The sequence below is a fragment of the Ambystoma mexicanum genome, chromosome 3q, assembly GCF_040938575.1.
Source record: "Ambystoma mexicanum isolate Mex_15411 chromosome 3q, UKY_AmexF1_1, whole genome shotgun sequence".
Classification (NCBI taxonomy): domain Eukaryota; kingdom Metazoa; phylum Chordata; class Amphibia; order Caudata; family Ambystomatidae; genus Ambystoma; species Ambystoma mexicanum.
The window spans coordinates 652878075-653022253 of record NC_090926.1 but is presented as its reverse complement, the minus strand read 5'-3'; the positions used below and the strand labels follow the sequence as shown (position 1 = coordinate 653022253).

The following is a 144179-nucleotide window of genomic DNA, read 5'->3' as shown; positions in this document are numbered from 1 at the left end:
GGGCCTTGGTGTGGTTACTTAAACCCCGGATGTTCCAGGACATTATAACGGTAGACATTTCATTGGTAAATATCTAATCGCACAAAGCACGACTCAGTGAACATCCCATGTCCAGTGATAGTGTGAGCCCAAGGAGTTCGAGTAGTTAATTGTAAACCCGGAGTGTCACACGCAGCCTAGAATGACCTCTGAAGGGGTAGGCTACACACGGGGCAAGCACAGATGTTAGATACGTGCGTGACTCACCGTCTGCCAGGTAAAAGAGCGTGAAAAATGAGCGCGTTTGGTTGGCAACACCCCCACCAAAAGAAGATATGTACGCTGTCTGAGGAGACAGGACAACAGTAGAAGGGAACACTGTTTGAGGGAACAGGCCCAGGTAAACCAGTACAAGAGAAAAAATAGAAAAAGCTGTCAGAGGTAACAGGGAGTACGAACTTGAAACGCCGTGAAGTAAATCGCGTGTGAAACGACAAGAAGTACAGAATTCACCCACTCGCTCTCCACGAAAAGCAGTACAAGGAATTGGTGTTCTACACGTACCTTATATGCAGGCCCACACGTACAGCGTCACTTACGCGGCGTGTACGTGCTAGGCCCATTCCCACCAATTACACGCTTTGTCACTTCTGCGTGTAGGTCCATTTGCACCAATTACACGCTTTGTCACTTCTGCGTGTAGGTCCATTTGCACCAATTACACGCTTTGACACTTCTGCGTGTAGGTCCATTTGCACCAATTACACGCTTTGACACTTCTGCGTGTAGGGCTCTTTCCACCAATAACACGCTTTGACACTCGGACGTGTCACGCAACTTTTTCCTACGCGTGCACGTGACTTCATAGACGCGCATATGCGTTTACGCGCTAAGGGCCTTTCATCGATTTACACGCAGACGTGTGGGATTTTCACGTGCAGAATCACTCACTACGTATCAAGCTGTCCAGGCGTTCACACATGAAAGACCACGCTCCTGCCCAGGAGGCCAAATTACTGCCCCCCAGAGCCCTGAGCACGCTCCCACCTGCCATCTGCTGCTGCCTGACTGCCTGCTGCCCACGTGCCCTGACATTTGCTGCCTGCACATCAGCCAGGGGTGCTGTTGCTGTGACCACCCCTGCTGGAACCAAAGGCTCCCGACTGCTTTTCCGTCGCCCCACAGCCCAGCCCCAGGACCCAGTTGCCCACCCACTCCTGCCTCTGGGGTTGCCATGTCGGGCACTACAACATCTGGCACCAGTGGCAACCCCCGGCCAAGGAGGCAGAGGGGCACCAACTTCAGTGCCAGGGAAGTTGGTGTCCTGGTGGAGGCTGCCCCTGGATGGTGGGGGGTGGGGGTGGTGGGAGACATGGGTGGGGGCCTGGTGGAGGCTGCCCCTGGTGACTGGGGGGGTGGGGGTGGTGGGAGACATGAGTGGGGGCCTGGTGGAGGGTGCCCCTGGTGGCGGGGGGGTGGGGGTGATAGGGGACATGAGTGGGGGCCTGGGGAGGGTGCCCCTGCACTGCTGGGGGGTGGGGGTGGTGGGAGACATGGGTGGGGGCCTGGTGGAGGCTGCCCCTGGTGGCGGGGGTGATAGGGGACATGAGTGGGGGCCTGGTGGAGGGTGCCCCTGGTGGCGGGGGGGTGGGGGTGATAGGGGACATGAGTGGGGGCCTGGTGGAGGGTGCCCCTGCACTGCTGGGGGGTGGGGGTGGTGGGAGACATGGGTGGGGGCCTGGTGGAGGCTGCCCCTGGTGGCGGGGGGGTGGGGGTGATAGGGGACATGAGTGGGGGCCTGGTGGAGGGTGCCCCTGCACTGCTGGGGGGTGGGGTTGGTGGGAGACATGGGTGGGGGCCTGGTGGAGGCTGCCCCTGGTGACTGGGGGAGGTGGGGGTGGTGGGAGACATGGGTGGGGGCCTGGTGGAGGCTGCCCCTGGATGCTGGGGGGTGGGGGTGGTGGGAGACATGAGTGGGGGCCTGGTGGAGGCTGCCCCTGGTGGCGGGGGGGTGGGGGTGATAGGGGACATGAGTGGGGGCCTGGTGGAGGGTGCCCCTGCACTGCTGGGGGGTGGGGGTGGTGGGAGACATGGGTGGGGGCCTGGTGGAGGCTGCCCCTGGTGACTGGGGGGGTGGGGGTGGTGGGAGACATGGGTGGGAGCCTGGTGGAGGCTGCCCCTGGATGCTGGGGGGTGGGGGTGGTGGGAGACATGAGTGGGGGCCTGGTGGAGGGTGCCCCTGGTGACTGGGGGGGTGGGGGTGATAGGGGACATGAGTGGGGGCCTGGTGGAGGCTGCCCCTGGTGGCGGGGGGGTGGGGGTGATAGGGGACATGAGTGGGGGCCTGCTGGAGGGTGCCCCTGCACTGCTGGGGGGTGGGGGTGGTGGGAGACATGGGTGGGGGCCTGGTGGAGGCTGCCCCTGGTGACTGGTGGGGTGGGGGTGGTGGGAGACATGAGTGGGGGCCTGGTGGAGGGTGCCCCTGGTGGCGGGGGGGGGTGGGGGTGATAGGGGACATGAGTGGGGGCCTGGTGGAGGGTGCCCCTGCACTGCTGGGGGGTGGGGGTGGTGGGAGACATGGGTGGGGGCCTGGTGGAGGCTGCCCCTGGTGGCGGGGGGGGTGGGGGTGGTGGGAGACATGAGTGGGGGCCTGGTGGAGGGTGCCCCTGCACTGCTGGGGGGTGGGGGTGGTGGGAGACATGGGTGGGGGCCTGGTGGAGGCTGTCCCTGGTGACTGGGGGGGTGGGGGTGGTGGGAGACATGATTGGGGGCCTGGTGGAGGGTGCCCCTGCACTGCTGGGGGTTGGGGGTGGTGGGAGACATGGGTGGGGGCCTGGTGGAGGGTGCCCCTAGTGGCGGGGGGTGGGGGTGGTGGGAGACATGAGTGGGGGCCTGGTGGAGGCTGCCCCTGCACTGCTGGGGGGTGGGGGTGGTGGGAGACATGGGTGGGGGCCTGGTGGAGGGTGCCCCTGGATGGTGGGGGGTGGGGGTGGTGTTAGACATGAGTGGGGGCCTGGTGGAGGGTGCCCCTGCACTGCTGGGGGGTGGGGGTGGTGGGAGACATGAGTGGGGGCCTGGTGGAGGGTGCCCCTGGTGGTGGGGGGTGGGGGTGGTGGGAGACATGAGTGGGGGCCTGGTGGAGGGTGCCCCTGGTGGCTGGGGGTTGGGGGTGGTGGGAGACATGGGTGGGGGCCTGGTGGAGGCTGCTCCTGGATGGTGGGGGGTGGGGGTGGTGGGAGACATGAGTGGGGGCCTGGTGGAGGGTGCCCCTGCACTGCTGGGGGGTGGGGGAGCAGGGGGACATGAGCAGGTGTGCAGGGTAGTCCCCTGGTTTGTGGGCTGCCTGCAGGGGCCGTGGAGGGTGTACAAGGAACACCTGTGAGGACCCACCCAGCCTAATTGCGTGTGATAAATCCCGCACACCCCTGTAATACACGTACCTGGCCAAATCGCATGTGAGAATTCCCGCGCACCCCTGTAATACACGTACCTGGCCAAATCGCGTGTGATAATTCCCACGTACCCCTGTAATACACGTACCCTGGCCAATCGCGTGTAGTACTTCCCACGCACCCCTGTAATACACGTACCAAGCCAAATCGCGTGTGATAATTCCCGCGCACCCCTGTAATACACGTACCTGGCCAAATCGCATGTGAGAATTCCCGCGCACCCCTGTAATACACGTACCCAGCCGAATCGCGTGTAGAACTTCCCGTGTACCCCTGTAATACACGTACCCAGCCAAATCGCGTGTGATAATTCCTGCGTACCCCTGTGATACACGTGCCCTGGCTAATCGCGTGTTAAACTTCACGCGTACCCCTGTAATACACGTACCCTGGCTAATCGCGTGTATAACTTCACGCGTACCCCTGATATGCACGTTACCCGCTTTGCGTTCCTTGTTTGGCAGCCCTGTAGACTGGTCCAGGGTTAGCGCAGCCCTTTGCGATGATTTAGCGATTTTGATGGCTTTTCCTTGCGCAAGGGCGTTCTTGGGGGCGTTACTGGCGCTGCTGCAGGGTCGCTGCGATACTCTGCGCCACGGCTGGTTTGGGTGCCTAAAATCCATGAATACGCTGTGCGCGGAAATCGGTTTTGGCGCACGTGCCTGGCGCAGACAATCGCACGCGGACACTCTGCGCCAGCCGCTTGCAACACTTTTCTGCGAAATTCTATGAATTACCCTGTATATCTCTAAGGGTCAGTGAAGTTGTCTTTTGTCTTTTTAGGTGATGACAAAAGACTCCTCTCTCTCTGTTGGATTTATTTGAACGTGGTGTGTGGCCCAAACCTGTCCTTTCACAGACTCCTTTGTACTGCACCCACAGGCCTTATTTCTGATAGAGATGTTTTAATTGAACCTAATTTTCTGGCTCCACATGAAACAATACGTACAGCAGTTTTAAATGTTTTGAAAGGATGTATGGATATGACAAATCCCTTTTACAGGGATGGCACTGTTGCATCCATGTTGGTTTGCAAGCCATGAACAACCATTTCCATAAACCTATCTATGGAGCGGGACCCCACCCCCTATTGTTACCTCCACCCCCTCCTACTCTCCTTCCTTCACTCGCTCTCAAAAGCAAGTCGTCTTTATGTAATGGCCACTCCTACTGTCACATGGCATCTGTACCGAATGCTAAACAATGACTAACAATGTATTCATTGAGGTCACCAATGGGTTGAGTGAATTCTACAACTTTTCTTGAAAATTGTGCTGAAAAATGCATCATTTCCACTCCTCATTTTGAAACTATTTCACCGGGGGAGAACCCCACCGGACGACTCATTAGGCTCACTCGCTCCCATTTCACTGGAACATACATTTACGCCCCTCCACTTGAAAGGTTCACCAGCCACCACTGGTAGAGTCTGCCTCGCAGCATGACGTAGCTTGACATACAACTCCAAGGCAGACTTACTTGAAAAGTTACGTTGACTGGGAATTTCTGATCAGTTTTACTCATTAACTGACTGAAATATGAATTGTTGACAAAAGAATACAGCAAAGGGTCCAAAGAAACCATTAAATGCAAGTTATGCAACCTGTGATATTTTTGTACATGCTCAAATGCCTTTGTTACAATAACCTGGAGCAAAGGGGTATGAGTGTGGGGCACAGTGATGGGGCTCGGCTTCTGGATCAATGTTGGTGTACCAGGAATGGTTTTAGAGGTGACAGTATGGAAAATCTATTTATCACTGCACCGCCCGTAACTGAGCAAGACGAAAATGTCGATGGCAATAATGGCACAGCGCAGCGCAGTGATTAGATAAATCACTTTTGCCCACATGCCTTGCAATACTCAAACCCCCACCCCTTACCCCACTTGCCTGTACAGCAGCGCACTTCTGTGTGCCCCGCCGACAGTCCTGTACCCCTGCAGCGTCAGTTCCTCTTACTTACGTGGGGTGGTGCTGATGCCGCTGGGTCCTTTTTAAAAATTATTTGTGACCAAGGAGAGCAGGGGGCACCCCTGCAACCCCCGCTTCACTTGGGTACAGTAAAAGGAGTCGACATTTTCTAAAATGCTGACAGTGCAGTAAAAGCGCATTTTAGAGTTGCAGTGATGGGCCGGTTCCAGTATGGATGGGACTAGTATGGTGATTGGCTGTTGATGGGATTGCTGCAGTTGACGTTTTGGGTGTCTTTTAAATTCCAGTGCATGGAGCCACATCAAATGGGACCGCAAAGTTGCGGTACCAAAGTTGATCCCAAACTTCCCCAAGCATACCGTTTTCTTGTAGAGAGTGTAGATGGCAAGTTTTTGTTACCCTATGTCCTGTTTTCAATCATATCGCACGTTGGGTTTTCATGATGGGTTAGGACCTAACATGTTCTCCTACACACATATAACTATGAACAGTTGTATGTGCTATTAGTACTCATCGAGGGATCAATCAGAATGAAACAAGCATTCTGATTGGCCCTCGTTGGGGCATTACCCAGCTGGGAATCCCTCGGCCGGGATTCCACAGCCATTGTTCCTGGCGAGGGGTGTGGCAGCCCCTCACCCAATGAGAAGGCTCGAAGTGGGGCTATCCCCGCTCTGAGCCTCCACACGACTGAGCATCTGCCATCGCCCACTGCCGGGGACTCAGGTATGTGTTTTTTTTCCTTTCCTCCCACCTCTCCACCCCACTTAACTTCTGCCTCCTTTGTCGACGGCAGGCGGCGTGGCAGCCTCCAGCTGTGCAAGGCTCTGAGCGCGGCTGACCCCGCTCCGAGCCTCCATACGGCTGGAGGCTGCCTTCGCCCCCCACCGAGGATTCAGGTACGTCTATTATTTGTTTTTTCCCTCCCTCTCGCCCTCCCAACCCTACTTACCTTCTTCTCTGTAGTCTTTCGGGAGCGAACACGCTGGGAGCACTTCTGTTCCCAGTGCATCTGCTCCCGATGGCCGCCATGGAAAGGGAAAATGGACTCCATTTTCCCTTTCCCGCTGGCCATTTTCTTGGTCTTTTTTTTGTTTCAGGACAGAAAAAACTGCTTTTAGTACCCCGGGCACGCAGATCTTGCGGGCCGAGGTACTAATAGCAATATGCCCCTCGCTACGGGGGCATTACCGAGTCAGGTAATGCCCTGGGGTCTTAGTTAACTATGGGCCCCGGGGCATTACCTGACTAGGTAATGCCCCCGCCACTTGGGGCATATTGCTTAATTAACGTTCTAAAACATTGTGTCTTGAATATTGTGCTCTAATCAAAATAATAGAATGGTTAAAAATATTACTCCCAAAACATTGTCGCAAATCATTGATGTGCTGGAAGTTAGGAAATCAAATATTGGTTATTTCTTTAAACACTTAAGTGAAAGGAATGGAGAAATGTCATATAGTGGGTAACCAAGCAGTGAAACTGAAAACTGTGTGAAGATGTTCAATTGTCTGCTAACAGAGGTGAGATAAGAATCAAGCCACTTCAGCCTGTGAGAGATTTACGATCACCCAAGCTCACCACACAATCACCCAAGCTCACCGCCATGTTTCCAAAGATAAGTAGTGGTTAGCTTATATGAAATACATATATTCAGGCCAGTGAAATGAAGCAGGCAGCATTGTGCTTTAAACTGTAGATAACTTCCTTGACATGTTTTACAGATTTCATGACAGAAGGAAATGAAATACATACATTTACAAAAAGGAAGGAATCAGTTGCTCTACAAACCCTTTCAGGGGGACACCCCCTGAACCACTGCCTCCCATCCTAGTGCTCCCCCAGCACCCTTTGGTCACTATATTATTTTATCAAACAGAATGCTTTGTAACATTATGGTCCACTATTATTACATTCATGCATTTTGTTAGTCTCTCTTTCTGTGAAAAATATTGAAACATTGTGGGGGACGATTATATCAGTGGTACCACTTTGAAGGAGGTGATGATGCATTGTTAATCTGGAATCCACTGACAATTTACACTTTCATTTCATACAGGTTGTGTTTTAAAGACACTGTTCACATGTAGAGGAGTCACTACGTCTTTCCCTCTCAACTCTGTAACTGTGGCCTTGTTTTCTTTGCACTCTTGAGTCATTCACGACCATCAGCCATCACTCTTCTACGTTGAATTTTTCACCCAGAGATTGCCGGGGAATGCCCAGATGTGAGTTTTGAGATTTCCTTGCTTCGAGATCCAAGCCACCATTCACTGGCAAGCCCAATGAGGCAGAAACATGCTGGACATTGCTTGTGATCTCATGCTGAAAGGGTGTGATGTAGCGCTTTGCCTGGACCTTCTTTCAGGGGTGGGACCATGTCTGATGCATATGCTCAATTTCCTTCTCTAATGACAGGACAGGCTAAAAGGTAATGGGGTGAATTGCTGCCCAGAGCTTTGCCAGTGTTTTTTTTTTTATCCATTCAGAACCTTCCAGCCATCAGTCTTCTGCAAAGCACTACTTGTCCACTTTAATGTTTTCTAGAATCATGTGTAAGACCTGGGCATCAGACGGGTCATAACTTTATCTAGCACATCATCACCATTATTGTTCTCACACAAACTGGATGCAGGCTGTGAGGACATGGTTTTCCTATTTCCCACTTCTCTACAGTGCATGGTGTTTCTTCTGACTCATCCTGCTCCTACACAATGTGTGATTTTGCTCTTGGTTCATAAGAGGATGCAACATGCACCTCTCACACGTCTTACCAATGCATGGGGTTATCACCCTCCTTCCCCAACCACAATCTCTGAGTATGTTCTACTGTTAACAGTATGTGCAGCTGAATGAAGCTTTCATTCTTTCTATTGTCCACACACAATTCTGTCCTTCCCGGTAACTACAGTAACTTCAGTGGTGGATGTGAAACACACGTCAACCGTACACATATGTCCCAAGGTGGTCCCTAAAATGATTTCCTCCCTAGCAATAGTAACCCCTACATGATAGCATGTTTTATACATTTAATTGCAGCTCTTGATATGATATCCTTCTGCCTCCAACCAATACTCTCAGTGTAATCACTGTCTGCACTCCCCTGTCTCCAAACAATTCTAAGACATGTTCTCGAAAACTTAGCTGAATCATTCCAGACCTATTATGTATTGTCACAAAAACATGTCATACTTAATTAAAACCACAGGATGCCATAATCTCATCCCACCTCCAAACAACTATAAGACTTTCTATGGGCAACTAGTATTTTACATCATGCCAAAAATGTGCTTAAACCCATGACCAGCACTAAATCTATGCTCTTCACTCTCCAAACAATTTGAAAACCTTTTATTCTCAAATAGCATTGTGTCTTGTCACAGAAAGATGGCACACTCAGTTACATGCATTGAATGTAATTGTGTCCTCCTTTCAAACAATTCCAAGTTTATGGGCAACTTAAAACCTTTTTATGTGCATCTAGTATTTTATCTCATTGTCTAATGACAAAAGGAAGGCACACTCAGTTTCAACCAGTCAATATAATGTTTTTCTGCTTCCAACAAATTCAAAGACTTTCTCATGACAAATAGGATTGTGTCTCATCACTAAACGTCTGCTCGCCCAGCACAACTACTACAGATAATCTCCTCTTGTCTCCAAGTAATTCTAACATTATTTCTACACAACTAGTTTTCTGACTCAATACACACAAATGCCACACTCTGTGAAAGATAATGGGCCTCATTACGACCCTGCCGGTCCGGAAAGAACGGTGGTGGTAAATCCACCACTACCGTTCTTTCCAGACTGGCTGATTAAGAGTCCTGCAGGCGGGAGATGTCACTCCCGCCAGGTCTGACCTGGTGGGAGTGACACCTCCCGCCTGCAGGCTCTCTTATAGATGGAGCCTCTGTTTCCATGGTCCCCATTCCCATGGAGTCCTATTGGACTCCATGGGAATGGGGATTTACCGATTTCCACCTCCGGAATTACCAGGTCACAGGGGTTGTAATGCCCCTGTGATTCCGGCAATCATGGAGGCGGAATGGTAATACGAGTCTGGCGGTAACCTGACAGAATTTCCGGCACGGTTACCAAACATTAAAAACGTGAAATTGCTTTGTTATAACATTCTATAGATATGGACAATTGGCTTGGGATGTTCTTAATACATCAAGGAGTAGATGAATGTAGCAATTATTGTTCCGTGTCACGTGTACAAAGTAATTCTTTATGAAAATATGGATGCAAGGTTAATCCGTTCTTTCTTTCACATCAGGAAGGATTAGGGAAAGTGTGACAAAAAAACAGTAAAATGTGTGACACGAACATTGAGATAGATTCAGTCCACTGGTCCATTTATGGATGACTGAATATAAAATAGCTAATGGGGTTCCTGTGCATATGATTTTATTGGGAGGGGGGCAACCCCAGAGTATCCTTACCAGGAAATGAGAATGCAGCAATGTGGATCGACCATTGCGGGGCCTCCAAAATAGGAAATGGGTGTATCCTTCAAAACACCACAACATGAACCCAAGGAACCTTTTCAACACAGGCTGAGTTCTAGATGTAGCGAGTGATGTTTGTTTTTTTTTTAAAACTTTTATTTTTGCAGGCAGAGGTTCACAAGGTACATACATCAGGGCAACACATGTGTATAACATTATTCTTGAGCAACACAGTAATCACAGTACAGCAGTCATAGCAATAGCATCAGGGCGAGCCTTAAGCAGAGGATATAGGGCCTCATGATGTAGGGGATGTCCCTTGTGGGGCAGGGGGCAAGTCAGTTGTGGGTGTAGTTTCACTTTGGTTGTTAAGATAGGTGTTAAATTCAACCCAGGTGTTCTTGGGGCGGGAGTGGGCGGGGAGCATGGTCAGGTATTCCTCCTCGCAGTTTCGTGACCAGGTGAGCAAATTCAGCCATTTCTTAAAGGCCGGAGGGGAGGAACTTTTCCAACTCTGGAGTATGCATTTCTTGGCTATCATACAGCTTATGTTTAAAAATTTAGCCAGACGTCTAGTGTCCTCCGTTCTCCAGGCCCCGAAAAGGACTGCTAAGGGATCAGGGTCGACCACCGTTTCGATAATCTCGGTGAGTGTATTTAGGATGCTTTCCCAGAATTCAGAAAGTCTATTACAGGACCAAAACATATGTAGATGGTCAGCTCCCTCTGCTCCACAGCGCGGGCAGGGGTGCACCGTGGTGCGGGTGAACTTCGAAGTCCTGTGCGGGGTATAGTAAAGCCTATTTAGGAGTTTGTATTGCATGGCCCGGTGGCGGAAATTGAGAGAGACCTTTTGGGTGTGTAGGCACATTTCCTCCCAGACCCTGTCGGATATTTCTAGGCCCAGTTCAGCTGCCCAATCGTCACGTGCTCTGAGCGCTGGGATCGGGGTGATGTCCTGTAAGATCTTATATAATGAGGAGACGACGCCGCGAGAGCCGCCCGAGTTAGTGATATATGCGATCACCGGATTATCAGGGGGCTCATCTGGAAATGAGGGCCAGTTAGTGCGAAACGCAGCTCGGAGCCTATAGTATTGGAGGGTCTCTAGAGCGGATCTGGTGTGCCCCTGTTTCCATGTTTGGGGGTTAATGAACCTGCCTTCCGGATAGAAATCCGATAATGCCTGGTACCCCAATGTGCCCCAGTGACGGGCAAGAGCAGTGTCATGCGTGGGTTCCAGGCCCGGGAACGCCCAAACCGGGAGCCATTTATAGTAAGGGAAGGAGTCGGATGTCAGACACAACAGGCGTGCCCAGGCACGCAGGGTCGCGCTGATAGGATCGATGGGGGAGTCAGACATATAGTGCTGATGCAGTATGAGGGACATTATGTTAGTGCCGGCGGCTGCCAGTCGTTCCAATTTAACATGTGGGCGAGCAGCAGAACCGGGGTACCAATGAGTGGCGTGTTGGGCCTGGGCCGCAGTCCAATATAGCAGCAGGTCCGGAGCAGAGAATCCCCCTTGTTTGTATGGAAGCACCATATCAGTCCACTTCTTGCGTACGGCACCGGAGTGCCATAGGAACTGTGCGCATAGTGCATGTAGTTTAGAGAAGTATTCCACCCCAGGCCATACGGGTATGTTGTTGAAAGTATAGAGGAGCTTAGGCAGCAAAATCATTTTAATGAGGGAGAGACGACCTGTCATGGATAATGGGAGGGTGCGCCACCGTGAGAGCTTGGTTTCAACTAACTGTGCTACAGCTGTGTAATTATTGGCGAGCAAGGTGGATTTGGTTAGGGATATTTGCACACCCAAATATTTGACACCATCCGGAGACCAACGAAGGGGATATTCGGTGGTGGGTTGTATGGTAGACTTAGTAAGAGGGAAGATCTCAGACTTCGAGTAGTTAATTGTAAACCCGGAGTGGGTGCCGATGCGAGTGATATCTCTTAGTATAGGGTCAAGATGGGCCGTGGGTTCCCTGATATACAGCAGCACATCATCAGCGTATAGGGAAATGATTTCAGGATCATCAACCAGTCTTATTCCTTTGCGGGCATGGCGTGAACGGACATAATCCGCCATCGGCTCTATCGCCAGTGCAAAAAGGATCGGGGAGAAGGGGCAACCCTGTCGGGTGCCCCTGAAAAGTGTGAAGAGGTCAGATGTCAGTGAGTTAGCTCTTACTCTTGCAATAGGGGAAGTGTATAGTAACTTGATGAACCCGATCATGTTCGGGCCAACGCGCATTGTTTCAAGTACCAGCCACATATAGTTCCAGGAGACCATATCAAAGGCCTTTTGAGCGTCCAGAGTGACTGCTACAGCCTGGACGTCCTGGTCTATACGGGACATGACGTTGAACAACCTTCTGATATTGTGAGAGGTGGACCTACCGGGGACGAAGCCTGCCTGGTCCTCGTGAACCAAGTCTGTCATGATGGGTAGAAAGCGGTTCGCTATGATCTTAGCAAAGATCTTTGTGTCGAGGTTCATAAGGGAAAGAGGCCTGTAAAACCCACATTCGTCGTCAGGTTTACCAGGTTTGAGCAGCACCGTGATGACAGCTTCACGCATGGAAGGGGGAAGGACGGAGATGCGTAGTGCTTCGTCCCAGATCTCGAGCAGCCAAGGGGCCAAAATAGCGATGTGCTCTTGGAAAAACTCAGTGGTAAGCCCGTCGGATCCCGGGGCTTTACCTTTGGGTAGGTCTGAAATGGCCGTCACTATCTCGTCCAATGTAATCGGGGAGTCCAGTTGGTCCCGGGTATGAGAGGATATCTCAGTGGTGGGGATCTGGTCAAGGAGCTCGCGCATGTGTTGTTCGGTGTGTTTGGTAGGTTGGGAGTAGAGGGATCTATAAAATTCTGTAAATATGTCTAATATACGTTGGTCCACCCATTGTGGGTTGCCATGTTGATCTTTGATGGAGGTAATCTGCGTCAGGCCAGATTCCCTTTTTACTAGTGTTGCCAGTGTTCTCCCGGGTCTGTCCCCCTCCCCATACTTCCTGGCGGCCTGTGGGCGGCTGAAGTATTGGACTTCGTTGGTAGCAAGTGTGTTATATATCTGGAGTTCATCACTAATTTGGGCAAGTGTACTGGGGTCAGCAGCCGTGGAGCATTGCAGCTCTAGTTGTTTCAGCTTTGCTTCAGAGCGCCCAAGGGCAGCTCTTATTGCTTTCAGTACTCCAGCCTCTCGGGAGATAGACATTCCCCTAATATAAACTTTAAAGGCGTCCCATCTCACCGCGGCTGATGTATCTTGAAGAGAGTTGCACTCAAAGAAAGATTCAATGTCAGCCACTATTTCAGCCTTGAAGACAATGTCTTTGAGAGCCTCGGATTTAAAACGCCAGGTGCTGAACGTCGGGATGGGCATCCCCAGTTCCACCGAGACTGTAATTGGGGCATGGTCTGATAGTGTGCGAGGTAGGATCCATGAGCCCCCCACCCTGCCCATAATTTCCCTTGACACCAGGAACAGGTCTATCCTAGATGAGCTGTCATGCACAGACGAGTAGTAGGTGTACTCCCGCCGCTGGGGGTGCAGTGCCCTCCAGACGTCACAGATGTTCAGTGTCTGTATATGGCTGCGTAACTGACGTGCAGCACTGGACAGAGCTCTGGTAGCAGTTCCAGTTCTGTCCAGGACAGTGTCCAGAATAAGGTTCAGATCTCCTCCCCAAACAGTTGGTACACCCGCGAAGCCCAGCAGTATGGTGGCTACAGCGTCAAAGAATTCGGGAGAGTCTATGTTGGGGCAGTATGTGTTGACCAGAAGATATTCTTTATTAATCACAGTGCAATGTAATATAACATACCGTCCCTCAGGATCTATGTAGCTTTTATGCAATATGAATTTGATTGATTTGTGGATCATCGTAAGTACGCCCCTAGACTGGGAGGAGTAAGAGGTGAAGAATCTGGCGGGGCCCCATGATGGGGCTATGGTCCTTGGGATGTGACCATTGCAGTGTGTCTCCTGTAAAAATAGTACCCTACAGCTATGCCTATTAGCATATGCCATGATTTTACGGGCCTTGGTGTGGTTACTTAAACCCCGGATGTTCCAGGACATTATAACGGTAGACATTTCATTGGTAAATATCTAATCGCACAAAGCACGACTCAGTGAACATCCCATGTCCAGTGATAGTGTGAGCCCAAGGAGTTGGGATTGAAAGTGCGCTTGCTGCCGTTCAATACATGCGCCGCGAAACCTCGTGTGCCTTTTTGGAATAACACCCCATTCCTGCCCGCCACCCTCACCACCAACCCAAGATTAGTAGTGTGAACATCACCCTCCCCGAGCTGTACGCAGCTGAGCCGTCCCCAACTTGACTCAGACTGTCCAAAAGCCCAACAGGGGCTAACCCACAACAAAGGTGTATCCAAGAACAGTGCAATCGCAGCGGGGTGCGCCGTTACCATGCACTAGCACGCTTGGAACCAAATGGTTCCGTTACAAGACGAGCAGTGTTGGCGGTCACGCAATGTATGGCCCCGCCTGTCTAAGTGGGAGACAGGGACCAGCATATGCGTCGTAGCAATTCGGTTACAATACAGACATTTACAGCAGTCACGTGGTGGATGCCCCCTCATCTCAAATGGGAAATAAGGGGTGCCGCAGAGGCATCGGAGCATTGCGATTTAAGCAACAAGTGACAGTGATTATTAAAGGGCAGGCCGGATCAAAAATGCATTGGCCGCATGGAGTGTATCTCCGAGGTGACAAATGAAGTGTGCGTACCAGAGCTATGTATCATGGTGAATACTGAGACCAGGTTAATAGGGGGTGCCAACATTGCCCAGTGAGATTCCTGGGCCTCGTGTAAGCAGAGCACCTAAAAGGCATGGGCCATGGTTTTGCATTAGTGGGATGAGTTGACACCACGCAGCCGTTAATTTAAGCATAGTAAAGGCAGCATGTGCAGACCGGGTCATGTTACTGCAACGGGCGGATTATAGGGTCGGACCCCGGAGCCCGAGGGCACCCCCCAGGTCAGCCAGGGCCAAAAGCCGGGGCGGTTGGTCAGCCCCCGAGTCCAGCAGAAAGGAGTGACCAGCACCTGCCCTTCAGGAGCCAGGCCACGACATAGATGCATGCAGTAGCGACCCACAACATCACAGTAAACAGAACCATGTTGCCAATAGCATATCACACATCAGGGATCAGCAGATTCAGTAAGGTCCGTTGGGCCACACAGTGCGTGGTAAGATGCCGCCAGCGTGGCCGTCCCCCGGATTGTGGAGCGGAATTTGCATCTCGATGAATTTAACCGCCTCATGCGGGACGGTGAAAAAGTACAATTTGCCATTATGGGTGATCTTGAGCCGTGCGGGAAATAGGATGGCATATGGGACGTTGCGCTCCCTGAGCAGTTTCTTAACGCCGAGAAATTGACGTCTCTCCTGCTGCACCACCACCGAGAAGTCCGGGAAGATTCTAATGGTGTGGGCCTCCAGTCGTAGGTCACCCTTCTTCCGTGACAGGCGGAGGATGAGGTCCCTGTCGCGGTAGTTGAGAATCTTGGCGATTATGGGCCTAGGGCTGTCGCCCGGTTTAGGTCGTGGTGATAGGGCCCGGTGAGCTCGCTCCACCGTGAAGTATGGGGAGAGGGCCGGATTGTCCAGCAGGTCCTTAAGCAATTTCTCCACAGCGTCTTCCATCCGCCCTTTGAGAGCGTTCTCGGGGACCCCGATGATGCGCAGATTGTTTCTGCGGGAACGTGATTCCAAATCGTCGCATTTCCCCCTTACACTCTTCATGTCACGCGACAAGGAGGCCACAGTGTCTTGGAGCGCGTGTATGGCATCTTCATTAGTGGAGATTCTATTTTCGGCCTCCGTGATTCTAGATCCCGCCTGATCTACACGAGTTTTAAGTGAGGCAACGTTTGCATTGATGTCGTCAAGCTTTTCGTGGAATGAGGCGAAGTTTTTGGCCATCGATTCCATTAGAGTTGTAAGATCTGGCGCCACAACCCCGGGAATGGTGTCATTATCAAGCTCCTCTTGTGGGGGCGACATGTGGGCTGTTTCAGCTCGAGGAATCGCCTATGCGAATTTATCCATGGTACCCCCTTTGGCAGTTCCTCTGGAGCGGCTCGACATTGCAGGAAGTAGGAGTCTGGGTGCGGTGTGGTCGCACCGTGGGGGGAGATGGTGATGAGGAGGAAGCGGGCCTCTGTGGAGTGGAGGATCCGCAGCGGGTGTGACAGTGCAGATTAGACTAGGCGTAGTGAGGGCAACCAGCTATTGTGGGTATGCAGCTAACCGATCATCCAGTTGGTCGAATCGTGGAGGGGTCCCAACCTCAGGGAGCCCAGCAGCGCAGCCACCGGGGGGCCCCCGTTGACGTGGGCAGCTCCAATGGGTCACAGCCCCATAGGGACCGAAGTTGTTATTAGGCAGTCCGGGAGGGGGGGGGGCGGCAGATGGACCCACCGCAAAGCTCCTCACCTGTAGGCCGCGGTCTCAAGCGGGAAGAACTCAGCACAGGAGCGCCGCCGCGCGCCCAAGCGGCTCAGCAGAGTCGGAGTGCCCGCACGTAGTAGCGGGGCGAACTCCCGCCGTGGGGCGCTGGGCACGGGCCCCCGCAGGCAGTCAAAGCGGGATCCTCGCCACGGGTCATGAGAGCAAGGGAGGAAAGTGCAGGCCACCGCAGCGACCCTGCTCGCTCCCTCCAATCGGCGCAGGACCGGAACACCCTACCGCCAGGGCGAGCAGCAGCCACACGCCACACGCGAGGGGCGGGGGTCCCCGGCAGCCCGGGTCCAGTCAGGGAGGCTGCGGGTGTGGAGCGGACCAGTTTCCGGAGAAAGTGTTGGGTCTGGAAGCGCCAGGTCCGGGGCAGCAGAGGCTCCAGAGGCCGGCTCGCAGCGGTCACCGCGACACCCCGTAGGCCCAGAGTCGGCCTCCAGCGAGGCACAGCGTAGTAGTCAGTTGGGGGTCTTGGGGGGTCCGATTCGCCTCGGGATCAGGCGTGCAGGTAGCCCAGGCAGTCAGCAACGCAGGGGGCCAGATGAAAATGGAGGATTATGGCAAGAACCGCCGATGTTGCTGGATAATCAGCGGCTAGGCACGGAGCTTCAGAGCTAAGCAGCCATTTTGTAGGCTGTTCAACAGCGCCCCCTGCGAGTGATGTTTGTGGCAGAAAGTTCCGAACAAACAGATAATGATCTACTCTACAGAGCAACAGGGGCGTTGCTAAGGGGGGCGAAGGGGGCTATAGCCCCTGATCCTTTGGTTGTAGCCCCAGATAGAATCTCAGGAGCTACAGCCAAAAGGCTAGCTAGCCCCCAGTCCCAACAGTTCCAACATCAGCTTAGCCCCGGGTCTTTTCCAGATCTAGCAACTCCCCTGCAGAGCAAGCTGAGAATTGCCAACCTCCGCAGTAGTGCAGGGTCAATACACCACCAAACGATCCACAGGCATAGATCCCCTCCATGTGTCCTTCACTGAATGTCAACAGTAGGGGGCCACACATTATTTGTGCAAGAGAGACAATGGGGAAGCTGTTTTTCGTTGATTTGAAACATGATGTTCACATATAATGCAGCCATACAAGTTAAGGAATTCACGACGTCACAAAGGATTTCCAACACAGATATGTCAATAAATAGAGTGAAATATACGCAAACCTGCATGCTTTAGAAAGTGTGTTATTGTGATATATGATGTCAGTGTTGGCGCTGCCCAGGAAAGGGGGGTTGCCAGTGTTGCACAGTGGCAGTGCTCCAGCAGTGGCATGCAAAAGTAACACCTGCAACCTGCAGAGCGAAGATGACAAAGTCAATGACAACATAGGGGTCGTTTTTTAATACATACAAGTGCAAATTGCATGCAGCTCCCATGCTACTGGGTCCCCTGCATGCAAATTTCAACGTTTACAAAACGGAGCGAAAAAATATAAAATATAGAGCTAGGGCGAAATTGTCTTTAACCTTTCATGATGGTCTCCTTTTTGTAAATCCTGCCTATGCAATGGATTGCTGTGGACCTGCCTCCTTTTGCAGTTGCTAATGAAGGCAGATTCCACAGGACTGCGTTTGCTTTACACCTGCACGGAAATCAAATGCAGGTGTAAATCCAGGAGGCATTTGAGATAGGAAGAAATGCTCAATCTGTTTAGTGCACTGGCTCCTGCTTTAAATGCATAAGAAATCGCCTGGAGTGTAAAAGAAAACAGAAATAACCTTCTCCTTGCTTTTACGCCTTACATGTCCACTCCTCCCCTTATAATATGACCCGTAGGACATTTTGAATGAAGCTCTGGGTCAAACTCCTTCAGTACATTTCTTTTAAACAAATTGCATATGCTGTATTTTGAGCAGGGTGTAATTGCCATGTGTACCTATTTTCTCATAAACGATATCAGCATGTGTACATTTTGGTTACAGAAATAAAAAAGGCCATCATGCAACAGCGGTCAAACTCCAGGGTATTGATGGAATAGTTATTGTTTAATAGATGCACATTAGTAGTCGGTGCCAGCCTTGGTGGGATCCATGTCTCCATCTTTTGGGAAGATTACATTTTTAAAGAAATGTATTGGTAATGGTGTGAATTAAACAAGGTTTGACAACACCAATTTGTTTGCTCTTTGTATTGGTATTGTATAGGCAATTACAAGAAAAACACAATTTAGCAGCTATTGCCATCACATGAACTTTTACTACAATAATTTGCTCTCTTGCTCACATCATATGCAGTGACATCATTTCACCAAAATGCCAGGGGTAGCAGAAGGGACATCACACGACCCTTGGCCTGTAAGTGATGTCATTGGACCCCACCCCAAAGTGACATCATAGGAAGTGATGGAACACAACCTTTCACCCCTTGAGAAAACAGCAAGTTGCATCGTATAGCATTGTTCCTAAGTAAACTACGAAAAACAAGGTTACAATATCACTGTAATGTGATATTCATTTCATACAAGAATGGGTCACCATATGTATTGTTAATATTAGAGTGTATAGGCCCATATTATCAAATTCCTGTGAATGCAAACAGACGTCCAAGGTCAAATGAAAATGATGTGTTGTGATATAGCACTTATGCTTCGACGCTTCATATAGAACAAAAATAGATACAATTTCACCCAACCTGTGTTGGTACTCATTTATCAACCTCAGAAAGATGAAAGTCTGAGTTGGCCTTGCCAGGATTCAAACCTGCAGCCTGCAGATCACACACATATCGCAGCAGTGAGCGCACAACACACTGAGCTATCTTCGCTGCTGTAGCTATCTGACCAGCTATAGTAAAATGAGCAATTACGTGTTTGAATGTTCTCAAGTCAGAAAGCAAATTACACTCTGTAGTGGACACTGTTAAACTGGTAAATGAGATTTAACAGCAGGCTAGTTCATCTGCAGGTCTTGTGGACATTTGGGCACATGTCAAGACAGAGTGGATCTACTTTTCAGGCATCAGAGGATGGCAAAATACATTCCATTGGGAGGGCTCATAATTTAGAGAAGCGCAGGGAAAGCAGTGCACTCACAGCATCATGTACTCATTACCTCACACATGCAAACAAACATCCTGAATAGCATGCCATGGAGATAGGAAAGATAGACACAATACAACAAAGCATTGATTGTGCCACAGTCAAATCAAGGGCCACTGTATGCGCTAAGATCAAATATTTTAGGCACAAGGATTTTGTCAAGTGAGAGGACGCCGAGATGGAATGTGTTGTGAGGATCGTAATAGAGACAGCGCCTGAAAAAACATGTTATAACTGCAACTTGTGAAAAGCAAAATGCATAGTCCAAAATGGATTCTTATTTTTCTCTAAATGCTTTTTGGAAGTTTTTTGTCTACACTGTGAATCTGAGTTGTTTAAGAAGACTACATTGGTAGCTTACCCCCTGAAGTGTGCCTGAAATAAACTTTTAATAAGCCTAGCCATTATTGTATAGAATTCCACAGAAGCCCTTTTTATCCCATTTAAGCGCACTCCACGTTTAGTGGGACCACCACTAGGTCTACTCTCACCAAATTTGTTAAGACCTACACCACCGCCTCCCTAGTCACACACTAACTATGGGCTAGAGAGGAACCGCACCCTTGGGGCGCCATTTAGTAACCTACCTCCTTATCCCCTGACAGGCGTGATCGCGCCTGTTGACAAGATGACGACTGCATCCTAAAGAAGTGGAACCTTCCATCTCTTAATCTGAGCCACTAAGCTCCTCGGATTCAGAAAGCACCTGCATCCGCCTTACATAGTATTCATAACTTCTCTCTGCTAGATCTTGTGCTGACCACGTACATCCTGGCACGTTCTTTGTCTGTTTCACTCCTACAGACCACATAGGACCCTCCAATTGTGAAGACACTCCTGTCCTGATGAAGGCCTACACCATTAGAGCTCACCTAGCTCCACGCAAAATGGCCGAAACACTGTGTGTTGACATGTATTATATGTTGTTGTTCAACTCTTGATTATGCCCACACTCTATGGGCCCCTTACCTGTCTATGATTCCACTGAATTCTCTAAGCTTCCTTCCCAAGGAACCTATAGAGAATGAACAAACTGTACAAGTAGATGTCTCAAATATTGACTACTTGATCATTCGTACTTAAGTACTACACCTTGTATGTCCTCAAATGTGAATGTCCTATGTTTTTGAAAAATACCAGTGTATTACTACACCACTGCACTTCAAAATAAAACCCTTTTGTGCAGAAGAACAGTTTCATGAGAATTCTGTGACCACCCACACAAGGGGTTACCCACTCAGGGTGTAGCAGTGGTTACTCTTCAGCAGAGATCGTCCTGACCTTGCTCATTAGTTTGTTGATAGAATTCCAGAAAGACACATTATTTGTTATTCCTATTCTTTCTTATTTAGCGTCACTGCTCAAAGTGTTGCACGTGTGGAACCACACATTTTTTTTAAAAGGCCTGAACAAAAAAGCCAGCCACTCCAGAAACAAAGAGTCACATGGCGCTGGCCACAGCCCAGGAGTTTCAATTTAAAAAAAAAAACAAAGACGTTTTTGTTATTATATTATTTTAGGGGTAGCAAGAAAGACCAAAGGGGCAGCAAGGGAGACCTCAGGGGTCACACCTAGGACCCTTGGGAACCCCCAAATGAAGTCCCTGAATATGGCAGGTATTTCTATTATATAGGCTGTATTAAAATCAATTGTCCAGGTAATGACGCCATAGATAGGTTTGCGGAATCTGAGGTCCTTGTGCTCAAGCCATTTTAAGGAATTACTGTCTTGTTTCCCGATACTACAAACCAGCTAGGACCTATCAGGTGGCCCCTTCACAACAACTTACTAGAATCCAACAGGATAGAATATAACAGACCTTATATTTATTGTTCCACAGGCCATCTCACAAGTTGCCAGCCAAGAACTACTGGAGTTTCTACTCATGTGAGTGTGTCTCCTGCCGTTTGTAAACCAAACAGAAACAGCTAGTACCATCATTAACACAGATGATAAAAAACACAACAGCACTGGACCCACAATCCTGAACCATAAAGATTCCTCTTGCTTAACCATCGCCCCACCCCCCTCATTTCTGTACAGATTTCCTAATTCTGTTGCACCCTTTGGTCTACCTTTCAGTGCTATGCGGACGATACCTTGCTCATTTTCAGGCCACCCTCGGCCTCCTCCTCTCCTTCCCTCATCTCTGATTGTCTGTCTACTATCCAGGAGTGGTGTGCCACCAACGACCTCTGCCTTAATGCCAGTAAGACCGAGATTGTACTCATCGGCACCCCCTCTCCCTCCTTCCCTTCTGCTCTCTGGCCGGCCTCTCTTGGCCCTCTTCCTGCTCCCACCTGCAAGGCTAAAAACCTCAGGGTCATCTTCGACTCCACACTCTCCTTCTCTCCTCACATCTCCGACGTCTCTAAGAAGTCACATTACCAGCTGCACCTCCTCAGAGGTATTCTTCCTCTCCTCTCCTTCCCCCAGAAGCTCACCATCTCCAGAGCCCTGGTTCTCTCTAAGCTGGACTACTGCAACAGCCTCTATCTAAATCTGCCTGCCTCTACTCTCCGCCCCCTGCAACTTATCCAAAACAGGACTGCGAGACTTGTCCTTGGCCTTAAGCCCAGGGATTGTATCTCTCCAGGACTGAAATCCCTGCACTGGCTCCCAGTGGCTGCAAGGATTACATTCAAAACCCTCTGCATTATCCACAAGGCCTTCTGGGGCCTGCGACCTCACTACCTTCAACTCTCTCTTCCTAAATACCTTCCTTCCCGGGCTCTTCGCTCACCTGCCTCCAACTCCCTCAGGGTTAGCCGCTTCTCCAAGCAACGAGTTCTTGGTCGATCTCTCTCCTCGGCTGGGGCCTCCCTCTGGAACAGCATTCCTGCCTCCCTGAAACTCGAGGAGAACCATCTCCGTTTCCGGAAACACCTCAAAGCCTTCCTCTTTGCTTCCGCTTTTTCTGCCTCTCTCCCCTGCTGAAATTCCCTGCCGATTCTGCACCGGTTACCTGGCCACCCTTTCTGATCCTGGGGCCAGGTCCCGCCTTTTGCTCACCTGCCCTGCCTCCCTGGCAACCCCCTGCACTTGGGGACTGGTTCTGAAATCCCTTCAGTCCCCTTACCTGCACTTATGTCTGCTCTTACCTTGCACTTGCCACCATCAGGCTGTTTTATTTATTCGTATTTATTCTTCTTACATGTACTGCACTGTACTTTCCCCTCTCCCTTCCCCTTGCACTCTTCCCTTTCTCCCTACCCTTGCGCGATCTGAATGACACCTGGCCTAGTAGAATCGTTGTCTGTCTTCCACTGTTCTCTCCTCCCTTGCCTCGTCGCGCCTTGAAACACTTGTGTATAGGCGCGCTATAAATGTCATATAATATCATATCATATCATATGAGTAGGGCTGCTTTTTTTAATGACATTAATGATCGTTTTGTTTGTTGGCCATGAACGACGAACCAGACAGTTAGTTGCTCTGCTTCAAAAACACCTAATTTTGTGATCAAGTTTTCAAAGATCAGTTAAACCTGGCATTGCTCTCACCTGAGTGAAGAATCTACCTGAGCACTAGCTTCTCAACCGAATAAGACGCAATCCTTAACCAGTGTGAAGTAGCTGTAGAACGGTTCTGGGTCGGCGTGTGTAGTGGACGATGTTTTGTTTAATAAAGGCTGAACACCCCATTTTCGATGGCTCGGAGAGAAACATAAATGGTAAACAAAAGCCAGGCAAGTTAATGCAAGAGAAGGAGTAGGATGGAGGAAGTCGGAACAGAGAGGATGAAAGGGGGAGAATAGCTCAATCAAACAAGACCAGTGAGAGAAATGGAGAGTCCCGCCCACCAGGTTTGTCCGCCAATGGGATTCTGTCCGATATAGTCCTAAACTTGCACAGACAGTGGAGAAAGACAGCCTGCAGACATTGACAAACCATATAACCAGTTGAGAACCCAGTAATGGAACAGTAGCAGAGCTCATATTGCCAGCTAGCTATTTCCTAGCTAGTGGAGGTCAATACGCCATTTCACGTAGGAAGTCTCATTTTCCAGGCATGGGCAGCATCCAGGGTAGTATGTCTGTGCCATTCTCTGTCTTTGACATCAGATTAGTGCCAAAGAAAGTGATTTTGCTTCTCGGTGTCATCTGGCTGGCCTCTGTGAGAACAAGAAGCAACCACAGGTTGATTAACAGGGAAGAATTATTCGAAACTTGCTTGGAAACCAGCAGACTGAGGCAGCCCATGAAAGTCAAACACTACATCACCGACGCCATCGGCAGCTATGTTTGCAGTTGGGCTGTTTAAGTATCCTGACATACCAAGCAGAACCCTGGGAAACAGATACTAACGTTGCAACTCTTTACAGAGCAAACTGGTGATGTAAGCAGCCACCAACCAGATGGCAGGAAAGCTCTGCTATGCCAATGATCTGCTTTTGAACATTTGTGCATGAGCCAGAGGTTATTTAGACTTCCAAATTCGGAAATGTTTTACTGCATTTGGATCAATAATATTCTACCGGAATGAACAAGTGCCACAGATGTTGGTCAGTTTCGGACCAAACCATTCTGGTGCTTATCTGTACCACACTAAAATGAGTTGCGTAGAGAGACAATATACAGGGATTGAGTATATAGCTTGCACCCATATCGCCACCTAAAGAGATTATTCGTTATTGCTAATATTCCAACAACATATTAGAGTTAATTTACACCAAAAACAGTCATACACTCTGTATCTTTGCCCCCCACCTTCACACATGTGATGGTGGCATATCCCCAATATGTGGTTCCTTACTCAGCTTTCTTTGCTTTACAACACGTTGTGTTAATGTTGGGAAGGATAGCAAAACAAAAGGTGATGGCTGGAAGGTTTAGAATGAATCGCAGCCTCTGGCACGGCTCTGAGCAACCGTCCAGAGCATTGGTATTTAGCCATTACAGAAAGGGGAAAGGCCATATGCAAACCAGGCTTGGTCCCACCCCCAAAGTGGCAGTCCAGTCTGAACTGCTAGATCACATTCCTTCTGCACGAGGCCACACGCAACCCCAGACATGTTGCGGCCCCAGTGTTGGGAGAGAACCTGGCATCATGTCTATTTATTTGGCAGGTGATTTTATCTCTCAAAGAAATGCTATGCATTGGTTGTCTATACATGGTGCACAACACATACATGGATATGTAACCCATATCATGGTACATGAACGTTATGAGGCAGTCACTGATATGTGTGCTTAATGCTTGCTCACAACATACACACAAGCAACCAAATGGATCCATATAATGGAGGTCGGAATACTGTCGGCACACACAGTTCCAACTCTCCCCATCTATGTAACCATGTATTGCCTGAGGGTTACAGCACCCCCATTTATGTGTGAATAAGGGAACATTGGTGGTGGTTTTGGTGCTCTCGGTGACAGCACTGTGAGGGAAGGGAGGGGCTAGTTTCCCAGGGATACAGCATAAAAGTGAACAAAAAACTAGACCTGGCAGAGATAGTGATCCCTATGGTGAAGCTGTTCTCGACAAAGACAGAGCCAGAAGTCCAGGTCCTGCAGCATGTCGTGTGATGCCAGTCATGCATGCATTCTTCCCTCTCAGAAGAGATCTGATGATGGCACCACCTTGACATGTGTGCACGCTTCCCAAGATAGAGACTGATTCTCCAGTGGGGCGATCAGAGCCTTTGCCAGGATGTAAGCCCTGTTTGTCTGAAGAACTGACTGAGACAGATGGTAAGGATCACAGAATGGCTCCCTAGTTCACTTCTATTGCCACATATGCATGTAGTACCCAAAAGCCCTACTGATACCACTCTCAAAACGTGCATGCCTCCTGTAACCCAGGAGTTGCCGCTCCCATATGAGGGTCAGTAATGTTCTGGAAATGCAGCTAAGCTGAAGATTCTGCCAAATGAAGGTCGCAAATTGTAGGTAGAATCAGACCCTTCTTATGGGTGGCTCTACTCTGGCCAATCAAATGCTGGGGAAACCACCCTTCCTTTGAGGTCTAAAAGCGGGTGCCAGCACTAGCTTGGTCTAAAGTAGGGTGTCCACGCTGGCATCTATCAACGCCCCTTAAAATTTGTTCACTGGCTTACATAAAATAGAGGCCAGTCCAACAATCAGGCCATTAGACCGTTTTGGTTATTATTCAATGCGAAAGATTGTGCTTATTATAAATGTTAAATAAAATGAAGAAAACACAATTAAACATAAACATGAAGATATGAACATTTTAAAATAGCACTCACTCCATGTTTTGTGTATATTTAATTCAGTGATAGATATTATTTTTCAAAATATATGTGGAGTTTGGATATTTGTGTGGTTTTGTATTTGCCCATCAAGGAGTGAATGGGGGCAGTGTGCATTTAGACGTCATTTAATAAATGAGGTAAAGCTGAGCTGGGTTGAAGGGGGTATGCAAAGGTCTCCAGGTGGCCACGTGTTGTGCTCTACTCCAGTTATCCAAATAAAGGTAGCAGCATGCTCATTTACAAAGGGTTACACAAAGAATGAACCATTTATGGACAAGTTGTGAAATGGAGGGATGGCACACTCCAGAGCATAGAAACATGGCTTTGTTGAGGGAAATTCATGAACAACAGTCCAATCAACCAAGATGTGTTATGTTAGATAAAGCGTTGGCGTAGTTCTGTTGAATAAGGTTTTTGCTCCATTCAAATGTGCCCCGTAGAAAATGCGGAGCTTTTTTGGAGGTGTTTGAGCCACCTCATGGGATTCCCATGAGACATCCCAAAATAGGATGCCCTTCGTGGGTCTTAAGGTGGGGTTTGTGGCATACCATACAATTGTAAGGCATGGGACTCAATAGTAGAGTTTGACCAGCCAATCAGGTACCCGAGCCTTTCTAGAGCAGGTATGAAGATTGTTTCCTGCTGGAGCAGTGCTTGGACCAGTGCTAGAGGAACAGGAACGGTTGGTTGTGAAATCAGAGCCTATAATTGAGGAAGGGGAGATGGTGCATGAGGAGGAGCATATGGTGCATGAGGAGGGAGAGACAGAGCGTGAGCGAGAGGAGGATGTGGTTACCAATCTGGAGGGTGTTGTGGTAGAGACAGTCAACCACGGAGTCTTGAAATAAAGCATCCGTTAAAGTCAGGATCTGTTCCAGGGCGAGTCCTTTAGGTCATGTGTGGGTTGAGCTGTCTGCACGCTAAAGCTCAGTTTATTCTGACCACAACAATAAAGTACAATAGTGTTTTGCTCCTTATCTGAACCTGTCAAACAGTGTGCTAGCTATATTTCTTTATGAAATATATACTCACATGTATTAATTTTACTTGAATTCTTTTACTTGTTGGACTACAAAACATACCACACATCACATTCAGTTTTGTCAATTGGTCTCAGAGTTCATTGATATTTTTTTTCCCTCTTTTATTTGTTTGTCATTAATACCATTCATCAATTGGATTTTCATTGATTGGTTATTTTCTCAGGTTCTAGTTCAATGATACGTTTTTTTTTAGTTGTTAAGCCCTAATGCCATTCATCAATTAAATATTCATTTATTGATAAGTTCCCTCTCATCAATTGTATTTTCATTGATAGGGTTATTTTTCCTTTAGTGGTTTATCCTTGGTGTCATTTATTACCACACATTTTTTGTCCTCATAGTTCCTTCTCGAAACGTGTTTCTCTATGGATATATCTCCATGGTTCCTCTGGAGAGAAACCTGTTCAGTTGTTTTAAATTATGTTCTTATGATTTCCTTCTATCCACTTTGTGCTACGGCGCTAGCTAGATTTCTCCTTCTTATGATCAGGTAGTTTCCTTTGTTCTTGTATTTTTCCAGGATGCGATTGTCCTCAGCGTCCTTCCTGCGCAAGGAGTACCTGCAGAGGTTAGAGAGTACCTTGAATTAGGTCTTGGCATGGCGCAGAAGGGACTACAGCAGCAGCAGGGAGATGTAGCCACAGAGGAGCAGGGCAGTGAAGGGCAGAAAGGAAAGGTGACCGATGAACACCAGGTGGAGTAGCCAGAGACGGAGACCCAGCAGACATCTCTGGAGGAGCCCATGCAAACATGACAAGTTGGGCTCTGGCTTGTCTGAAAAGGTTGAAGTCATGTAAGCCTACATCCCCACCCATGACATCACCGACCGTCTGGTTATGGATGTGACACTACTTCAGCCTGCCGCAGGATGTGGCTGTCATGGGGGAGGCAGGCAGTGTAATATACAAACTCTTCCAGAAGACAGTTCATTGGTGTAACTCAAGTAAGTGTGCCTTTGACACCTCCATTATGGGCAAGCACTTAACAATATGGTACAATGGTGTGCTCAATGAATGCAAATCACATACTACAGATGCAGCTAGTGCAGCACCTTCCTGTAGTAGCTAGGGTGGTCACAATGGAGTGTTAGATGACACTCCACGTCAGGGAGAGAAGACCTAGCTGGTCCATATGGCAGAAATGGAGATGACCCTGTATACAAATTGCTCTCCCCTTCCCAAGATGGCAGGTGAGCAGACATTCAGTCATTCTCCAAGATCTCGCTTGTGAGACAGAAAACTGCCGACAGGAGACGTGTGGAACTGGAAGGTCTTCATAAGCAGTTTGGACATTATGATCACTGTGTCGCTTCTCTCTTTATCCGGACTGTTTTGTACCTGAGTACCCTTGCCTTAGTTCTCACTCATTTACTATTAGCCCCAGTTATTGCTTTCTCCTTCCTTCTATTTCTGCTTCTCTATCTTCATTCCCTCACGGCTTTCTTTCTCGTATCTCTGGCTCCCTTCCTGCCTTTGGCTAGGACTAAGGAGGGCTAGACACTGTCTCTCTACAAGCTGCATTCATCAGCAGCAAACCGCAAAAGGATTTTATTTCCTTATTAGTTTTTCCCCTGAGTGTACATAACTCCCTGTACCTCTTCAGGGGTCGGTTATTCTCATGGTGATTTCTGCTTTCATCAAGACGAGTGTCAATGATCTGTTGTGTAACAGCCTACAAAACAGGTCACTGTTCCATTCAGGGATGACACAAAGCGACGCCCGCTTATTTTCTTGTTGGGTGGTCATGGACCAAATGCAGCAATTGATTGCTGCGGTGCAGGATCTGACGATCGAGGTACAGACCCTATGAAAACGCAAATTTGAGGCAGATGGTGGCACACCCTCCTAGGGTTCTGGAAATACCCCTTGGTAGATTTTCGGGAAGAAAGTATGAAGGGAATCCAAGAAAACTGAAGGAATTTATAGATGCTTTCCTGGTTCAGTTTTCCTTTAAGGCTTCCTCCTTTCCAACTGATCGCTCCAAAGTTGGTTATGTGATTTCCAATTTAGCTTGTAGTGCCCTGGCATGGGCTACTCCTTTAGTCACCAGCAACAACCCTGTTCTGGATTCTTATCAGGAGTGTGTCACTATGTATATCTGTAAATTTGTCCTCATCACATATATTGCATATACTGTAACTGTTACCATTTATGACTCAATGTAATTACTGTACAGCAATGTAACCAAGCTGAGAACAACCTTGGTGCTCCTGCGCCCTTATACCTTCTGGTCCGGCGCGCAATATAAATGAATAAACTAAACTAAACTTAAGGCAACGTCTGGTTGTCAGGAAGTGATAACCACTGCACTCGAACAGTTCCTGGACTTTAAATAGAGAAACCTAACCACCTTACTGTACGTAATTGTGTTTAAACAGATGGCTGCAGATACAACCTGGCCTGATGACGCATTGCTGACCATATTTCAAAAAGGACTGTCAGAAGAATTAAAGGATGAGGTGGGTAGGGGAGCCAGACCAGGCCAGCAAATCTGGCCGATGTGATCACCCTGGTCTTACAATTGTACTATAGGCTTCAAGAACAACAGATGGAAAAGAAGAAATTACATCTTGTCTGGGCACCTTCTGATTCCTTCAGATATGCCTGTAAAATCAAGACAAGAAGAGGAGACTATGCAAGAGGGATCTCCAGGAGGCCCTTGACATTGGAAGAAACCGTCAAAGAATGCAGGGCTTGTGCACTTATTGTGCATTGAAAGACCACCTGGTTATGGAATGTCCCATTGCTCCTCCATGGTGGCTGGGAAACTTCATATCCCGGTCATAGAGGGGACCTCCATCCGGGATGAGAAGATAGTTTCCCAAATATGACAAGGCCATATGGATAATAATTTGATGGTTGTGCTGAAGGTCACCATACGTTTTAATGGCACCTTTTTGGAGCATATTCTGGCCTTGGTGGATTACGCAGCAGCTGTCATGTCCATGGACGACCACTGGGCTCTTCTCAATGGCAATCCACACCTGTCCAAGTCTTTAAAGATTCCTCTAGGGGGGAGACACCATTGTCGTCAGGCCCTAATACAGAACAAACCAAACTCATAAATATGACTATTGCCTCTCATAGCGAAGGATGAGAATTTGATTTGATAAAGGCTGCCCAATATCCTATTATTTTGCTGTTGCCATGGTTAAAACTCCACAATCCTAGGTGGGTTCACTTCCTTGGATCTCGTACAGATTTTACCGGAAAGATACCAACAATATCAGGCCGTTTTCAGAACCAGAATATGAAGAACTTCTACCAGACAGGTGGGATGACTGTGCCATAAATCAACACTCAGATAAGCCCATTCCCTTTTGTAAAATCTACATACTGTCTAATCCTGAAAATGAAGCTCTTGAAGAATATCTGCAAACTAATCTGCACAATGATCTGATTGCAGAATCAAAATACCCATGCAGGAGCTTCATTATTTTTCATACCCAAGAAGAACACATATGAATTCTAGCTTTCCCTAGATTTCAGAGGACTCAAAAATATAACTGTTCCGGACAAGTATACCATGCCTCGAATCCCTGATATCTTGAAGGCTGTGAGAGGAGATAAGTATTTCACCAAATTAGATTCAGGAGGGGCTTACCATTTAATACGCGTACGAAAGGGAGACAATGGAATATCGTGTTTCATCCTCCATTTGGTCCTTATTTATTCCTGAATATTGGGCAATGACCTTTTCACTTGCGATTGCTCCGGCAATCTTCCAACATTTCTTGGGTCACGGTTTCTCAGACTTACTCTTACATCATGTTATCGTTTACCTTCGTAATATACTCATTTTTTCCAAATCCCTAGCAGATCATGGAACTCATGTGGAAGATGTCCTACAAAGATAGAGCGATACCATCTTTCAGCCAAACTGGAACAGTATTCATTCCATCAAGAAGAAATTGCATATTTGGTATATATTCTATCAGTGAATGGGACCAGGATGGATTCAACCAAAATTAAGGCAGTTTTGGAGTGGCCCAGTCCAAGGGCCGTTCGAGACATCTTAAGGTTTCTGGGCTTCTCAAATGTTGACCCGAAATTCATTCCTCCATTATCTAGGGAGTTTCTTCCTCTGACCTCCCTCCTTAAAAAGGGAAGACAATTAATTTGGAACAAAGAAGCTCAAGATGCCTTTCGGAAGCTCACAGAAGCGTTCACCTCCACCCCCATTTTGCAAATTCCTGACCAATGGAAACCTTTCATTGTGGAGACTGATGCATCGAGTTGTGCCCTTAGGGCATTATTTAAACAAAAAGGGAATGGAGGAGTGTAGCATCCATTGGCTTATCTGCCCAAAACACTAACTACATCAGAAAGGAATGATATTGTACTCAGGAAGTAGTTACTGACCACTAAGAGGACATGTCAGGAATGGAGACATCTTCTCCTTGGATCAAGCTACCTCATAGAAGTGAGAACAGATCACTGTAACTTGAAAGTGCTACAGCATTGTGAAACTCAAAACAGTACACGGGCCAGATGGGCATCATTTTGTCCCCTCCAATAACATCACTGTTACCTTTATACTGGATAAAACCAATTTATTGGCTGATGGCTTGTAACAGAAAGACCCTGAGCAGAATACGCACTGTCATCAGGAATGATTGTTTCATAGAGCATCTTCTATTTTATTTTTGTCTGATTTTCTCAAAGTAATTTAAAGAGAATCTAAAGAGGCTTTGCCCACTTTTCTGTGCAAACTTCATAGTGGATGTTTACAAAAAGAGGACGATTTGTTCTTTCATGGCACACAGCTCTTCATTCCATCCTTAAAGCTCCAGATGGAGGTGTTGCGTGTATTTCATGATACTATGATTGTAGGACAGCAAGGGATACGAGCCACCATGGACTTTATTCTATGTCATTTTTGGTGGGATGGTTTGGACCAGAACGTCCGAAATTATTTTATGGCCTGTATAGCGTGTTTGCAGACCAAGTCCTCTCACACTCCTCCCTTTGGGTTACTGGTTCAACCGTCTTCGCCATCATGACCCTGGCAACAGATTTCAACAGATTTTACAGTGGATCTCCCTCCTTATCTGAACATACTGCAGTCATGCTGACCATCGATTTGATGACTAAGATGGCACATTTTCTCTCTATGTCTATAGTCCTGACGCCCTCTCAGATGGCCAAATCCCTTTTACACACCATATTTCGTCTTTATTGACTTTTAGACACCATTATTTCAGAGAGAGGACCTCAATTTACTTCCCAATTCTGGACACATTTTTGTAAGATATTAGGTATCCATCGTGCTCTCAGTTCTGTATTTCATCCCCAGGCCAATGGGCAAGCCGAGCACCTCAACCAATCATTCGAGCAATATCTATGATACGTTTATTTCCACATCCCAGGATAATTGGAGTGACCTGCTTCCCCAGGCGGAATTTTCTTTCTTACTCATTGCATACCTCTATAGGCATGAGTCCAATTCAATGTACTCATGGTTTCAATCCCTCCAATCTTCCCACGGTTACTCAGTTGCCCAACAAACTTCCCTCCATGGTCGCCTGGGTATCTGATAATATAACCGCACATGAAAGAGCATTGACAACACTTACTAATTCTCGTGTTCAGTTCAACAAATACACCGATTGGAAATGAACCAAGGGACCTACATTTCGGATGGGTAGTATGGTTTGGCTTTCTTCAAGTTTTATACCCAAACAACTGACTCCCTCTAATCTCCCTCTGAAGCTTTTTTGGCCCATTTAAGGTTTTGTCTGCAGTGGTGACTGCGGCCTATCGTCTACAGTTACCAGTTAAATGGTCACAAATTCATCCGGTTTTCCATGTTTCCCAACTCAAGCCACATTATCCCACTCGATTCCTGAGGAAAGGAAAAACTATTCTTCCACCGGTGGTGACTGATTCCAGCCCGGAATACGAGACAGCAGGAATTTGTGACTCAAGTTACTACCACAGATGATTGCATTATCCAGTGGACTGGAAGGGATATGGTCCTTCGGATAGATCGTGTGAATCGGCTTCATCAGTTAATGTTCCCTTCTTTGTGCTAAGGTTTCACAGAACTCACCCCTGGAAACCAGGAACCATTTCCTCATGAGTGGGGTATACTGTCAGGAAGATAGGTCCTACCTGATCGATATGGCAGCCCCATGGCGAGCAGCGTTGTAGTCATTCTCCAAAATGGCACTTGTGAGATGGAGAACTGCTGACAGGAGACGCGCAGAACTGGATGGTCTTCATAAGCAGTTTGAATGGTAAGATCACTGTGTTGCTTCTCCCTTCATCCAGATGCTCCTTTGTACCTGTGTACCCTTGCCTTAGTTCTCACCTATTTGCTATTATCTCCATTTCTTGCCCTATCCTTTCTTCTACTTCTGCTTCGCTACCTTCATTTTTCCTGGCGTACTTTCGCAGATCTCTGGCTCCCTTCCTGGCTTCAGCTATGACTAAGAAGGATCTCTGCTGTTTTCCCCTGGATGCTGTATCGCTACAAGCTGCATTCATCAGCAGTAAACTGGAAACTTTTTTTTCCTTATTGGTTTTTCCCATGAGTGTGCATGACTCCTTGTACTGCTTTAGGAGTTGGTTATTCTCAGGGTGATTTCCGCCTTCGTCGAGTCGATCGTTAACACTCTGTGGTTAAACAACCCACAAAAAAGGTCAGTGTTCCTCGGTTTTGACACTCCATCTCATCACTGGTCACACTCTAGCAAGCAACCTCCATCCCCCTGACTGTGGTCTAGCCCAACCATGGCCCAAACCTCCCATAGCTTAACCGACACAGCCTCACCCAATGGCACCATCTATGAGTAGGGCCACTTTATCACCACAAGCAGTGCAACCTCTCATTTGTAGTGGTAGTATCCAGCATGTGGTGCCAGAGCAAAGTGGAATGCAGGCACCTACTGTGTGCATTGCCAGAACCCTATTGGTCGATTTGAGCTGTATTAGGAGTTAGTGGTGAATGCCATCCAACGCATGCCCCTGCAACACCCTACACACCTCTAGATGACTAGGTAAGAGGGTAGTAAAAGGGGGATACGGTTCATTGGGAAAGTGAAGACAAAAAGGTAGTAATGGTTCCTTTGGCTTGTGAAGCCAGACAATGTAGGCCTGGTCTTCAGTTAGTGAGCAAGGTACTAGGACTTAGAGAGTGACTGTGCTGGCTGGCAGACACAAAAGAATTAAGGCAGGACCTCTATATTGGCAGTGAGATACTAGGTTTGAAAAGTGGCTCTGCTGGATAGTGGGGTGAAATACAATGACGATGAAGGAAAAACTAAGTATGTACTCTTGCGATGCACCTGAACCCCTGCTGTCAAAGACTCCACCATCTTTTCCAAGACTGCTTCATTCATGTGACCGTATCTGACTCACAGGTACACCTTCATCCTATGAGGAATCTATTGTTTGTCTTCCCAAGGACTGGTCTTCATCCCACCATAGCCTTCAGCAATATGATACTCCTTAATGTTTTAACATCAAAGGAAGTATGATCACATGACCCTTGACGCTGATGGCATTACAAGGAATGATATCATGTGCCATGACCCTACTCACATCACAAATGTAATAGGATACCTGCAATAAGAGTATGATTAATTAAATATGAAATTGTTCGGCAAAATATAAAAGAGTATTTTAGTTCCAACTCATAAAATAAAAATGCTGCTCCCCAGTATCTCAGGGGTGCCATCATGCCAGGTTAGGAGCACACCCATCAGAATCCTTATAGGCAAGTAGAAGCGCCTTCTTATGCTAAACAAACCCATATGGGTATTGCTGCAATTTTATTCCAGTTATAGCCTCATTTGCCTTGCACAGCCATGCTATGCATAAGGCAGTTTACCACGCCTCGGCCCTGCTGTAATATGTAAGTGCAGCATTCAATACCAACAAAGTGACTTATTATGGTAGGCTAAGAACGCATATGCCATGTACAGTCATCATCATATGCACCTGCCCAAATGCTATTATCATATGGCCGGAGCTCTCAAGTTTTCTGGTGCCATGGATGAGAAGCCCATCCAGTACTGTTTTCGCTTGGAATTGTGGGACTTGTTTCTTCTACATTTCCAATGGGAAAGAAAAATCGACAAGTCCCAAATTCAAAAGTAAAAAGAAAAATAGGACTGGATGACATTCTCAGGCAAGGCCCTGGGAGATTTGAAAGCTTTGCATGGTGTGTGCAACCCATTACTGCCAGTTTATACCAGATAAAGTCGGATATGCGAGGTATAGTCATCTGCTGTATACAGCTTCACATGTCCAGGTGTTTCCGTCATATGTCAAGTATGCATAAGCATCCCCGGTGTGGGGGGGAAGGAGACAATTGTTTCCCCTATTTGATGTTTTGCACCCCCTAATTGGTAGCTTACTCACCACAATGGCAAAGAACACATTCAGGAATCTCAAAGATGCTCGCAATAAATCGTGCGTTTACAGACCCTTTGTTTGTGAGAGTTCCTTTTTTCTGGCAATAAGCAGAAACCGCAGTGAATAGATAGGCTATTCATATCATTGGGGTGGGGCAATCGGTGTTAAATGACAGCTTCCCAACATGCTGCGCACCCTTCTGTTTGCTATATGCTCTGCTTACAAATTCATATGAAACATTTAATATAGTGACACGTGCTTCTTAAAATTAAATCAACCAGTTTTCTTGAAACTGTTTAGATTTTTTGTCGGATTGTCCTGCAAATACCCTGCAATATGTGTGCCACTTCCTTTGAGTTTTATTGCTGGTATACTTCTAAAGATAGTATTTGCTTGTCAAACTGCTCAATCAAAAAGCAAATGCTTCTTTCATGCTGATAGCATTTTTCAGGAAAATGAGCAGCGGGTTGATGGTAACCAACTTTTGATTTTCACTATGGGGGCAGAAATTCCCTCTACCCTCTGCCTGAGTATGAGTAAGTGCCCAGCCCAACCCATCCCTAGCCGAACATTCATTTAACCACACTTTTTTTTTTATATAAGGAACTATAAAAAAAAAAAAGCCATTAGATTCACAGCCAGCTTTAAATGTATTACAACTCAGCAACATCCACTCAAAGTACTGAGCTACCTTGGTAGATTTCTGCTTTAGTATGTGTCACTCCACTTCAAAGAATTCAACATTGGATATGGATTCCTGATTGTGCTGAAAATCACTCCCCTACTAACAGTGCAGCTCATGCACATGAATTTGAAACAGTGTTTCACCTCCAGCCTTACTGACACTGCGCACAATCTCATTTAGGATGTGCAACCAGAAAATGAAAATTGTAAACAGCTCTCCGGGGTCAAAGTGAGTTTCTTTCCCCTATTGCTAAAGAACTCAGTGGGTAGCTACTCCCTTTCTCTCTGTACTTGGCACCTATGGCTGATATCTCATTTGTTAAATAGACCGGCCCAGATTCTTAAATAATGTGTGGGGCGCAAGTGAGGCGATGCGCTACCGGAGCTTCCCAATTCACAAAGGCCATCTGAATGAACACAGCTCATTCAGTGAATTTGCGTAAATAAAGACATGTTTGAGCATTTTAAATCTCATCCCGTATTCACAAGCGGGAAGCGCTTTTAAATGTCCAGAAATGAGGCGCTGTCGGGAGGCGTAAATCATGACAGTGTCAATTCTGACTGTCATGATTTCTTTTTTGTTTTTAAATATGACAGCAGTGGTTTCATCTGTGGCTGTCAGACTGGCATGTCCATCCCTCAAACAGGGATGGAAAATGCTTTTTTTCCTGAGCATTTCACTGAGACACCTTTGTGAAATGTGCTTCCAGCAACTACCTGATTGCTCGGAGCCTGTCATCCATTTGTATCGGTGATGTATGCAAGGGGGCTGGATAGTGCATCTTTGCGCTATTGCGAAGCCCCTCCTGAAATGCTCAGGTAACCATTGAGAATAAGGTGAATTGAACATTTCACAATGATCTCAAATGAAAAGCACATTCTCTGCTCTTTTTTTAGGTGCACTAATTTTTTAGACTTTGCCCCACTCTCTTCGACTACTACTCTGTTATGGTATGTTATTTGGCATTTATATAGTGATCTATATATCATTGGTATGACCTCAAAGCGCTGGTAGGTTGAACGCCCTCGGGGACCGCAGTCCTGGTCAGTAGAGAGACTAAGGCCCTCATTACAACCTTGGCGGAGGACCATGGTGCTATTAGCACCATGGTCCATGCCGCTAAGGTTGCAATTCCGCCATGGTGGTTGGCGGACTTACCGCCCCATTCCGACCTTGGCGGGGCGGTAAGTCCCCAATCCCCATTTACCCTTCCCCATTCCCATTTTTGCCCCATAGGGCATAATGGGAGTGGGGAAGGCGTTAATTACGCCACCGTAAATTACGGTGGCGTAATTAACAACAAGGTCCCTTAGCGCCATGGATTTTAACACCTGCTAAAAGCAGGTGTTAAAAGCTCCATGGCGCTAAGGGATCTCGGAATCAGGCGGTAAGGGTCGGCGCTGTTTACGCTGCCGTAAACCCCTTACCGCCTGGGTCCTAATGAGGCCCTAAGTGTCATAGGGTACATGGGTGCACCAGTTATGTGTGCAGCTGATGTAATTGCTGATGGTAGCTGCATCCTAGCGTTAGGTGTGGTGGTGATGATATGAGCTGAATGTGGGCAGTCTGGTGGGTGGACACCCAGACTGGGTTTTTGGCTGTGTTAGGCCTGTAGGACGCTTATGTGTGCAGCTAGGCCGGTTTGTCATGGGATATAGCTGTATTTTATTAGCGTGATGAGGTGTTCATGTGGTAGTGTTCGTATGTGAGCAGTTAGGCCAAATTTGTTGAGGGGAATAGCTGTACTAGAGAGTAGGCGTAATGATATGATATGATGGTTCATCTATAAAGCGCCTAGGCACAGTGTGTTTCGAAAGCGCTAGATGACAAGGGAGGGAACGAGGGAGAACGCAAAGACACTCCCATAGGACATGAGCAGTACAAATGTGAAGCCTAGCTACTGTACTCGGTCTAGAGACATCCAGACCGTGCAAGTGCTAAGACACAGACAGGAGTGCATGCCTGGGAACGGTACATGAGGATCGGAGGGGCTGGGTACACAGCGACATTGTAGGGGCCAGGTAGGAGCAAACAACAAGCATGCAGGGGCCAGCGTTACAGAGAGACATCACAGGACAAGAGGGGCGGACCAAACTGTCTATTTCTGACTGCATATTATTTGAAGCTGAGCTGGGAAGAGATGTCTCTTCTGCGTAACACCATATTTAACTACTAATTATTTGAAGATGAAACAGGGCTGATGTCTGTTTTAGTTAAAAGCATGCAGACTCTTGCTGAGGTCATCCAATTAGGTTCTTGAATTATGAGTGATGAGTAGGTAACTAGCACATGTATAACCCAGCGGTGCGATTAAAGACATCTCAAGTTAGTGCATGTCATACGTGAAATGCTAAACCAGTTCTCAACATCACATTGTATTTTGGTACTTATTACCCTGGCTTTATACTGTGAAACTAAAACTACAATTACTTTAGAAGAATGCCGAATGAAGTGGGCTGAAGGCAAGGACTTGGTAAATCTGATCCCATACAGGGCACAACTCAAGAGCTTTCTTTCTGCATATTATTGTACATCGTGTGCCCCAAAACCAATTCCTCCAGACTGTTGGGATAATTCCAAGAATGGGAATGGGTGTCTTAGTGACATGTAGGTATGTTGGCTCTGTAGCGCCCTCCCCCTAAACTCTGCCGCTCACACACTACTACATAGATGTTTTAACAATCAATATGCACATAAAAAGCAAGCTAAAATCGTCACGCGTAGCCCAGGGCTGGGAGGGTCCAGCTAACACAAGATAATGTTCATTGCTGCATAGGAGGAGTTATTTCATGTGCACTTGCCACCTGGACGGAATAGAATGAGAATTAGTGCAGCACAGGCAACACGAGTGCATGGTCAGCAGAGGGAAAAGCTTCTCTCGTACAGACTAGGTACAGGCATTGCAAGCTACAGCCAAACCTACATCTTTCCCTTCTTGGCGTTTCCCTCCCTCTACCCCCACTGACCTCACTTACTTCACTCACAGCTGTTGCAATTTCAATATTTGCCAATGTTTCTTTTCCAAGCAGCTAACCAAACTAGCAAGGTCAGTGTGAGGGCCTTTGAACCCTTTCACTTGAAAGGGGCCCTCGGGCTATGTTGGGGCTGAGCAGTTGCCCCACGTTGGCAGTCTTATGACAAGGGATCTGAGTTCTTTAATCCGGGATATTACACATGCGCAGCATGCATATTTACTTGCTGCCTTTTGCTGGCGCCCTCATGTGGCTCTTCTCACTTTCTTGCTGTTTCACTTTGGTTTCCCCAACATCAGCACCTTGCTGTCAAAGAGCGATGAATAACTTTTCAGAAGACATGTAATGTTTCAGCTCCCTCCTGGCTGGCTGATAATCTGCTGCTATTCTTTTGACTTGATTATAATGTCAGCAACCCATGGGTGCCTCTGATAGTTTTTCCTGGTTGTAAAGGCGGGGGCTCCCAAACACCATGTTAAAATGAGCCCCATCAGCCCTGACATATCTTCTGCCACCTCTGCCACCCACGACTTAGCCTCCTAAATGTTTATGTTTGATGCCAGAGTCATTTTTAATTCCAAGGCGGACCTTGGTATTCCCTGTGAGTTATTCAAACCCGATCTGCGTGAAATTACTGAGTTGAAAAGTCCGACCACCAAAAGTCTGTTTTATTTATTATTATTTTTTATTTTTTCGCATATATACAGCTTCCCCACCTTACACCTATACATTTTTGTTACCTTTACCCCTCCTCCCCCCACTGCATATACAAATGCGAATAAATGGGGGTCGGACTTTTGGTGGTTGGACTTTTCTTCTTAGGTAATTTCGTCCTAACCCATTCAAACCCATAGTTTGAAAGATGACTCTTTGTTTGGGAGCTATTATAGGGTTCGCAGTGCAGGGGTATGGCAGGAATATGTTATCAAACCAAACATGTCTGGCTGTATGATTTCATGCTAATTAAGCGTTTGCACAGACCTCCCCCTGTGTGTCGACTTGTCCCTTCATTCTTCAGAAATTTCTTAATTGAGTACCTTGACAATCAGGCTCTCTCAAAACCTAGCTTTACACTAGACCACAACAAGCAAACTAGAATGACACCCTCTAAAGACCAGAACGAGCTGAACTTTCAATTTCTAGCCAACTCATTCTAGCAAACCACGCATATAAACCACTTTGGTCTGGGAACTCCAAAGGGATGGACCACTTGGATTTTAACAACATGATAGCCATCACAAATCTGGACACAAAGAATGAACCGAGCACCTTCCTCGCAAACAGAATATGATGCCACGGTTTTATTACACAGCACACGCCAGCCAGGGACTCTTTCCCCGACAATGAATGTGGCGGACAATAAAAACGCTTTTTATCTTTAATATACTACAGATTATTTCTGAGCAGGCCGGTGTATATCAATAAGATATTTATTAATTTATTATTTAAGGAAAAAGGAACAAATATTCAAAATACAGCAGCCACCAATGTGTGGCAACACAAATGCAATGATTCCTACATAACAATTGGTTCAGATATTGTATCAGAGTTTACATGGATCTTTAATGGCAACACATGATAAAGACCAATATTTTATCAAATGATATCACCAAAGTTTAGCACTCCCCCCGCAACACTCACCCCCAAACATCAGCTAACTGAATTCCTTTGAATGAAAGGCAGTGGCAAGGAGTAAGGATAGAGAGAGAAAAACCGGATTTCGAATAAAGACCACCACCCCAAGATGGGAAGCCAGAAAAGAAAGTGAAAACCCGTTTTTGGAGCAAACCGGCAGAATCAGATTTTGATTATTACTCAGGCGGCTACTCACAACTGCTGTGGGACAGAATAAAAGGAAATTCCTGTCGCTACACTTGAGGAGCTAGAGAAGCGTATAGGATACTAATCAGCGCACCAATGCAACGAGGAAAGAAAGGGCACATTGGTATTGGGAGAAAGCAAATGCGAAAGGAAACATACAAATGTCAAATGCAAATTTGTTTTACACATGATTTACAATGGCAGGCAACTAAGGAAGGGGTTTAGCTTTCAGAATCGGAAATCGTGTTTCAAGGACCAGGACAGAGGCACATAACAGATGGGATTCTAGGCAAAAGGGATTGCTCTCAATGGGACTACGGTTAGGGTTTTTTAATAGGACAGATGCACATTTCTATTTAACTATCTATGTTTGTTTTTATATAGCGCTTTATCGCCCATAGGTCTCAGTGCGCTTACCAAAGACAGAAAATTGTAGTACATAAAACATTAGTGCAGCAGGTTTCTGGTATTCTAAGAGCTGAGGAGGGGTGAAAGTTGGTTAAACTGTTCCTTCATCAAACAGCCAGGTCTTAAGATTTTTCCTAAACATGAAAAGAGATATGCAGTTTATAAAGGGGAGCAGAAGGGAGTTCCTGACCATAGGCGCCCAGAAATTAAAGTTAGTGCCACCAACTCTTTTAAGGAGTTGTCGAGGTTGGTATATAAGTCATTATTGTTATTGGACCGAAGATTTCTTCTAATGGGTGCTTTCTTTATCTTATCAGCTAGGTAGTTAGGTGCAGAACCTGCTAAGCATTTAAAGACCATGACTGCACCTTTGAATTGTATCCTTTGTTCAACAGGGAGCCAGTGTAACTTCCTCCTTGCTAATGAGATCTTGGATCGTCGGCTTAACATAAAAAGTGCCCTGATTGCTCCATTTTGAATTCTTTGCATGTTTACAATAGTAGCCTTAGAAGTCCCCATTAATAGACTATTACCGTAGTCTAATTTAGAGTTTATTATTGCTCGGGCAATGAAAGCAAAATTTTGCTCAGTCAAATATGAACGAATGTGCCACAGTAGATTAGTCTAGAAAGTCCACATGGATTTTAAATATGATGCCTGCCTCTTAAAAGAGAGATGAGAGTCCATACAAATTGTGAATACCTTAACATGATCTGATACCACGATACTGTTATTGTTGATTTTAAAACTTCGGTATTGGTCATCTAATTGTTTTAGCTTTTTGGCGGTACCAACTATCAATAGTTCAGTTGTTGCTTCGTTTAAGGCTGAGTTTGTCACCATCCATGTTTCTATCACGTGAAACACCTCTCTGACTCGTTGGGCATCTTTTTCATAGTTTCCTGATAGCTCAAATACCAATTGGGTGTCGTCGGCATAGTTTGTGAACCTAAAGAAACAAAGCAATTAGAGCTCTGGAGTCCTCTTTTTTTAGGGGGCTGTGTGGCAGAGGACTAGTGCGAACATTTATATAGAAAAAATGCCACAAGAACAGCTACCCGCCTACACACGTGCTAGGTGTGACACATTCATCATATAATGGTGGTGTTTGTGGGGTTAGTGACTCTTGTCAAGGATTAGTTAATTGTAATCTGAGGTTTCATGAATTAACAAGATGTTCATTTCACATCCTTACTAACCTCACAAACACCACCATTATATGATGAATGTGTCAAGCTCAAAGAAATTGTTTGACAGAGTCAAGGATTAGTTAATTGTAATCTGAGGTTTCATGAAATAACTAGATGTTCATTTCACATCCTTACTAACCTCACAAACACCACCATTATATGATGAATGTGTCAAGCTCAAAGAAATTGTTTTTGGTTGGACACATTGACTTTCACTATATGTTTTTTATGTGATGTTATGTATAAACAAAATGCATTTTTTGTCTTTTTTTAACATAAATCTTATTGAGTGTTTTGTATTCATAAATTAAAAGATGTCTATCTCTTTTGGTTATGTTGTTATCAATTAACAAACATGACAGGTAGCACTTTTTGCAACTAGACACACCTAGCACATGTGTAGGCGGGTAGCTGTTCTTGTGGCATTTTTTCTATATACATAGTTTGTGAACCTGACACCTGTCACATATTAACTTGAAAAAATATTAAAAAGCAGGGGGGACAATCATGACCCCTGAGGGACACCACAAGGCAGCAAGGGTTTAAGGGAGGTGAAGTCTCCCTTTACCACTGCAGCCATTCTGGGTCCCAGAAATGATTTAAACCAGTTAGCTGCTGAGGGAGAGCATCTACCAACTGTTACAAGCCTTTCTGCTAGAAAATCATGTACGATCAGATCAAACGCAGAGGAAAGATCTAGCAACAGGAGTAAAGCTGTGTTGCCTGTTTCAATAATGGTTGCAATATTCGCCTGCAGATCTAGGAGGGCCATCTCTGTGCCATGATTGGATCGAAAGCTTGATTGCTCTCCTGCAAGAATATTGTTATTGTCTACAAATTTCTGATATTGTAGATATGCCATCCTGACGATTATTTTTTAATAGGAGTGGCATGTTTGTAATAGGCCTAAAGTTTCCTAGGTTATCCTTTTTGATGAGCGGGGTGATCCAGGATTCTTTTATGTTCCCAGGCACATATGATTAATCAAACGACTGGTTCACAAACGGGAAACCCATGGAGCTAATGTATTTGTAAAATCCTTTGAAGAGCTTGGCAGCAAAGATGTTTCCTATACAGGAGGAGGGTTTGAGGTTGTGAATAACCTCTAGGACCTCCATCTCAGATACCTTTTTAAAGGAGAAAACTTTTAGATGGTTTTGCTCCAGGGGGATTTGGGTGTTAGGGGTTGTTTCATTGTCACCAAATAGATTTAGCTGTTCTCTAATGGCCTGTTGGTGTTTTTCAGTTTTATGAGTAAACCCGTCATGTATTGCTTGACACCACGCATTGCTTTCTTGTTCCCGGCAGCTAGCTGGGGCATTTTTTAACTCCTGCAAAATAGAGAATATCTCTCATATCGAGGGAGCTATGGTCCTGTAAAGGTGGTAGGAGCGGTGTCACTTGCTCCTTAAACGCCTAACTGGTCACATTTTTGAAATTTCGGCAGGGCTTAAGCGGCTTACTCCTGGCTGGTATTGATACCTGAAGTGATTGTATGGGAAATAAAGTTTATGAGAGAGTGATCAGATCAGGCACATACCGTTATTGCCACCGTTGTGTGTAGCGGCTAGCGACCAGTTGTTTAAAACCAATGCATTCTAGTGACATTTTCAAGTCCTTGGCCTCCTCATCTAGTGGGTTGTTCTCTCAAATATTAAAGTCACCAAGGACAATGCAAGCCGTAAAATCCTTGAATGTATTCCCGATGATGGCCAGTAGCTGTTACTCAAAAAATGGGGTAAATCTTGGTGGGTGGTACAGTAGTAGTAGGCTAATAGAGGAGACCAGATTAAAATTTAAGTTTCACCAATATTGCTTCACAGTTTTCTAGATCTGGGGTGCTAGAGGTGTAAGGTTTCAAAGTTTGCTTGAAAATAATAGCTACCCCAAATTAAGAGTTTTTAATGCACACAGTACACTGGTAAATTCGGTTTTCAGTTACACTGAGACTAATTCTTTTGCGGCAATACTTTAATGACTAAAATAATTAAATAAAAACACTCCGCAAGGTTGTTGATTTCGAATGGCAACAATTCTGAACGTGAATTTCAATGGGGAATTAATTGATTTACTGCAAAATAATGCTAAGGATGTATACAGACAACTGAGAGATTTATCAAAGGGATACGTTAACATACACAGGCTAATACAGATTCTTCTCTGGGAAGGCAAATAAATCATACTGGCAATGTGAGGCTTTTAATGGGATTTTCAATGGGGTTTCAATGGGACTTTCAATGTAGTTTCAATGGGGGAAATATTGGATGTGATACTACAAAAAAGGAAAGGTATGTAATTTAGGGATGGGATTATTTTCTACTTACAAAGTAAGCCTTGGTTTGGGATTCTGGAAAGGCAGCTGGATCTCAAGACACTCTGGACTGCTGGGCAAGGGATCTGGTCACTGCACTCTCCTGGATGGGTTTCTGGACAGCCAGCTGTATCACAGGACACTCTGGACTGCTAGGCAAGGGATCTGGTCACTGCACTCTACTGGATGGGATTCTGGACAGCCAGCTGGATCTCAGGACACTCTGGACAGCTAGGCAGGGGATCTGGTCACTGCATTCTCCTTGGCATGGTTCAGATGCCTCCTCTTTGTCCTCCTTCTCCTGTCTCCCTGGATTCTTGTGTCGGTCTGTCCCTGTTCTAGTACAATCCTCCCTTATATAGCCCAAAAGACATCACTCACTTTACAATCTAGGGGGAATACTCTATAATTACTCCTGCCTTTGGATAGAACAGTTTCCTATTCCTCTCGCCGCCCACTGGCATTATTGGTTTCAGGGGGGAGAGCACCATCTGTCAGTTTGTTATTTATTACAGTTCTTTGTTATCAGGTCAACTTTTTAGCAAAACTGAGTTATGCCCCATAACTCCATACTTATCCTCTCCTCAGCCTTATGAACCAGATATGCAGTTGTGGCTGGTCATGGGGAATTAGATAAATCATTTGCCAAATCTGCATGATATAGCATGGCCATTTGGTGCATTTTCGTCCTTTTCACACAATGTATAACAGTTATAACTCTGCCAATGATCAAACATATCTCCATCAAGCAATGTCCATCTCCATCTTTCCACTAACTGTCATATTTGTCCAATTTTTTAATCAGCCAGAAACTAGTCTTGACTGGCAATTTCAGTCCACAAAGTCTTAGGAACATGCACTTAGTCTCTAAAAAACTGCCTAGAAATTGCATGGAAAAATAGCAAAAAATGAAATTATTTCTGTTTCTGAGTGCTGCGGAAAATGCCCAAATTGAAATCAATCTTTAAATGTCAATTGAAATTATCTGTCCTTCTATGTGGTAGGGGCACATCATCCCCCATGGGTCAGCTTGCTACCAAAGATTGTTATGACCCTCTTTGAAGTTTGTCAGTTCATCATTAGTAGGGGGTTGCAGGAATGGCTCTCCCCTCCTAGTCATGCTCCATCCAAACTTCACTTTCATTGTCCCCCCTGAACTCCAGCCTTAAAGTCTTTTAGAGTAGGGAATTATTTTACCCTTAATTACATCACATGTTACTGCAGAATGGTTCACTGGTAGGTGCGACTTTTAGTGAGAGCCAGGCTTTTCCTTGTGAAGTTTCCTTCTTTAGCCCAAACTCGTTTGTCAGGTGTTTTGAGCCACTTCAAAGGTGATTAAAGTCTTGCAGGGGAAAACATAATGTACCTTTCTTTAGTCAACCCCCCCTTCACAACAGATTTCCCTGAAGCAGTGCTGTCTTTTTCCTGTGGGTTTTGAAAGTCATTTTTTCTTTTGCCGTGTGTAAAGTGCTGTGGTTCACATGAAATGGAAAACAAAGGCATTTCTAGTTGGAGTATTGAATTTCTTGCCCCCCATGTGAATTAAAATTCAAACAAGGCCATTTTTTGATGTAGTGCAGACTTCTTGTCATTTAGATGAAATCAGAGCAACACAGGGCCGTTTTCAGTGGAATGTTTAACTTTGTTGTCATTCGGATGGGATAAAAGTAAATGCAGGGCTGTTCTTGGTGACATGTTTAACTTTTTGTCATTCATATGTAATAAAAGTAAACGCAGAGCCGTTCTTGGTGAAATGTTCAAATGCTTGCCACACATGTGCCAGGGAAAGCCAAGCACAGCCGTTTCTGGTGGCAAAGTTTAATGCAGCTTTTCAGGTGCCAGGGATTTCTGGTTAGGGCCTTTAAATGCACCCCACACACCCCCCCATCCTCTTTCATGACTTTTTGTTGGGGAAGAGCAGGGCACAGTGGGGTTTCCTTCGACGTAATTTTCCTTCATCAAGGAGTGGCACTCCAGGATCCCCTTCCGTCCTTGGGTTGGAGAGTGTGGTGCTGCTCCCTCTTTCCTTCCTTCCATTCCAGGTCCCTGGGGTGTTCCTCTCCAGGCTGCAATTTAAGGATGTTAATTGTCTAATAGAAGATAGAAAAAACAAGTTTTCGTTCTTTTTATAGATATTTTTCCCAGAGAATTTACAACAATAACATGCCATTTTTATCTGACTTTTTTTTTTAATTCTCAATATACATACCACTTTACTTTTCTTTTTCATTTTTATAATAACCCCAAGAAAATTACTCCCTGTTATATATATATATATATGGTTTTCTTCCATCTGAGTTACATTTCCTTACCTGTATCCTTAGGAGGATTCCTACGCTCTACCCTCACGGGGCTCTTTAATCAGCCACAAATCCAGCTCTCTTAATTTTTAGGGGGATGGTGAATTGTCAGGCCAGGCCTGGGATGTTGACTTCTTCTCCATTGTTGAACTTCAACTGCCTAGGGTAGCAATGGGACTGACCGGAAGACTTTTTCAGGATTCTCAAAGCCCCTGTTGTTACCCTCCTGTTGGGACCGGGCTTGGCAATTAATGAGGTCCAAATTAATTGCGAATCGATTGAGACTGTCACTGCCTAAATAGAAGGCAGAGGGGAAATCTAGGATGACCCAAGAATTATGCATGCTCCTGCTAAGTAGGAGATGTTTCCTCACTATTCATGCCTACTCTGATGAGAACACCACCCCCCCCCGCTCATTTACCTGAATGGGGAGGAGCAGCTCTTCACCCTTTTTCTGAATATCGGCCAAGCTTTGATCTGGTTTCTCATCACTTTTTATCATGGGATTTGGGTTTTCAAATTGTGCATCAGTATAAAATGTCAAGGTATTTCCTTCCAGTGTATAATGCCACTTAAAACTGGGAGAAAGGTTGATTTTCAGGAATGGAGAAGGGTTCCCATCACCAGTTCGGTGTCCTACAGCAATCAAAGTGATGAGGGGACTTGATTGTTCCTAAAACGGAACTCAATTTTGTCAGACCGCAGCTCAACCATGTGACATGTGCCATTTAGGCTTACATAGTTGGCGCTCTGTTTTAATTTTATCGGGCAGTTAGTCTGGGTCCAGATGACCTTGTTCACACAGTCTATTAGTGGAGACAACCTCCGAAGGAGCTAATTCCCTCAGAGACAGGGTGTCCCCTTTGGAGTAACAACTATAACCGGGTGTTGCACCTTGTGTCGCCCAATTTTGATCTCCAGATCTGCAGTTGCCTCGATGGGAATGACATTCCCGCTAAAGTTCTGGAGTTGTCCAGGAAGAGGGGTGAGGGGAATTTGGTGACTCTCGCCCCTTCCTGAATTAAGTTGCTCAAATGCCCTTTTGGACTGAAGAGTGGCTTGGTATCTGGTGTCCACCAGTGCTGAAATTGCACACTGCCCTTGCACCCAGATGGGGGGCATAAAACCTACCTTCTTTCTCCTCTAGTGGCAAAGGAAATTGACATTTTGGGTCAGCTGGGCAGTTAATTTCTTATTTTGGACTCCAACACCATGGGATCTTAGGCCGGTTTTTATGTCGGAGTTTGGAAATCTGAGATGAAAATTTGGCATCCTCAGATTTGGGAGCTTTTGCAATCCCCCTTTTCCCTTGATTCTGTACTGTCCCCTTTTCCCTAAGACAGTCACTTGAACCAGTTTGCGGGGAGGATCCCTCATTCATTTCTGAGTTCTCAGGATGAGATTTCTCAGGTTCAGGGATAGGCGGTTCTAGGTCAGTCCCCATACCTACCCAGTCTGAGTAATGGTCTTTTGGGACCCATTTTTCTTTGGGAGGATTTCTCCATCCTTGAAAGAGAAGACTTTCTTCCCAGAATCCTCCAAGGATTCTTCCCTTTCAAACTGGAGGACACTGACTGCCTCCAAAAAATGGGTCTTCTTTGTCCCTTTGTTTCTCCTGCTTACCCTTTGTTCCCTAAGTTGCAGCTTTTTGGGGGTAGGAGATTCGGGTTCAAGTTCAGAGGCTTCTAGGGGCTTTTCACAGGGGAGGAAGGAAGCTTCCTCTAGGGCTTTGCATCCCCCTTCCTCCCAAGCCTCCTCCTCTGGAACCTGCTGGTTGTTGGGGTTCTCTATCCATCATTGTTATGGGGTTCCAGACCCTGGGTTTGAGCTGTTCTGGACAGCAATGTTCATCCGAGGGTTCTGCTGAGCCCTCAACACAAAACTCAGGTCTTGGTTCTAGCTGTGGACCTGACGCTCCAGTTGTGACACCCTCGCTGGCTGATACGCGAGTGTTGAATCAACGCTTTGCTGCTCTCAGGAAGGGTAACTGTCCCTTCTCCCTGAGTAGCCTTGATATGGAAGGTTTCTCTGGTAGCCCTCCATTCTTGGCCTTCCTTCTCCCTGATTTGGTGGTCTAGACTCCTGAAAGCGGGGCGAGAAAGGAGGGTTGTTCTGAATGTTGGGGTTTGAAGAGTACCTGGGGAAGAAACATAATCTAGAAGGTGGAATATTACTGCCCTCCTGAGGGAAGCTTAGAGGGAAGTTTCCTGGGGCCATCCTCACCTGATTGGATTCCCCACACTGAGTCGGGCGAGTCCATAGATACCCCAAGATGGGTTTAATTCCCTTGTACCTGGGGCGGATGTAGGTGGCAGAGTCAGGTGACACATTTGTGGGGTACCCTGCCTGGCTACTACCTGCATGGGACTGGTCAGAGGGTCTTCTGTGCCTCTAGTTTGATTGGTTAGTGGGAGGTGTCTTTTTAGGCCCCCCATTTCTAAGTCCAAATTGTGGGTAACCTTCACCTCCGCCACCCTAGCAGTGGCAGGGTTTTGGTTTGTTTGGGGTTTTTGGGGGAATTCTTATTTGCTACTGGCTTTTTGGAACTCATGGATCTGGGTGGCTTGATCTATTACCCATTCCAGGGTCCTTTCTTCGTGGAAGTCCCTAACCAACTGCATCATAATGTATTTAAGAAGTGTATGGAAATAGGGAGTGATGAACTCCCTACTCTTCGTGCGCACCCGCCTAGTGGTTTGTGAAAATGCCTGCTTCAATTCCTGGACAAATTCTCTCAGAGCCTGATCCTTTATCCTCTGCAGGTTGTAGGCCACCTTGTGAGTCTCCTGGGAGATTCGGTGCATGGAGAAGTGCTTCAAGATGGCCACCATTTAGGTGGACCACCTTGAATGGTTCTGATCCTCCATCCCAGCAAAGAAGCTGGAGTAGTCTGGGGAGAATGTCCATTTGGCAAACTCCATAGAATTCTGATAATTTTTAATGCAAATGATGTCATCATATGACATCACCATCTGATCATACAGCTCCAGATGCTCCCAGACTGAGTACTTGCCATTCCAATGGTACAAGGTCATGAAGTTTTTAATTGCGTTCATTTGTCTAATGGGGTCATTTAACAAAGTTATTTTTTGTTTGGCAGCCTTCTTTTTCCGCTGCACCTGAGTCCATTCACCCTCAGATTCAGAGATGCTGCTATTTAAAGTCCTATCCCTATCATCTAGGCACTCCCTGATTCTTTGAGCCTGGGCATATCTCCCAAAATGACGGGCCTAGTCTCTTCTCCCCTGTTGTATTGTGGACTCTCTGGGTCACTTCCCTTGGACTCCTTCTTTCGCACAGGGGTGTAGTCATCTGACTCCTCCCTTCTTCTGGGGTTGGTGGAGAACTCCCCCCACCTCCCTGATTGGGAGGCAGTTTTCAGGATGCTCTTTTGGGGCTCAGACTCTTTTTTATCTTTATTCCTTTGCAGCTGATGTTTCTGCCAGTCTAACTCCCTGATTTTCTCTTCATTGGAGTCTTCCTGGTCAGATACATTGGCCACAATATTTTTTAACCTATTCAGGAAAGCCTACCCATCAATCTCTGATGGATGCTGGCCTGCTGGCTCAATCATGCTGGGACTAAATGAGTCTGGCTGCCTCATGGATCCCGGTTCTTGTGAACCTGTGGACATGAAGTTAGCAGCGTTGTGCGCATACAGGGTCGTAAATTGGCTTGAGGCCCTTTTTTGTACATAGGGCATCACACTGTGATCAGGGGGTTGGAGCTGGACCATCTTAATCTGCTCATTTTAGGTGGTCTGCATCATGTAGAAGTCAGTCAGGGCTTGATGTAACAGGCCACTGTCTGCCACACATCCATGTTTATAGAGGTCACATGTTGCATCATACTGGATAGCCAGGCTTCCTGCCTCCTGCCCATTCCCCTTTTATGAACGATTTGGACAGAAGGTGCTGTCTAGCCATGTTAATTTCCACGGCGCTCATTATGAAGATTGTTGTTCCTTTGGCTATCTATGCAAGGACAGGATCTCTACCCTGCTCTTGCCTAGTGTATGGTTACAATACTCTATTTTGATACACAGCCCTGATACCTAGGGTACACGTTTATTAATGGCGCCTTTACAGTGTAACACAGCTATCTAACCACCAAAAGTAAGATTACCTTCAATGGGTTAGTCTGCTGTGTTGCACTGTCACAGGTGGAAACTCTAACCTCAATCACGGCATGAGTCCCTACTTTGTCACAGTTTTATTACACGGCACACTCCAGCCGGGGACTCCTTCCCCGACAATGAATATGGCGCACAATAAAAACGCTTTTTATCTTTAATATAATATGGATTTTTTCTGAGTAGGCCTCCAACCCGCCTAACACCCAACCTTCACAAACACCCCATGTGACAATGGACTAGGAACCAGGCCGGTGTGTATCAATAAGATATTTATTAATTTATTATTTAAGGCAAAAGGAAAACATATTCAAACAACAGCAGCCACCAATATGTGGCAACACAAATGCAATGATTCCTACAAAACAATTGGTTCAGTCATCCTATCACAGTTTACACAGATCTTTAATGGCAACACAGGAAAAAGAAAAATGTTTAATCGAATGATAGCACCAATGTTTAGCACTGACACCTGCAACACTCACCCCCAAACATCAGCTAAATGAATTCTTTTGAATGGAAGGCAGTGGCAAGGAGTAGGGATAAAGAGAGAATATTGGATTTGGAATAAAGCCCACTAGCCCAAGATGGGAAGCCAGAAAAGAAAGTGAAAACCCATTTTTGTAGTAAAACGGCAGAATCAGATTTTGATTATTACTCAGATGGCTACTCACAACTTCTGTGGGACAGAGTAAAAGGAAATTTGTGTTGCTGTACTTGGAGAGCTAGGAAAGATTATAGGATACTAATCAGTGCACCAGTGCAATGAGGAAAGAAAAGAAACAATCGGTTTTGGGAGAAAGCAAATGCAAAAGGAAACATACAAACGGCAAATGGAAATTCGTTTTACACAGGATTTACAATGGCAGGCAGCTAGGGAAGGGGTTTAGCTTTCAAAATTGGAAATCGTTTTTCATGGACCAGAGCAGAGGTACAACAAATGGGATTCTAAGGATGGCTCTCAATGGATCTCAATGGGACTACGATTTGGGTTTTTTAACAGGACAGATGCAAATTAGGAGCTTGTGAGGTAATGCACACAATACACAGGAAAATTTGGTTTTCAGTTACACAGAGACTAATTCTTTTGAAGCAATACTTTAATTACTATTATAATTAAATAAATACACTCCACAAGATTGTTGATTTCGAATGGCAACAATTTTGAACGGTAATTTCAATGGGGAATTAATTGATTTAAGCCTTGGTTTGGGATTCTTGGAAGTCAGGACACTCTGGACTGCTAGGCAAGGGTTCTGGTCACTGCACTCTCCTGGATGGGATTCTGGAAAGCCAGCTGGATCTCAGGACACTCTGGACTGCTAGGCAAGGGATTTGGTCACTGCACTCTCCTGGATGGTATTCCGGACACCCAACTGGATCTCAGGACACTCTGGACAGCTAGGCAGAATATCTGGTCAATTCACTATCCTTGGTATGGTTCAATTGCCTCCTCTCCGTCCCCCTTCTCCTGTCTCCCCAGATTTGTGCATGTCTGCTTGTCCCTGTCCTAGTACAATCCTCCTTATATAGCACAAATGACATCACTCACTTTACAATCTAGGGGGAGTACTCTATAAATACTCCTGCCCTTGGATAGATCAGTTTCCCATTCCTCTCTCCGCCCCCTGGCATTCTCAGGTCAACTTTTTAGCAAAACTGAGTTATGCCCCATAACTCCATACTTTTACTCGCCCCAGCCATATGAACCAGATATGCAGTTGTGGCTAGTTATGGGGAATTAGATAAATCGATTGCCAAATCTTTTCACACAATGTAACCCTTAAATGCGGCGGTAGCGCTATTACCGCCGCTTTTAAGGGTCCGCCAAATCACAGTTTTGGCAGATTTCCCCCCAGCTATTGGCTGGGGGGAAATCTGCCAAGATTTCGTGCTCATACAGCTGGCGGGAAATCCGCTGGCGGTAAGAGCGTGAAAATTCCCCATTGAGCCCAATGGGGAATGGGGAATTCCCAAATGGGCTCAGTGGGGAATGGGCAATACCCGTTCTGCCAAACCCATAATATAACAGTTATAACTCTGCCAATGATCAGGCATATTCAAAATGTCCATCTCCATCTTTCCACCAACTGTCATCTTTGTCCCATTTTTAAATCAGCCAGAAACTAGTTTTGATAGGCCATTTCAGTCCACAAAGTCCTAGGAACATGCACTTAGTCTCTTAAAACCTGTCTAGAAATTGCATGGGAAAACAGCATAAAACTAAATTATTTCTTATTCTGAGTGCTGCTAAAAAAGCCCAAATTGAAATCAATCTTTAAATGTCAATTGAAAGGATTTGTCCTTCTCTGTGGGCGGGGCGCTTCATCCCCCTCAGCCCACAGTCTTTCTGGGTCAGCTTGCAACCAAAGATTTTTATGACCCTCTTTGAAGTTTGTCTCACCCCTCCTACTCAGGCTCCATCCACACTTCACTTTTTTTGTCGCCCCTGAGCCCCTTCCTTAAAGTCTGGCAGAGCAGGAAATTATGTCACCCTTAATTAGATCACATGTTACTGCGGAATGGTTCACTGGTAGGTGAGACTTTCCGTGAGAGGGTGGCTTTTCCTTGTGAGGTTTCCTGCTTTAGGCCATATTGGTTTGTCCAGTGTTTGGGCCACTTCAAAGGTGATTGATGTCTTGTGGTGGGAAAACATAATTTACCTTGCTTTAGTTAACCTCCCCCCACAACAGATTTCCCGAAGTGGTGCTGTCTTTTCCATGTGGATTTTGAAAGTCATTTTTCTTTTGCCGTGTGTAAAGTGCTGTGGTTCACATGAAAGGGCAAACAAAGCCGCTTCTAGTTGGAGTGTTGAATTTCTTGCCCTTCATGTGAATTAAAAGTCAAATAAGGCCATTTTTTGATGTAGTGCATACTTCTTGTCATTTAGATGAAATCAGAGCAACGCATGGCCGTTTTCAGTGAAATGTTTAACTTTTTGTCATTCAGACGGAATAAAAGTAAATGTAGGGCCGTTCTTGGTGAAAGGTTTAACTTTATTTCATTCAGATGGAATAAAAGAAAACACAGACCCGTTCTTGGTGAAATGTTTAACTTTTTGTATTTCAGATGGAATAAAAGCAAACACAGAGCCGTTCTTGGTGCAATGTTCAAATGCTTGCTACACATGTTCCAGGGAAAGCCAAGCACAGTCGTTTGTGGTGGCAATGTTTAATGCAGCTTTTCAGGTGACAGGGAATTCTGCTTAGGGACTGTAAATGCAACCCACAGTGATAGAATCACCCATTTCAGTCAGCCTCACTGACATGTGCAATACAATTGTGCAGAGCAGTTAAATCAAGAACACAGTGGAGATTAATCTCCTCAACCTTTTCTCCCCATCATACACAAGAAACTGACAGTCTTCGTAAAATGGAATCCAGAACAGTAACAGCACCTCATCAAGATCGATAACAACACAGTTTTAACTTTACCGATTTAGTAAAATCCTAAAATTCTGATAGGACTCTTCAAGAGTTGTTACCAACCAGCTTCAGAAATTTGTCGAACACGAATTATTGTTGGACAAATTTCAGTCTGGTTTTCGTCCAAAATATGGAACTGAGACTGCCTTGTTGGTAGTACAGGACGAACTGTTAAAGGCTGCGGACCAAGGGGAGCTTACCCTCCTGGTCATGCTGGATCTGTCCGCGGCCTTTGATACAGTGAATCCTCAAATTCTTCTGGACCGACTGCAGGAGGTTTGAAGAGTATCTGATTTAGCACTGAGGTGGTTTAGGTATTTTTTGACCAACCGTCAACAGCGGGTGAGAGTGGGGGAGTTCCTGTCAGACCTTATTTGCTTGAGCTGTGGGGTCCCGCAGGGATCCTCCCTGTCGCCACTGTTGTTTAATCTGTATATTCGGCCACTACTTGAGATTCTGAGACGCTATGGGTTGAATTTTCACTCATATGCTGATGACACCCAGATCTTCACACGAATTGGCAACTTTCAGGAAGCTTTTAACAAACTGGGGCTTTGCCTGGAGGAAATATAGGCAGCTGGATGTCTAAGGATTACTTGCAACTTAATGCTGCTAAAACTGAATTGATTCTATTTGGACCAAAAAATCAGTTGTTGGCAGCTAAGAAGTTGCCTATTCCATCACTTCTGGGCAAGAGTTTAAAATTTGTATCAAAAGTAAAAAATGTGGGTTGTATGTGGCAAGAAGACCTGGGCTGTGAAGCCCAGGTGGGAGCTAAAACAAAAGCAGTACATTTCATTCTTCGAATGCTACGTCAAGCACTCCCCTACATACCAACCAAAGATCATGCTTCTGTGGTAGGAGCTCTTACCAGTGCCCACTTGGACTATTGTAACAGTCAATTGTTGGGCATTCCTATTAAACAGCTTCAGCGGCTTCAGAGGGCGCAAAATGCGTCCATCAGTCTGATATTTAGACTGAAGAAAACTGATCATGTCTCACCTTTTCGTCAAAAGTTGCATTGGCTACCAGTCGAAGATCGCATTAAATTTAAGACAGCCTGTATTGTCTATAAATGTGTCAATGGCCTGGCTCCCCTGTATTTACAAGAGCTAATACAGCCATACTAACCCATGAGACAACTTCGATCTTGTGATAGACATCTTTTAACCATTCCTTACTCGGCTTTTAGAACCAGAGGTGACAGAAGATTCTCTGTCTTTGGTCCCAGGCTGTGGAATTCGTTGCCGCAATCCCTAAGAACCATGAGCTCACTTCTTCAATTTCGCCAGGCACTGAAGACTTTCCTTTTTAGGTAGTTGTCCCTATTTCATCTGGGATCCTTTTCAACTTCGTTGCTACCTTCAGCTGTGTCATCTGCGCCGACATACGGTTTATTTCGTTTGGTGCGCTTTACAAATGTAAAAAATCAAATCAATCAATCAAATCAATCAAGAGCTCTGAACTCATCACCCTTCCACAACCTTTCCATCTACTACCACTTTTAAACTACACACAGGACTATAACATACATGGAAGATGTATCCATGCCAGCATTGTGGCAACCAGAGAATCCTCTGGAAATAGCTCACAGCCTGTACCTCTTTTGCTTTATTTCATACTGAACCATCCCAGTGTCCCAGTGCTGCCATCTAAGAGATCTTGCATTACTTTTTCTAGATAAAACACACATTCCCAAGTGTCAATGCCACAAATCACATAGAACCAAGCCAGCACTCAGAACTCTGGTATATCCGGCCCATCACTCACCAACGGCACATGTTTAGTACCTCCTTCTGTCTTATAACCATCCCCTCTTTTCTTTTGTCCAAATCACACAACACAAGGCCACGCCAAATTTCAGAGATGTGTAATACAAGACCACTTTAGATTATACTAGCTAGGGTACTCTGCATTGCCCATGTCCTGATCAAGCGGTGTCTCACCTGCCCTAGAGGATGTTGCTCTTCTCCTCTTGTTGGCAAGTCTTGCTTCAGTTTGCTCTGTTGTCTCATGTGCCCTGGAGGATGTTTCTCTTTGTTACGCTCACCTGGCACCCACAGGGGTGTCGGTCGGACCCGGACAGCTGCGGTCTCCACCCACGTGATGCGTAGTGCAGCGATGACTGACTGGATCTGCCCTCCTAATCTTGTCTGCTTAACCCGTAGAAATATTCTCCTGCAAGTGGAGAGATGGGTTTATCCACTTGTGGATTCAAGTGATGGCACCCCCACAGTCCTCCCCAACTAATCACCTCCGAAATGCCCTCCCAGCAATCTCACCTTATATTCTTGAAAGATGAGCTCTCCATCCTGCGTGGATTTGCAGGGGCGCGTCGATTCCAGTTACTTCACTGGTTTGAAGGCTCGGGAGAGTTCAGAGAGTATTGACTCTGAGGTTCCTGGTGAGGACCAGTAAGTATTAAGTTCATAGAGTTCAATATGTCCGATGTTCACTCTTGTTCCCCCCTTCCTTTCTTGTCTTGCAGCTGGCTTGTGAAAAGATGCTCTTGTGGCAGCTGGTGGCGCTCAGGTAAGAGTCTGTATTACCCGGCGCTGTCCGGTAAATGTTTCACGTGGAAAACATGTTGTTTTGCCTCTCTTTACAGATGCGGCACGTGAAAATATGGAGAGTCACAAAAGGATGCCTCCGGTGGTAAATCAGGTAAGTCTATGGTGGTAAGAATTATGTTTGTTTTTTTCCTCGGCTCACCTTGTGGTTTTCTTTTGTCTCCTAGGTGCCAAAGTTCGGCAAAGAAATGATGGAGGCAGCGCCGACCCGAAGGATGCTGTAAAGCCTGGTGAGTATGGCGCGGCACTGCAGCTGGAGGTGCGGCACGTGCAGAAATGATGTTCTTTACAGGTCCGGAGACGAGATGGATCCAGAATCAGGTGTGTAATAGAAATAAGTTTGTTTTCTAACCTTGTCCCTTTCTTTCCTCTTTGTTTTAGGAGCTCCGGATTCGAGGCGGGTGTGGCAGAAGACTGGGTGCAGGCTGTAGGCACGGTGAGCGTTACGCTTCTGGATGCAGAATAACGCGAAGCGTGTGTTGCTGGTCGGGTGTGGTTTAAATAGCCTCAAAAGTAGTCCCAGGTAAGAAGTCCCTAGAACCACACCCGAGTAAAAAATAGTCCCTGTAGAAAAATAGTCCCTTTCAGGCTTCATGTTGGATTGGAGTCATTTGCAGCACGGTCTGCCTGAGGTAAGTAATGACTATGAGCCTGGCGCCTTAGGCGCCAGGACTGATTTCTACTATGAGACTGGCGCCTAAGGTGCCAGGACTGAACCCAGATAGCCCCTAGCCGGGGCTGCTGAGGTTTTACTAAATGTCTAGATGCCTGCTCCCGGGCTGATGGGCTTGGTCCGGATGCCTGGGGGCAGACATCATGACAGCACTCCCCCCCAAGGCCCCTCCTAAAGTTGTTCTTCCCCTGGGCCCTGGTTTGTCTGGGAAGTTCCGATTAAATCTTTTCACCAACCAAGGTGCATGGACATGGTCACTAGGTTCCCATGACCTTTCTTGTGGTCGATAGCCCTCCCAATCGATTAAATAAAAACGTTTTGATTTAACCATCTTGGTGTCCAGGATATTTTTTACCTCGAATTCAGGTTCTCCATCTATGAAGATGGGGTCGGGTGGTTTGGTTAATCTTGTTCCTGGTTGAACTGGTTTTAAAAGTGAAACATGAAAGACAGGATGAATGCTCATATTAGAGGGTAATTCCAATTTGACGGCTACCGGGTTGATAATGGCCTTAATTGTGTAAGGTCCCAAATATCTAGGGTTAAAAGTCCGAGTTCCCTTCAGAGTTATGTGTTTTGTAGCCAGCCAAACTTGATCCCCAATCTGGTATTGTGGAGTTTCACTTCTATGTTGATCAGCATTTTTCTTATATTTCTCTTTTGCTTGTTTCAAATGTTCTGTTGCCTCTTTAAAGGCTTGTGTAATAGTAGAATGCAAATGACTAACTGCAGGCATTTCTAAATGCTGAGGCGAATCTAGTTCTGAGGTTCGAGGGTGATGTCCATATATGGTAAAAAAGGGGCTTTGTCCGGTTCCTGAATGTAAAGTTATTGTATGCATACTCGGAAATCCATAAAATATCTTTCCAATTACTTTCGGTCTGGTGTAGTGTTAGGCAGAAACCTGTGCAGTTCCCTTGGGGACCATTGCAAAAGATTTAGGACTGCAGGTGTTGGCAGTAAACCCACTTGGTAGCAGTCTGTACCACCCAGATTTACCTGGTAGCTGTGCCTGAGCAGTCAGACTTCCCTCAAGAAGAGTTAGGCAGTATGCAAAGTATACACAATAGGCACTCAGATACAATAGCACAAGCAAACACTGACCAGAGCTTTGGTATCAAGGTATATCATTATTTATTTAAAAACACACTTATTGAAACACTCCAGCACTATTATTGTAAATCACTCTAAACACAGTTACTATTATTATATATACATTCCTTATCAGACAAGTCTTACTTAACACCACTTATTTCCAGACAGATGTGAGCGCTTAACTATAGATGGCACTCCAATAAGTTAACGAAAAAGGGATGGAAAAAGGCAGAATGTAGGAAAATACACCACATTAATACTTAGGAACTCTTAAGCAAGACAGGAAAGTCAAAAGTTACTTGTGAGCCAAAGTCCATCGGCTGGGCCCACTCTTGGAGAGAGCAGGGCACAAATGCACCCAAGATCACACAATGACAACAGGCTTAAAAAGTCTTGCAGGGAGTTCAGAAAGGTTTTAGTTAGGTTTCAGAAAAGTTTAGCCAGGGTGTCCCAGGCTAACCCAGGGTCGAAAGCTCGGGGCTTAATCTACCCCATACAGTCGGTTACAAGGGAAGCCAGGCGGAACACAGTATCTTATGTGGAAAGGATACTCCAGCGGGGGCAGTCGTTCCTGAAAGCGGTTGCAAGTTGCGGCGTCGTCCAGAGGAAGAGAAGATCTCGAAGTGGAGGAAAAAGGAAGGTCCTTGCACTGCCAGGGAAGAAACCAGCCGCTGAGTTTTCCGGTTAAAGGTGCTACACTTTGATTCGCGGTAGTGGTAAAACATGGTATCCCGGTTGCCGGGGTGCGTGGCACAGGCAAGGCGGCCACGAGATGCTCCAGTAAGCGAAAAAGGAAGCAGACTGGTTATCCCCACCAGTCGAAGGAAGAAGACTCTCCGGGCTGGAGATCTCCTCTGTCGTTGGGAAAAGTGGTGAGACGGTTCAGCAGGGCTCCACTGGTGGTGTTGTCGTAGCAGGTCGGCTCAGCTTCTCCCTCATCAGATTCTTAGGTCTTGTGGCGACTTCAAAAGTTCCAGTCCCCAAAGCCATGCTTTTATGCAGGAAACCCCCATTCACTCAGCCTAGCTGTCAAGAATGGCACTCAGTCAATAGTGGCACAGGGTACCCAGGTAGGTTTTGGGTGGCTGTGCTGAAGTAAGGCATCAGATAAGCACACACAGCAGCACAGCAGCAAGTTCAATAAGAAAGAAGAGTAGGAAATTGTAGCTGTGAGCCAAAAGGGGCAAAATATACAAAGGTACAAACACACTGGATTCCCTCTTGGGGTGTATGCTGAAATGGGAAAGAGTGTTCCACGAACCTTAGGAAACTCCAGCCTTCTGCACAGATTGCTATAACAGAGGCCCACGCTGTATGCTCATGGCTGGGAACAACAGCAGTGGGTGTCTGTAACACTGAAAAGGCGACAAAGGAAGGGGCAGAGGTTGCCTGCCGGAAACCAACAGGCAAGCTCTGTACAAAAGGGATTACATAAGACACATGAGAAGACAAGAATAGATATATCCAGCGAAAAGGAAGTCGATGAGCAATCTAGCAGAAGGAAATGAAGGAAAAGCAGTTAGACTGAAGTAGATAACCTAAGGTGGAGTAAAGAGGACTCAAGGAAGCAGCAGTCAGGAAAACAGAAGGGCTGCAAAGTAGGAAGCAGGTCTGCAGTCGAGAGTGGCACTAGGTGCAGGCAAACTGTAGTGGACTGCGGAGGACTGTAGTAGGCTGCAAGGCAGGGAGTCCAGAAGAACTGGACAGAGAGAGATTAGTAGTAGGCGACAGACAGAGAGCCCAAAAGAATAGGGCCGCGAGGTAGGGAGCCCAGAGGAGCAGGGCCATAGGAAGCTAAGTGTAAAACAGGCTGTAAGGCAGAGGAGTGTAGCAAGCTCAAGGCAGAGAGCCCAGAGGACAAGGGCTGTAGGAAGCGGAGGGAGACAGGCTGCAAGGAAGGAGCCCAGAGGACACCGGCTGTAGGTAGCGGAGGGAGCAGGCTGCAAGGAAGGAGCCCAGAGGACAAGGGCTGTAGGCAGCGAAGAGGTGCAGGCTGCAAGGTAGGGAGCCCAGAGGACAAGGGCTTGGAGACAGTAGGGGGTTGCAAGCTTCAAGGTAGGGAGCCCAGAGGACAAGGGCTTGGAGACAGCAGTGGGTTGCAAGCTGCAAGGTCGGGAGCCCAGAGGACAAGGGCTCTAGGCAGCCGGAGTGAGGCAGGCTGTAGGCGGGGAGCCCAAAGGACAAGGACTGTAGGCAGCTGGAGTGAGGCAGGCTGCAGGGCAGGGAGCCCAGAGGACAAGGACTGTAGGCAGCCAGAGTGAGGCAGGCTGCAAGGCAAGGAGCCCAGAGGACAAGGGCGGTAGGTAGAAGGCAGCGGAGCGAGAACGGCTGCAAGGCAGGGAGCCCGGAAAGGGCACTGGATCAAAACAGGATAATGCAGCAACAGGAACAGCATACAAAATCAAGGGTCAAGGCAAACAGGAGCAGGGAGATCTCAAGATGCAAGACACTGTGCTCCTGCAGGCAGCTGCTATATACAGCCCTGCCCTGTTCTGAGGCAGGCTAATTGACAGCACCTGGAGCAGCACACCTGAAGACAATCTGCCTCCTCCCTCTCTGGTCCTGAGCAGGTGGAAGCAGCACTGGCCGCTAGGGCTTCTGGGGATTGTGGTCCCAATAACGATGAATGAGAATAGCCAGGAATTGAGGACTGTAGCCAGGTGCATTATGATAAATGTAGTTAATTTAATAAAATAAGAAAGAACCAAAGTTGAGCAAATGGAAATAAAAGACCAAGGCGTGAATAGGAGTTGTTCAAAGAGTATTAGAAGGATCAACGAGTACCAAGTAGCCAATGATGGTTGCCAATGCGTGCGCCAGCGGCGCGGGCAGGACAGTATGCCCCTCTCCATGCCCCCCTCAAGGCCCCCTGAAGACTGACCAACAAGAAGAGCATGACAAAGTCCTGTCACACCGCGAGAGAGTCTTATACCAAAAAGGCACATCATGAAGCACCAAAAACTGTTTAATGCTGCAAGGTGAGAGTCTTGAAGGGAGGAGACATTACCAATGTTTTCAACCTTTGAGGTAGAATTCAGAAAAGACAACTTCTTAGGGACCCAAAACCCAACAGTGCGTTCATGAACTGAGGAACTGTGGAGATGTGCTGCAGGCTCCATGGCATATATTGCTTTGAAAGAAGTGGTCTTCCTTAGGACTGGCAACAATACAGTGCTGAAAGGTGGAACCAGAGATTCAGCTGAATTAGTTGCTCTAGGACAGTCGTCCAAAAAGTCAGAAGCATCAATGGCAACATGAAGATTTGCGACAGAGACTTCAGGAGTAACAAATGTTGCAGGAACTCCATAAATTGCAGAGAGATCAGGAATGTCAGTAGGAAGTTCAGATGATGTAACAGCTGGAAGTATAGGTGGCACAGGAGCACCAGCGGACAGGGACGCAACTGAGACTGATAGTGTTGTGACTGGTAGTTTAGGTGCAGCAGTGGCACCAACAGGATCTACCGGACCTGTAGCCTTAATAAGAGAACTTTTAACTGGCTTTGAAACAGGTACTGTCCTTGCAGGCAGAGAGGAAGGGGGTGCTTCTAATGCAGTAAGAGTAATTTGAGATGCTGCATCAGTAGCAGATTCAGGAGTACTAGCAGGGGGAGCAGCAGAGATTGGGCTTGCAGATTTTGTAACAAGTAGCATGGTAGATGTAGTACCAGGAAAGGGTAAGCTTTCCGAAGGCTGGCCTGCAAAGTCTTGTGTGCCCAAGTTGATACATGGATCCGGGGTATTGACAGTAGGCAAAGTTGGATTCCAGACTGGTACTGGGTATGTTTCAGGATCTGACTCATGGTCAGGAGTACCAATGTTTATAGAAGCAGAGTACATTCCAGATCTGGTCACTTCAGTAGAGGCTGTAAGTGGGAGTAAGGACCGACATCAAGGGCAAGAATGGAACAATCCTTTGACTCAGCGGAATCTCAAGTCAGATAATTACACTTGATCTTTGGTGTAAAGGCTGTGTGATCGATCTGGCCCACTGGAGGAGTCCATTCTTCACTATCTGAACGACAGCCTGTGTTACTGTGGCTAGTAAGTGAATGAACAGTGTCAAGCTTTAACTGGTATGTATATGCCAAGTTCTGGTCTTCCAACTGCTCTGTATAAGTCTGTATCCTCTTCTGTGTTACCAGTACGGGCCTTAATCTGTTAAACTCTAAAGACAGAATGTCGGGTGTTGGACATAGTGTCATATGGTCTGGTAAATAGTGTCCCTTTGCTAGATTCTTATAATGCAGATAGACAAAGTCATCATAGAGGTCTTGGGTTTGTCTTTTAAGGCGCAAGAGCTGTTCTTGAAACTGGTATGTTCCATTAGCCAGTTCTACAACTTCGGAATCTGGTGTAGCAGAAAAGCCAGGTGTTACAATCTGAAGACTGACCTTAGAGTTATTGTGGTTAGTAATTACAGGGGAAGCATTAAGACAACCGATGGTCAGTATTGGTCCTTTGTACCCCGGACCAGCTGCTCTAACTTCAGGATACTGAATGTCTTGTCCTGTTAAAAGAGTGGTATCAGTAGTCTGGGGAGGTTGTGTAGCTTGCCAAGCTGATCTTGAGGATGTCACTTTGGCAATAACGTACTCTGGTTGAGAGTTTGCCACAATGAGTGCAAAATCTTTGGTTGAAGCAGTGTCAAAAGTAATGCCAGAAAGCGCATGAGTGATATCCACTGGTTGGGCTAAAGAAATCTGCAAGAATTCGTTATCTTGCTGTATTTCTTCTAAAGATAGAGACTGTGGATTATAGTTGCAAATGTCATAGTAGTTATACATAGAAGGGTCAGAGAGCCATTGAGTGTAGTACTGTGCTTGTAAAGCTTGGTTTACTAGGGCGAGTCTGTCTTTTAAACCAGGGTTTTTGTTTGCTGTCCTTAGGAAAACTTTAGATTTTTGTAGAGGTTTTTTTAACCGAAAAGAACGCATCTTTGGTCTGTGTGTGTCTTTCCTGCCTATGGAACAAGAATCTTTTTGGTCTTGCATTCTATCAAGAATGGCACTCGGTCAAGAGTGGCACAGGGTACCCTGGTAGGTTTTGGGTGGCTGTGCTGAAGTAAGGTAGCAGATAAGCACACACAGCAGGAAGTTCAACAAGAAAGAAGAGTAGGAAACTGTAGCTGTGAGCCAAAAGGGGCAAAAGATTCAAAGGTACAAACACACTGGATTCCCTCTTGGGGTGTATGCTGAAATGGGAAAGAGTGTTCCACGAACCTTAGGAAACTCCAGCCTTCTGCACAGATTGCTATAACAGAGGCCCATGCTGTATGCTCATGGCTGGGAACAACAGCAGTGGGTGTCTGTAACACTGAAAACGCGACAAGGGAAGGGGCAGAGGTTGCCTGCCGGAAACCAACAGGCAAGCTCTGTACAAAAGGGATTACATAAGACACATGAGAAGACAAGAACAGATATATCCAGCGAAAAGGAAGTCAATGAGCAATCTAGCAGAAGGAAATGAAGGAAAAGCAGTTAGACTGAAGTAGATAACCTAAGGTGGAGTACAGAGGACACAAGGAAGCAGCAGTCAGGAAAACAGAAGGGCTGCAAAGTAGGAAGCAGGTCTGCAGTCGAGAGTGGCACTAGGTGCAGGCAAACTGTAGTGGACTGCGGAGGACTGTAGTAGGCTGCAAGACAGGGAGTCTAGAAGAACAGGACAGAGAGAGATTAGTAGTAGGCGACAGACAGAGAGCCCAAAAGAATAGGGCCGCGAGGTAGGGAGCCCAGAGGAGCAGGGCCGTAGGCAGCTAAGTGTAAAACAGGCTGTAAGGCAGAGGAGTGTAGCAAGCCGCAAGGCAGGGAGCCCAGAGGACAAGGGCTGTAGGAAGCGGAGGGAGCAGGCTGCAAGGAAGGAGCCCAGAGGACAAGGGCTGTAGGCAGCGAAGAGGTGCAGGCTGCAAGGTAGGGAGCCCAGAGGACAAGGGCTTGGAGACAGCAGAGGGTTGCAAGCTGCAAGGTAGGGAGCCCAGAGGACAAGGGCTTGGAGACAGCAGAGGGTTGCAAGCTGCAAGGTACGGAGCCCAGAGGACAAGGGCTTGGAGACAGCAGAGGGTTGCAAGCTGCAAGGTAGGGAGCCCAGAGGACAAGGGCTGTAGGCAGCCGGAAGGCAGGGAGCCCAGAGGACAAGGACTGTAGGCAGCCGGAGGGAGCAGGCTGCAAGGAAGGAGCCCAGAGGACACCAGCTGGAGGCAGCGAAGGGAGCAGGCTGCAAGGAAGGAGCCCAGAGGACAAGGCCTGTAGGCAGCAAAGAGGTGCAGGCTGCAAGGTAGGGAGCCCAGAGGACAAGGGCTTGGAGACAGCAGAGGGTTGCAAGCTGCAAGGTAGGGAGCCCAGAGGACAATGGCTTGGAGACAGCAGAGGATTGCAAGCTGCAAGGTACGGAGCCCAGAGGACAAGGGCTTGGAGACAGCAGAGGGTTGCAAGCTGCAAGGTAGGGAGCCCAGAGGACAAGGGCTGTAGGCAGCCGGAAGGCAGGGAGCCCAGAGGACAAGGACTGTAGGCAGCCGGAGTGAGGCAGGCTGCAGGGCAGGGAGCCCAGAGGACAAGGACTATAGGCAGCCAGAGTGAGGCAGGCTGCAAGGCAAGGAGCCCAGAAGACAGGGCAGCAAGGAGTGAGCCTAGAGGAGCAGGGCCGCTGACTGTAGAGGGCTGCAGAGGACTGTAGTAGGCTGCAAGGCAGGAAGCCCAGAGGACAAGGGCTGTAGGTAGAAGGCAGCGGAGCGAAAACGGCTGCAAGGCAGGGAGCCCGGAAAGGGCACTGGATCAAAACAGGATAATGCAGCAACAGGAACAGCATATAAAATAGAGGGTCAAGGCAAACAGGAGCGGGGAGATCTCAAGATGCAAGACACTGTGCTCCAGCAGGCAACTGCTACATACAGCCCTGCCCTGTTCTGAGGCAGGCTAATTGACAGCACCTGGAGCAGCACACCTGAAGACAATCTGCCTCCTCCCTCTCTGGTCCTGAGCAGGTGGAAGCAGCACTGGCCGCTAGGGCTTCTGGGGATTGTGGTCCCAATAATGATGAATGAGAATAGCCAGGATTTGAGGACTGTAGCCAGGTGCATTATGGTAAATGTAGTGAATTTAATAAAATAAGAAAGAACCAAAGTTGAGCAAATGGAAATAAAAGACCAAGGCGTGATTAGGAGTTGTTCAAAGAGTATTAGAAGGATCAATGAGTACCAAGTAGTCCATGATGGTTGCCAATGCGTGCGCCAGCGGCACGGACATGACACTAGCTGTCAGTCAAACATGCTAAGTGTTGAGCCGCCCGGCTCACCACTTGGGCCAATCAGGACAGAGTGGGACTTGAGTTGCCTAGGCAACTCAGTCCAGGGTGCCTAAATCCCCCTCCATCCCTCCTAAGTACCCCAGACAGAGTGACACCACTTTGGAGGGCTTCTGTGGAGAAGCCCGCCAAAAAGTGGAACAAAGAGCTCAACTTGGGTTGGAGTCACAGAAGCGAACACAAACGGCATTTTAGAACCGAGTTCTTGCAAAAAATACCAACCGGAGAATTAATATTAAATAAATAAACCGGCGGTATGTTCGAGACTATAGGAATTAAATAATTAAAGTTGGTAGCCTGGAACAATGGGAAATCCCATAGGGATATATTCGCGGTCGAATATAAAAAGTAGTATCCACTGCCACCAGCCAAAACTCGATCAGAAGGGACAGAGACGTGCCCCCTCAACTAACAGCCCCCGGTCAATCCAATTGCCCCGGCCAGTACGTCCACAATATGATGGTTTGTACTGGTTCTGTTCAGAATTTGAGACTAGTAAAGTCAATGGTGACTTTACATGCCCTGGGAGACAGTAGTCAGTCCCAGGATATGGAGTCTATACTGGGGGGTCACTATGACACCCCTGTGTTACTGCACTGAGGGTGTTGTGTAACACACATCACAAAAACACATGAAGCCCTATGGAGTAAAAGACCCCATAGCCCATTAAACACATCTAGAGTCAAATAGACACACTCAAATCATGTCCAAGAGTGAGGGTAAAAGAGTCTCACTCTTGGCAGGAGAGAAAAAATAAACCCCAAAAATCCAGCAAAGCTGCTGGGGGACTCACTAGGTTAGGAAATTCAGCCTAAGCAGAGAATTCTCCCTAACACTCGCCCCCCCCAGACTAAGGGACAGGAGGATTTAATCCACTCCTGGATGAACCTCATACCTCTAGTCGATGACATACATCCTAGAGAGTCCATCAGCATTTTGATGGTGACACCCTGACCTGTGCTCAATGGTGAAATCAAACCCTTGAAGGCAGATTGACCATCTCAATAGTTTTGGATTTTCCCCTTTCATTTGCATCAACCATCTCAAGGGTTGGTGGTCAGTCTGAATGACAAAAGTAGAACCATACAAGTATGGCCTAAACTTCTTCAGTTCCCACACAATAGCAAAGCATTCTCTTTCGATTGTTGCCCACCTTGTCTCAGGATCCTTCAGTTTACGGCTGATGAAGCAAATGGGGTGCTCCCTACCCTTCTCATCCAGTTGGCTAAGGACTGCACCTATACCTACATTGGAAGCATCAGTCTGTACAATGAAAGTTTGGTGGTAGTCAGGAGCTCTTAGTACTGGTGCTTGGCACCGAGCTTTCTTCAGGTTTTCAAATGCCTGATTGCACTCCTCATTCCATTTTACCTTTTTAGGGAATTTTGGAGAGGAGATTACATTCAGTGGAGAAGCTATGGTCCCATAGTTCTCTATGAAATTCCTGTAATACCCAGTGAGGCCTAGGAAGGCTCTCACCTGGGTTTGAGTAGTAGGTGTTGTCCAATTCTGCACAGCTTCAATCTTGTTGAGCAGAGGCCTTATTTCTCCACCTCCTACCTCATGCCCAAGGTAGACCACTTTACTCTGTCCAATTTGGCATTTACTTGCCTTTATGGTCAGATGGGCCTGCTCAAGAGCCTGCAAAATATGTCCCAGGTGGTTCACATTTTCCTCCCAGGAGTGGCTGAAGACTGCAATGTCATCCAAGTATGCCATGCAGAAGTCCTCCATCCCAGCTAGAACTTGATTTACCATCCTTTGAAATGTAGCAGGTGCATTTCTCAGTCCAAAAGGCATAACCTTGAATTGGTATAAGCCAACTGGGGTAGAAAATGCTGTTTTCTCCTTGGCATGGTCTGTCAGGGCTATTTGCCAATAGCCTGACATAAGGTCAAATGTGCTGAGGTACTTGGCTGCGCCAAGCCTATCCATCAACTCATCTGCCCTTGGCAAAGGGTGGGCATCAGTCTGGGTGACTGCATTAAGAGCTCTATAGTCCACACAGAATCTCAACTATTTGGATCCTGCCTTTGGTACTAACACAACTAGGCTAGACCATGGACTAGTAGAGGGCTCTATTACCACGAGATCAAGCATCTTCTTGACCTCACCTTTGATGTGGGTTCTGACATGTTCTGACATTCTGTGCCCTCTGCTTTTGACTGGCAGACAGTCACCAGTGAGAATATCATGCTGGCCCCAAGCGGTCAAGCCTGGTGAAAGTGAGAACAGGGAGGCAAACTGATTTAACATAGATTTGCACTCCTCTTGTTGCTCAGGTGTCAGATCTGAAGAGATTAACTCCTTCAACCTTTTTGTCCAAAGGTAAGCCTCTATGGAGGTCAGGTAGAGCTTCACTCTCCTCCTCCTCTTCCAATGAAGCTAGAAGCAAGGCTCCTACTTCAGGTCTAGAGACATAGGCTTTGAGGCGGTTGGTGTGGAAGACTCTGGGAGCTTCCCTGGGTTTGCCCAGATCAACTAGATAGTTGACCTCTCCAAGTTTTCCCACAACCTTGAAGGGTCCCACCCATTTGTCTTGCAAGGCCCTCTGCCTTGTTGGGAGCATAACGAGAACTAGCTGGTCTTGAGTGAACTCCACCATGTTAGCATTCTGATCATGCCAATGCTTGACCAGAGCTTGTCCAGCTATCAAGTTGTCACTTGCTCCTGCCATCATGTGGGACATTCTCCGTCGGAGACCTATCACATAGTCAGTCACTCTGACTGGCTTGGGGGAAGGAGCACTCTCCAACCCCTCCTTGATCAGGGCCAATGGACCTCTGACCGGATGGCCATAAAGAAGCTCAAAGGGAGAATAACCTACTCCCTCCTGAGGGACTGCTATATAGGCAAAGAGAAGGCATGGCAGTAGAAGGTCCCACTTTCGTTTACGGGGTTCCTCTAAAGCACCTATCATGCTCTTCATGGTTCTGTTAAACCTTTCTACCAAACCATTTGTCTGAGGGTGTATGCTGTTGAGAACCTGTAAGTAACTCTGCAGGTTTTCCACATGGCTTTCATGTAGTGGGACATAAAATGTGACCCCCTGTAAGAGATTACTTCCTTAGGAAACCCAACCCTGGTAAAAATACCAAGGAGGGCCTTAGCCACAGCCAGAGCTGTAACAGTCCTCATAGGAATTGCCTCAGGGTACCTAGTAGCATGGTCTACTACAACAAGGATAAACCTGTTGCCTGAGGAGGTTGGGGGATCAAGGGGACCAACAATGTCAATCCCTACCCTCTCAAATGGGACTCGCACAACTGGGAGAAGCACTAAAGATACCACATTCTTGGAACCAACCTTAACAGAAGTCTGGCAGGTATGGCAGCTCTTACAGAACTTATCTACTTCAGCCCCCATCTTTGGCCAATAAAAGTAGAGAGAGAACCTTTCCTTGGTCTTCTTGAAACTCAAGTGACCAGGCAAAGGTACCTCATGGGCTAGTTGTAAGAACTGTTGTCTGTTTTCTTGAGGTACTACAAGGCGCTTGTAGTATCCAGGTTCAGACTCAGTTGCTTCACTGTAGAAGAGGCCATCTTCCCAGTGTAACCTGTACTTCCCAGGCTCTTGCCCATCAGCCTGATAATTTGCCTGTTGGCGGAGACCTTCCAGAGTTGGACATTCTCTTTGGCCCTTACGGAAAGCTGATCTGCTGGGTCCACCTTCTGCCAGTAAAGAATGCAGCTCAGGATGGTCAGCTGGATCTAAATCTCCAATAAGGTCTTGGCCTCCTACTAGCTCTTCTTCAGAGTCTAGTTCAACCACACAGGGTTCAACCACCCTCTCAGCCTCAGCTGGAGGGGGAGTTACTGGTGTAACCTTGGACAACCTAGGGGAAGTCCTTGTTGAAAGCACTGGAGTGCTTGCTGCTGGCTTTTTCCTTGGAGTTTTGGGTTGCCCTTTGGTTCCTGATCTGGTTGAGACTGCAGTAGCTTGCTCCAATGGAGGAGAAGTGATATCTTTCTTCATCATCTCCTGAGAAGAACCTCTCAAGGTTTTCTCCCTTGAAGGTTTAGTGAGCTCCTGTAACCTTTTACTAGGAGGTATGGGGGTATGTGACACAACTCAAAGAGCTTTCAGGCCATTACCCAACAGAACCCTTCCTGGCACATCACATTGTTCACTGACAGGTATCTTACAGTCATATCATTGCACTGGATGAGAACTGGTAACTGGGGACACATCTGCACAGGTCCTCCAGCTAACTTGGTGAGGCATTTGGGTGCCTTAGCAACATCCTCTGCCTTGAAAAATAATTCATCCACCACAGTTATGCTGGCCCCAGTGTCCCTAATGGCAGGAGTCTCCTGACCATTCACCTGGACACTTTCCTTATAATACTCTTTAGTATTATCTGGGATCGAATTATATACATCTAAATTCTGTTGTTCCCACAACCCCAGAGAGACTAAAGAAACACTGGCTGAGACTCCCATGGGTTCATCAGCCAGCAGTAGAAAGTTTCCACTTGCCATTGGGACTTCCTCTTCTTGAGCGAAGGCTAAGGAGGCAAGGTGGATCCCTGAAGGTTTACCCTTACATCTGGGATCTCCTTTCACATGGTCAGTGGCCTTACAGACATAACAAGAGCCAAAGGATCTCTGGAATGGAGGCTTGTTCTGACCACCTTCTGGTCTGGGACCAGAAGGCACACTAGCCTGATTCGGTTTCCCTTGTGGCTTACCCTTATGGTTTTGTTTGGAGCCCTCTTTGGAATTTGCAGTATTGGAATTCTCTTTGGAGTCCTTTTTAGGCGGTCTCCCCTCATCCTTTTTCTGAGTTACCCCAGAGTCCTTGTGAGTGGCCCGGTTGGCAACCCACAAGTCAGCAGCCTTAGCCAGTTTTGTGGAATCTAATTCCTTTGAATCAGCCAAGTGCTGTCTGAGTTCAGGAGAGCAGGCATCATAAATTGACTCCAACATAAACACATTTCTCATACCTTCATAAGTGTTCACTTTGTAACCCTTAATCCATCCCTCTAGGTTTTTCAACCCTTCACTCACCCAGGTAGCCCAAGTGGTCCATCATGCTTTTTGAGGGTTCTAAACCTCTTAAGATACTGGGAAGGGGTCTTCCCAAATCAAGTTATCAAAGCTAGTTTCACACATTCGTAATCCTTCTTATCCTCCTCCCCCATTTCCATTACCACATCAGTTGCAACAGAGGGAAACCTAGAGAACAACCAGGTCAGTAAGTCATTTCCTGTGATGTTCTGGAGCCCATGATTATATTCAAACAGAGACAACCGATCCAACACATCCAACTTAGGCTCATACATACCAATCAATTCCTGAGGCATCCGGGGTCTTTTAGGACTGGAACTTCTAGAGGAGTCAGAGAGAGAAGCATTGTCTACAGATAATTTCTTCATTTCTAGCTCATGCTTGAGCTCCATTTCCCTTAGCCTGAGTTCTGTATTCAGTTCCTGGTGTCTTTGTTCAGCCTGAGTATTCAGTCTCTTGAATTCTAATTCAAGTTTCATTTTCTCTAGCTCAAGATATTGAGGACTAAGTGTGGGACCTGGTAAAGGTCCAGTAGGTACAGCTGGCAGAGCAGACAGAGGCCTAGGGGGACAGTCACAGCAGCCTCACCCTCCTCTTCCTCAAGATTATCAACATTTTGATCAACATCAATCTCTATACTGTTATCTACAGTTTCTGGCCTGGTAGGTTCCTCTGAACCATCATCCAGACTTTGGTTAGCTAACAACCTTTCTATCAATTCCATTTTCTTGCCTTTTAGTCAGGAGATTCTTATGCTTACAGAGAACTCTTAAACAATCAGCAATTTTTGTAGCAAGAGACTCTTGACTATAATTTTCCATAGTTGACATGTTAGAAAGATTACTTTTTCAGTGCTAAACTTTGTGGTTAGTTGCACTAAGGTCTCTTAAAGCACTCTAAAATGTATCCTCAATACAAATCCCACCTCTGTACACCAGTGTTAGGCAGAAACCTGTGCAGTTCCCTTGGGGACCACTGCAAAAGATTTAGGACTACAGGTGTTGGCAGTAAACCCACTTTGTAGCAGTCTGTACCACCCAGGTTTACCTGGTAGCTGTGGCTGAGCAGTCAGACTTCCCTCAAGAAGAGTTAGGCAGTATGCAAAGTGTACACAATAGGCACTCAGATACAATAGCACAAGTAAACACTGACCAGAGCTTTGGTATCAAGGTATATAATTATTTATTTAAAAACACACTTATTGAAACAGTCCAGCACTATTATTGTAAATCACTCTAAACACAGTTACTATTATTATATATACATTCCTTATTCCTTATCAGACAAGTCTTAGTTAACACCACTTATTTACAGACAGAGGTGAGCGCTTAACTATAGATGGCACTCCAATAAGTTAACGAAAAAGGGAGGGAAAAAGGCAGAATGTAGGAAAATACACCACACTAATACTTAGGAACTCTTAAGCAAGGCAGGAAAGTCAAAAGTTACTTGTGAGCCAAAGTCCTTCGGCCGGGCCCACTCTTGGAGAGAGCAGGGCACAAATGCACCCAAGATCACACAATTACAACAGGCTTAAAAAGTCTTGCAGGGAGTTCAGAAAGGTTTTAGTTAGGTTTCAGAAAAGTTTAGCCAGGGTGTCCCAGGCTAACCCAGGGTGCAAAGCCGGGGGCTAAATCTACCCCGTATAGTCGGTTGCAAGGGAAGCCAGGCGGAACACGGTACCTTATGTGGAAAGGATACTCCAGCAGGGGCAGTTGTTCCTGGCAGCGGTTGCAAATCACGGCGTCGTCCAGAGGAAGAGAAGATCTCGACGTGGAGGAACCATGAAGGTCGTTGCACTGCCAGGGAAGAAACCAGCCGTGGAGTTTTCCGGTTAAAGGTACTACCCTTTGATTCGCGTAGTGGTAAAATGTGGTATCCTGGTTGCCGGGGTGCTTGGCACAGGCAAGGCGGCCACGAGATGCTCCAGGAAGTGAAAAAGGAAGCAGACTGGTTATCCCCACCAGTCGAAGGAAGAAGACTCTCCGGGCTGGAGATCTCCTCTGTCGTTGGGAAAAGTGGTGACACGTTTCAGCAGGGCTCCAACGGTGGTGTCATCAAAGCAGGTCGGCTCAGCTTCTCCCTCATAGGATTCTTAGGTCCTGTGGCAACTTCTAAAGTTCCAGTCCCCAAAGCCCTGCTTTTATGCAGAAAACCCCCATTCACTCAGCCTAGCTGTCTCTCAAACATGCTAAGTGGTGAGCCGGCCGGCTCACCACTTGGGCCAATCAGGACAGAGTGTGACTTGAGTTCCCTAGGCAACTCAGTCCAGGGTGCCTAAATCCCCCTCCACCACTCCTAAGTACCCCAGACAGAGTGGCACCACTTTGGAGGGCTTCTGTGGAGAAGCCAGCCAAAAAGTGGAACAAAGAGCTCAACTTGGGTTGGAGTCACAGAAGCGAACACAAACGCCATTTTAGAACCGAATTCTGGCAAAAAATACCAACCGGAGAATTAATATTAAATAAATAAACCGGCGGTATGTTTGAGGCTATAGGAATTAAATAATTAAAGTTGGTAGACTCGAACAATGGGAAATCCCATAGGGATATATTCGCGGTCGAATATAAAAAGTAGTATCCACTGCCACCAGCCAAAACTCGATCAGGGGGGACGGAGACGTGCCCCCTCGACTAACAGACCCCAGGGCAATCGAATTGCCCCGGCCAGTACATCTGTAATATGATGGTTTGTACTGGTTCTGTTCAGAATTTGAGACTAGTAAAGTTAATGGTGACTTTACATGCCCTGGGAGACAGTAGTCAGTCGCAGGGTATGGAGTCTATACTGGAGGGTCACTATGACACCCCTGTGTTACTGCACTGAGGGTGCTGCGTAACACACATCACAAAAACACATGAAGCCCTATGGAGTAAAAGACCCCATAGCCCATTAAACACATCTAGAGTCAAATAGACACACTCAAATCATGTCCAAGAGTGAGGGTAAAAGAGTCTCACTCTTGGCAGGAGAGAAAAATAAACCCCAAAAATCCAGCAAAGCTGCTGGGGGACTCACTAGGTTAGGAAATTCAGCCAGAGAATTCTTCCTAACATGTAGGATGCAACGTAGGTACTGTTCAAGGGTCTGGTTGGTCCTCTCCGTCTGACCATCGGTCTGGGGATGGTGACTGGTTGATAACCTCACGTCGATGTGCGCCAGTTGACAACATTTCTTCCAAAAATGTGAAATGAATTGACTATCTCGGTCAGAGACCAATACGGAAGGAAATCCGTGAATTCGAATAATGTTTTCGAGAAACTCCTTGGCCAGAATTGAAGCAGAAGGTAATCCCTTTAGAGGAATAAAGTGGGCCATCTTGGAAAAAAGATCCACAATAACTAGAATGGTGTTAAATCCATTACATGGAGGTAGATCTGTAATAAAGTCTAACAATAAGGTGTGCCATGGTGTAGGTGGAATATCCAAAGGTTGTAAGAGGCCAGCTGGTTTTTTCTTCTGACTTTTGTTTTGGGCGCAAATGCCACAAGACATTACAAATGACTATATGCCTTTCGCCAGGTGGGCCACCAGAATTGTCTCTTAATTTTAGCTTCAGTTTTTGTGATACCTGGGTGTCCTTCCATCAGGGTGTCATGATAATTGGAGATGACTAGTTCTTGTAGTTCCTTGTGTGGTAGAAATAGTCACCCTTGATAATAAGGTAGGTCATTGATGACTGAGTAGTCTGAGCCTTTCTTCACCCAGTCCTGCAGGGCTGTTGGATCGAAGAGTTGTTGGATCTTTACTTGAATATCCTCTAGTGTCTGTAGAGTGGTTATGCCAAGAATCTTTGTTCTGAAATTATAGGCACCGGATCCGGGTTCGCATATGCTTCTCCCATCCCGATTCGGGATAAGGCATCTGCCTTGCCATTTTTACAACCTGGTCGATAAGTGATCACGAAATCGAACTCGGCAAAGAACAATGCCCATCGAAGTTGACGCGACGATTGAGCCTTGGCTGTTTTCAAATACTGCAAGTTCCGGTGATCGGTGATTACCGTAATGGTATGCCTGGCACCGAGAAGATAATGCCGCCAAACCTTGAAGGCGGATTTGATGGCTAATAATTCTTTATCGGTAACTGCATAGTTTAACTCAGGTGCCGATAACTTTCTGGACCAAAATGCTACTGGGTGAAGTTGACCAGTTTCAGGATCCTTCTGGGACAGGACAGCTACCATGGCTAAACTGGATGCATCAGTTTCAACTATGTATGGAAGTTTGTGGCGTGGATGCTTTAAGACAGGTGCAGACGTGAATTTTGCTTTCAGCTCTTGGAAGGCCTTTTCAGCTTCTTCCGTCCATAAGAAGCGTTTGTTTTTTTGCAAAAGTGCTGTGATAGGGTGTACAACATGTGAGAAATCCTGAATGAATCTGCGCTAGAAATTAGCAAATCCAAGCATGCTTTGTACCCCTTTAACTGAACTGGGTGTTGGCCACTTGAGGATTGTGTCCACCTTTCGAGAGTCCATTCGGACTCCTTTTGGAGTCAGGATAAATCCAAGGAATTCAACTTCCGTAGCATGAAAAACGCATTTTTCCAATTTTGCATATAACTTGTGCTGGCGTAGTTTCTCAAGGACTGCACAAACGTGCTTCACATGGTCTGATTCTGAAGAGGAGTACACTAGAATATCGTTTATGTATACAACAACACAGACGTCAATGAGTTCACGAAGGACATTGTTCATAAAATACTGGAAGGCTGCTGGTGCATTGCACAACCCGAAGGGCATCACCTGGTATTCGATTAACCCGTACTTAGTGCGAAAAGCAGTCTTCCATTCGTCGCCTTTCTTTACACGTACCAGATGATATGCCCCTCGCAGATCTAATTTAGTGTAGATGCAAGCGTCCTTTACTTGGTCTAGTAATTCGGGGATCAGAGGCAATGGGTATCGGTTCTTAACCGTGATCTGATTTAATGCGCGGTAGTCTATGCACATTCTGAGGTCACCTTCCTTTTTAGGCACGAAGAACAAAGCTGAAGATGCAGAGGACTTGGATGGACGAATGAAGCCATTAGCAAGGTATTGGTCCAAGTATTGTCGTAGGTGAAGGTTTTCGGGTTCCGTAAGGGCATAGATCCCACTACATGGAGGATGTGCACTGGGTATGAGATCGATTTGACAATCGTATGAACTGTGAGGTGGTAGGATGTTTGCCTGTTCCTTTTGGAAATCATCCTGACATTCTTGATATTCCTGAGGTAACTGCACGACTGGAGTAGTGACTGTGGCCGGGCCTTGGTTCAAAGGTTTTTTCGGGTAACAAGTATGTGCACAATCCGGGAAGGTTATTCTCTTCTCTCGCCAATCAATACAAGGATTATGTGTTTCCAACCAAGGTATCCCCAGTATTATTTCGAACTGCGGGGCTTTGATTAAATCAAACACAATAGTCTCTCGATGACCATCCTGACCCAATAGTGTCATCTCTGCGGTGGAATGAGTTACAGGCCCAGAGGCAATTTCAGTTCCATCGACTGTGGAGATGACATCCGAAGTGGTCTTTTTGCAGAGAGATAGATTCATCCTAGAAGCCAACTCGTGGTCCACATAGTTTCCTATGGCCCTGCTATCAATGTATGCCCTCACTGCGTGCATACGTGATGGCTGCCTTGGATCTATAAGGACCATTGGTATGATGAAGTGCAAGGTCTGAGTATCCTTCTTCAAGCTCGGCAAGTGGACCTCTACGCTTGTCGGGCGTGGTCTTTTCCCGAATTAGGCTCTGTTTGATTTTTATCAGCAACTCCGACTACTCTTTTAGATGTTTTTATAGGGCAATCCCATAGAAAATGTCCTGAGGCCCCACAGTACAGACACAATTGCATCTGTCGTCTTCTTTCTCTTTCCTTTTGAGTTAAGGGTCCCTTGACCCTCGATTTGCATCGGTTCTGTTACATCTGTTCCTTTGAGGGTAACATTGGGTTTAACCAATACCCGTTTCTCGAACTTAGCTCGATCAGCCTTTCTATTCTGAAGTCGGTGGTCTAACTGGACCACTAAATCTATATATTCTGCACAATCCTGAGGTGGGTTCACAACTTGGGCCAAAACGTCTATGAGTTCACCCCAAAGTCCACGATGAAATAATGTAATTCGTTTTACCTCTGGCCATCCGGTTTCCACCACTAACCTATTGAAAGTGGCGATATAGGTTAGTAAATCCTGGTTACCTTGTCGTAATGATAAAAGTTCGTTATCCAGGGCCTGTCCCTGTGAATTTCTGGCAAATAGTCTTTCCATGCTCAATTGAAAACCTTGAAAATCCCGAAGAAGAGGGTCATCCTGGTTAACTAATGGAATTGACCAATCCACTGCGCTGCCACTAAGATATGATAGTACAAAGGCTACTTTGGTTTGGTCGTCCGGAAAAGCTCCAGGTCTGCATAAAAAGTGCAAGCGGCATTGGTTCATAAACACGGCAAACTTTTTTGGGTCTGCAGCAAAACGTTTGGGTGGAGCTAAAGGAATGCTCCCTGGTAGAACCACTTGCACAGGATTCCTTGATGAAACAGGAGTTGGATTCCCCCCGAATCCAGGTAATGGTGTTTGCCCAGCTTGGTTTTGCAGTAATTGTCTAGCAAGATCATCAGTGCGCTCCTTTGAAACAATCAGTTCTCTCCTGAGGGCATTAGTCTCTTTGCGCGCGGAGTGCACTTCTGCCCTAAGTCCACCTAACAATAGGGCTAGTTGGTTGGTTTCTGAGGTTTCCATAACGCCCGGGTGGGGATTTGTAGATAGGCTTTGCGTTCTGTTACGCTCACCTGGCTCCCACAGGGGTGTTGGTCGGACCCGGACAGCTGTGGTCTCCACCCACATGATGCGTAGTGCAGCATTGACTGACTGGATCTGCCCTCTTAATCTTGTCTGCTTAACCCATAGAAATATTCTCCTGCAAGCGGAGAGATGGATTTAGCCACTTGTGGATTCAAGTGATGGCACCCCCACAGTCCTCCCCAACTAATCACCTCTGAAATGCCCTCAGAGCAATCTCACCTTATATTCTTGAAAGATGAGCTCTCCATCCTGCGTGGATTTGCCGGGGCGCGTCGATTCCAGTTACTTCACTGGTTTGAAGGCTGGGGAGAGTTTGGAGAGTATTGACTCTGAGGTTCCTGGTGAGGACCAGTAAGTATTAAGTTCATAGAGTTCAATATGTCCGATGTTCACTCTTGTTCCCCCCTTCCTTTCTTGTCTTGCAGCTGGCTCGTGAAAAGATGCTCTTGTGGCAGCTGGTGGCGCTCAGGTAAGAGTCTGTATTACCCGGCGCTGTACGGTAAATGTTGCATGTGGAAAACGTGTTGTTTTGTCTCTCTTTACAGATGCGGCATGTGAAAATATCGAAAGTCACAAAAGGATGCCTCCGGTGGTAAATCAGGTAAGTCTATGGTGGTAAGAATTATATTTGTTGGTTCCCTCGGCTAACCTTGTGGTTTTCTTTTGGTGCCAAAGTTCAGCGCAGAAATGATGGAGGCAGCGCCGACCCGAAGGATGCTGTGAAGACTGGTGAGTATGGCGCGGCGGTGCAGCTGGAGGTGCGGCGCATGCAGAAATGATGTTCTTTACAGGTCCGGAAACGAGATGGATCCAGAATCAGGTGTGGAATAGAAATAAGTTTGTTTTCTAACCTTGTCCCTTTCTTTCCTCTTTGTTTTAGGAGCTCCGGATTCGAGGCGGGCATGGCAAAAGACTGGGTGCAGGCTGCAGGCACGGTGAGCGTTACGCTGCTGGATGCAGAATAACGCGAAGCGTGTGTTGCTGGTCGGGCATGGTTTAAATAGCCTCAAAAGTAGTCCCAGGTAAGAACTCACTAGAACCACACCCGAGTAAAAAATAGTCCCTGTAGAAAAATAGTCCCTTTCAGGCTTCATGTTGGATTGGAGTCATTTGGAGCATGGTCTGCCTGAGGTAAGTAATGACTATGAGCCTGGCGCCTTAGGGGCCAGGACTGATTTCTACTCTGAGCCTGGCGCCTAAGGTGCCAGGATTGAACCCAGATAGCCCCTAGCCGGGGCTGCTGAGGTTTTACTAAATGTCTAGATGCCTGCTCCCGGGGCTGATGGGCTTGGTCCGGATGCCTGAGGGTAGGCATCATGACACTCTTGTCCTCATGTCAGCAAGTCTTGCTTCAGTTTGCTCTGGCATCTCATTTGCCCTGGAGAAAGTTGCTCATGTCCTCTGGTCTGCAAGTTGTTCTGCTATTTGTTGTTTCAGAAGCTCTTGATATTGATTGTCACTTTGCATCAGATGGAGCTTTTCCAAGTGATGTTCGTTTTTTGTGCAGCATGTTTCTGTCACTCAATGGCTTCAGCACATTTGAGAAAATGTCCAAGAAAGATGGATTGATTGTTCTCTCTTCTAGAGAATGGTCTTAGGTAATCTGTAATCTTGCCATTTCCCATATTTGGAGTGGTGTGATAAAGATAAATGCTTTAATAAACACCTTTGAACTGTATACAGTAGTAATACATTTCAAAAGAATAACTACAACATTTTGCTTCAGACACTTATACAAATGGTGCCCCCTTCAAATACCTACTGTAGGGAATCGAGGTGAGCATCAGTAAATGAAGGTGTATACGGAGTGAATTTTTTGCATCCAAACATAGACTACAATCTTGCTCACGACAAAGGAGGAATTCATTCTAAATTTGGTAGTAGTGGGATCAACAGTGTGGATTTGCTCTACGGAGTGAATTTTCTGCATCCAAACATAGACTTCAATTTATCCCCAGAGAAAAGAGGAATCTGTGCAGAATTTGGTAGACGTGGGTTCAACGGCGTGGATTTATATAGCCGGACAAACATACACACACACACATACATACATACATTCAGTATAACATGGCTATAACTAAATGCCTTTTAAAGTTTGTTTTAGGGCCGTTTTGCAATTGTTGAACTTGATGTATCTTTTTAGGATGTATATTAACCTGATGAAGAACGTTTATTGGCTTAAACCAACTCTGAAGGTGCATAATATCACTTTTATTAAGCAACTTGGTAAAATACATGTTTACTTAAAGCGGTTTGGCCCGTTGACCCTCATTTCATGTGCACCACCCCACCCTCTTGTTCTATGAGGGCTCCCAGGTTTGACCCACCCAATAATGATTTGTAGAGACACCACTGCAAATATAGGTTCCTTTTCGTAGACACAGCCTGGAGCCATTGGGCCAGTCATGCCCCCAGAAGTGGCAGATTTAGGACATAGGTTTATATCACCAGGAATGTCAAAAAGGGGACAGAATAGACAAGGTGCGGAGCAGGTGGTTTGTCACTTGTTAGTTGGAAAACTGAACTGAATCACTTTTAGGTGGTTTCAATTTGAGCAGTAAAGTAAAAAAAGACCCTAACTGAAACCGGGATTTGCTCAGAATCACTAGCCAAGTAGAGAACCCAGGATTTGAGGCCAGGTGTTTTTATTTCACAATCTCCAATTTACCAATTAGATCACCTCTTTGCCTTCCCCTATTTAGTTTTACATCTAGATACTAGGATTTCTGCATTGCAACATTATTAGGATGAAAGGCTGAATTGACTCTGTTGGGATCCAGCCCTGTGATGGGCTGCAGGGTGAATGCAATTACAAGCAACAAGTACCTAACTCACTGAGCTACTGCCATACCTGTTGTATAAATGACTCTTGTTTTATGATTTGCTGTGCCATGTTCATTCTAGAATGAGAATGCAACATGATGCTCTAATTGGAACACTGAATCTTGGAGAGTTTGTTGTTGCTTGAGTTATAACAGTTGAACCTGAGATCTTGGATGTGTTGGGGGTCTCAAGATACTGTGCTTCACAATACCCAATAAAAACACCTAGTTGACACAATTGACGTGTTTGCTTTTATAAGAATGGCGACGAAGGTGGGATTAATGTTCCGGTGAAACCTACTCTGTTTTTGTTTTATAATATTAATCCCCATCGAGACCCCCAACACCAGCTGGCGGAAAGTGACGACGCTCACTGCGTGTGAAGCAGTGGAGAGGCACCCTGCATGTCCCAGTGTCGTCCTGCCAGCCGCGCACTCAGATCTGCAGAGGAGCAGATTGGCGCCGACGAGAGAAGCTGTGTTGACCCGGCAAGTGAAGAGAAGTGAGAGACGGATTGAAAAGTCTCATCGGGATTTGTGGCGACGCCGCTGGGGCGTCTTGGAGCTGTAACACCTCGGTGTACATCTCCCTGTAGGAGCCCCGTCCCTCTCTGCCGGCAGTCCGCTTGGCATTTCAGGCTAAGGGGCAGCACAGTGCGCGTCCAAGCGTATGCCTGTCACGTGATCCACCACGTATCCAGAAATCAGGTAGTTGTCGTGGAAGGAACAGCGTATGTGCCCTTCATTGGATTGCCGTTATAAACAAGTGAGTCACGTGTGCAGATGTCAGGCAAATTCCGTGGTGGAAACCCTGCTTTCTATATGGAGGTCTAGTTTCGCAGGGTGAAGCGTGTTTTGTGTTGAACCCGCCTAGGACCCTCTGGGGAAGGCGGCCTGAGATTGCTGCTGAGAACAGGAACAGGTGAGACATTTCCAGCAGTCTAGATTCTGATTCGAATAACCCCAATTTTGGCTAACAGATATCTACCCAGTGAAAGAGGAGAGATTGTCTGAGCTGGCTGCTTTGGTCCTGGAGGAGCGGCATCAGACGCATATATATAATACCCAGTGCTGCGGATTGTAGTTACAATATGGCACTTTCTGGAGTACAGAGTCCCCAAGTGTTTATGCCTACGCCAGGCCCGACCAAGATTAAATGGGCGCCTTGGAAAATGGGGTTTTTACATTACGTTAAAGCTACCTGTGGTAATGGGATGTCGATGGAGAGAAAGGTGGCAATGCTGATGCACTTTTTGGGATATGAAGGTCAGAGAATATATGACACTCTCCCCCTTACATTTCTCAACTGGATTTGGAAGAGGGATCTAACGATTTTGATGTGGCTTTGTTAAAATTGGACAAACATTTTGAAGCTAAAACGAGTACTGTCCTGGAAAGATACCATTTTGGCATGAGGTTCCAAAATGAAGGAGAATCTGTTGAAGATTACATCACGGCTCTAAGACACTTGTCTCTTAATTGTAAATTTGATGGTAGTCTAGATGAACATATAAGGGACCAGTTTATGTTACATTGTGCGAATGATAAAATTTGCGTGGAAATTTGGTTGAAGGATGACCCTAATTTAGAGGAGGTAATAGGCATTGCAAAAAGGATCGAGCACACCTTACAGTGCGTAGCCAAATTGGGGGTTAAGGAAAATAAGGCATTGTCAACTGTTGAGGTTCTGAAGGTGAATGATAAGAAGGGAGCCTTTGTGAGAGAAAAAACAAAAGGTCAAACCTGATAGACGTTATGAGTATACCCGAAACAAAGGTGGGGGTGGTGAACAGGTAAATAGACACGTCCAGAAAGATAGTGCACAGGGTCACATCAAAAGGGAAGACAGACTGTGTTTCAGATGTGGTAGTGCTCGACATTTGTCCACGTCTCCCATATGTCCTGGAAGGCCCTTTAAATTTAGCATTTGTAAGAAATAGGGTCATTTTGAGAGCTGTTGCAAAAATGATTGGGTTGGTAGTGGAAAAGGAACTCTTCTCATTGAAGAATATGATGGTGCAACATCTGAGGAAGGTGATACTTCTGAGAATGAAATTGTGACTGTTCACATGGTAAAGTGCTCGGGGTCTGATGAAGGTGAACACCCCTCTGCTTGGATAAAAGTAAATGGCCACTTAGTTAAGATGTTGGCTGATTCATGTTCAAAGATCACGTTGATGTCCAGAGTGGTGTTCGAGAATGTAGTTGGTGGTTCTATAGAGCAATTACTACCCTCTGATAAAATGCTGGGTGGGTACAATGGTGATAAAATAGAAATTCTGGGGTGCTCTAATGCCAAGTTCGCGTTTAAAGGCAGAGTGACTCGTAGAAAAATGTATGTCACTAAAAGGGGAGAAACATTGCTGGGTTGGAAGGAGCAGAGAGGATTATGCATTAAGTTAGACCCTAATAGTGAGGAACAAGTACTTAATGTGGCCAATATACATGGATTGTGTAGAAACAATTCTGGAAGACATGAGTTGGTATTTAAGTATCCAGAAGTATTCAAGAGTAATGTAAGATGTTTAAAAGGAATGGTTCACAAGATTATTGTAAAAGAGGGAAGCAAACCAGTTGCATCTAAACTTAGGCCTTTACCTTTGTCGATGCGAAAAGCTGTACGTGAGGAACTGATGAAATTAGAAAAAGAAGGCATTATTGAGCCGGCCAAGGCGGTAGAGTGGATTTCTCCTGTGGTATTTTTTTATTTTATTTTTTATTTATGTATTTATAACGCGCCGAAGCTTGCAAGCATCAGGGCGCGACAAGAACACGAAAAAGACAGAGGTCACAGGACTACATAGAAGGAAAAGAGGAGGACTCAAGGGAGTCCAGGCTGAATAAATAACGAATTACCGGAACAGTAACGTTTTCAGCTGCTTCCTAAATAGGGAGTAGTTGCTTTCCAGTCTGAGGGTATCTGGCAGCTTGTTCCAGAGTGCAATGGCTTTGGTGGGAAAAGCTCTCCCAAGTTCGGTAGCTTTGACTTTGGTATGGCTAGCTTTAAGAAGCCCTTTTTTGGCTGATCTTAGGCAACGGCTTGGTTCATACGAGTGAAATTCCCTTTTAAGGTATGCTGGGGGCCGTACCGAATAGACAGCGATGGACAAGTGTCAGCGATTTGAATTTGATACGCTCCTCTATGGCGAGCCAGTGAAGTCCTATTCGGTCGTGGGTGATGCGCTCGCGCTTAGATTTCCCGGTGATAGTTCTAACAGCATTGTTCTGAATTATCTGACATTGTTTAATGCAGGAGTTACTTGAACCAAGCATCAACGCGTTCCCATAGTCCAGTCGGGACAGAATCGTGGCTCTAGCAATGGTGGCGCTATTTTTGGCGTTGAGATATGGCCTAATGCGGCGTAGCAATCTCTGGTAGTATTGACAGTTCTTTTTCAGGTATGAGACCTGTGCATCTGCTCCTAGTGAGGATTGCAGGTATATGCCAAGTGTTTTCACTTTACTTGATACCACAATGTTGGTGTCCTTGATATTGAATGATGAATAGACTGGGCCTAGGTTGGATAAAGCTTTTGTAGATCCAAGTGTCATAAGTTCTGTTTTTGAACCATTCAGACACATCCAGTGGGCCTTCATCCAGCTTTCTATAGTATTATAGATAGCTGACAGCCTGTTGTTGTCTGTAGTGTGGTCTCCACTGAGTTCTATAATCAGCTGTGTATCATCTGCAAAGTTGGTAAAGTAAATTCCCAACTGTGAAAGAAGGGCGCAGAGGCAGCGAATATATAGATTAAATAGGAGAGGGGAGAAGCTGGCGCCTTGTGGGACGCCACAATCCACGGGGTTCGTACTAGAGGAATATCCACCCCAGGTGATTTTAGATTTTCTGTCCTCCAGAAAGGAGGATATCCACTCAATGGCTTCCTCGGCACAGTTTCCTGCTTTTCCCAGGGCCTCACGGAGCTTTCCATGATCTAATAAATCAAATGCTGCCGAGAGGTCCAATAGTATGATCAGGCCGGCCTTTCCTTTATCAAGGATTTACAGCATTTTATGCTGATTCGGTGCTGTGTGCACTTCTAAATCCTGATTGCTGTGGGTGTAGCAAGTCGTGCTTGTCTACACATTCTTGGAGTTGGTTCGTGGCTATTTTATCGAGGATCTTCAACAAGAAGTTGCAATTCATGATGGGTCGAAGATTGGCCAGGTTTTGCTGGTCAAGGCCAGGCTTTTTAACCAATGGTGTAACTGTTACTGTTTTTAGACTAGTAGGAACAGTCCGGTCTCAAAAAGACGAGTTTGCAATACGGCGTACAAAACGTGAAAAAATGCCTGCGTTATCTAGCATGAATTTGGGGGGCAATATATTTTCAGGGCATGAAGTGCAATTCATGTTGGAGTGAGTGTCTGACATGATTTCTGGTGATATTGGTGTGAATTGAAATTTGGATGCTTTAATTTCAGGGTCAGCTTTGTTAGAAGTCAGTGTGGTGTCAACGATATTGCAATTTAAAATGGTGTCTCTAGCTTTTAAGATTTTTTGTGCGAATGCAGTTTGAACTTTTTCACAATCCAACATGGTTGGGTGGAAGGGAGGGGTGAGGGTAGGCGGCTTTTCAAAAGTTTTTAGAATTTGAAACAGCTTTCCTGTGGAGTTGGATGCACCTGTAATTTGCTCATTATAATAGTTTTTCTTTGTTTCAGTTACTTTATTTCTATACAGGATATCAGATTTCTTCCATATGTCTTTATTAGGTTCTGTGGGGGTTTTAAGCCACTGTCTTTCGAGTTTCCTTTTGGCTATCTTAAGGGTGCCTAGTTCCACGGTGTACCAACTTTGGTGGTTGGGGTTGGGGCGCACTTGTTTGTTTTTCAGCGGGGCATTTTTATCTAGGAGCTCTTGGAAGTGGTTATTATAGGTGGTAATAATAATGTCACAGGGATCATCATCAGTGGTGTTATCCATGATGTATGAGATCCCCTGCGAGAGAATATCTGGCATGATTCTCTTGAGGTTTCTACTCTGAATAGTTTTGGGTGTGTTGTCAAGGTGAGTTTTTTCAAATGACAGGGATAGTGTGGCTTCGATTTTATAGTGATCGCTCCAGATACAGGGCTGTGTGTTTGTAACTGTGAGGTCTACATTGTTGGTAATAATCCAATCAAGTTGGTTGTTTGAATTGATGGTAGGACCATTGTTGGCGATCGAGTAACTGATGTTGGAGAGGTTTTTTTCTAGGCTAATGGCCTCTTTGTCGATGGGGTTTCCCCTCCATCTGTTTAGGTCGCCCAGAAGGATTGTGCCTGAGTTCTTTCCTTTAAGATTGTTAAGAATATGGCAAAGGTCGTCGTTAAAGTCCAAAGTGAGTGATAGGGGTCTGTAGATTACAATAAAATTGATACAATTGTTTTGAGAGGGGGTGAATTTGAGATGGAGAACTTCGCACTCCGGGCATTGAATGGGAGAGGTGAAAAGATGTATGTCTTGTCTGACTATTATGGCGACTCGGCCTCCCTTTCCTATTGCTCTGTTTTCGAAGTGGATACTAAAGTTAGGTGGGACGGCTGTACTAATGGTCGGACCGGTAGGTTCTTGTAGCCAGGTCTCAGTGAGGAAGAGGATATCTAGTTCCTCTTCAAGGATATAATCGTGAACGTTTTGGGCATGTTTGTTAAGAGACCTCGTATTAAGTAATGCTATTTTAAGGACCTCTGGTTTGGAAGGAATCTTCGGTTGTTCTAAGATCGCAGTCCCACTACGACTTAAGGGTGGTGCAGCACCAGGCTGCGGCACTTCCCTAGAGTTGATGTAGCGCTTGACAAGTTGTTCATTCTCTAAGCGCTTTGCATCACTGAGTAAGTGCAATAAATTTGGAAATCCCATCTTTTACCTTTGTATATTGATTGCGGAACAGAGTGTCGGGCCGATAGCCGATGTCCGCCGTGGACCGGCATAGACCGGCACCGTCTCAGAAGTGCATGATGTTTCTTTTTCAGCAGCGCTAGTGCTGCTGGGACTTGTAGTTCAGGGTAATTGCAGGTAAGTAAACGGATAGTGCAACAGTCAATCACACTTTAGCACACAATCCACACAATCCAAGTGGTGAAGAAAAGTATTGGAGATTTGAGAGTGTGCATTGATCTAAGAGAACTTAATCGGTGTGTTGTGACAGATCGCCACCCTCTCCTAAACATCGGAGAGTTGTTGAGTAGAATTGGAAGTGCACATTTTTTTGCCAAACTAGATATGGCAAGTGCCTTCCATCAAATCAATTTAGATGCTGAATCTCGCAAATTGACTACTTTCATTAATTATGAGGGAATATATCAATTTCGGCGCATGCCTTTTGGTTTAATATCGGCATCTTCGGTATTCCAAAAGGCTATGGACAAGTTGTTAAAAGATGTTAAAGGTATCTGGTGCTATCAGGATGATGTTCTCACATGTGGCAAGGATGAGGAACAATTGAAGGGGAGACTGGAAGAGGTTCTCAATATTTTTAAGGAGAGAGGCATAACTTTGCGAAGTGAAAAGTGTGTTTTTATGACACAGGTTGTTGAATATCTAGGCCATGAAATATCAGAGCATGGGCTTAAACCAAAAAGGAATCTGGTGGATTCCATTCTTAAGGCAAAATCTCCTAGCAATAAAGCTGAATTGAGGTCATTTCTAGGTACTATTGAATTTTATCATAATTTGTTGACAATTATGCTGACTGTATAACCTCTTTAAGGGCATTGTTAAGGAAAGGAGTTGAATTCGTTTGGAGTAGGGAATGTGAAAGACAATTTGAAGAGATGAAGAGAAAAATAGATATGGCCAAACCCTTATCGATGTTTGATACAAGGAAAATAACTATTCTGTCAGTGGATGCCAGTGATACTGGTATAGGAGTAGTGATGTTGCAACCAGATGTGGATGGCTCAGAGGTGGTTGTAATGCATGCATCATGAATGTTGAGAGGGACAGAACTTAATTATTCTGTGTTGGAAAAGGAAGCCTTGGCGTGCTATTGGGGCATTGAGGAAATGAAGAATTTTGTGTGGGGTCAGGATTTTACTTTGAGAACAGATCATAAGCCTCTCAAGGCAATTTTTGAAAATAAAGGCCTTGACAAGGTATCAAGGAGAGTTGCCGGTTGGGTCACAAGACTACAATGCCACAAGTTCTATATAGAAGTGGTTGCAGGGAAAGAAAACCTGCGAGCAGACCTTGCCTCTAGGGTGAAACTGGAGGATGGGGCAAGTGAGGGCAGCAATAATGTGTGTGGTGAGAGTGAAATGGTTTTTGTAACTGCAGAGGGTATCATACAAAAGCAAGAATGGATTCGGGTGTTAGAATCAGATGAAATGTGGAAACGCATAGTGATGTTTGTAGAAAATGGGTGGCCGGAGAAAAGATTACTTTCCGGGGAGGAAAGATCATTATGGGAAGTAAGAATTGAATTGTCAGTGAAAGGGGGGCTATTGTTCCGATAGGACAAATTGGTAGTTCCTGGGTGCCTGAGGGAAAAGCTGATAAAATCTGCTCATCAAGGGCATACAAGCGGATTACTGGTGGCCTGGTATTGACCGCGAAATTGAAAAAGTGGTTGGTGCATGTACAGATTGTATTAGATCTGGAAAAAATGTGATGGCTGTGTCTCAACCCATGGGAAAGACAAGTATACCTGAGGGAGTGTGGCAAGACTTAGCAGTGGATGTTTTAGGTCCGGTTGACATTGGGATGGGAAGAGGAAAGTTTATTCTTGTCCTAGTTGACACATTCTCAAGATGGACGGAGTTCAAGATCATGAGAGAAGTTACATGTCAACGCATTATAGAATTTCTTGAAAATGTATTTGAAAGGGAGGGTCTACCTAGTAGTATTCTCACAGATAATGGTCCCCAATTCACTGGAAAGTTGCTCAGAGATTATATGGTTAAATGTGGGATTGGGCACAAAAGGACGCCTCTTTATTATCCACAAGGAAATGGTATGGTCGAATGGGTCAATAGGTGTATTATGGAAGCTATCCGTAGAGAGAACGCATATGGTTTAGATAAAAGAGTAGCTGTGAGGGAAAGGTTGTATGCGTTGCGGATGGCTCCTGGTTCTGAGAGAGGTGTGAGCCCCTTTGAACTCATGAGGGGCAGGAAAGCTAATACAGTGGTGGCTCCAGCTTGGCTGGGCAAGGGAAGAGAGACGGATGTAGTTGTGGAAGATGTAAAAAAGAGAATGGATGTACGTAAAGGAAAATGGGTGGAAAAAGTTAATGAGAGAAATCCTAAAAAGAGAACGGTGGTTAAAGTTGGAGACTGGGTTTGGATAAGAAAGGCTGTGCTCTCGAAGAAAGGAGAGCCCCTGTATACGGACCCCGTTAAAAAGTTGTGCGGGTTTTTAGAAATGCTGTGGGGTTGGAAAGTGGGCAAATCTGGAACATGTCCAGAGTTGCAAAAATTAAGAGATAACTTGTTTCGTGCTCATTTAAAGTGATACATTTGTAAATATGTGTGTTCATGAATTAATTTTTTTTTTGTAAAATAGGGATGGGGATGTGTTGTATAAATGACTCTTGTTTTATGATTTGCTGTGCCATGTTCATTCTAGAATGAGCATGCGACATGATGCTCTAATTGGAACACTGAATCTTGGAGAGTTTGTTGTTGCTTGAGTTATAACAGTTGAACCTGAGATCTTGGATGTGTTGGGGGTCTCAAGATACTGTGCTTCACAATACCCAATAAAAGCACCCAGTTGACACAATTGACGTGTTTGCTTTTATAAGAATACCTCTCCGAATACTGTGTAAAAAGATGATTTCTGAAATGTGCAAAAGTGTTGTGTAAGACAAAAATGTAGACTCTCACATACACAATTGCAAACACAGATTGCATACTGTAAAACCGCTCACTACACAATAATAATTCTTAGGCTACCTAGGCAAGAACTATAGTGAAAAAAAATCGTTTCCACATGCCAAGGGATAAAGCTAGGTAGGACCTACTTATGGTGGTGCCTCCCACTGAATCAGTTTCATTTTAAAAGGTAAATTGGATAACTCACACACTTAGGTTGTCAAAACCAAAGATGTCTGCTTCAGGCCAAACGTGCTTTTTTGCTGAGTGATAAAACGCTATGCAGGTTGCTAAGTATTGAGGCCAGTAGTCCAGGGGTCTTAGGGGCAGTGTCAGGAGCACTAAGGGTATTGGTTAGGTGAGCAGCTACTTTCCCACGTTCCCCTGAATGACATCAACGCATCAGGCGCACTACGTTGTCCCCTATCAGGTCTGACGGAGAAAGAACATTCTAGCAGCAACAGGAAGGGCCCAAAACTCAGTGAATCACCCCTTTCTATATGGAATCCCCTGCTCCCCTTAACTCTTTTTGAGGATGTCCTTTGAAGGCCACTTTACATTTTTCTCCCATCCTTACCCGCATAGCATGCCTTTCTCTCTATCCTCATGTTCCCTGTGAGTTTGCGTGAATCATTCGACTGTCAACTGGCTTCTTTCTTCCCATTATCCATGAATGTCTTTCTCCTCGGTATCTTTAATCTCCTACTTTGAACTCTTCACCGTCATTCTACCTTTTCTTTCTATTCCAAGAGATTTTGATCTGGCCTAACTTCCCTCCCCGCACTCGCACTCTTGTTTGTGCTCTGAAAGTACACCTGTCTCTATTACTCCTCCCCTCTCACCACTTCCTTCTTAATGCGGCTCTTCCGCCTTTCACTCTCAAGTCCCATTGTCCTTTGACCTCCATGGCCTGAGATCTGCTGCTCATAAATCATGTGCTCCATCACCCCGCCCCCGCACCCCCAGGTACTTGGCTCTTTAACCTTAACTCTGATGTTTCGCCTTCATCTGCCACTCTTTCCTTCACCCCAGTACTTTTGTTTCACCTTCCTGCAAATTTCCTCAACCCGGGCTCTCTACCACCATACTCTCAGACATCAACCTGTTGTGCAAGGCAGATCACATCTGGTAATATAAAACATCCATTTTAAAACCTCGAGACCCTTTTAACCCCTCACTCTTCCCATGATGCACACTCATAGCATGCAAGGAGCCATCTTTTTTATCACCTTGTCGCTACGGTTTTCCATCACACTTGCTGTTTGTTTTTTCCACGTTCAACACTTTGGACTTTGACAACTCTCTTGATTCAAAAATGCACTATCCTCAATCTGCGGCCTTCATATTCCATGCCCATAAACTAAGGGCACTACTGCCACCCACCACCACGTACCCGACTGTTCTCGCCTGGCCCCATATGACTGGTACACCCTCAAATGAGAAGCAGGACAGGGACAATGTGTGGGAAACACATAAAGATATAGGGGCTCTTATAAGCACCATCTTTGTTTACGGTTCGGCACTGCCCCAGTCATCTCTGATCCAGCGACTACAGGGACAGTGCTAAGGTCACCAAGAGAGTTTCCCAGGATATAATCTGGTAACCTTGACAGCCCATAAAGACGACACTGTCACGTGCCAATGGCATCTGTGTCATTGATAACTCTTGGTGCTTTCAATGACACCGTTTTCATTAAATGCCCTCTGTACTTAAGTCCCCTGCCACAAATACCCCTCATTTCCACAATGGTTTCATCCACGTCTGGCAACCGTTCTCCTCTTCTTGTGAGGCTCCCTGCTTAGTCCCGCTGCCCTTTTTAGATTATCGTCAACATTGCCATTCATCTAATTTTTAGTTTGTGCTATTAAGGCGTCGCTCGCGACCCCTACACGCTGAAACTATTGCATTGGAGTACAGATAGGGAGGAATGACATATGAGGAGGGGCACAGAGTCTGTAGGTGTTGTTTAGTTATGTACTTACCCATGGCCATGCTAATCCCTACATCCTTTCCCACCCATCCCTGCCTCTGCAGCCCTAAACACCTCCCCATTGAGCTTGCTTTAATCAAGCCTTACCATCAGGCTTTGCATTCAAAGTGCCTGCCAGTGTTTGTTCAAAGCAGTCTTCTGAGAGTTAATGGCTGAATTGGAGTTGTAAACACGCTGCTGGTGTAATAAAAATGTCTTACCAGGCCTGCATTCAGCCACTCAATTTATAAGCACTATGGCCCTCATTACGACCCTGGCGGAAATCGAAAAACGATGGCGGAAATGCAATACCGCCATCGAATAGCGCTCGGTGCGATTATGACCCGTCACCGTAAAGTACGATGCCATTAGCGACACCGTAGTGAACGCCAACGCTAACTGCACAAAGTACGCGCACGCGCGCCATGCCAAACCGTAATTACCACCATGGCGCAATGGTACGCAAATTCTGACCCTAGCGGGCATGTACCTAACGCCATCAAGCATGGCGGAAAGTACCATTCCGCCATGGTGAGAAGTAAGGCATCGTGAATCAACCGTAAACCGCCCTACTGAGTGCCTGTACACCACTCCCTGGCCACATTGCACAACTCCTCGTAGGTGCAATGAAGTCACACAATGCAACCAGTGAAATGTACAAGTCACCCATGCATGCCAACGAACAAATGAATCTAGGGGCTCCAAGTGCCTTGTGAGTGGCCATCCATATTTGCCATGGCACCATTGCCGTACTGATGCAGCACAGGCATGTGAAGGTTCAAGTACAGCAACATGAGCAGAAAAATGAGACAAACAAAAACAGGCCCCCCCATCGACTGACACCAGTGTAAGACAACATTCAAAGCAGTATCCTGAGGGAGACTGCACCAACCCTGTACTCCTGCCAGTAAACAAACCAACCATCAGCATAAGCATGTACCACACAAGTTGGCAGAGTGACTGAGCAGCCAGGCCCATCTCAAGAGGGGCCAATGGGAGCTGCAGGGCACAGATGGCACGAATACAGAAGCCATTCCAATGGACATGACCTCAGTCTCCCTCCAAGAAACGCACGCAAACACAGGCACCTGTGACCAGCCATATTCTGATAATCACATCATTCCACCAATCCACCTGGCTGACCGGCATCTGTTACACAAAAGCTAATCCCCGCCCCTGAGCATGACATCATTAAAACAGTCATAATGGTAGCCCCTATCCCTGACCACACTGGGCTTCGTAGGCAAATGCGGCCAGTACAGTACCACGCAACTATACTCAGAAGCCGGAACCCAATGCAGATCTTCTCACAATACATGGCTCCACAAATAGGAATATGCTACATTACTTGCAAAGAATAACGCTACACGGTTAATATCAGAATAGAAATTTAATGGACCACAAAATCACCAAGCCCATACAGCCATTAGGTCATTAACCCCAAAATATATTTCATTATTGCGGGCTGCATCCGCAATAAATGACCAGCTTCTTCTTGTGTGACGCCCTGTTCCTTCATGGTACACAGGGGCTACATTCACGTTCAAAAAGGCAACATGGAAGCGCCTAGAACCGCAGGGCCGTCCCATTAGGTAGGCACTAGTCCAGCTGAAAGGTCGAAATGTTGCTCCTAGCCACTAGTACTGCGTAAGGGCATGTGGCCCATTGGCGATCGTCCCATAAGATCGTAATGGTGCTCCACTGATTAACTCGAAGCAGCAGGTGTCGGGAGTAAAAGCCATCTGCAGGAGTGGCATACAGATGGCAGCGGCAAAAGGGGAGGAGATACCTGTCACCCAAATGAAATGAAAAAGAATAGTATGGCCATCAGAACTTGATTTGTATTACTCACTTCAATGATCACACTAAATCTACAGCCATATGCATGCTAGCCCACTCCAAAGGATTATTCCCACCCAAAAATCACTTGCCAATCATAACTATAAAAATCGAGGTGAAAACACTATTACAAACGAGTGTTTGTGTGCATGCGTCTGTCAAAACAGAATCCATTCGATGGGATTAGTAACGTGCATAGACACAAGTGTTTGAAGGCGCGTCGAGACAGGGAGGGTTCAACAAGGGCAGATAGACGATGGTCCCACTTTGGCAGCTCTGCATCACATAGCGCAGGGGAGGTGGATAGATTCCAAAAAGCCCTGTACATGGCAAACTCCCCATCAAATCATCTGTCCATGCATCCATACATCATTCCCTCATCCCGGTATGAAAACGCCTGATTATGTACTCACATAACATGTGAAATTTCCATTGAGTCTGTGCGTAATGCAGTCTGCAAAATCCACCGTGCTCCAGGCCGGAAATCCAGTGTTGTGAAGTAACATGTATTTGAGAACGTCCTGCCTTATCGTCCACTACGCTATTGCGCATCCCATACTATTCATATCAATCATTGCATTCTCGCCATGGCCCCTGTCCCAAGGACATTAAACAATAGAACGTTATATTTGCAGTCAGACCTGTGGGCGTCTCCTCGCCGCTAGCTGAAGACCGAAAGCGCCGTCCTTCGAATTCCTCATTTGCAACATCACGTCGAAAAGGCATCTGTGACCGCTTGAAATCACAAATCCATCCATGTAGTGCGGCAATGTGTGAAAATGCAAAGTGGCTTCACTCACAAATGGGACGCCCCGCCCGTCGGTGAACCGCGGTACAGTGCTGCATGAGGGTCCACCGTTAATCGAGTACTACATTGCACTGACCCTTCACAAGTTTGTTCGCGACTGCAAAGATAGTATGTGAAACAATGGGACCATAGCAGAATGAACATATGAACCAATATTTCACTGCCATCGGGATCAAATACATGATTGTAATAGCAAGATGCCATGCGTCGAATTGCAGCGTTGTGTGCGTGACGTGCTCGCCCAAAGGGGATTGCAGCTTGCACAGGTGGAAAGAATCACCACAGGTGGAGGCAATACAGCTTGAAAACACATAAATTGCACACCCAACCCCCTCACACAACCACACCCACTCCAAAATGCTACTGGCAGGACTAGCGATGTTGGCCCTGGGGGACCTGATAGCACTGCAAGTACTCCAACTTCAAGAAGAAGACGAACACCAACTACTACAACAACCGGCCGCACAGAGGAGACGCAGGAGGAGGAGGAGGGCAAGGCAGGGCCAACAAGGCCCGCCAGCACAGCCTCTACCACCACGCAGGCAGCCCGCAATCCCACGCCTCGAGCACATCCGTTCAACCTCACGGATGAGCAGATCCACACCCTCTACCGTTTGGACCGGGACACCATAACCGCCATTGTGGACATCACACAGGCTGACCTTGTCAGCATGATAGATAGCCCAACCGCCATCCCACCCCTACTGAAGGTGGTGTCTGTACTCCACTTCCTGGCCACAGGCACCTACCAGCACACAGTCGGACAGTTGCATGGCATTTCACAGCCAGTGTTCTCACGGACACTATTGAAAGTGCTCGATGCCCTCCTGAAGCACGCAGACGACTACATCTCTCTACCACGCTCGGAGCAGGAAATTACGAACACAAAAGTGGGATTCCATGCACTTGGCGGCATACCGGGTTGCATTGGTGCCATCGACTGCACCCATGTGGAATTGGTCGTCCCACATGCCATGGAGGCCCAGTACCGCAACCGAAAACAATTTCATTCTCTTAATGTACAAATGGTGTCTGACTCCAACAGGATCATTACACATTGTTGTGCACGCTTTCCTGGATCAACCCATGATTCTATGGTCTTGAGGAACTCTACAATACCACGCTACATGGAGCGACACGCAGGGAACAGATCCTGGCTACTCGGTGAGTCTCATTTCATGCATGATAATGTGGGGTATGTGATGCGGCAATGACCTGGCAGGAAGGGGGGGGGCGTACGTAGCAATGTCATTCCACAAACATCCTTTATTGTCCACATACAGGTGATGCCGGGTATCCACTGAAGAGATGGCTCCTTACACCACTCCAGAACCCACAGAACCAGCATGAGGAGGACTACAACCATGCCCACTCACGTACCCGTGTAGTCATAGAACAGGCATTCGGCCTACTGAAGACTCGTTTCCGCAGCCTCAGCAGGTCTGGCGGGGCACTCCTGTACCGCCATGAGAAGGTTGCAAAGATGGTCATGGCATGTGTCATGCTACACAACATGTGCGTACGTAGAAATGTGCCCATGCCCCCTGACGCAGAACTGCAAGCACCTGATGATTGGCAGCACCTCAAGGAGTCTGCGAGGCACAGGAGGGCCGTGACATTCGTCAGATTCTCATTGATTCATGCTTCTAGCACTCACGCCTGGTGGCTGATACATGGACACGGGACTTGTGGCACTGTGTGTGTCTGGAACATGCACAATATGGACTGTACGCCTATAAAGGCCTCGTACACAAAGATCAATGTCCACACATCTAATTGGATGATCGTGCATTGTTTATAGCATATGTGAAATTATGTTACACACCCCATCGACCCGCCACCCAAGTGAGCCCAACACACCCCCTCCACCCTCCTACCTCCCCCCCGAACACCAGTGTCCGAAGATGCTCATTGTCAGTGGGCAGACGCTATTGCAAGCCCCCTCTCCGGGTATCAGGGGCACCCCTGCCTGTGGAGCGCAGGTTCCTCCCAGATCTACGTTGGGGGCTGCCCTGGACGGAACTTGCAACGGATGATGTCTTTGCCTGCTCACGTCCATGCATGTCCCTAAGGGTTTGTGAGAGCTCAGTGAGCACACGGCGCACAGCGGCAAGTTCAGCACATACGTCTTTGGACGTCGCATGCAGTTCCCCCCTCAGGCTCTCGGTGCTTCTCTCCATTTGTACTCTCAGGCTCTCGGTGCTTCTCTCCATTTGTACTCTCAGGCTCTCGGTGCTTCTCTCCATTTGTGCCCTTAGTGTCTCTGTACTTCTCTCCATTTCTGCCCTAAGTGTCTCAGTTGATGTTTCTATGGCTGCCTTAGTACCCCCACATTCATCCGCATGGTCCTTGAAGAGCGTGGCCAGTTGCTGCTGTTGCACGATCACCTGGTCGAGGGACTGTTGCCTCTGCTGTGCCATGGCCATTTGCGGTGGTGTCACAGAGGGGCTGGTCACCTCATGTTGCCTTGCCACAGGGCTTGTGGGGGATGGACAGTCGTCGTCTTGTGGGTGCCCCTGCGTGGTATCCTCATGGTGTACGGGATGGAACAAACAGGGGGATTGAGACAGGTCATGGATGGATCTTACTTCGACATCCCCGTTTTCTGTGTCGGAGCATGCTGCCATTAATGCAGTGTCACCTATGGTGCTGCTGCCACCAGAAGCAGTGCCTTCTGTGGCATCCATTGGGGGGACCTGTGGTGGTGCTGTTGTGGGCATGCTGGCTGCTGGGGTGCCTGTTGAAGTTCCCTCCTGTGTGCTGCCACTTGATTTGTGCTGCTGCCGTGTCTTGATGCGTGCAGCTGAGGTGGAGGGTCTTTGGCCGTTGGTCTTGGCCCTCTTTGCAGGTGTGCTGGTAGGGGTGTCCTGGAGCTCGTCGTTTGAATCGGACCCTGTGGTGGAGTAAAGGAGGGCGAGCGTTATTAATGGGTCTGTTGAAATTGGAATGGCAATGTATCACATGCATTGGGGTGGTACCTGAGGGTGATTTGGGTCGGGGCCTTGGAGGTGGTTTCATTTTTGTGTGGATTGAGGATGCAGTTGTTTTGCAGCCTGCAGTTAGGGTGTGCCTGCTGCACGTGTAGAGGGTGTTTTTAGGATTTTTAATTATTTATGTATTTAATGTGAGTTTTAAAGTGCGCTATCAGGCCAATGTATGTGGACGTTCTCCTGGACATGTGTTACTGTTGCACTATGTGGACACATGGTACTTCACATGATTGGACATTGTGTATTTAGCATTGTTTTATTTGGCCCACCTACCTGATTCTTCGGATGTCTGCACTCCTTTCTCCATCCCTCCGACTCCCTCTATACTCTCCATTCCAATGGTGGAAGCACAGATTTCTTCCCAGGGGGTCAACTTGATGGGTGATTCCGATCCTCCCCCGGTAGCTGTGGCAATGTTACGGTTGGCGGATAGTATGCTCCGTACGCGTATCCGCAGGTCGTCCCATCGCTTTCTGCATTGCTGTGGGTTGCGGGGTGCGGTCCCCACCGCACTTACCCGCTGTGCCACCAGGGCCCATATGGCCTTCTTGTTCGCAAGTGCCGTCCTGGTCATTTGCGTCGAGAAGACGACGGCAGCATTCTCCTGGAGGGTCTCTGTGAGCACGGTGAGTTCCTCACGGGAGAAGTGGACCTGCCGCTTGCGGTCGCACGCTTTTTTCGCTACCTTTCCCATTTTTATTGCTTTCACTAGGGTGGATGACGGGTTGGGATGTGTCTCAGGGTAGTATTTTTTATGGTTGTGTGGGAATTCTGATTTTATAGGTGTACGGCGTGCTGTTTCCCGTTCCGGGACCATTTTTTTACTTCCGTTTCCGTATATTTACGGTCACCGTACTTTCCGATTGCCGCTCATTACGGTGACCGCTCAGATGGGTGGCGGAATTGCACCTAGGGCGCCGTACGACGGCGGTGAGGGGCGTTTTGGGGACATTTCCGCCATCGCAGACTTTGCACTTCCGCCATGACGTAGTGCTCGTGCCCGATGGGTCGGAATTAGCCGCACTTTGCTCCGTCGTGCAATGGCGGAAACGTTATTTACGCTATGGCGGTCAGGTCAGTCACTTTCCGCCAGGGTCGTAATGAGGGCCTATGTGTGTTCTTCACTTAAGTCCTGTTGACAACAAGCATTGGCAAAGCCACTGAAATCCTGTTTAGAACACGCACTGGCAAACCAACATGTTTGGCTTGTGCGTAAGTTGTACACTTTTGCCAAGCAGTGCTATTAGATGCCCAGGCACTCGCACCATTTTGCCCTTGCTGCCAACAATGGGTAGTTAATACCATTACAGCTGTGCCTGACAAGTGCCTTTGTCATGCCTACAAAAAAGCCCAAACTGTTGTCATTGCCAATGCTCCTCTCTCCTCTTTGCCTTCCCTTCCATATCCTGTGCCAAGTCTCTAAGCATCTGCATAGGCGTTTACCTCCAACGATATCCTGCCCCGACCGTTTTATGATTCTAGATGCCCTTTGCAATGTTTCTTTCAGTATCAATGCACCCACTATGGAAAGCCACCGCCGCTCTCTCTGTGCAGGACTGTGTCTCTCTTTCACTCGTCCTGCTCTGTCCGGGCACATCTCCTGCGTACTGCTTTCCCAAAGGAATGGCTTAGTTCAAATTGCTTTCATGTGTCCTTATTTTAAAATATTGTGCTATGTTCTACTTCTGGCTTGTAGAGCGCTTTAGGAAAAGAGAACTATATATAATCAATACAAATAAATATGAGCGAGGCGCGTGTCCATCCGTCAGCCCGTTATTCACCGTGTTTACTCTAAAGCGCATGTTGGTGTGATCATTGAGAAACGATGTGCCCCACCCACAATGCGCTGGTGTTGCGATAATGTTGGCCCCTGTCCTCACGAGGACTAAAGACAACTCTATAGTTGTTGGAGCCCTTGGGGGTATTTTGCCACATAGCAGTAACAAGATGAGTAACACAATGGCCCTCATTACGACCCTGGCGGAGAGGGGTTTACGCCAGCGTAATGCATGGCGTACCTCTCCGCCAGATTAGGACTTTCCGTAGCGCCATGGTGATTTTTACGCCCGGATTTTCCGGGCGGAAAAATCCATGGCGCTACGGGTCCTCTCGTTAATTACGCCACCGTAATCTACGGTGGCGTAATTAACGCCTTCCCCACTCCCATTATACCCTATGGGGCAAAAATGGGAATGGGGAAGGGTAAATGGGGATTGGGGACTTACCGCCCCGCCAAGGTCGGAATGGGGCGGTAAGTCCGCCAACCCCCATGGCGGAGTTGGCAGCTCTGCGCCATGGTCCATGGTGCAAATTGCACCATGGATCTCCGCCAGGGTCGTAATGAGGGCCAATGAGTTTGACGAGCGAGAGAATAATAGCCATCTCTGATTTGCTGTTCCAGTGAGAGTGCGACACTCACCCCAGCACCCGGTAAGCAATTGCCCCCCTAATTGAAGGGGTGGAAAGGTGAGAGAACCTACATAGGTAAGGACAGGTAGGAGTGATATGCAATGTAACCAAAAAGGGAACTCTCAGAAGCAGGCACTGCCACTGGAGAACTTGCCCTGTACTTCATCTTATTCTGGTAGGGTGACCAGACGTCCCGGAATTTGGAGCCCTTTCCCCCTTTCTCAATGTTATGTTCCCATTAGAAACTGCAGTGGTTCAGGTTGTTTGTAGCAGGTCTTCATAGCTGGCAGGCAGGAATGCACAATCTCACACAGAAGAAAAGCTGCATTTTACAATTTAAGATAGTGTTAGTTTGTGATAAATTAATTGTAATATGTGTTTCTTTGAATAGTATAATACGCAAACTTGCTTCTACTCCAAACGCTACTGAAGTGCAGTGCCCTGACAGCAACTTTCTAGAGTTAGTCCTACTTTTATGTTCGTTGCCATGTCCCGGTTCTTTTATTTTGAAATCTGGTCAGCCTATATTCTGGTCATTCTCCAGCTGCTGCTTGTAAAGCAAAACATTCTCAATGAAAAACGTATAGGTGAACACATGTTGCTCTTCGTTGTTTTCAATCGAGGCACTCTGCGCAGCTCTGTCAGTCAGTGTTGCACCCTGGGACAGAAGGACGCGTGAGAGCTGCCTCTAGATTTGTTGTTAACGTGTGTTGTGTGGCATGGGTTCCTACAGGTTTTGAAACGATGAAACAACCTTTTAGCGTTACCTTCCCTCCAGAAGGGTATCCACCCCACTCTGGGTCTGTCTCCTTATCGCTAGTAACTGTGGGCAACGTGCATTGAAGCCACCTGTCACCAATGGGATAGCCCGTCAATTCTAATGGATGGAGCCGCTTTGATCAGGACCAGAGCATGGGGGCACGCACAATGGACGCTCTGAGTACACACGTAGGCTGGATCTCGGCTGTCGATCTACCAGCATCGTCTGCCGGGTGGTACACGCATCTCCATTATGCACTGCTCCGTCATTGCAAGGCAATCACCGCTGCACGCCTTGTCCGCTTGTGCTGGAAGAATTTGGAGCTGTCATTTCTCATGTTAGTCACGTTATAAACGCAGTTGTTGTGACTTTGAGGAACCTTTTGGTGATATCTATTACTTGTACCTTTACGACCTGATTTGGTAGCTGCTTAGGAATCCTTGGAGTTGAGTAATGGGCTATCCGACGCTTGAAGCAGGAAGAACAGACTTTTCAGGAGGGATTGAGCCCTTGAAATGTAGATTTCCACACAAGACGAGAATTTAATTAATTTTGGAAGACCAAAGCATATTAAGGCCTGGATTTGAAAAAGGCAATGGGACTCATTCCGAGTACGGCGCTAACCAATGGCGCTATTAACGCCTTGGTTGACGCCGTACCCGGAACGGCAGCGCCTTGGTGGATGGCGGAATCAGGGCTGGACTGGGAACCAAAAGTGGCCCTGGAAATTATTTTCAAAGTGGCCCCATATTTCGCCAAAGGAGCGAGCATAGCACGTGAGCCCAACCCTTTTATGAGGGAATTGTGAGTATCCCCCAAGAAGATGTTCGATACAATTAGTCCAAATTAGTGCGTTTAAACCATGTTTAAATCATATATGGATTAACAAAAATTCATGTTTTAAATAAGTTCATGATCTTGCAAATGTCTGTCTTGGGTTGATTAAGTTATGTATGAAGAACCACTGCCCTCTTAGACAAAGACAATTTCCTGCAGAAAAGGTTTGCATTTGGGCTAATTTGCATACCCACAATGCATTTGATCCACACTCATTCCACACTCAATCGGTTAGAAGAAAAGGCAGAGGGTCATGGCTGCACCTTCTACAAATTAAAAGAAAGTTAACCATATAAAAAATAAAAGAAACAACTTGCAAAAGAAAAATTCTGAGAGGTCAATTAACTGTGACACGTTTGACTTGCTGTAATCTTGACCCGGACAGGCTAAACAGCATCAAATATTTTAAAAATGAGTTTGGAAAAAATATATGAATTGAATACTGACTTCATATCTGGTCGGCTTGAACTCTGCATTAGTATTTTGTTATTGGTTTTATATAGTTTGAAACTAGCTAGCAACAACAGAGTGCGGTGACAGGGAAGTTACAGGTTGTAGTAGCTTGTGAATCCCACACTAGGGGGTCGGCATATAACCAGGGTATTCAGTCCCATCCTGGAAAGGCCTCAGTATGGTGTTCCAGTAGGCCAGGTGCCGGGCGTAGCAAGAGAAGGTCTGTCTCCTGGTTTAATCTAGATTTGTGCAATGGTCTAGCAGTACACTGAGTCGCGACTCGAAAGTAGGCAATGGTTGCCTTATGTGTCATGCGGGCAGTTTTGATATGTGTCCAGGATGGTTGGGAAGTCTACTGTGTGCTTTATGCATGCTGTGAACACAGCCCATATGCCTGAGTGGTACACCCCTCCCATGTCTCATTGGTACACTGTTTGACCACTTGAGTTCACTGAATACGTCTGTACACTTGTCTAAGTGTTAGGGAGAATTCTCGTAAATGTGCTAATTCCCTTCATGTTAGAGACCTCCAGCAACTTTGCTGGATTTTGAGGACTTGATTTTATTACCTAGAAAGTGTGTGAGCCTTTTTTTCCCACTCTTTCATGTGTTTTGATGTGTGTTTTACATTTGTGTTCTTTGATTATGGCGTTTTAGATAACTCCATGGGCATCATCTTTTGATGTGTGTTACACAGCACCTTCAGTGCAGTGACACAGGGATGTCTTTTAGACTTCCCAAAGGTTTAAGTACCTTCTCTGGGATAAACTACTGTTTCCCGGAGAATGTAAAGTGAAATTGACTTTACTAGTCTTTTCCAACTTCCTAGACCCAGCACACACCATCTTACAATGGAGTGCTGGAGGGGTTACATAGTACTCCCTGTGTCAAAACACTCATGTAGCAGTCAAATGCTACCCTTTCCTGTTGAAAAGGCTGGTGGCAGTGGTTTTTCCCGACCGTGAACACCGGTAGCTAAAAATCACAGGAGCCATGTTTTTCAAGATGGCACCTTAAGCCCCTTTGTTTAAACAGGTCCCGGTCTTCTTTTTTCGCCATTTCTTTTTGGAAAGGTCCTTCTAGTGTTTGTATCTGAGCGCCAAACCAGGTTTGGTCCCTTTGTTCGTGTGACTTTGGCGGGCTTCAGGACTGAAGTCCCGCCCTTGGCGTCTGAGTTTCTGGGGTGGGCAGGAAGTGAGGGAGGTGCCCAAAACTCCCTGTGCTTAGTCTCCTAGGAGCCCCAAATGCACTCTGGCATGATTGGGTGGCTGACTGTCCAGCAAGGACAGCCACCCTGCTGGGTGAGTGACAGCTATGCTGGAATGAAAGGGAGAAAACTGTTTAAAAGGCGAGCCTCGTCGACTGGAAGGCAGAGTCGACCACTGGACTCTGTTGAAAGAACCGAAGACGAGCTGGAAGAGGACGGCTCCTGAAACCACTGGACCGTCGATTTTCCCGGTGAAGCACTGTTGCAGGTCCGAATTGCCAAACTCCATTCGACAGAGAAGCTCCTTCAAGGACGGCTTCTTCCTTTGAGTTGGTGGGACAAATCAACTAGTAATACACCTGGATACCATTCTCAAGGTTGGTTAGGTTTAACCAGGGAGAGGGACACCAGTTTGTGTTCTTGAATCTAGTGTTCTTGAATCTACAGCTACTCGAACTGAAGTGACTCCATTTTGTTTGCTTTCTTCAACGATCCAGTGCAGTGCAGGAGTCCCCGACGTCCTCTCTCTTGTCCCCACGACTGAGGCTCAGGAACAGCGAGATCTGCAGGAACTGCCAGGAACCACGACTTCAGCAACATTTGTTTTCTTCATACAAAGGTACTGTGCCAACCCAATTGAGAGAACGCCACTCTCGCGGTGAAAGTTCGTGAAACTTTCCCAACTCGCAGGCCTAATCAGCCTGTGACCCCACAAATGATTCTTTTTCACCTAAACTACTTCTGAGAACTTTTACAAAGACTTTACCGTTTGATACCAGAACTGCTCTTTCCTATCCAGAACGCTAGCCCATTGACGGCCTATTGACTTGAATTGAACTATTCTGGTGACCTGAGACTATTTGCACTGCCTAGAAAGTATATGTAATCTATTCAATTTACATTTGTCCTTTTTGCTCACTGCTAAGTAACTGAACTGCCATTTGGCTCCTTTTTCAGGGGAGCTCAAACTGTCTCATAAAACTAGAGTTTTGTATTGAAGTGTATTGGTATATAATATTAAGTTGTCTTCTTCTAGTGAAATGTTTTATAAATGATTGTTTAATAAATTAATAAGTGTTTTACCAAGAAACCTTGTGTATAAGTGTCTACTTGAACCACTATGATTGAAAGTCCTCTGTGTAACTACGTGTACTGCTCACATTCACTCTTGAGATAAGCCTGGCTGCTCAGCTCACTACCAACAAACTGTGTGGTACAGACTGATACCAAAGGTTGGCCTTGCTTACACATGTAGTCCTAATTGTGTGTGGTGGTCCCAGAGGGTACTGCATGCAATTCTGTCTAACAACAAGTTTTGCATTCTATAACCGAGAGTGTTATGTTACATCTGCGTGGTACACATACTACACAGCCGTGGCTTTGCACACAGCAGTGTATATTCGAGTGGTACACATTGGACAAGACTGGAGGACCCCCACTGTGTGAGCCATACTCATACATTGAACTAACTGATACAGCGCATAGCACGAATATGCGCTCAACAAAACCTGCACATGCATCTGTGCTCCCCAAACAGTGCATTGCTGCAGAGCATGCAGTGTGCACCACTACATTATACAGCGCACAGCATGAATGTGCGCTCAACACAACCTGCGCATGCATCTGAGCTCCCCAAACAGTGCATTGCTGCAGAGAATGCAGTGTGCACCACTACTTTATACAGTGCATAGCATGAATATGCGCTCAACACAACCTGCGCATGCATCTGAGCTCCCCAAACATTGCACTGCTGCAGAGCATGCAGTGTGCACCACTACATTATACAGCGCATAGCATAAATGTGCGCTCAACACAACCTGCGCATGCATCGGAGCTCCCCAAACAGTGCATTGCTGCAGAGCATGCAGTGTGCACCACTATATTATACAGAGCATAGCATGACTATGCGCTCAACAAAATCTGCGCATGCATCTGAGCTCCCCAAACAGTGCATTGTTGCAGAGCATGCAATGTGTACCATGTGCATACACTGACATGTGTCTTCATGTCTGAGTGAAGGAGTATGCGTGCCATTTAACACAGGCTGCATACGTGAATGGGACACTTGTTACAAGGAACCAGGCGATGTGCTGCTTGTGCTATCATGCCATGGCATGCCATGAACAGGGGCCCAGCTGAAGGTTGTGATGCGTGCTTCCTGGAGTTATATGGATATGCTTTGTCATGAGACCACATCACACACCCAGCTCAATATACTGTTGCTTAGTCATGCTGAGGTTTTCTACTAAGCAGAAGGATTGGCCTATGTTAATGCAACATAACATCTCCAGTTCTAGGGACGTTGAGGTTACAATGCAAATCCTAAAAAGGATAATGATTTGTTATTTAAATGGCGCTTTCGTAGAAACGGAAGTTGGTACTCGTTTATGGACTTCAGAAAGATGAATGGCTGAGTTGACCTTGCAGGGATTTGAACCTGCGACCTGCAGATCGCACATAGATCACAGCAGCAAGCTCTCAACCCGCTGAGCTATCTTAACGGTAAAAATAACCCAGAATTCAGCAACTCGTACTCTCCAAGGGCAGTGCTTATGGCCAAGTTCATCACTTTATGTGCAGAGCCCTTGATGATGTCATTGAACAATTTGTTGATGTAATTGGAACTAGTGTAAGCGCAGATATTTGACTTTCTTTTGTGATGAATTGTGGGACTTTTTTGGCTCGCATTGTAACATTCATGTCTGGCGAAATTAAGGTTTTCTGCCAATATACAGTTCAATAACCGCTTCATATACATATACACCCTTCAAGGTTTGGAAAGTAAGGATTCAAATGTGAGTCCAACACGCAGGTAATGACTAGTCCTCCATTTACAGTATGTGCTATTTTGTACTGATCTTCACTGTTGCTTGGCACTGTTGCATACTGATTTGCAAGGTTCATTTGCACTGTTCCAGCCCTATTTGAATTATCAAACAAAATAATAAAACAATGGCTACTGTGATTTTAAAAGTGCTGCTCTTTGTGTTTTTTTACCGTCTTGTGCGGGAGGCAGTGTGCAATGCAGCTCAGTGTGATGACGAAGAGGGCCGCTCTATTGACTTTATTACCTCCTCTCCTGAACTCACCAGTAGCCAATTCAGGGGGTGGGGGGTATACGGCAGCCAAGCTGCACTGGTGTAAAGATATACAACAACACGTGACACTTGACATAGTTTACTGTCTAGTAAAATGGAGAGGTGAGCGAAACTGGTGCGGTGCTCACATGTCACTCGTGATGAACGACCTGATCGTTGTCAGAGCCTTGCAAGCTACAAGGGGAATGAAACACTTGGCCCATGCGGCAGAAGAGGAGACATGGGCTCTGTCAACTACGCTTACCTTGATCACGCCATAGCGAAGAAGGCCCCTCACTGCGGCCTACGCTGCCCTGGCAGTGCACACCAAACACTTCTTTGCCCAGCCCGCACTGCCAGCCTGCCCTGCACCTGACCTGTGCTGCTGCGCAATGTGTGTGCAGGGGCAGGCAGGGCATGTGCGGTTTCGGTTCCCGTGCTAAGGAGGCAGCCGAGGCCCTCATGCGCAGGCGCGCAGCCTAGCTTCCCAGCCCAACCCTGGAAAGAAAAAAATGTGCAGGCTGTGCCAGGCGCCAGCGTGGCGTCAGTGGTGGCAGCCTGCACTGCAGGCAGCCAATTCACACAAATCACCCAGGCGGATTCAGGCGCCAAAGAGGCCCTGCAGGCCAGAGGCCTACCGGGGGATGTCCCGGTGTCCCGGTGGGGCAGTCCAGCCCTGGGCGGAATCACCGCCCCATTCCAAGGTTGGCGGGGCGGTAATTCCCCATTCACCAAGGCTCTTCCCCATTCCCAAATGAGCCCCCATAGGGCTCAATGGGAATGGGGAAGATGCAAATAACGGTGACCGTTCATTACGGTCACCGTTATTGGCTTGGAGGCCCCTTTGCGCCCTCGACTTTAACACCTGCTCAAAGCAGGCGTTAAGGGCGAGGGCGCAGAGGGAACTCGGAGTATGGCGGTAAGGGAATACCGCCACCGGTCTCGTTACGGGTGGCCGCTATCCCTTACCGCCATACTCGGAATGAGGCCCATTTGTCTATAAGCCGAAACACGTGTCATCCAAGAAGGGCTGAAAACCCCCAAAAAAAAAAAAAATGAGAAATTCTGTGAAAACTTATTTGACTTGGAACTTTATTGATTAGAAGAACGGGTACAGTGTAACCAAAGAAACAACCTACCTTCGCACAAAAAAGTGCAGGCACAGCCCAGTTTGTTTTACGTTAGAAACACAAGCCTGTTTTCCAACCTTGCCAATATCACGCGGCCTAATTTAAAGCCAATGTTGGCAAACGTAAAGGGCCCAGTGGGCAAAAATGACAGAGGGCCCAGGTGGGCGGGTCATGGAGGCGGAGCCTAGAGTGGCCGGTTGAACAATGTTGAACTTTAGGGACAAATGCTACTTTGTGTTTTTTTTTTTTACAGTTTTCTGTGTTGGGGGGTCTGACTCTAGCTAGAGACAGCTGGGCCCCCTCGCCAGGTTTTGCTGTCGAATTGAACGATCAAGCCTGAAGCTAATGTTGAAAATAATAGGGTTCAGGGCAATGGAAGCGGAGATTACAGGAGGTGATGTCATAGGATCATTCCTACATCATTCAGAACCATTTTGTGCATGTTCCTGGTGTTCTTACCCCACACACTTGAAATGTCATTGAACATAACCAATTTAAAGGAGTTCACCTTTTAATCTCAAAACATAACATGGGTTACCTTTTTTGTGGGTGATGCTTATGGCACTTGAAATATCCCTTAACTCCACTCCAACCCATCACCTCCATATCAATATCTCCTACAGATCCACAGGGCCCTGCTGCAGGGTATTGCATGGAAATGGAGAGGGAATAAAGGCAGGATAGTGAGGGAGAAAAGTAGACAAGGGGCACGTAACATGAACACTGATGGGACAGGAGAGGTGAGAATGAAGGAGGGTAGAAGCGTGAGTGAGTGATTGAGAGTGAGCGAAGGCAGGAGATAATGTGATTGAACTTATCCAGGTGAGGGTAAAGGGGTAATGTGTACAAAGTATTTTCTTTATTTTATTTTTTATTTTTAAATTTTTCACAGCAACTAGACCCTATGGTATTACAGCATTAGTACAGCATATAGGTGAGAAAGCAAGTACAAAATGGTCAATACAGGAAAATACATAGGTCCAATTGTTACTCATAGTTGTCGAACAACCATGTCGTGGCTTGTTTGTTTGTTTGTTTTATTCACTTATAATGTGCACCAAACCTGAAGGTAACCAGGTGCAACAGTACAGAATATGTGAGGCTTGAAGTTGCATAGTTCCAGATTACAAGCAAAACAGAATATATACAGGCCATAGAAGGTCAGTTGCAGATTATATATTTTTGTAAAGACCGGGAATGATTGTTCATTACACATGTGAGCAGCTAGAGGGTTGCAGAGTGTGGGAGCCGTTACACAGAAGCTGGCTCCACCAGACCATTTTCCCTTGAAGCATGGGGTAAACAAGGAAATGCTTGAGTTAAATCTGAGCATGCATGCAGGTGAGATTTGGGTGATGCAGTTGTTGAGGTGCGGCGGACATTCTTGTGGACACAGTTGTGTGTGATGTACAGTGTTATAAATTCTACACAAGCTTTAACAGGGAGCCAATGGGCTTTGCGTCTGACAGCAGAGATGTGGACGGATCGTTTGAGTCCGAAGTGCTTTGTTTCGGAGTAATTGGAGTTTGAGCATGTTGGCGTTGGAGGTACACCTAAGAAGGACATTCCAGTAGTCCATTTTTTAGAAAGGATCAAAGCTCGAACATGTGTGATGCAGTTGCTGGGAGAGATGAACTGCCTACTCAGGAAAATAAGTTTAGCTGTGTAGGCAGTGGAGGATGCAATATCATTAATCTGTCTGGTCATAGTTAGGTAAGTTTCGAGGTAAACCCCAAGGTTTATATTTTCTTTCAGACCAGGATGGATGTGGCGTACATGCAGAAAGATATAAAAGTTGATTCAAGGTATCCAATCCTATGTGGGGAGCCGATGACGAGGAGCTCTGTTTTTCATCGTTCAGGCAGAGGTTGTGAGTGGCCTTCCAATTTTGGATAGTGCTGTAGAGTGTGTTAATTATGATGGTATCAGTGTCATAATCACCAGAGTGGGACGAGAATCTGATTATCATCCACAAAACTGGTGTAGATGATTTCTCTGGAATCAAGGAGGTCAAAGAGGGGTTTTGTATAGGTTTTATAAAGAGTGGGTAGAGAGACAGGATCCTTGTGGTACACCACGTGGGGCTGGAATGGCATCAGCAGCTGATTCCCCTATGACCACCCACATGGTCCGACCACTGAGGAAGGATATTATCCATGAGGTAGCTTCTGGCGAGAAGTGGGAGTGCTGATTCAGGTGTTGACATTGGATGTTGTGATCAACCAAAGGCCACAGAGAGATCGAGGAAGACAAGGATCACTAGGTTGCCAGTGTCCGGAATGGAATCCATTTGTATTTTTAAGTCCAGCTAGGCGGTTTCTGTGCTGTGCTTATGGCTGAAGCCCGATTGCCATTTGCCGAGCAGGTGGTTGATTTCTAGGAATTGCTGGACTTGTGCATAGGCTAGGCAGTCCAGGATTTTTTACAATAAAGGGACAGTAGTAATGGGATGGTAGTTGGTCAGGATGGAGGAGTCCAGGGAAGTTTTCTTTTAAATAGGGGTGTCCCTGGTGAAGTTGATTATGGAGGACACTGTGCTTGTTGCGAAGGATGCGTTGGCAAAGTCAGTGATGATAGGCATACAAGTGGGAGCGTAGCGCTTCACGATATGGGCGGGGCAAGAGTTGCCTTTGCAGTTGGACAGTTTGAGTGTTTTAATGGTAGCTGCTACTTGCTCAAATGTAACTTGACTTAATGCAAAGGCAGGGATTTTCAAGGTGCAAGCCCCTATGGGGAGGGGGGTAGCCAGTTCGAGCACCTGTGGCTTACTGCCGATCAGGGCCTTTTTGGCATTGATTTTAGAGAGTAATGACTCAATTTTGAGGCAGAGGGCATCTTGAATTGTGGTTCACCAAGTTTTGGCAGTGTGTGTACTAACAACGCAAACTGGCCAAGGGCAGGAGAATGGGGCAATAGATAATAAGGCACACAAGTGAATGGAAATGCAGAGTGAAGAGGATTAAAGGGCAGGGAAATAGAAAGCCGGGGTTTCAGGAGTGTAAGGAGTATGGGGAATAATGGAGGTCTAAAGAGTCAGGGAGAAATGAAGTGTGAGAGAGGGCAGGAGAAAGGAAAAGATGGGAGACAAGTGAGTGAGGAATGGGCAGTGCAGGGGCAGCAATGTAAAGGCAACTGGTGTGACGTAGGTAATGAGGGAGGGACATATTGGGTGAAGGTAGGCAGGTGAGTATGTATATTCGAATAGCAGCAAAATGAGGAAGAATGCAGTATCTTTATAACAAAGAACCTTTGGCAGAAATGGAGAAAGAAAAGGCGAGAGGAGGATTGAGGGAATGAGTCAAGAACAGTATATGACATAGTGTTCAAAAAGAGCAGGAACGAGTTGGATAGTAGAGAGGAAATTGTTAGTAAGGAAAAAAGGAGGACAACAAGTATGATAGATTGCAGTATGGGAGAAAATGGAACCAGGAGGGAAAGGAGTAGAAGGGGAGCATATTTGTAATGAGAGGTGAGCAGGTTCTTGCTCTAGCTGTTCTAGCTGCCCAACTATACGCAGTCACAGCTGAAATAGATAAACAAACAGGTAAACAATAAAAATACAGCAATTTTGATAAAGAATGTATGCGCCACCAGCACCCGCAGTTTCAGCTTTCTGTCAACCTGATTTCTATAAACCGATTAGAGGTTGATTATCCAGACACAGGGGTGCCTGGGTAAAGACTGTTGTCCCTTAAAAAAGTGTGATTTTTGGGTGGTAATAAATGGGAAGGGTTTATCATTTTTTTTGTATTTATGTATTTAGACATTTATATAGTGCACCGAACCCTGAGGTGTCTGGGAGCATTAAGCTTAAGAATGTGGTTACAACAGTTACAAAGTGCCAGGTACATGAAATGGGAAATCCTAACCTCATGTTGCAAGGCATTTACATCAAGGCATGCGGTCACAAAGGTAAAGTCCAGGTACATGATATGGGAAAGCCTGACCTCATGTTGCAAGGTGGCTACATCAAGGCATGCAGTCACAAAGGTAAAGTCCAGGTACATGAAATGGGAAATCCTAACCTCATGTTGCAAGGCATTTACATCAAGGCATGCGGTCACAAAGATAAAGTCCAGGTACATGATATGGGAAAGCCTGACCTCATGTTGCAAGGTGGCTACATCAAGGCATGCAGTCACAAAGGTAGAGTCCAGGTACATGAAATGGTAAAGCCTGACCTCATGTTGCAAGGTGGCTACATCAAGGCATGCAGTCACAAAGGTAAAGTCCAGGTACATGAAATGGGAAAGTCTGACCTCATGTTGCAAGGCAGCTACATCAAGGCATGCAGTTACAATGGTAGAGTCCAGGTACATGAAATGGTAAAGCCTGACCTCATGTTGCACGGCGGCTACATCAAGGCATGCGGTCACAAAGGTAAAGTCCTGGTACATGAAATGGGAAAGTCTGACCTCATGTTGCACGGCGGCTACATCAAGGCATGCAGTCACAAAGGTAAAGTCCTGGTACATGAAATGGGAAAGTCTGACCTCATGTTGCAAGGCGGCTACATCAAGGCATGCAGTCACAAAGGTAAAGTCCAGGTACATGAAATGAGAAAGTCTGACCTCATGTTGCACGGCGGCTACATCAAGGCATGTGGTCACAAAGGTAAAGTCCAGGTACATGAAATGGGAAAGCCTGACCTCAAGTTGCAAGGTGGCTACATCAAGGCATGCAGTTACAAAGGTAAAGTCCAGGTACATGAAATGGGAATGTCTGACCTCATGTTGCAAGGTGGCTACATCAAGGCATGCAGTTACAAAGGTAAAGTCCAAGTGCATGAAATGGGAATGCCTGACCCCATGTTGCAAGGCGGCTACATCAAGGCATGCGGTTACAAAGGTAAAGTACTTAGATTCAATAAGATTCTCCAACATTCCCATTAGCATGCTCTACTATGCTAATGAAACAATGGAGAATTGTATGCTAGAGAAAAACAAAAAAACACAGAAAACATTTTCTGTATGAAATTCCTCTCTCTGGTATACAGTAAACACCATAATTCCTTGCTCTTTATGACTATCCACAGTCACTGCATTCCCCTTTATTAGAAAGCCGGGATTGCACATGCACACTATCACGCAAGACAGCCCTTCTACTCTTTTTACTGTTATGTTTGTAATTCTCCCTCATTGCCAGCTTTAAACCATTCACACATATAACCACCAATCAGTTAAACAAACTCTACATATAGCCTATCAACATATTAAACTTCCACATATCAACTGCCACTTAACAATGTTCAACAAATCTTTTGCAACTGCATTTCCTATACTTATACCAACAAATTGTACATAGTGCCCCTATACATACACATATCCATTGAGCAGTGAGAGAAGTGTAAATATCAAAGGGTCAGTATGGAAGTGCTCATGGGAGCCACAGGAGGGAAGTGCCAAGGGATGCCAGGTGGGAGGTCACTAGCTAACTGCTGGGGCAGGGAAGTCCTAAAGGTGTGGTACATCTTAACCGTAACATCCCTTTAACAGAGTGTTTTCCTGTTAATTAAATAGGTTTTTATAAGTGAAAATATTTCATAATGTTACATCACTGTATATAAGTTATTAATATTCCTCTTTTAACATATATGAAAGAACTATAAACCTCCTTTAACAAACATATTTTATGCAACGCATGCTTATGTGTGTCATGATTAGCAGCGAATGCTGGGGATGCAAGTCATTGTTCAATTGCCTAGAGCATAAGTCTCGATCATGACCCTAGCCCCACCAAACCATTCCCGTTATCCACTGCACCTACCCAGCATCCTAGTTCATTGTCCACTATTCCCTCATAATGTGACCAATGGCCAGTGCTCATAGCTTTTATGGCCAGTCGCCAGAAACCATTTGGCATGCGCTTCGGCCATGCCACATACTCCAAAAGGCAAATCAAAGTAGACATTTGTAATTGCAGTGGGCCAAGCCCACTGCCTACAGCAGCAAAGTTATATCAATATTTTTTGTACTTAGAGTTCGACACTTTCAAAAAAGTAAAACACAGGACCGATTTGAAAAAGCATGCTTTCAGAATCAGAGTACACATTTGCCATTTCTCAGGAACAGGCCTATTGTCCAGGCACCAAAGCTATATCACAATTTTTTGTACTTACATTTTCACTCTTTAGAAAAATAAAACACAGGACAGATTTGCAAAACCATGCTTTCAGGTCCTTGTTAATATTGCTAGCGAATGTTTGCTGCAATCCTGTAACCCCATTGCTGGTCCCGCGTAGTCATGGCCAGTAGCCATTTGCCATGACTCAGAGAATCTGGACACTGCCCATGGCCACACCGTATACTTCAGTCACCAAAGGTAATTTACCATTGAAACCTATCCCGATTTCGAAATACTTTTCCACATAGCTAATCCCTGGTGGCCATGCCCACTTTAACCCCATTGCCAGTCCCTCGTGGTCATGGCCAGTAGCAAGATTGTCTGGCCATGACTCGAACAATCTGGCCACTGCCCATGGCCACATGCTATACCTCAGTCACTAAAGGTATATCACTATTTTTTGTACCTACGTTATGACACCTTTCTAAAAATTAAAACACTGACACATTTGTGAAACCATACTTTCATATCCTTGCCAATAGTCCTGTAATGGCAGGTTTTTTAGTGACTAACCAGCAAAAAATACATTTAACGGCCCTAAAGGCCAATGCCTGATTGATTACATACTCATAACGGGCAAAGACTGGTTAAAAGTCCAGAACTTTGAGGTAAAACCTAGAGTGGGCAGCGACCATAGCCTATTAGATTTTAAACTTATTATGACTAACAAACCCCAATCTGGAAGGATATTGGAGGAAAGAGCCCAGGAGATTGTGGTCGTGAGTGATACCCGGAAGGTAGTAAGGTGGTCAAAATTGATGGAGGAACACAAAAAATCAATATGTATGAAATATCACGTGCAAATATCGCCGCCATTTGTAATAATGGCAATTTTTGCCTACTCGCCCTAGCTGAATATGAAGAAATAAAATGTAAGCTAGAACCTTTTTTTCCCTTTTTCGGTGTCCCGATTGAGGAAAAGAGTTGTCAGAAAGGAGGGGTGGTATGATACTGAGTGCCATGAAGCCAAGAGAAAGATTGTTAAATGTGCCAAGGGAAAGGCCCCACCAACAAAGCCCAATTATTAGCACTGAGACAGTGCTATAAGAATCTTCTAAGTACCAAAAAGAGGGAATTTGCTAATACTGAATGGTGTAAACTCTACAAGGTTGGCAGAGCTAAGGATGGGGTCACCTTTTGGAAATTGGTGGCACGAGAGGCTAACGAAGCTGACAAGATCCCCATTTGTTACATTTCTGGGAGTGAGTGGCAGTTGCATTTCAGTACTCTGTATAGTAACTAGGACTGTGATGCTATCGCCGTCACAGCGGTTAGGCAACGGCCCCCCACAGACATGGGTGAGATCACCATCAGTCTGAAGGACGTTGTGGAGGCGATTGGCAAGCAGAAAATGGCGAAGGCCGCTGCCCAGATTTTATTCACATTTACTTATTTGAAGATGATCCTGCAACCTGGTCCAACGTCCTCCAGGCAGTCTTTAATGCAATAATCAAGACAGGAACCATCCCATCATCATGGCAAAGTGTGGTTTTGGTCCCATTATATAAAAAGGCTGAAAGGGACCTTCCAGCAAATTACCAGCCTATTTCTCTATTGGACTCTGCAGGGAAAGTTTTTGGCAAGGTCATCTTGAATAGGCTACAGGAGTGGGCAGACGATAGGTAATTTCTCCTTTGCAGGCAGTATTTCAAGCAGAAAGGGAAACAGTGGACCAATGTTTGATTTTGTCCCTTCTTTTGTAGAAATATATCAATCTCTAAAGGGTGAAACTGTACTCATTATTTCTAGATCTTAGAACTGATTTCCATAGTGAATCGAGGGACACCATGTGGGAATATCTGCTTAAGGGAAAGTGTCCAAGTTATTTAGTTGCGCTAATACGTCAATTATACTCCAAGAACTCGGCACAGGTAAGGTATGGTTTGGAAGGTGAAGTGACATCTGAGTTCCCAGTTTGCAAGAGAGTCAGACAGGGCTGCGTGGTGGCCCACTTGCGTTCTTGTATACATGTACAGGAGATAATTGACGCTATTGTGTCTGACTGCCAGGACTGTCCTAAGTTGGGAGAAAAAGTATGCAACATTATTTTATGCATATGACACTGTATCATTTTGGAATTTAAGTGTAAAGAACTTTGTTTGGTAGTCAACACAGAAAAAACAAAGGCAATGGTATTTCGTCCAAAACATTCAAAACCATCTTCCCTCCGATTAGTATTGGACGTTGTTCGTCTTGAGCAAGTCCATAGTTTCGACTACCTAGGAATTTGTTTCCAAGAAGATGGTGATTAGGGAGAGCAAACTGAGAGGGCTAACCTTAAAATGAACAAACATTGGGGACCAGTAAAATTTATGTTCTGTAAATTGGGAAGCAGAGCAGTTCCCCAGCCGTAATGCTGCATAGAGGTCAAACAATCCCAGCTTTAATATATGGGGCCAAACTTTGGGGACAAGGCAACATGAAGGTACTGGAAGTGTCAAAGTCAAAGTTCTTAAAAAACTGTTGTCTTTGCCCCTGAGCGCTCTCACTTGCTCTGTAAAAATGGAATTGGGAGTTCCCTTGATCGGAAACCTTATTTCATCAAGACCAGTATTATACTGGTTAAGGTTATGCCAAGTAGAGGAATTACATCAACTGAGGGAAGGCTGAAGCACCTCATGTCGTTCGCTAATAGGGGGAAAAGCCTTAAGTGGGTGCACCATGTGAAGAATTCACTGTGATTTCAAGGAACTAGTTTGCTGTGGGAAACCCTGCAGGGAATAGATAGCAAAGTGTGTCTGGCACTTAATGTTGCACTAAAAGCTAAATCAGAAAGACGTTTAGTACAACAAGCTTCCTGTCATAATCTGTGTTGGGCTGGATTATGGCTATGTGTGTGTTATGATGGGTGGTGATGTCAATGACATCACTACACCAACACTCCACTCCATCTGGTTCAGATATCTTACTTATAAATGAGTAGCCGGTTTTGAGAACTATCTGGACCAACTCTGTACTATTCAGGAGAGGAGCTTGTATGCAAGATTTAGGCGCGGAATGTTACAGGTGGTCCCTATTACGAAGAAGTGGAAGCTGAATGATAGTGAGGCATATCCACTATGTGGAGACCCAATGGAAATAATTATCCACTTCCTTTTGCTTTGCCCTGCAACCAAAAGACATAGACGTTTGTTCCTAAGCCCACTTACAGAGGGCCTCAGAAACACCAGAGAGGCAGTGGCTTTATGTAAACAATTGTGTCGCCAGCACGTGGTATTCACTATCTCGCGTTATATTTGTAGGAGCTGGTTTCTTAGAGAGAATACTCAACTGACATTAAATGTAATATAGAGCAGATTGTCAAAAGGAAACACAATGTTTAGCATGTGAAGTTTGCAGAAACATTCAAGGTTGGGTGTATAATCTTTCTAAAATCTTTAATCTTTTGTGCACATTCATCAAATGGCAACAAAATTATAAGCCATATAAAAATGTTCAGACCCCCTCTGATTTTGCCCCTATTGACAAAATCCCACCAGACTTTGCAAAAACATTCAAATCTGTGTCTTAAATCTTTTTACAAACTTCTGTGCACATTCATAAAATGGCACCCACATTTATTGAGATCCCTCTTGGCATAACAGCAGCAAAAACTGTAGAACCATTCAAAGTCAAGTCTAGAATGATATCACAAAATGTCATGAGGTTTCATTGATTGGTGCCAAATTTATAAGCCATCCAAAAACTGCTTTTCACCAACCCTGTATAAATATGCAGGGATGCCCCGAACATCTGAGATGTTTGCGGACTTCCTAAAAGAAAAACACCTGTTTTTTGGCTTTTTATGGCCATATCCCATCCCATCATGATCAACACTCACCTCACCAAATATTGTTTAATTAGTTTGACAAGTGCAATCTTGTGTGTTTTAATATGTTTTAACGTGCTGTCCGCAGACAAAGGCAGCATCCACAGATCCAACATGGTGACCGCTTTAAAATATCTGATGCAGCTCACATTTTTCACCATTCAATCGGCGGGTATGTTCGATGCCCGCGGACATCAAGCCGCCACTTGATTGGCCCAGGGTGGTGTCCGCGGACCAATTAGGGAAGTGAGTCCGTGGACCGAACCCAGATATGACACATTTGATTTACATACTTTTTGGCTGTTTTAAAAAAAATACTAGACGGATTTGTACCAAATTTACAAACGCACACTCTCGGGACCAAGCCACCGCTCCTGGTGCAGATTTTGTGAAAATCCATCCAGCGGTTTGGGCTGTAGGCATGAGACATTTTTTGTTTTCATTGCATTTATGACTAAAACCACACATTTTGGGACCCCCCCTATAACTTTGCACTCCCTGTACAGAACCTCACCAAACTTAGCAGAATCAATCTGAGGGGGCCAAATACTTTTTTTGCAAAGTTTGGTGAGGATTCGTCTGGGGGGCTGGGCAAGGTTATAAGCAGGACAAAAAGTGTTATTCCTATGGGTTGAGCAACTTAACCATAACTACACAGCACTACCGCAGGCTGTGTAATATATATATCCATGAAACATTCGAAATATATTCCTGAGTAATGTCCAGAGAAGAATTTGGAGGCAGCCGCCTGTGCATGCAAAATGTCAGAATTGTACGTTAATGGCTTTGTAGTTTAGAAAAGCTTAAACAGCTTTTAAGATGGGGTTTTCCATAGTATTTTTTTTTCTCCCAAATGAATTGAAAGTGTCCGCTTCGAGTTTTGTCATAATAATAATAATAATAATAATAGTAATTATTATTATTATTATTATTATTTGGGATTTATATAGCGCTACGAACCCTCAGGTATCTGAGCGCTGCTTATTATTACCCACGGTGTGTGGTGCTCATTTATCGACCTCGGAAGGATGAAAGACTGAGTTTGGCCCTGCCGGGATTCGAACCTGAAAACATTTAGAAAATCGACTCTTTTGAGATATTAACGATGACTTTTTTTTAATCTATATATGCCGCATGTGCAATGACAACAACGTTTTGACTGCAAAAAATACACACCAACCGGAGGCACATCAGCTATACCCACACACTACATATGCACCCACTCCCACTACATATACATTGCAACATGCATTAATCCAAGGAAATGCATCATTCAGGCAACGATGTGCAGCCATCATTATCATGACCACAAACAACAAATGCACTCGCCCTCACTGTTTATACATCACAACATACACTAAAGCAACGAAATACACAACATACACTCTCACCCCCACTTTGCACACATTACAACATACACTGAAGTCACATAATTGAAGCAAAAATATGCATCAAACATTATGATGACCACACACAACATACGCACTCAGCCCTACTGTGTTCAAATTATAGCATACACTAAAGCAAAGACATACACAATTCAGTCAACAATTTGCAGTCTACATTAATGTGGCCACACACAACATACGCACACACCCCCACTACATACACATTACTACATACACTAAAGCAACAAAATTCAAGCAAACATTTACCGCCAATATTATCTTGACCACACATAAAAAATACACACTCACCCCAACTACATACACATTACAACAGACACTAATGCAAGGAAATACATAATCAGGCAACAATATGCTGCCAACATTATCATGACCACACACAACATATGCACTCGACCCAACTGCGTACACATTACAACATACACAAAAGCAAGGAAATACATAACACAGGCAATAGTATGCAAACAACATTATCATGACCACACACAAAAGATTTTTTGAGCAAGGAAGGGCACTTTATTCCGATGACGAGGGAGGTTACCTTGCTCAGAGTTTTTTTCAGGGGGTAGTTTGGTTGCATGGTTTGCCAAGTCAGGTGGTCTCTGACCGAGGGTCACCGTTTCTTTCCAAATTTTGGAGAGCATTATGTACGGAACTTAGTATTGAGACTCAGCTGTCTTCAGGCTATGATCCTGAGACAAACAATGAGGTAGAACCTGTAAATCAATCGTTAGAAATGTTTCTTCAATGTTATTGATAAAAGGGCAAGGTCTGGGAAGATTTATGTTGGATGGCAGAGTTTGCGTATAATAACTCCAGGAAGGATTTAATCTCAATGTCTCCTTTTTCTGTGGCATGGGGTTTCCCCTGGGTTTCCTTTGCGAGTTAGTGAGGCCGGAGACACCTAACCGTGCAGTGGAAGAGAGATTGCTAGCTATGAAGATGGGGTTGGAAAAGGCAGTTAAGGTTTTGCAGGAAAGTAAGGCTAATTTTAAGAAATTCACAGACGGAAGCCCAGATCGTCCAACATATTATTCTGGATATTTGGTTTGGCTTTCCACAAACTACCTCAGGTTAAAGGGGAAGAACAAGTTTAGTCACATATTTGTCGGGCCTTTTGAAATTGAAAAAGTAATTAATCCTGTGGCGGTCAGATTAAAGTTGCCTTGTCATTTAAAGGTTACACCCTACCTTCCATGTCAGCTTACTAAAGCCAGTGGTCAAAGGCACTAGATTATGATCCTTCTCCCAACCTATTATTTCAGATGGGGAATCTGAAGAGAACGAAGTTAAGGCCATATCCAATTCAAGGAGGTCCAGGAGCAAGTTGCAGTGTCTGGTAGACTGGGAGGGATACGGTCCAGAAGTGCTATCTTGTGAATGTGCTAAAGATGTTCATGCTCTGCAGTAAATTGCAATATTTCATAGTAGAAACCAAACTAAACCAGGCCCAGGGGCCAGGGCTTAGGAGAGGGGTTTACTGCCAGGTCTTCACTGGGTGTACTCTGGGAAGAACTTATGTTGGTTTGGGCCTTAACTATATTTCATAATAATGTGTGTCCCAAGCCATCATGGAGAAATGGAACTGAAAGTGATGAGTGGAGCTAATGTTCCTGGAACCTGGTTAGGCATTCTAAACTGCTGTCATGCATTCCATCCCTCCGTCTACAGTTGTCCCTGTTGCACGCACACCCACTTCTACATCCGAGCACCATTCAGGGCAGCAGCAGTTTGATGTCCGTTGGCCTCGTTCATGGACTTGAGTCAACTGTCATATGGGGAAATCACTCTTGCATCATACAGGACGTTTACACCTGTTTCTTTACTGGCAACTTCCCTGGCGTATTGGTACAGGCAGGGTCAGGCATCCTGTTGCTAGGCAGCCACGTACATTTACAAATCATGTGACACGGAAGGGCCGCTCACGTGACATGGTTCCTGATAAATTCTGGTTTCACCATCACCATCTTGTGGACAATGCTGGATTTGACTTTTATGGACTTCATTCATTCACGGTGCGTCACCCTTTCTCAACTCTCATGCTGCACTTCTTTTGCATCTTGCACTCATGGTGGCCCTGAATTATGCTGTTTCCATCTTCATCTTGTATCCTGTCTTGCAACATTATGTGTTACTACTGACTTCTGCAATTGTATTCACTTTCACCTCTTGATTCTCCACTCTTTTGACTGCTAACTCTCTGTTCTCTCCTCCTTTCCCTTCTCCCTTTTCCTATCTCCTCCCCTTACTTTCTTCTATGCACTTACTCTATCAGAATTGTCCCTGGACCTAGTATGATAGCAACCTCGTCTGTCTCCTCCTCCCTCCCCTTACTGTTTTTTTCCTCCCCTACCTTTCTGCACCCCTCTCCCTCACCTCTTGTTTTTTTTCCGGCTCTACCAGAAATGTCGTCAGGCCTAGTACGGTAGTCGCCTGTCTGTTTCCATTTCCTTCCCACTCTCCCCCTCCCTTCCTTATCTATGTCTTAGCTCTTGCACTATCTGAAATGTCGTCAGGCCGAGTACGATAGTTAATTTCATATCCTTGCTGTTCATGGCCTGTAAGAATGTCATTGTTTTTTCCCTTGTTCCCTCCCTTGCCTTGAAGCGCTTTGAAACACATTGTGTATAGGCGCTATATAAATAAACTATCATATCATATCATATCATAGCGACAGGTTAAAAGCCCTGATCCCGCACTCTACAGTGCTTCACAGCTGTTCCTGTTAGCACTGATTGGCGTATTCCACGAACCTTGATTACTGGCTTCTTGATCACGGACTACGAACTACGGATTTCCTTTTGCCTTACCCTTCGATTTGTTGCCTCATGAACTGATCTTCTGTTACCTCGACCCACGGATTATAAACTTGGATTCCTTCTGCTCATTCCCTCGGATTTGTTGTTGTCTGCTGCTTTTCCCGGATTAACCCGATTTCGGATCTGTTGCACAGACTTCTACTGGCTCTTCCTTTTTTGCTAAGACGCTTCAAGTTCCCTCTTCCACCTATTTCCGATTACAACATCAAAGTATCTACGGGCACTTCCAGTGTTTGGTACGTTCAAATCCAAAGCGGTGACCAATCATCTACATCCTACTGCTGTCGCCATTACCATACACTGAGGGTACTACCATTAACGTCTACCACGGTACTTGCCCCTGAGGTCATGGTTTGTCAAAGTTGTACTCCTCCCACTAGGTAAGCTAATTATATTGGCCTGTATTCAGTTGTCCCTATTTTGGTATTCCCTACATTGGTGTCTGTGTTAACTGCTTGTTTGCCTTACAGCGGCCTGGGGTTTCTGGCATTCCGGGGTTCCGGCGTTCCAGTACCTATCACCTGTGGCCTCAAAGATTGCACAGGGAGTTATTTGATATCTTCCTGTGTGGTATTAGGGGACGGTGGCCTTTATAATCTACACGACTATCAAGTCTTGACAACTGCCTTTCAGTGCCCATGTCAAGCAGAAAGGTCCTGTTTAGGTGAAGCTCCCAGATTTAAGGCCTAAATTCAGGTGGCCAGAGTATAACTTCAGGAAGAGATCATTTCAGTGCTGAGACTTGCATGGGACATCCAGAGTAACGGTGGGGCACAGAATTTCCTTATGAAAACTAAGAGACTCTACATTAACTAGCATAGCTTGTACAGAGTTTGAGCAGTTAAAATAGTCCCTGTTGGACATTTTGCTTAAGGTTTCTAATTTAGGTCATCTTTTACGTTCACAACATTACTTGCAAGGAATTTTTCATAACGCAGCTGCTAGTACACTCTCTCACAGAGTTCATTTGAGTAAGAGAGTAACGTTCTGAAGGAGTTGAGAAAGAACAGCATGAGAGTGTGCATTGTCAGGGAGAGCAGTGTCTCTGCAAGCAGGAAATTGTGTGTGCATATCCTCAGACAGAGTAGTGGCTTCAGCAGCAACTCAGCAATCTGTGCACCATGTGCGCATATCCCCAGAGGGAGCAGCGGCTTAGGCTCAGCATGATCACCGGCAAAGCGAGCGGTTTACTCTTCAGAGCCTCAGTGTTCGCACCAGTAAAGAGATCAGTGCCTCGTCTCTGGCTCTCAGGTGAGTACGGCAACTCTCATTCAGACTGTTGGGGCTAAAAGTGAACAAAAGACAAAGTCAAGCCAAGTCTAGTTAAGTTAGAAACTCCTTTCTTGGTTAGTGGTTAGTAGGTGGAGCACTCGGCTAAGTTGTTTAATAGGAGATGGGCTAAGTTCTCAGAAATAGGAAGTTACTAAAAATATCTGAAGTCTAAAATTCTCAGAAAATATAAAAAGACGTACCTTTTAATTTAAGAAGGCTTGTTGATCAAAAATCCTTCCCCAAACTCACACAAAACCTGGATAGTGACTGGAAAACAAGGTTCTTGGCAATCAAGTAGGAACCCATAATTTCCTCACAGCTCTTTAAGGAGGAACCCTGGTACTAGCAGCTGTTTGGGTTTAGGTGGGAAGGGTAAGAGAATAGAGTTGAAATAATACACAATCCTTGTGTTTTCTCACCCTCTGCAGATTTCAATGAAAGTTGAAGAAGGAATCTGCTGTTCGTTTTTTTCTCCACTTAGCCTTTCGACCAGGGGTTTTGCGGGTTTTCGGCTGCATTTAGATTCATTTGTTAATCGAATGCCTTTGTGGGTCTGTGGGGTTCAGCTTCTCCCATGGATCAAGTTATACAGGATCAGACATATCCATTGGAGTTTTTGATACTGTAATATCGCAGCAACTGGCAATGTAGGCACTCTACTAATCATATAATGACAGTACCTGACATGCAGCTACAACTGACATAATATAGAAGTATCATATCATGACCCCATCCATGGCATATGAAGGCAGCACCCTTTTTTAAAATGTGGATGGTATCTACAATATTCTTCTCTGCATTAGTACCTATATGGTATTTTAAAAATTTTACTTTTTTATGCTTGAAAACCATTTACGGTGATGTTACCAGGGCTGAAGAGGAACTGATGCCCTCCAGGTCAAAGGTCATGTGGCATCACTTCCTGTTATGTCATCGGCTGTGTGATATCACTTCCGCAACCCCTGGCATTTTGGTGAATAAACGTCCCTGATGCTCGCTTCGACCCGTCATGCCTTCTAGCTCCTTGTGCAGCTGGCAGTGAATTTGCTTCAGCTTCTGTTTCAGACTGTAAATGTGACGCCCGGCCATAATGAAAGGTAACTACTGAAAGTATAGAGGGTTCTTTTAAAGCCCATTTTTACATTCAGTTTCTCACTGCCTTTGCGATCCTTGACCAGGGGTCACAAAGGCAGTGCCAGAGGTCACATGGGATTGGCCTGGGGTTGCAGCTGCGACCCCTGGTGTCCTCCAAATGATGTTCCTGGGCAGTGGCCTCACTAGTGCATGGGAAGACCACAGATCTGATTAGGGAAGCCAGGTTTGGTTCCTAATACCTTCCTAGGGAACCACTAGAAGAGTGACCAGACATCTTGTTCCCTCGCTCAAACCCCAGTGCTTTGAGGGACCCTGAAGGGCCCAGCTCTTGGGAGGAGTTTTCTTTGGCCAGCACAATGATCCATGCTTTAGCTCATCTTTAGGAGCCATTATCTTTGCTGATTAAGGAATATATGGATATGTCAATATACTGAGAAGAAAGTGTGGACCATCTGCAGAGTTATTAATAATGCAAAGTAGATTGGGTAGACCAACTACTAGCTGCACTGACTATTGAAATGCTCTCTATCTGGCACATCAGAAAGGTCTGGTCCAGAGGCAGCAGCGTCTGCAAAACATGTCAGCTAGAGTTGTCATGTGTTCTCCGTATGGAGCTAATATCAGCCTTATTCTCTGATCCCTTCACTGGCTTCCGGTGACCGATAGGATCAAGTTCAAAGCCATCAGCCTGGTACATTGGCCTTCTATCTCCAAGGGGCAGAATATTCGCAGGATAGGGTCCAACCACACTTTCCAGGCTGTCTGTTGCAATGTAGAACGGCCAACTTTGTGGTCACTCTGGCGATCTCGGGTTGAGGGTTGAGCCTTCTCTGTGGTGGCAGGAACTCTCTGGAATGACCTCCCAACATCTCTTCAGAGCACGGAGAACCACCTTCAAATTCGTCGCCTCCCAAAAACGCTTCTCTTCTCAACTGGTTTAGTGGTCATTCCCGAGTATCCTAGAGCCAAAATACCTTCAGGTGAACATACGCTCTACAAAAACTGCCAATAATAATAATAGCTACTAATGGCTTATCGTTCCCCAGTTTTGTAGGGCTGTCCTGGACCTTGACAACTCCTACTTTCCACAGGGATCCAGGTGGTTACGAAAACCCAAGAACATGTCCCCAGCAGGTTGTCTTGGCCCGGCATATGCCAAGATATTAAATTATAGAATGTCCAATGTGCCCAAAGACCCGGTGCTATCATGTACACAAGGTCCTCCTCCAGTTCTTCCTATCATTCAGGAGCCCTTCTCTGAATAGGCATGGATGTGATGACGCCCCATCCAAGTCATGGTACTATTATATCCTAGTCATCCCTGACTATGCAATCTGGTATCATGAAATCTTACCCATGAGGAGTAAAACTGCTCAGAGCATGATCAAACATGTATTTATTGTATTTATTTATTGGATATTTATAATACACCTATACAACAAATGGTGTTTCAAAGCACCACAAGACGAAAGAGGTGGTGTGGGACAGGGATGAAGAATAAACAAAAACGATCCTGCTAGGCCTTGTGTCATTCAGATCTTGCAGTAATGAGAAGTGCGAGTGTGGGGCTGGATCAGGCTCATTAGGGGTGGAGGCCCCACCAGGCTTGTCAGGGGGGAGGAAGCCCAGTGCACCAAGTGCAAGTAAAGGGGGGTCAGGGGAGAACACGTTTTGGGTAGATTAGGTGAGTAGGGAGTGGGGGCGTGTAAGACCCTAATTATCTCAAAGTAGGGCTCCCAAAGAAGAACTTTACTTCCTGACTAATAAACTCCTTTAATGTTCCAAGTCATGACAGTGTTGGAAAGGCTATTGCAGCTAGAGAGGCTCCGCACTCCAAGTACCTCCTCAAAATTGATGGCCCAGTGGAGCTTTTTAAGCAGACCTTAAAGAACTTTCTTTGGAATCTGGTCTCTGAAGAAGTAATAAACAGGGACAAGATACTTCCCTCGACTCTGTCCACCACCACCAGGGAAACATGGCAGCCATTGGCCAGCTTCTCCCCTTTTCAGGTGGGCTATAGCCATGAACCCTGTGATGCCCTGAATATCTTGGAAGAAGGCTGAGAAGGAGGCGATGACCAAGGAACACATCCAAAGAATTCATCCAGGCAAAGCATGAGTGACTGAGGACCATACAGCAACTAGTCCAGCAGGAGTTGGGGTTCATCCAAGAGAGGTGCCTGTTTGAAATCTGAAGTACTGTTGAGGTGCTCCAGGATCGTGGACCTGGTGCTCATCATGTTTCCCAGCTCTGAAAATAAGTGTACTGCCAAGTGTCAAGGGCTATATGAAATCACTCAATTACTCAGTAATCACAAATGCAGAGTTCAGCAAGGTCACTGACTAAAGACCATGTGGGTGCCACGTGAACTAGTGAAAAGCCTGTCAAACGCCAGGGGAAGCCTCTTTGATGCCCCCCACCATTCTGTCATGCCAACACACCAGAGCCAGTGGCTGGCAGAACTGCTTCCAGAAGATCTCCTGGCAGAACAACAAGAAGATCTCAGGGTCCCTATACAAAACTACTCGTGCCTTTAGCCCCCAAATCAATACCACAGCTGGAAAGTCTTTGAGACTTTGGCCATAGACACAACATGTTTCGATCAAGATATCGAAATGTATCAACAACTTTGTGATGAGATGGCTAATTATGTACAGAGCATTATGTACTGTCCCACCCGTGATGATGATTTTAACACAGTGTGGGACTGCAAGACCTCTCCTCTAAATCAATAATGTCTTTCTCTTTTATCCGAAATAAATAAATTGTTTACTGGCAAGCATACATCACTGTTTCCAAGAGAATCTTATGACCAGCCAAAAAAATAAAACATATCTTCCCAGCAAAAGCTGGAGCAATTAAGGCCATTAAAAACACATCTATGGAACAAAAAAATTGTAGATAGCAATAGGTCACATCGTCAGTTTATTCTACATTGCAATTCAAGGAAATACACGCATAGGGTATGTATGTCTGACAAACTGAACCCCTGAGCCAGAAATGCAAAAACTATTTATACATTTCAGGTGGAGCTGCTGACAAAGGTCATTTATCAGAGTGTGAAATGCCAACTCCTAGAACATCTCCACCTGTCACAGTCACATGCCTTGCTCCTCGATTAAGCATATTTGCTTCTATTTTGAACCACCTGTCCCCATCTAGTTACATGCTATAACCCTTACTATTTCATCCCACAGCACCATGTGGGCCCTGCCACTTACTAACACTGCTTTCCACTACCAACTTTACCCTTGTTACATTTTAAGTGGCAGCAAACATGGCCTCATATTGTATTGTACCTGCTTATGTCTGTTTCTAATACACTTACTTATGACCGTTCATAGAATACATGGCAGCTCATACGGTTCATGCAATTGTCTTCCACCACCCTTCATTTATAGCTGGGCATTTTTTCAGATACCTTCAAACATACACGAGTCCGACTGTCGGTAAAAAAATCAGGTGTGACCCACAAAATCATGCCAACTATTGTCTCATTTGAAAACTTCCTTTTATAGGCAAGTGTATTGATGCAGATGTGACAGTATAAATAATAGGATATTCCTGACCTCAAGATGAAAAGGGATTTACACATATTCCTGGTCCTGGTTGGTAACTATACACATCTCTTACCCACGTTTTGACCATAGCCACACCCCTTACGGATCAACCGAAGAGATCAAAGTTCAACCGGGTGCAGTGCACCAAAGTGACTGAGAAAGCTTTGGTCAGTAGAAGCATGCCCCATGTCATTTGTCCATTCGGGTCATTCTAAAGTGTGCAGTCCTGCTCATCCTTTAGCCCGATCCTTTATTGGTGAGACTGTGGGCAGTATTTTCCTCAGCCAGGGCAGGGGGTGAAGCAACACATACCTTTTATGAGTGTAAACTCTAACCTAGGGAAATGATTTATACAATAATAAAATTAGAGTGTCTGGCTGTACGATAGGCCAAACATCTAAAGTGCTCCTTGAAAAGAGAAGATGTTTTCTTTGGTTTCTAACCATGCACAGTTGGCTTGACTAGCCCAGGCCAAGGATAGGAAACAAAGAGTGATGAGTTGGTTCCTTGGCCACTAGTCATACACCTTTTTAGTAATTCAAAGAGGAGACCACCAGCAATCCCGAACGGACTGCCTCAGTAGGACCCAATTGATTAGTTACCCAGGTGTCAAAAGGGAAGAAGGAGAGATGTGACAAATTCCTCTGGCTGACATTGGGGACTCCGAGGGAAGTGACTCAGGGAGCCTGGTGCCTCTGCGATCCAGTGTATGGTTGGCCCTGGGATGGAACGGGGAGGGTCTCCAGGTCTCTCTCCTTTTGTTATCTGTCCTCAATGAAGGACCTGAATGCCCTGCCCTTTTTCCCTAATACCCACAAGAAGGAGACTGGAGAACAATGCTGCATCCTACAAGTACGTGAACATCCCTCCTGGGAGATCTTTGATGTTTGCAGACCCGTCCTGGTCCACAAACATGTGCCAGAAATCTGTAGGTCCGTAGGTCTGTCTGGATCTGTGGACTAACTTGCAAACTCTTGGAATATAGCCCACTCAAATTATATTTGCCCATTCAACAACCAAACACTGACTTGCTTTTTCCTTGGGCCCACAGGCCCTCCATGCACACACATGAATTCGAGACTGGATATAGTATAAGCTCAGACACTTCAGCCTCAAGTCAACCCAGGTAAAACTGGAAGCTATAGCCAATTCTAGTCCCAATTGATAACCACATTTTGAGATCCAAACCAAGCGTCCCCATCAAGGAGAGGGTGAAGCACCCTTTATAGGTGAAGAAGCTCTGTGTGAGAGTACAGATTTTTGTAGTAGGCTGTGGCTGGTCGAGGAGACTGAAGCACAATACAAGGACTGTGGATGAGTGGAGGCTATTGTAGGTGAGATGGGGAGAATGAGCCAGGAAGAGTTTGTGAGACTCTGGAAGAGGAGGCAAACATGAGGAATAAGTGGTGTAGAATGGTAAGAGGTTGCTATAGTAGGATGTGGTGATGACAGTCAGGATGCAATTGTGATAACAAGAGGCTGTGGTAATCCCAAGGAGGAGGTGTCAACATCTACAGGAGCTGGTATTAAAAACAGCAAACGTAGAAAAGAACAATGAGACTGGGTTGGCCAAAGCAAGGGTGAGAAAATGGAAGGAGGCATGAGACCCTGTCAGAGAGTTCAGAGCAGTGAGGACATTCAAAAGCATGGGGCCCAGAGGTGCTACCCTAGAAGTTGAGTGTGGGTCTCAGGTACAGAGAGTCATAGTGGAGACTCCTGGCTAGAACTCAAATCACTAAAGAAGCTTTAGTACCAACAGCTGGTAGAGGTGACGCAGAGGTGATTCCGAGGAACTGACATTGAACTGGACCTGTTGAAAACTATTAGTATTAGGCAGCCATGAATAAGGGGCAAAGGAAAGCGCACAGCTCAATTGGTGAACAGGTCTAGCATCCAACCTGAGAAAAGATGCCTGGGCAATCCAGGGTGAGAGACCGTCTGGTTGTCCTTGAAACTTTACCATTTGTGTATCTGAATCCTATGTACATCTGCTTGCCCATTAAAAACAAGGACTGTAAACCTCATTTCCTGATGCCAGTCATTCATACATTCCACCCAGATTCCTTGACATGCTGTAAGCGCACCACAGCAAATTATTGCAATTGAAACTCGTGTCTCATGTTTCCAGCTGTTGGGCTCTCTTGTCTAGCAGGGACTGAAGTAGTAAATAGAATGCTACTTTTTGTGGCTCTGATTTCACTGATTGAACTGAGGACATTACCAGGTGTACTACTGGGTGCCCTGTTGATAGGTGGCACTGTGTTTATTATTGTGGTTGTAAAATAGCAGGAGCAGGACTCAACATTAGAAGATTAGATGCAAAAAACGAACAGCATCTATAAGTAGCCAGTCAGCAAGACGGTGGTCTGTCACTAGAGCAAAGGCACAAAAGCAGGAACATTTATGTGACGTGGCTGTTTATGCCATGGGTGGTATGGTAACTGGCTACAGGTGAGAGGGTTGCAGTAGACGCCTTGTGGGTTCATCACAGTTCTTTACTTGTTGTCACATGATATGGCTGCAAAAGATATGGTTCCCATCTTGGTCCTATACTATCCTAACACACATTTACAATGCACCGAGGGCTGGTGGTGAGATGATGCATTTCTTTGTCCTAAAGTTTGAATAACTTCAGTACTTTCAACTTTCTTGCTGGAGCAATACGATGTGCCCTCCTATGTTCTCTGGTGTGTGGAAGTTCGCAGTTTTCCATCCGACTCTGTACAAAGTGGGAAGAGTAGTATTGCCCTTCTGGCCTATCTCTGTAACTGTGGCATCATCCTCCTCCTCCTCAATCTCTGTATCAGCTAGATGAGTCAGCACCTGTATCTTGATGATCATCTTCATTCTCATCATCAGTGAATGTGGGTAGTGTTGGAGAGACCAAGCTCATCCAACATCCTGTACCTCTGTTGTACTTGCATCTCTGAACTCGCCAGTGGAAACAATCTAATCTCACCATTTGGTCAGAGAGAGAATATGCAGAACCCCCTTTACACGACTTACTTTCTGCCTGGCACATTTAGGTGCTTTGGGCATGTTGAAATGGTCACTTATATGTAGCCATAACAAGATGGCACATTGCGAACTCAGTTACAAACACTGAATGCCATGTCTTGCTTAGACAATTATATAAAGATTTGTTGTTTGAAACTTGCAAACTAGTGACACCACTTTGGTCTGACTACTCAAAGAGTATACACTGATTTACAGTCACTGAATGTAATCTCCTATTACCTACCAAGTAATTAAGGACTTGTTATATGCAATTAGTAATAAGTCTGGTTACTAAAAACAACACACTCAGTAATAGACACTGAATTCGTTCTGCTTAATTAATGAGTTCCTACACATTTTAAGTATGCATTTTACATATTTACGGTCCTTGCCAGTGTCACTCACTGGATGGCATAGCCAGGATGGAGTACAGTACTTTCCTTTATCCTTTAAATGACTGGGTGAGTGGAAGGTGTTTCCACACTGGGGTTACTTTCATATATCCTCATAGTGTTTCTACTTTGCCTTTGTGTGAGAGGAAGGTTATACCCAAAAGCCTGGGTGTCACCAACACCTCAATGCAACAAGTCCCTGAGCTACTGGAAAGTCTATACATTAGAGTCTAGTCTGAGTGGCACTCTCCTAAATTCACATTTGAAAGAGTTTGATGGAAGATATAAGATGTCTGGTTTCCGTGTGCAAGGGATTTGGTGGTGTGCACTGTAGACATCTGAGGTGGTACGGGCATTAGCACCCACCATTAGTGTCTACAATCCCAGAAACTACTACAAAGTGATATTCCTTTTACCCAATAGGTCAGTTGCAATTCCTAATATCAATGCATACATTCAACTGGTCATATGTGCTGTGAACATATCTAAAGCCAGAGGCTTCAATCAACACAATCAGTGTCAACCTTTTCAAACAATCGCTCCAATTCCATTCCAACTATTCCCCCCATACAATAGTCCAGTGTTTTAACTAGTTGTGCACTCAGCTGGGCAATCTCGTTGAGTTTGATTTTATGCACACACCATTCCATGTTTCCCCCTAAATATATGTGTCCCCCTAAATATATTGGGAAACATCGAACCTCAGGTTATGTGCTATCCTCACAGCTCAATTCCGTAGAGTGATCCTCCTTAACCACCAGTACTTGTGCTAGTCTATTGCGGTCCATTGCGATTGTGTGTGCATTTTGGTGCTTTTAGCGAAAAACAGAAACCATTTTTTCAACACCTAATACTTGATACAGTTAGTATATTTTTAAACTTAACCAGGACTTCTATACAGCTTTCATTAATAGTAGGTGACCCTTCAAAAGCCACCAAATGTCAAATGTTTGAAGGTTTTTTTTCTTCATAATGTCCAACTTGCACACATGACCTTATATTGGTACAGTAAGGATTGGATGCAATAAGGCTATATAGTAATCAAGCATGGAACCAATATCCTGTTTAATGGCCCATGCTTGGGCATGGCCACTGCACTCACTATTCGCGTGTTACTCTGCCTGATTCCTCATTTGACCCTAATATCTGCCGCCATCGTTTACTCCCTTGATCTCTTTTATGAACTTTGGCAGAAAGAGAAGGAGCACACGCACTCCCACGTACGCTTTGATTGAATCGCAAGAAGGCAGCTAGTCACTAAAAGAAATACAGCAGCGTGTATGAATAAAGTAACGCCTCAAGGATGATATTTTGCAGAAAAAAGACTGTAGGACAGAATTTAAATCCTGAGAGAGTGCATTCTGGTGCATGAATGTATCTTAAATTAGTAGGATTTGCACCACACACCACTGCCATGTGCATGGTCTCCAGGCGCCCTGGTGGGCCTGGAAGAGAGTGGGCTGGTTTGGTTGGTTGGCAGGAGAGGGAATAGCAAGATTGAGGTTATTTGTGTTGATGGTGCAGATCAGATGTACCCTGGGATCTAGGTGTGAAGTGTTAGGAGCATTTAAGGCTTTGTGTGCAGATAGGCAGCCTCACACCTGAACTGGTTCTACCTTGTTTCATAGGTTATCATTTGATAGTCTAAATGTAGTCAACTATCTTTGGTTAACCTTAATTGAACCTTTTTGTTGTTGTTGTTTTTCATCATCCTAACTCCACACCCCTCTGGCTCACCCTACCACTGCCTTACTTGCCTACTCCAATATATATATATATATATATATATATATATATATATATATATATATATATACAAATATGTTTATATATTTGGTTGAATCGAACAAAAGTAGTTGGCCAAATTGCAGACTATATAGGGTCTCATCACGAGTTTGGCCTGAGCCCTTAAATGTGGCGGTAATTGTATTACCACTGCATTTAAGGGCTGGCCAAATCATGAGTTGGGCGGAAAATGGCATTTTTGCCTCCAGCTTTTTGCTGGCGGTATAAATGAAAATGTTTAGCTGTTTTTTCAGCGCTATTACCTCCGGCGGACTTACCACCGACGGTAATAGCACTCCCCAGGACCCAAGGCAGAATGTGGATTTACCACCCCCCTGCAACTCGTGGTTCTGCACATGTTGACACCGTGATACCGAGTTGCAGTAGTGCTATTAGCCTTGTGCGGTCTCCCGGCGGTATTGTCACCGGGAGGCAGCCCAGCTCGTGATGAGGCCCTATGAAATGGTAGTCTGTGAAGCATGGGCACGTCACCTGAAAAGTGAGCATCTATTGGCGGGGATGTCAGAGTAATAGAGTTTTGTTGTATGCAGTCTGGGGAGTGGGTCTTTTAAAAGCCATGTGCAGTGGCTACTTCGATTTTTTGTGTTGTGTGTAAGGTGGAGAATTTGAGGGTTAGTGAGTGGGTAGCATGGGCGATTCGTCCACTACATAATGATATATGTCCTATGCGGAGAACAACTACAGAATTATTCCTTTCTGAAAAGCAAGATTAGCTTCTCCTGCCTGATTTGCGGGTCTGGAATCAGGAGAGAAATCTACAATTACAAAACACGTGTAATTTACCCACCACAAATACAATACACAGATAGAGGTGAAGTTATAGTTTGTGAATCAGGGTGGCTAAATGATTTTTATCCCTTCCCATTGTCCAAGCCTTAAATGTTCTTCTATATAAGGGCTCCGGAAGTTTAATGCATGCATTATAAATAATGAGACCTTGTGTGGAGCAAGTGGCAGGGAAGAGGGTTATTGACATTTTCAAATATTCAAAAGAAACACTGGCTGCTGTGGAAATCTGGACAATTTGAAGCAATACTTTCACACTGGCACAGACACCTACACAGTGTTTCATTACTAAATGAAAAGTTTGAGAATCCCACAAAGGGAAGCCATTAATAAAACACAGAATTAACCGAGTAACTAAATATACAGACGCTCGGTTCTGCAGCACGAGTGGGTATTTTATATCCGTCCTGCCGGTTAGACCAGTTCTGATTGAATCGTAATGTGACATTGGGTAATTATAAATTGAATATTTGGCTCCGGACCATTAACAAGACTCTACAAGACTGGTCTGAAGAAGGTGGTAATTGGTTGGGAGCCAGCAGTGTGTGAAAGGAATCAGAGTTTATCTTGTAAGCCAAGATCTATTAGCAAACCGGTTTGTCCTGTTTTTTTTGTGTGGGCATTGTTCCTAGCCAGTGTAATTATTCATTGAGCTGAAGGCCAAGCACACTACGATAACCCTGGGAGAATGCAGAACAGCGTCATGTTACCGCAGACTTCCGGGAAGACAGTCCGTCCACATTCTATCTGTCGCAAATGATGTAAAAGGCCTGGCAACGTGTGCCCAGACAGGACAGCTGACTTGATTTCCCTGGGGTTTGCTGGTGGACAGATTTTTAGGAAGTCCTATTGAAAGTATGGGCACTTTTAGCGCATATTACTTTTCAGGGGTTTGCGGGATTGCCAGGTCCCCACACCACCTGCGTACTCGGCCCCCTAGCTCGTGGGTGCTCAATGTAGATGAATAGCGGCCTGAGTTCTGCCCCCCTGGAGGTTGATGGTTCTGCATTGTACTGGAGGCAAAGTTCACACAACCTGGACGAAAATGACGCATGTTGAATTGTTGCGCAAGATCGTTATTCCACGGATTGCCTTCTTATTGGGAAAGTGCATCGAATGCCACACACAGCTCTTTTAAAACATGCCCCGCTGGCAGCTTCTATGCCACAGATGACATGAACGTGCACAGGCATTCAAGCATTCAGGCACTCCCCCAGTAGGCCTGGCACTATTATTACCCACACCAGTGAGCACACATTGTGTCCTTTTCAAGTTTATTTATGTGTATTATTGTTGTGATGACGGCCTCCTGTGAATATAAATATTAAACTGCTTAACACAACACGGTGTGCCACAGTACTAAAACCACATTGCACACGGTTGCTTGATCTTACAATAGATGCACTTTTCTTCTTTAACTCTATGGTACCATTTTGTAGAAAGTGTGGTGCAAGGCACTCAGGCCCCGTATCTTACACCCATTTTATTTGTGAAGTCGTTTGTGCAAATTGGTTGGGAGCCCATTTGCTGAAATTGAAAATAAAATTTCGCAAATTTTGCGCGCATGTACAATTTTCACCTTCATTCACAAATTCACAAATTGGAGCTTGTGACTACAATCTTTTGCATAAGACTTTGTGCAAAAAGATCTGGTGCGGCGGTGGAACAGAAACGTAACTACGCAAGTCTACAACTACATACAGGTCAAAGCTCATGTGTGAGACTGTCTCCTGCAAATTACTCAAGACATGCTTGAACAATCCCCAAGAGTGCTTGCAGAAATGCATTCCGTGGTCAAAGACGTTTGCGATGTCCTCCTTTGGGGCCTTTCAGAGGGCAAACTATTTCTCAAAAAACATTATGCATAAACATTATTCTCAAAATGGGTTCGTAAATATTTTCCAAAAAGAACCATCTTTATGAAGCGTGTCTCGGGTATTCTTCCTGGTCATAGGTGATGGCCGGGATCAGAGAGAGCAAGTCATGCACACAGAATTGGCTGGGATGCGTGTACTAGGGCCCGTTTTCACGCACCTTTCCTTGTTCCAGAGTTTACAGAAACACGCATTTTATCTACTTTGTAATGTGCGGGTGTGTGTATGATCATTTCCCTTCCTTTCTCCCCCTCCCTTGGTGCAGGGCAGGCTGCAGCTATACTCACAAAACCAAGTAAATGGTTAATCAGCCACAACTAAACTTATTTTATTATCTGTTCAATTGCTGTGTTTTGGTGTTACTCCTTTTGTTGGCAATAGGGAAGAGGCCTGGAGGTGGTCGGTACTGGCCAGGGAGAATGCAATACTTGGATTGTGTTTTGGGTGTGCAGGCACACGGAGAGACTCCATTGGAGAATGAAAGATATGGGGGTTAAGTGGGGCTTGGGCTAGCTCCCATGGAGGAACTTGTGTGCAAAGCAATTTAGGAGTAGGGGGCTGTTTTGGGTTGTGGTTTCCTTGCTATAAAGATGTATTATGTGAGTGTTTTTTTCCTTAGCCTCAGCAAGTCAGCAGAGTAGGTACAGAACCGGCTTCTTTTCTTTGTAATGTCGGTAGTACACACATGTCAATGAGAGCTGCGGCAGCGATTATTGATGATTAGGTGGCGTTTAATTACTACTAATCTACAGACACAGGCTGTTGTTAACATTTATCAAGCTTCTTTTGTGGGTTTTCTTCTTGTGCCCCAGAAAGGTTGCTTGAGTCACTACTTGTTTTCTTTGTCCATTGTGCAGTGCAATGTATGATTGCTGATGTGGATATTGTCAGATCCTGAACATGCAGCACGTTGGTGAGGTCATTTCTTTTCATGGCATGCATGCGTGCACACGTCAGGCGGCTCCTCCTGAGCCCTGAGCTGTATCTGATTCTGCCCAATCGCTGGAAAGGGGAGAGAATGATCTTGTTTGTCAGCCCATGGCTACTAGCCTGGGGCACACTCTCAAAAGCTACTTAATTGTCATCATTATTCATTATTGACATCATTCGTGGTCTTTTCTTGTGCCCCAGAAAGGCTTGAGGGGCTTTGACAGCCTCACTAATTGTTTTCTTTTTCATGTTTGCGGTGCTCAAACCTTGTGCTTGTCAACATTCATATTGCCTGATCCTGAAAATGCTTTGTTTGTCAGCATTGTAAAGTGCATGCATGTGTGCACAAGTCATACAGCTCCTCCTCAATTTCTGCCTATGCCCGATTTCATGCTGAATTAATCATTGGGTGGATTGTCGTGCTAGAATGTGGCCCACATGGAGGGGCATGTGGTCTAATGGTTGCTTGTTTGTTGGTATACATTCTGGTTATATCAACAAGAACAAAAAGTCAGCAATGTAATGAAAAGCTGTTGATTTGTATTTGGGATGTTGCTAAAATGGTCTCTGCAGACATTACTGATTCTGGTTTCTCAGTGGGTTCTGTGCTCGCAGCGTGTCCGACTGCTCGGCCTCATTCTGCCGCATTGGGTGCTGCATCGCCTGCAACATGCCTTGCATGCTGCTGATGCCATGTTCCTTCTGCCAGTGGCAATGGCATGCAGGGAGAGTCAGGGATGCTCTGATCAGACACCTATCTCACTCGAGCAGCTCCAGTCCTTGATGGTCTCAGGGTAATTCCTCTGGGTCAAGTGAGACAATACACTCTAGGGAAAACCCTTAGTTTCGCTTTCATTGAGTACAGTTTAGTAAAGCCCCTACTTGGGCGTGTGGAGTGGTGAAAGCAATCCACACCCATGATATGGTAGGCTATAGAAAGCCTAACTGATGTCTTGAGACAACACGTGTGTGAACAGTGAATACTAACTGTGACAGCGGTATTGTTCTTGCGCCCAGTCTTCCAGCATACACGTTGTTGCATTGTGACGTGTGATCTTTGCTGCTCATAATCCTACATGGAAGAAAATAATTATTGTTTCGTGAAGCACCAATATGGGGCCCACAATATTGGAGCTCTGCAGAAAAAAGCACCAGAAGCATGCCAAGAAAAACACTTCCACCAATCGTTGCAGAAACATCTGACCCACAGGACATTCCTCTAGCAAGACCAACTTCAAACTTCCTAGCAATGTCCAGATGCAGTACAGGGTGCAGTGAGGAAGCCAGCAGCTATTTGCTGTTACTGGTGTTGTTGCTGCACCCTTTAGAGAAGTGGAGGAGTCGCAAGACCAATCAGTAACAGGTGAAAAGATTGAACAGACAACGTCCGCCACTAAACATCAAATCAAAGTGTGTTTGAGGATAATAATAGCCATCGCTATTGATTTTCACCAACTCCATACTCCATTACCGAAGGTGAAGACCTTGAGTGGACATCTAAGAGACAACAGGAAATGGGAAAAAGAAACAGATCTCAAAAAATGGCAGGCGCTGGTAATGTATCTGTGTCTGAACGTGAGGAAGATTCCCCATTCGTACATGGGATCACTGGGCCTGTGAAATCCTAACAGAGACAGCACCTGTAAAAGTGCTGGAGCCATGCGCCACTTTTTGGAGGAAATCAAAGTCCTAAGTCATCTACAGCATCAGTTGCAGAAGCACCCATCACGAGCAGGCCTCAAAGTCCAGTAGACACTGGATCTCATTGTGGCAGCAACATCATTCGTGACAGTTCGGAGGGCTACAGTCCTGGTTTTAGTTTTTTCCCTATCTGCAGCACTGAGTCTAGTATTACAATCTGTCATAATTATGTGAAGCATGGCAAGCCACATTGCCATTTGGAAACAGTGTGGTAGAGGAGGCACACACGCTGAAGAATCATGTAGAAGTATGGTGTAGTCATGAGGCTCTGCAAAGTAACATGCAGGTGACCAGTTCGTCTATAATCAAAAGGGTTCTGACGATTCAGAAGAAATATATTGATGCCAGTGGTTGTTTTCCTTCCAATTCACCATCTCAGGCTATTTTGTATTCCTCATGGCGGAAGTCACTTATTGATTATTGCATAGTTTCTCTGTAACATCAATGCCTTTGGACAAATATAACAGATCAATAGTCATCATTATTTATTTATTTATTTATTTTTACATTTCTCAAGTGCACACAACCCTCAGGCATCAAAGCACTGTTACAAGCGCTGTTACAACCAGGTACACTTAAACTTGAAGGGGTGCAGGAAACAGTAGGTGGGCAATGGGAGCAGTCAATGTCAAGGGCTGTAGGTGAAGAGCCACGGTTTCAGAGATTTTCTGAAGGTCTAATAAGAAAGTTCTGATCTTAGGTGAGGTGGGAGTGAATTCCATTGGTGGGCGGCCAAGGTGGGGAAGCTGGCACCTCCACTTTTAGCTCGCTTGGATTTAGGCACTATAAGTCTGTGGATGGATGTAGGCTCTTCTGATCAGTCTGGAAGACTGGGTTTTCTTGAGGCATTGCATCAGGTATGATAGGGCAGCATTGGACATTGCGTAATCGATAGTGTTTTGAAAATGATCCTCGCCTTAATCAGCAACTAGTGTGCTTTTTTCTTGCATCGGATATGTGCTCGCTTTTGGGGATATTCAGCGTTGCACGGACCGCATTGTTCTGGATTACTTGTAGTTTTCTAATGTTATTTGCAGATATGCCAGCAAAGAGCATGTTACAGTAGTCCAGTCTGGCTCCAATGATGGCTCTGGAAATGGTGTGGAAGTGGCTGATGAGGCAATGGCGTTGACCTGGTGTGTCAGGGAGAGAGAGGAGTCTAGGTAGACCCCCAGGGTCTTCACAGATGCAGAGACCAGGATCTGCATGCCGTCTATGTTGAAATTAGCATATTGTGGGCAGAGGTTTTTCATGACTGAAGTGGGGCCAACCATCAAGATCTCAGTCTTATCATCCTTTAAGAAAGCATAGGCCATTAGTTTCCATCCATGCTTGGATGGTTGAGTAAATTGTGTTTAGGTAACTAGAGTCTTCAGTGTAGTTGCTGGTGAGGGGTAGCATGATTTGCATGTCATCGGTGTAGTTTGTGTAGGAGATGCCGATGGAGTCCAGGAGATCAAAAAGGGGCTTGATGAATATGTTATATAGTGTCTGGGGGAACAGGAGCCTTGGGGGACTCCAAATGTGACCGGGAGGGAGGGGCGCAGGCAATTTCGGAGAACACTCTTACTGATCTTTCAGCCAGGAAAGAGGCTGCCCAAGCCGTGGCTTCTCTTGATAAGTTTGCTGCTGAAGTTAGATGGCTACACAGAATTCTGTGGTCAAACAAGTTGAAGATGGCAGAGAGGTCTAGTAAAAGACAGATGGCTGCTTTGCCTTCATCTCAAAGTGAGTCGAGTTGGTTCTGAATTTTCAGGTAAGCAGCCCTGTCTAAGATGTTTTAATAGGAATGGGAGCGTTGTGATGGAATGATAGTTGGTCAGCATAGCGTGGTCTAGTGTGGGCTTTTTAAGGAGGGGGAGGACCCATGCTTATTTTAGGGAGTAGGGGACTGTGTTGGAGGAGAAGGAGGCATTAGTTTGAAGTTATCATCAAGGAGATGTAGGAGGTCTTCCTCAAAAGTTAAGAAGTACTGAGCAGGTGTTGGAGGTTGAGAGTTTTACAGCAAATATGTCACAATTTCCCTCAAGTTTAGACGAACATTGTCAAATGTTCAGGGTGTCTTTGTATTCCCGGCCACCCCTCTTCCCCTGGTGTCCTGTCATCTCTTAGTATAGTGAACCCAGGGGGCAGGGCAAGGGACAATGCAGGGCCTGTAGCTGGATGTAACCACGATTCTGTGATGGCTAGGAGGTCTAGATCTAGTGACGTAATGAGATCACAGATCTCCAGGGCATGGGCAGGTAGGGATCTAGCATTACTTAACCCTTTAAGTGCCATTGTTGTCCCCCCCTAGTGCCACGGGTTTTTTTTTTAAAACGCGGTACCCACCGCAAAACCCGCCCAACATTTCCCCCATCATTAACCCCTTAAGTGCCACCGACGAGCCGGCTCGTCGGTGGCAACCTGGAGCGGTTATTACCGATGAGCCGGCTCGTCGGTGGCATTTAAGAGGTTAAGGCGCCTTTGATATTTGGCTGTGGGGTGTTGGCATGATCCATGTTCACAGTCTGGTGCTGTAGAGATATCATGGGTGGTATTTCAGGTGTGTGCTGGTTGGTGGTAGGATTTGGCATAGGCGGTGCTCGTTGTGCTGGGCTGGTGTAGCAACGAGGCAGTGGGAATTTTTCCAGTTTAATAGAAGCATGGGCCTTTGTGCGATTTGCTAGTCTGAGATTTTTAGTAGCAATAGGTTGACCGTATGAAATTCACATGTGGTAAGTAGTTCTAGTTTGGAGATGCTTGTTTCTTGATGTGGTGAGTGGAATGTGTGAGGGCCAGAACCTTGAGGCTATTGTGCAGTGTGTGAAACGTACTGGATAGCTTGGGGTTGTATTTCGACTTGCTGGCAGGTGTATCATTGCTAGGTCTCAGTGGTGGGCGGAGCGGGACTTGACGTGGTGGCGAGCAGCAGTGGCCACAATATGCTGGTCATGGAGGGCTAAATGGGCCTGCAGGCCTCATTGGAAGGGGCGAGGAGGTGAGGGGATTGGGCATGGAATTATGTGTCGACTGTGGGATGCACTGGAGAACTAGATATGGCTGTAGCGTGAGTCCCAGTGGGATTAGAGGGTAGTGTTGGTGTGGAGGCAGTGGGCCAGTAGTCATTGGTGGGTGACTTAAGATCATTGCGTGCTGATCAGAGACAATGGAGGGGGAACCATACGCTACAGCGGCATTGGATTTGCAGCTTGATGCACGATTACCTTTAGGTTGCCTCTGGCTTTCCGGTTTCGTGTTGCCTCTGGAGACGTCGACAATGTTATGGTGCATCGAGGTGCGGCGTTGCGCAGGAAGTGTTGGCAAATGTCTCTAACATTTTCTTTCACTAGAGCATGGCCTTCTTCTGGGTTTGTGCAGCGTCGATGTGCAGAGCTCGTCCCTGCTGACGTGTGCGGTTTCCCTTGGTGCTCAGTGCTTTGTGTGGCAGGGTTGCTGTTTGCTGCGGACGCTGCAACGAGCAGCAAAGAGCTGCAGAGAATTCTGTATTCCTTGAGTCCTGGCCTTTGGACAGGGCCAGCTCCACCATCCGTTGTCGAGTGGCTGCTCCCATTTGAGCAGCTCCCATTTGAGCAGCTCTGGGGCAATCATTGCTGTTGGTAAATGCTGGTGCAACACTGAGTGTGTTGCAGTGTTCCATGGCAGCCATGTTATCCCTAGCTTGCTTCATTGGCTGATGAGGGGCTTCTTGTTGCTTCCTCGACTCGTGGATGGAACAACCTTTAGGCTATGAAAGGCAAGAATTGGCTTGGATGAACATTTTCCATACTTTCCCTGGGTCCTTTTCCCTTGAGCGATCAGGCTCTTCAGACTAGCTTTATCCTGGATTTGTCTAGGCTGATCACAGATGCTGTTTTTAATCCGTGTACCCAGGTTAGTGATCTCTGATGTGACCCCCAGTCTTTGGCAATCAACAAACCATTTCCTAACTGGTCTCCCAGTTGGTTTTTGGGGTCCAAACAACATGATGCTTGTCTTTGAACGGTTCATTTCAAGGCCATTTTGATGTGGCGTTGGGTATCACCTGCATTCTGTTGGATGGCAACGCCCAAACCAGATATGAATTTACCCATCACCTCTATATAAATGCTCAATAACATGGGAGATAATATTGAGGGCTGGAGAACTCCTTCATGCATGGGAAGGGGGTTGTAAGGGATGATTAGTACTGGATGATTTGAGTGCATCTAAATTGAAAGGGTAAACATCAATCAAGGACTTAGAGACCCTTGCACGTGTCAACAATGGAAAGCAATAACCCAGGGTCGACCATATAGAATTCTGATGAGAGAATGGAGCATGAGAAGTCAGGTGTTGGCCCATACAATATGCACATGCACGAGAGATGTCTCAGTTTCAAATCACGGACAGAACCTACAATTGATATGATCAACGCAAAGAGGGAGAGAAAAGAAGCCCTAAATGTTCTTCTGCTAAACCATAAGATGTTGAAGGCAGTTGTGGAAGTTGCATCTAGCAGACATGCTGACACCTTGCATTTGGCATTGTAGCTGTTGGTGGAGTGGCTCAAATGTATTGCTTAAGGCAGGAGAGTCTTTCTGGGAGAAAGGCAAAAGAGTTTCCAGTGGGGTGTGGCAAAGATGTGGAGTGGCCTTCGGCACCACAGTAAAGAGTTGAGGTGGGGATGTTAAAGTGATCCATGTGATATATGGGGGACCCCCCAGACCCTCATAAGAAGGTTGGTGGTATCCCAGTGGTAATTGTGCCATGATACCACCAACGCAATTAGCGTTAGCGATACTTAGTCTGGTCCAATTTGCGCCAGATCACAAATAGCAGCATAACTGTAATTCAACATTCTCTATTTTGTCCATTGGATCCATTGGGGCTGGGGGCATTTAGCGCTAGTGCAAATTGCGCCAGCACTAATAGCACCAAAAATTCCCTCTCCGCTGGCGCATTCACCTCCAGCTCAAAGCTGGAGGTCAATAGGTCCTGGCAGGGCCAAACTCGTGTTTGGGCCAGCCCTTAAATGTAGCGGTATTAGCGTTAAAACCTCATTTAAGGACTAAGGCCGAACTCATGATCAGGCCCATAGAATGGAGGAAGTGTGGGAAGAATGGGAAATAATGAAGTGAGGACACAAAAAGGGAAAACAGGCCAGTGATGGGGGATTGGCGGATTCATGGTGGTTTGAAGGCAGGGCAGGTTAGGATGTTGGTTGTAGTGGGGCAGGAAGAAATGAGGAACCCATAATTTTATGTCGAAAGACAGGAAGCAAGAGGAGAGTCGAATAGGTGAGACGGGTAGTTGAAGGGAGAAATAGATACAACAGAAAGGTGTTATATGCTTGAAAATGGTACCAAAAATCATTAGAGATCCATGATTAGGTTAGCAGGTCCTGCAAAACAGGATCACAGAAAGAGTGATGATGACTCAATGTGCCAACAGGAGTCGGTAGAACAAAGTGGAACGATGCTACGCTTCTTTCAAGGCACTTGCTCATGAAAGGTAAGCTGGTGATGGCGTGATAGCTGGAAATGCCATTTTTGCACCGTATAAATCAACCGCATTTCAATCAAGATGATAGCAGCTAGTTTTGTGCCCAGGTTGCCGACTTGTTCACTACAGTCAACCTATCAACTGCCTATCACCAAGAGCCCCTGTGGAGGAAATCATGCAACTGGCGACTTTCATCGAGCCATTTGTGTTCTTTCAGTACCACAGAATGTGATTTGGATAGGCATCAGTGGATGCAGTTTTCCAGAGAGCCATGACACATTCTCTCAAGGGAATTCCTGGAACCCGGGTGTACCCGCGTGAAATTTTGGCATTCCGGAAGGGGCATCAGGAACAGAACCTCTGGCTGCACATGGTGTTGAAAAGACTTAGGAACAAAGGGTTAACACATTTAATGGAAAAGTGCAAATTCAGATTCCTAAAAGTAAAGTATTTAGACCACAAAGTGGGAAAGGATACAAACCTAAGGACGGCATCTTGAAACCTGACAAGGAAGCAACTGGGCCCATAGATAAAGATAAAATAAAGGCTTTTCTTGGTTTAGCTAAATTTGACAGTAATTGCAGAACTTTTCAGAGATGAGCTACCCTTTACAGATGTTTCTCAAAAAGGATTCAGTGTTCGCATGGGATCATCACTGGGAACAAGATGTTAGACAATAGAGAGATAAGCAAATGCCCTAATTTAGGAGGTTTGACCTTAGCAAGCTAGCCATCCTTAATGTAGATGCAAGTGCTAAGGGCCTCCGAGTGATGTTATTACAAGCAGTAGAGCGTGCACAGACAAACGTTTACTACAATGAATGATCAGTGATGGAAACATGAGCAGATATTCAGTTATAGAGGGGGAATTATTGGCTTGTGTATCGGGAGGAGAGCACTGTAGGTGGTACATCAGGGGCAAGCCGTGTACAAAGTGCACTGACCGCAAACCCCTAATTGAAGTACATACACGTGAAGATAGGCTGAGTTATAGATTACAGGAAACACATTGTTCAAGAAGAATACTTCCATGGGGCACAAAACAACATAGCAAATATCTATCCCTGTTTGCCTCTAGACACTATGGGCCTCATTACACGGATGGCGGTATTAGCACATGGACCAAGGTGCTATTAGCACCTTGGTCCATGCCGGTAAAATACCAGCACCGACTTGGTGGAAGGGGGAATTACCGCCCCATTCCAAGGTTGGCGGGGCGGTAATTCCCCCTTCCACCACTGCCCTTCCCCATTCCCATTTTTGCCCCATAGGGCATAATGGGAATGGGGAAGGTGCTAATTACGGCACCGCAATTTTGCAGTGCCGTAATTAGCACCAAGGTCCCTTAGCGGGTTGGTTTTTAATGCCTGCAAAAAGCAGGCGTTAAAGCACCAACCCGC

The 144179-nt window shown here is 46.0% G+C and overlaps 1 long non-coding RNA gene across 1 annotated transcript; it reads right to left on the bottom strand.

Annotated features, from left to right (window-relative positions):
- Nucleotides 1–40038: 40038 nt before the first annotated feature.
- LOC138582856 (uncharacterized) lies at nt 40039–106068 on the bottom strand. The gene is made up of 2 exons (XR_011305092.1): nt 105884–106068; nt 40039–46422 (listed from the first exon to the last, which is right to left on the bottom strand). It is a non-coding gene; the product is annotated as an uncharacterized lncRNA (long non-coding RNA).
- Nucleotides 106069–144179: the final 38111 nt, after the last annotated feature.